The sequence below is a fragment of the Mya arenaria genome, chromosome 1 (assembly GCF_026914265.1).
Source record: "Mya arenaria isolate MELC-2E11 chromosome 1, ASM2691426v1".
Classification (NCBI taxonomy): domain Eukaryota; kingdom Metazoa; phylum Mollusca; class Bivalvia; order Myida; family Myidae; genus Mya; species Mya arenaria.
Window position 1 is genome coordinate 57,596,270 of NC_069122.1, and position 120,687 is coordinate 57,716,956.

General features: G+C 38.6%; 3 protein-coding genes across 3 annotated transcripts; 1 reads left to right on the forward strand and 2 right to left on the reverse strand.

The window, feature by feature from the left end:
* Window positions 1–5,886: 5,886 nt before the first annotated feature.
* LOC128230732 (uncharacterized) lies at window positions 5,887–80,958 on the forward strand. The gene is made up of 28 exons (XM_052943180.1): window positions 5,887–6,357; window positions 20,276–20,341; window positions 34,850–34,950; window positions 50,884–50,979; window positions 51,474–51,596; window positions 53,157–53,444; window positions 54,210–54,336; window positions 54,568–54,673; window positions 55,124–55,234; window positions 55,655–55,887; window positions 56,748–56,914; window positions 58,154–58,283; window positions 58,640–58,818; window positions 59,128–59,302; window positions 62,370–62,496; window positions 63,014–63,205; window positions 63,401–63,437; window positions 63,933–64,057; window positions 64,558–64,729; window positions 72,851–72,904; window positions 73,332–73,537; window positions 73,944–74,139; window positions 74,312–74,431; window positions 74,989–75,143; window positions 75,444–75,554; window positions 77,290–77,407; window positions 77,681–77,774; window positions 79,399–80,958. The coding sequence occupies exons 1-28, from the start codon at window positions 6,266–6,268 to the stop codon at window positions 79,535–79,537; spliced, it is 3,840 nt and encodes a 1,279-aa protein (XP_052799140.1). The 5' UTR covers window positions 5,887–6,265; the 3' UTR covers window positions 79,538–80,958.
* Window positions 80,959–81,032: 74 nt separating this feature from the next.
* LOC128230742 (solute carrier family 23 member 1-like) lies at window positions 81,033–94,332 on the reverse strand. Its single transcript, XM_052943189.1, has 12 exons — window positions 94,198–94,332; window positions 92,058–92,215; window positions 91,405–91,502; window positions 90,852–90,940; window positions 90,533–90,714; window positions 89,819–89,936; window positions 89,226–89,382; window positions 88,685–88,938; window positions 83,756–83,885; window positions 83,230–83,373; window positions 82,723–82,818; window positions 81,033–82,457 (listed from the first exon to the last, which is right to left on the reverse strand). Exons 1-12 carry the CDS (start codon window positions 94,330–94,332, stop codon window positions 82,165–82,167), a joined length of 1,854 nt encoding a protein of 617 aa, XP_052799149.1. The 3' UTR covers window positions 81,033–82,164.
* A 3,941-nt stretch (window positions 94,333–98,273) lies between these two features.
* LOC128240637 (solute carrier family 23 member 1-like) lies at window positions 98,274–116,848 on the reverse strand. Its single transcript, XM_052957352.1, has 12 exons — window positions 116,456–116,848; window positions 111,358–111,515; window positions 110,885–110,982; window positions 110,648–110,736; window positions 110,155–110,336; window positions 108,787–108,904; window positions 108,223–108,379; window positions 105,941–106,194; window positions 101,331–101,460; window positions 100,862–101,005; window positions 100,215–100,310; window positions 98,274–99,648 (listed from the first exon to the last, which is right to left on the reverse strand). The coding sequence occupies exons 1-12, from the start codon at window positions 116,588–116,590 to the stop codon at window positions 99,359–99,361; spliced, it is 1,851 nt and encodes a 616-aa protein (XP_052813312.1). The 5' UTR covers window positions 116,591–116,848; the 3' UTR covers window positions 98,274–99,358.
* Between the last annotated feature and the right edge of the window lie 3,839 nt (window positions 116,849–120,687).

Below are 120,687 nucleotides of genomic sequence, written 5' to 3' on the forward strand. Positions count from 1 at the left end.
TTTAAATGAAGGGGTCATCGGGTGAAAGGTCAAGGTCAGAGTGACCTTGAATGCAAAAGCTTGTCCGTGTGATAACTTGACACTGCCTGCACCCATGGCCCAAAATCTTGGATATCCATCCATATTTCATTCAATAGTCAAAATAATAAAATAATCCTGACAACATGGCGCTCAGGGGGAGGGGGGTGGGGCATAATGTTTGACAAACATCTCTTGTTACACACTTTATTCTTAAGAAGAAATTTTATTTTTACTAAATTATAAATTTAAAAAAAAAATTCAATGAAAGACTTTTCCATTGAACTTCATGTAGATTATTGTAAACTTCATGTAGATTATTCTAAGCTACAATCTTATCTTTTGTGTGGATAGTGAATAAGCCTTATATAAAGAAGAATTTGATTCTAAAAATTTGAAGGAAGGTTAAACTCTTTTACTCAGGTGAGCAATTAAGGGCCATCATGGCCCTCCGGTTTTTGAAGCTACAGCAATGAAATTAACACCATGCGTGCAGTTTTGAAAAGAAATATCAATGTCTTGCTCGAATGAGCTATTCTATGACCTTTGTCCTATTTTGCTATTATTTTTTTAAACTACAGTATTGAATTTTAGACCATATGGTACAGTTCTAAAAATAAATACCTGTATTGTGCTTCGAGGACCTACAAAATTTGACAATAGTCGGTCGTAGTTTCATCCCTAGGTGCATTGCCTTAAACCATTCTCATAAATACAGGTCTAAAACCTTAAAGCGATTTAGAGTCATCATGGCCCTCTTGTTTACAATTCTGTTCACAGGCAATAACAATCGAATCCAAAAAATAATTTCAAAACCCCCAAATTGTAACCGATAAATAGCCTGTCATTACTTAAAAGGAGATAATAAAAATTTATGTATTTGTATACACCTACATGTAGCTAGTTTCATAACAGTATCTGATATGTGCTAGGATAAATCAACATTGCCTTCATCTCGCAAGTAATTGCTAATGTAAAGTTAATTTAATGGAACCTGATGTTGGCTGAGGACGTTACGACAATTTGCTGTAAGTAAATTAAGGGCAGGTTCTTTTGGTCAACACATTTCCATTTTCTGCGTAAGTGGTCTTTTAATTCGTATAACATCACGTCATTCGGAATTCCTCTGCCGTTTTTATCGAAAACAATATCGGATGTATGCTGGTACATCGGTTGAAGTAGTTCATAAATTTTGAATTATATCATTATTTAAATGTAGTGTTATAGAGTGGTATTTATTGATCTAAGTTTAAATTGATTGCTAGTGAAGTGAATTATTGCAAACATAATTAAGATTCTCAAGAGTTAAGTCATAAAGTTTAACTGCTAAATATAATTACTACGCGACCTACTTGCAGCGGACTTTAACTACCGCCTTTTGAGTATGTAAACCGTCCAAATACATATGAGGTTGTTTTCGATAAAAAAAAATATTCACTGTTATATTGAATGAAAGATTAAAAGCGTGGGCGGAGGAAAATAGTATATTGACAGATGCACAATATGGGTTTAAAAATAAGTACAGTACTGTGGATCCTGTTTTTATTTTGCATTCATTGATTCAAAAGCAGTTTGAAAGAAAGAAAAAGCTTTACAGTTGTTTTATTGATTATAAAAAGGCTTACGATTGCATTGATAGAAACAGACTCTGATATAAATTTATTAAGTTGGGAATTGATGGTAAAGTTTTATCCCTAGTAAGATCAATGTATAATGAAGTGAAACTATGTGTAAAACACTTAGGAACATTATCAGATTTTTTTAATAGTGACATTGGCCTATTTCAAGGAGAGATAACCTCGCCGATATTTTCTCTCTTTCTTAATGATACTGAAATGCATTTACAAGAAAACCTTGACGTCGGAATTAACATTGACCATATTTCAATTTATTTGCTGCTTTTTGCCGACGATGCGGTTATTGTATCAGAGACTAAGGCAGGATTGCAGAATTCTCTAGTGTACATTCATACTGTCGCAAATGGAACCTCACTGTTAATATAGATAAGACTAAGGTAATGGTGTTCAGGAAGGGTGGAAGACTAGGTATTAATGATAAATGGTTTTATGACAATAAGGAAGTGGAAATTAGCTCGTTTAATTATTTAGGAATTGTATTTAGTAGTGGCGGTGCATTTATGCAAGCTACAAAAAATTTAGCTGGAAAGGGGTTGAGGTTACTTCACTCTTTGATGGCGCTAGTCCGTAATATTAAAGTGCCAATAGATATAATGTTTAATCTTTTTGATGCATACGTATTATCAGTCCTTAACTTTGGTTCTGAAGTCTGGGGTTATATAAATTCGGACGTGGTAGAAAGAGTCCACAAAAAGTTTTGTAAATGGGTATTAAATGTGAAACAGTCAACACATACTTTGGCTTTGTACGGAGAGTTGGGCAGGTTCCCATTGTATATCGAAAGACATGTAAGAATGGTGAAATATTTCTTAAAACTTCATATAGTCAAGCAAGATAATTGCATTTTAAATGTTATATTACAGGATCAAATTTATAGTGTTGAAAATCATTCTTCTACGAACTGGGCATCAAAGGTTAAGGAAATTCTCCAATCATCCGGTCTTTATGAAATATGGTTATACCCTGAGTCGATAAAAATGGACGTATTTGTTCCCGTACTAAAAAGTAGACTCAGAGATATTTATATCAGCAATTGGAGGTCTGGGTTAGACTTGTCTCCGTCTCTAGATGTGTTAGAAATGTGAAGAAATTAAGACAAATTTTGAACAATCTTCATATCTCAGTTTTGTTGAAAATACAAAGTATAGAAGTATTTTATCTAAATTACGCCGTTCATCCCATAAACTAAATATAGAAATAGGTCGACACAATAAGATTCCTAGGAATGAAAGAAAATGTTCACTCTGTAATCTAAATGATATTGAGGACGAATTTCATTTCGTCCTGAAATGTCCAGTATATGCGGACCTTAGACGTCAATATATTCCGAAGTATTTTTACACTCATACGAGTTTGATGAAATATATTGTTTTAATGCAAAGTAACAACCAAACCACCCTAAGGAAGTTAGTGCTTTACTGTGATAAGTCCTTCAAATAACGTGATTCCTTAATATAGTATAAATTGTTGCTATGTTTCTTTGGTACTTTGATTGTATAATAAACGGTAGTGTTTAAACATAAATCTGTAGATCCTTAGGACATACGAGATGTACATATTCTTGTTCCTTTTGTGTGCGTGTTTTTGTTTTTGTTTTTTTTGTTTTTGTTGTCTTTTAATACGCCCGAAGGGTCGTATTATGTTATGGCCTCCATCGTCTGTCCGTCTGTCTGTCCGTCCGTTAGCAATTCCATGTCCGGGTCATAACTTGGTAACTAATAAAGCGATTTTCAAATAATTTTATACAAATCATCACTACATTAAAAGGATGTGTCGCGCGCAATTTCCAGGTCCATACCTCAAAGACTAGAATCACCATGGGGTGCGTTAGCAAATCCGTGTCCGGGCCACAACTTGGTCACTAATAAAGTCATTTTCAAATAACTTTATACAAAGCATCATTACATTAAAAGGATGTGTCGCGCGCAATTTCCAGGTCCATACCTCAAACACTAGAATCACCATGGGGGGGGGGGACGTTAGCAATTCAAAAAATAGCAAACAAATATTTCATTTCATAAAATCTGATTCCATATTAGTACATCCTTCATTGCACTACTTACCAGTATGTATGTTGTTTTACAATTATTCTATGTTGTAAAAAAATACTGTTGAACAAAGGTTTTTATTAGCACTGCTAACTTAAGTATCATTAAAGTTTCAATATTGGACGTTAAAGCCTTTGTTGTAAACACTTCACACCTAGTAAGCAGTATGCTAGCATAACCTAAATGTTTATTAAAGACCTCAAGCCGAATCTTCTTCGGGCGTATAATGCTCCGTTTCGCGGTGCTCTTGTTTTTGTAATATTCATATCCTTACACAGTAGCCACAAAGTTGTATGTACCACGCAGCTTGAACCTTGCGGCTGTATTAATCAACGTTGAGCAGTATTTATATATAGAGAGAAATTCATATAGATTTTTATAACACCGAAATCATTACCTTTTCATATTATACCTTAATATGGATGACATTCTTGTTATTGTTATACACACTCTCACAATATCTATATCAAACTTATGGTTGATTCATTAATAGAACTTGTGTTATAATTGCCACATGCCATACATTATTTCTATACATATTGTTGTGACGATGAGCTTTTTATGCTTAAGTCGAATAAAATTTCTGTTCTGTTCTGATAAAAATGGCCGAGAAGCCCCAAATGAACATCACGAAACCGCATCTGGAGGGGGTTTTGATGGTTTCAAAACCCAGTTTAGGTAAAAAAACAACAACAATAAAACCGGTTTTCATTTTATTTGAAACTGTCACAACAAATACTCAGTTCGTGAAACCAATATAAAACATAACTTGTTTATTACAGGACGCCTGAAGATATCACTACCCAAGATATCACTAGATCGATATCATGAAGGAGTTTCAAATTGCACATACTTCAGGCTCATAAACGTGTACTTTAATGGTATTGCTTTTGGATGTATTGAAGCTCACAATTTCTCACGGGATGTATTTTAAGCGCTATTGAGTGGAAAGAAAGATTGACATTTGATAGGAACAGTGTATCGCAAATTAAATTTTCATCTAGTAAGATAGGCCTGTAGTATATTATACTTGTGTATTGAGTTTTGAAAGCACGTAGACCATTTACTTTCAAGCAGCTCGTTTGAGTGCTGTATAAACACACGTTTGTACATAAATATGATCACATATGGAAAAATAGGATTTCATTTGTCACACATTGGCGAGGCTGCGATTCCAATCGTTCTTTAAGTTGGTACTGCCATAGGCTTTGTTATGATAGTTTAAAACAGTATTGTTTTTTCTTCTTCTTACTCTTCTTCTTTATGTTGTCGTATTGTTACCAGTAGTGGTAGCATATAAATTTATGTTTTTGTCGGGGTTGTAGTTGTTTGCGTTTGTGCGGTTTTGATTTGTAAGGAAGCTTGAAGTCGTATTAATGGCTGTAAGGTAGTTCTTGGCGTAGTATTTAATGTTGCCCCGCAGTGGTGGTAGTTGTTAGCATGGTTATGGTTGCTGAAAGATCTAAATGCAGCCGATGTTATACAGAGCATCATGTCCTAAGAAAGACATACTATTTTTGTCATTAAAATGGAAATGTCGGTTAAGGCGGAGATTTTATTATGGTTCAAGTAGAGCGAATGGGGGATTGGGTTGCGCTTCTTACGCATAACACCTCTACAGCTGAAATAAATTGTTCTACTTCCGTTCCGAGAGAAATATAGCATCTAAGCTTGTTTCACTGTTTACATTACTATTCAGACCAAAATTTTACTTGATGTAGCAAATTATCCTATTACGGGTAGTATGTTTGGCCGTCAATATTCAACCCATCAACTACAATTTATCCAAAATCTTTAACCACCCCTTTATTTTTTTATTTTACCATTTTCTACAATATCTCGGTGCAAGATCGTTGGTGTGTGGGGGTGGGGGGGGGGCGTAGCACCAGTGCTCTCTATCATCCTCGGCGCGTCAAGTAAAGTAAGCAAATTAAAAATCGTAAAATCGACTAAGCTGATTTCTTCGTCAATATATCGGACACAATAAGTACTAAAATGCGCCAACTAACGAATTTTGACTAATGGTAGTTAACATTTTCTTTGGGGCGTACCCTAATATTTCTCCATCCCCCTTCGCTTATATTTTAAATCATCGGTTAAACGTGATGGGCGCGTGTCAAATAGTTTTAGCTCCCTTTAACACACTATGAATTAAAGATGCGTAACGTCTTGGAGGAATATTATTTTAATCAGACTTATTTGTAAGCATATCGAAACAAGGACTATCTCATTCAAACAATAAGTGATTTTATCCGAGACTAAAGGGCGCTTTGTCAATCGTTTTTTTCTTCCAAAATACCCTTTTTAAACAGTTCGTAAATTATAAAATTGAATTGGCTAGTATAAGATTTGTCACCGCGCCAGACCGTACAAGCCAACGGAGACTTTTACTTCCTGATTGCTGGTTTGAAAACATGCTAGGGACTACACGCTTGTCTCAGTCCACTGCTGCGGTGTTCAACAAGTATCACTTCTTATAGTATTTAAAATATATTGAATTAAATAAATGTAAGTGGCATTTTGCATGGACTTTGTGTAAGAGGACATAATTAGCCAGCCAATATGTGGGTGAAAGTATGCGGGCTGTGCATTGGTGTTATGTTTGTTCTAAGCCTTGCATTGGTGCAGAATGTATCGGCACAGAATTGGAGTGGGTGAGTGCTTTTGTTCAATTCTCTATTTATTTTGATATTCCATCTTTTACATTGAAATTCACGTTTATTTTCACAACCTGTGCGCGTTTTTGTGTGTGTTTTTGTGTGTGTTTTTAAATAATGTTTCAATGTTTATTCCACCTATATTTGTTTAACACATTCCATTTATATTTACATGCTATACCAAAAATAAAATCCGACATTATTTGGTTGTGGTTCAAAACGATGAGATAACATCTAAATGTGAACCATTTAGGTATTAGTCTAATTAACGTCCCATTATCCTAGTCAGATTTGCAATATACCCGGTTTTTAAAATACTTGCTTGAAGGAACCCATTTGACGAAAGAAAGCGAATGCCATTAATTTGCAAATTATAATATACCGGTTTATTTCTCCATATACAAGTCAGGATCATTATTGTACGTTTTCATGTCATCATATTGTTTTTGCTACGCTTTACATTTTACAATGTGAGTATGATCATTAATGTCTAACTCTCTGTAACCTTGAAATCGTTCTTCAAACAATCCTGTATGGTAGATGTTTAAAGAATATTACAAACCCTTTATAATTGAATGGACATTTGATAGGCAGGATACGAGGACAAATAAAAACCTGACAGTGTCAGCTAGAGTGCGTTTATATCCGCAATATATGTGACACACTCTGTGATTTTGGGTCCAAATGAGGTAACCTCGTTTTCAAAATTGACGTCACGCAATTAATTTTTTTTCCAATAAAAATTTTTTAAAGCATTTTCTGTCTTTTGCTGAAGTGTCAGGTAAGATATGCATGATATTCTCAAAAAAAAAATAATTTGGGTTGGGGAAAGAATAAGCTCTGTGAATATGAAAAAACTCACTTTCGCCTAGATACCTCATTTGGGCCCAAAATCTCATGTTGTGTCACATATGAACAGCAAAAGGCCGTCTCAGAGCACAAACCAACTTTTGTTTGGTACAAGATACACGCACTATTGGTAAAGATGCCTGTTCTTGGGTCACCATTTCAAGCCAGCCATGAGACCAGACTGAAAACTGAACATTAATGTTAAAGGGATACAAAATTGCGGCCAATTACTTTTCCACTTGGCTTCTGGTTCTCATACTTATCTTACTGGATATTTTAAGCATTTTTAAATACATTCAAAGCATCACGTGATAATATCAATCAACCAATCACGCTACTGTCTTTTCCTGAATTGCGTAAAGAACGGTTTTGGATATCGTGGACTTCAAACACAATATTTGAGCATAAATCAACATTTGCCTGTGGTCGAGAGTTCACTGGGATGTTTAGGCATGTGGTCGAGAGTTCACTGGGGTGTTTAGGCCTGTGGTCGAGAGTTCACCGGGTTGTTTAGGCCTGTGATCGAGATTTCACTGGGGTGTTAAGGCCTGTGGTCGAGAGTTCACTGGGGTGTTTAGGCCTGCTGTCGAAATTTCACTTGGATGTTTAAGCCTGTGGCCGAAAGTTCACTAGGATGTTTAAGCCTGTGGTCAATAATTTACTTGGGTGTTTAAGCCTGTAGTCGAAAGTTCACTGGGGGTTTTAAGCCTGTGGCCGAAAGTTCACTAGGATGTTAAAGCCTGTGGTCAATAGTTTACTGGGGTGTTTAAGCCTGTGGTCGAAAGTTCACTGGGGGGGGGGGGGGGGTTAAGCCTGTGGCCGAAAGTTCACTGGGAGTTTTAAGCCGGTGGGCGAGAGTTCACTTGGGATGTTTAAGCCTGAAGGCGAGAGTTCACTGGGGTGTTTAAGTCTGAAGGGCGAGAGTTCACTGGGGTGTTTAAGCCTGAAGGCGAGAGTTCACTTGGGTGTTTAAGCATGTGTTCGCGAGTTCACTGGGATGTTTAAGCCGAGGTTCATGAGTTCACTTGGGTGTTTATGCCGGTGGTCGGGACTTCATAAGGCCGTTTAAGTCTGTGGGCGAGAGCTCATTGCGGTGTTTATTCCGATGGCCGAGAGTTTACTGGGGTGTTTAAGCCTGTGTTCGTTTTTCCTGCCTCAAACGTGTCTAAATGTCTTGTACCACGAATCCGCTCCAAACAAACATGAGTATGTCTATGAATCATTGGCAGTATTATTCATAGCTGTTCCCGTGTCGAGTGACATGCTATTAAAAGAAGTATCTGATTACACGGTGTGGATTAAACTTCCACTTGCAGCTCCCGAGGACCAAACTATCCCCAGCGTGCGTGTTTGATATGTTTGTTTACTGTGTGTGTTGTCTCATCTGTGTCACAGGTTTAGTTTAAGCAAGACTTTGGTCCATCAAAATATTCCCTTCTTTTATATATATATTTATTTAAGATATTCTTTTGCCGTACATCTTGAATTGAATTCAATTCAATGTGTTTCACGAAAATGTCATTAAAGTATTAAAGCATTTAATTTGGAAACCACCCACATATATTATTTTTATAGAGCGTCTTATAAATCTGGTATATCCCTAAAATTGTATAAGCTTACCAATTCAGTAACTGAACGCCAACAATATTGATAAACTGTTATGTTAATTTTTCACTGTCGTGATAGAAATTCATTTGTCACGTATGCGTGTTTTGAAACTACTGCGCACATTGAAGTATTGTTCTTCTCTTAATACGGGTATTTCCCTATGAAATTCGACTTAAGCAAGTGAATGGACTTGTATTGGAAATTTATTAGCTTAATATGAGTCCCCTTTATATCAATTTATAAAAATAATTGTTTTAGCATAAGATAGGAAGAGCTTAATTCCTCCTTTAACACTTTAAACCAATTGTGCAGGAATGAAGTTCAATGTCTGTATTGTATTGTATTGTATTGTTTGGATGACACCTTTGATTGGTATCCAATAGTTGATCTACTTTGTGTATCGACCAAATACTATGTATACTATAAATAAATACTTCTGTCTATTCAGTAGTCAATTTAAGTAATAAGTAATAATTTGAACTCTTAAAGGAACTCGCTCATGTTTTGGACGCTTTTTCCAAGGTATTGCATCTAAAAACACTAATATTATAAATAGTTTACTCTTTGATTTCGAATGCACAACAAAAAATTAAAGTATGAAAAAATTATATTGGCTTTAGTGGTTTGCAAACCCACGCCGGTTAAGTCAAGAAAAAGCTGACGTCGTAACCACTAGTTCAAAACGACTTACACAGCAACTGATGGATATTTTGACCTTTTAAGAATACATTTATAACATCACGTGATAATGCCAGTCAACCAATCACGCTACAACAAATCGCCGAATGCCGTTAGTAAAGGTATTCAATATTGTGGCAAAATTGTGGCTTTCAATCACGACATTTGAGCAAATTTCGGCATTTTCTAAAGGGTTCAAACTGTCAGTAGCTTAGTTTTAACACTCCTAATGATTTGCCACACTTGATTTCGTAAAAAGTAAATAAAACATGAGCTAGGCAAAACTTGAGCGAGTCCCTTTAAAAGTATAAAAAGAATACAAATTTGACTTTAAGTTGAAAAACAAAGTCGCGAATACTTCCCTGTTGGTTCTTATGTGTTTCGTTGTATTATTCAAATTTTGTGACATTTGCAAAACGTGACTGATATACATTTCTTATTTGGCATCATATATAGTTACTGTCTAGATATTATCTAATTATGAAGTCATATCTGAACTTAAGAACCATTTGTGTTTTTCTGAAGTGTCGACATTGTCTGTCATCTGTTTAATTGATGCTCGTCAAAAACAGTGGAGAGATGAGTTAAAACTTGCATCGGACACCCAGTAAATAATTGCATCATGGCATATAACTGTATATCTTCGATTTATATTGTAATGCATTAATTACTTTGGGACCACAAACACGTTATATGACATCGAAATCAAGTTCTATGTCAAATCTAACAACCACATTTCTTCTCAAGAAATCTACGATAATGTTGAAGCTCATAGTTTGGTATCGTTTAATCTCATATGACAATCATAGTTATCCTTAACAATGACAATTTCAGATATACAGATACAAAAATGCCTGACATTGTCATGATACTGTGATTAAATACGCAGAAAAACCATTTGAGAACAAATAAATGCTAATTTCGTATTTTATTATGTATATGCATTTCTTATTTGCATGTAACAGCATAGCATCCTTCCGCATTGCGTTTCGTTTATATAAGTTATTATTCTCATAATTTGCGTCGAGTTTTATGTATATACTTTGCATGAAGAAGTTTCTTTTTACACATTACAAATTCCACTTCTTTGTTCGCCAATGATTTTGCTATATTAAATTATTTCTAGAAAAAAATACGCAATCGCCTTGATATTGCGAAAATAAATCTGTTTATATCTGTATGCAGTACCCCCAAAACCGTCATTGACAAAAGTTTTCGGGTTTTACCTGGTTTAAAAAAATATGAATTTCTAATTTTATTGTAACACAAGCCAAACAACAAAAAACACGGAATAACGACGATGGCAAGGTTGTGGCAGTGGTGGTGGTTGTGGTGATCGTGTTTTGCTGCTGTTGCTGCTGTTACTGCTGCTGCTGCTGCTGCTGCTGTTGTTGATGATGATGATGATGATTATTATTATCATGATGGTGGTGGTGGTGGTGGTAGTGTTTGCGGTGGTGGCGGTGGTGGTGGTGATGATGATGATGATGATGATGATGATGATGATGATGCGTGCTCCGACTAGGGTGTTCCTGTCAGAACCGGAAACACATTCTCATTCATGTTTCCGGAGTTTGTTTATCGCTGCACAATTATACATTTTTTTTACTAAGGAGGTACGGTTAGACTTTTACTCAGTCAGTTTATTGTGCAGTTAAACACTACTGTTGTAAGTGTTTGCTCTACATTTTCAGTCAATTAAGGGCGCTACATAGTTTAATGTTTAGATTTTTATTTGTGAAGATAGTTACTTATTGCTGAAGACGACTCTTCATGGTTCAGTTACTTGCTTAAACTGCGCATGCGTATATACCCACGCCTATTCTTTGCATTTGCAAAGGCGCATCTTTATATGACGGGAGATTATCCTGCAATGATTGACAGGTCTTTTGACAGGCGTATGGCTTAAACTAAAATACTTCATTAGGATTAGTGGCGGATCCGTGGTCTAGTGGTATCACACTGGAGTGTCTACCGAGGGGTCCCATGTTCCATTCCCTGCACCACCACTTAAAATACTAGACAAAGTCGTCTTCCGAGAGGGACGTTATACAGGTCCCGTGTGACAGTGTTTTACACTGATGTACGTTAACGAACCACGGTACCTTTAACTAGGGTTACATTCTGTCTGTTCACTTATGCTCCAAATACCTAATATGAATAACAATCTTCTCGGAGCACTCACCGAATGGGCAAGGCCGGGCCCCAATTTCTCGAAACTTCTTAAGCTTAACAGGCTTAAGTCGCTTATTTCAATTAGCCAAAATGCATACTGAAAATGTTTTTTTGGTAAATGAAAAATGGTTTATTCTGATAATCATACAGATTATTCCTACATAATTTCTAAAAATTCTTGAAGAAGTAAATATAGCACATTTTATAGAATAACAAAAATAGTGAGATTAGCTTAATCCTGTTATAAGGGACTTAAGACGTTTCGAGAAATTGGGGCCCGTAGGACTAAAATGATTAAATATATTGAACTTATGTAAAATAATAACTTTTCAACTTAATTTGCGCATTTTTTTCTTAAGAATTCAAACGTCATTATATTAACATTGTTAATATGATTACGTTACACATTTCGTAAATCGCTAACATTTAGAATTTAATTTTATTTATTCTAGTTATCTTTCTTCATACATTGTACTTCTTTATAGTTATAGTCTACGTGTTTGTTAAACGATATGACTCCTTCACAAGGTCCGCCAACAAGACCAGCCGCTCTTTTTTGCGCCGGAAATGTCGTCCTACAAATGATCGAATAAATGCATTCTTAAATATGATAAAATTGATTGACCTTGTGCAAATATTACTTCTTCCATTCAACTTAATTTGTGCAAATGTATTTCAAACGCCGTCATAACATTGTTAATATTATCTCGTAACACATTTCGCTTAGGAAAGTGCTAACATTTAGAATTTAGTTTTATTTATAATGTACATACATACATCTTTCTTCATCCATTACAATTGTTTACAATGTACATGTTTGTTATACGATATGTCTCTGTTCGGGGCAAATGGAATACAAATAGTTTACTAAACGTTTTTATGCCTTCTCCTCAATGTTAATGTAAAAGTATGTTTGATAAAAAAAATACAGTTTAAAATACTGATTATTAATAGTGATCATGTTATATTTTGCTTGTCTCACATCCAAAACTATTGCGTTGTGAAGTGATATAGGAGGTCTTGGTTCCCTTAGTTCTAAATAACATTTACTGCTAAGCTTGAACCCTTTAAACCCCACAAAAACACTCTATATTTGTATTTCTTGTCCTCTTTTTACCAGAACACGTCCATTGTGCTCCAAGGCGCACATCCCAGAGAGCGCATGCGCATCTCTAAAAACCCTACCTAACAGTCGACTGGGTTACATACTACTAGTGACAAAAGCACCGTGAAAACATTTGTATATATGTAAAATTGAACCTATCGTTTGATCATGTAATGAGGCCCACGTTTGTGTTCAAATTACTTAACTAATGTGTTAAATCCTGAATTCATATTAATACTGATTGTATATTATCATTTTCGCCGCTTATATATCTTTACGATATTGTAAGTGACAATCAGCATGCGTATACTACTTGTTAAGATGACCAAGCTGTGGGAGCATTTTTTACTAAGCTTAGAATTGTGCTTACGGCTTTCCCTTTGTGTATACCTGAACGAGGACCACATTCCAATAAGATATCTATGCGAAAAGTGCACGGGTAAATCAGTAAAGTTAAGTGCAGAATCTATACGATAAAATTGGTCTTACGAAATCTTACCATATTTTTTAATAGAAACTCAGTGGCCACCAAAAACGGGTTACGTCTGCAAACTAAAGGTTTAAGATTTACAATCTTGCTTGAAACATGGGCCAAAGGTTTTTTTCATAATCTGTTATAAAAACGTTTTACGTCTATACGTTGTTTAAATAAAAAAATAAAATCTTTTCATTCTTAGGATTCGCTTGACTACACCGTAAACTTTCTAATCTTGAAATATTTTACTTCCTTGATGCGAAGTACGATGATGGCACAGGTCATGCGAAGGGTACTTCGTTTCAATTTCGCTGTTGTAAAATAACTCCTTAATACTTAAATGCATCAAGTGTTAATGTAGGTCAAGTTAAACAATATTTAATTGCCTTTTCTTTCATCATGCCAAAAACACGTAATGTCTATGTGTTTTTGGGGGGGTTATCAAGAAATCATCTTGCTTGGTGATACATGATTTTACGTTTTAAAGGCTTCTTTTCATTTCCAGTACCTTTTTCATTTTGTATCGTTTTAAATACTGATTCACCTAATGTTTTTGCCTAAACATTATCACCACACACTCAGCCATTACTCAGATTTTCACGCATTTTGTCGTGTGGATTACTTTGTCAGACACGTAAATATATATCTTAAGAAACATTGCTTAGTATGGTGTAGAACTTGTACACTTAGATATTTTAGTTGTGACAATTACAACAGTGTCTGCCAAAAACAATTACAGCACATTTTGGCGCGGAATGTCGTCCTTCAAATTATCGAATAAATGCATTCATAATTATTTTGCGAAACTACGTTTTAAATTAATTCATAGATGAAATTCTAGCCCTCCGTTGCTCCGTCTACTTGGGGTGCCTAGACAACCACTTTTAGATCATATTACTGATATAAAATTGTCCATGGTTGCTAATACGCACTTATTTTGAAAATGCCTAGGGTACTGCATAGTTTTACTGATTTATGTAGTGACTCGGACAGCAAGCTATTTTCAACGATGTTATAAAAGGTCGTGTGTATTCAGTCACATTACTTGACATACCGATTGTCGTTGTATTTCCTTTCCTTTCGACCAGTCCATGGCGTGTATAGTATTGTTTTGTTTGGTTTTGTTCAAATCACAATGTTAAACAGAGATCTTATCGGGCATCAATTAATCGGAGCCAGTTCATAATCCGGGACACTAGCTTGATGTGTGAATGGATAATTTTAAAGTAATTTCCCTATATGAAACCCGATCGTTCTTATATCAAAGATCATGCTTGCACTAATATTTAAACGGTTCGATATTTCTGGCTTTCAATTAATATTAGAAATGTCATTGCTGACAATTATGTATATCCATATTTCATTAACTCGCTTTCATAACCTTTCTTTCATGTTTTAACTTGGACGGGCTAGGGAAGACATATTCAATTACTGATATGTTCTGATTTTAGAACAAGGAAGTTCCATGTTTTGGTATTGAAGTCGTACTGATCTATTTTTAATATTACTGTCATTAATCCAAAACTGGAATGAAAGATTGAAATACTTTAATAGAGCATTGTTATAACCTTATTTAATCTCATGAAACATCTAATTTTAAAAGGCTTCGTATTATCTTGCATTTTAAGGATGGAATAGTCAATTTCCACTTCCCGTTCAGCAGAGGAAATGTAACATATGTCTCGTGTTAAAAAATATATATCATTTTGGTCTAGAATCGTCCATACTCTGATTTAAGTTGTAAATATATACCCTTCCTTGGACAAAATATGCAAACTCTTATTCAATAAGGCCAGGCAAAATTAATATTTCGTTCCTCGGATTTTTGCCGAAATTGGAGCCAAAAAGCAAAAAATAATGATATATTTTGTCATTTTTCATAAAACCTGAAAGGACAGATGAGCGAAAAGCATTTTTTTTTATATATAGAAGAATGATTATTGAATATAATCACCATCTAACACATTTGAAAACAAGCTTGAACTTATTCTCTTTTGGGCGATGACAAAATGTTCCAATACTGTACCATTTTGAGTAAGCACGGATATAGATAAACCAAATTTCTTACATACTTGTAAAGTACTTTAAGTATATGATGATCATTCATGATAAATAATTATCCTGCTTTTAGGACAAGATTTTAAAAAACAAAACTTCTACTTGAATCATTTTAACAACATAAGCAACTGTATTTAGACATTAACGATGCTTGATTTTGAATATAAAATAAATCATAAGTATGTTTTTACAAAGGCATCATAACAATAGGTGTTAATATACATTTCAATTTCTTGATTTAATTTCGTTTTGAATATCACTTTAAATGCGATGGCATGTGCTTATCGACGTGTACAGAATAAAGGTATGTTCAAAAAACTGGGGAGAAAGGAGAGAACTGTTGCCTTTTTGACAAAAACCTTCGAAGCTAAGTTAGTTTTTATTGGAATGAGAAAATAAAATTTCACCTAAATGTTTACATGAAGCAGCATTTGTTTTCGCTGAAAATCACGATATCAAAAAGTATGCCCGATTTGGTTTTAAAAGAGGTTGCTCAACTGTATATGCTATTTTTGTTTAGAATGCAGCCATAAGTATTTGTTTCAATAAAAGTAAGCGCGTAGCCTGTGTATTTTAAGATTTCAATACGGCATTTGACAGTATAGATAGGAATGGTATATGGTTAAAAGTATAGAAACTATGTGTACGTGACAAAACATTAAAGTAATACGTGGTATGTATTTCAAGGTAAAAGCACGTATAAGAAACTGTTGCACATTTTATTACTTCTTTGATTATTCCATAGGCTAACAGCAAGGGGAAGTTGTGTCCCCGATATTATTCTCTCTATTTTCAAAAGATCTTGAGATGGTTTAATTGATAGTGTTAATTCGGGTTATACCTTTGAAGAAATGTATTTTATATTCATAATGGGTCATTCCCCCGAGACTAGCAACACAGTTTAAATTTGTTAGATTTATATTGTAAAAGTTTGTTATCACAAGTTAACCCTGATAAAAGTAAGATTGCCATGTTTAAAAAACGCGGTCCTATCAAAAATGTGGCTAATTTTTAGAAGTTGTTGACAACTTCAATTACCTTGGAACTGTGTTTAATAATAAGTTTAATACTGAATCAATCGACACTATCATGAAAAGGCTTAAACGCTCTTAATGCTCTTCTTTCCAGTTTAAAAAAGCCTCTAAAACCTTGTATGCTGTGTTAATTATTTATTTTATGCATTTGTAGTATTCGTTTTGAATTATGGTTGTTAATTTTGGGGGTTTGGAAAATATAATGAGAGATTGAAAGAGTTCATTTAAAGATTCGTAAATCAATATAACACTTAACACAGTTCAATTCGACAATGTCAATAAAATTATGGTGAACTCGGTAGATACCCATTGTAAATAACAGAACTTAACATACAGTTTATGCTGATGTAAGCATAAACAGCGTATTACCAATTACACAATAATTTCAAACATACATGCATGTTAATATAATATAATTATAAAATAGCATAACTTATGATACAAACATAATGAAAGATAATAAATTAATTTCAACATGAGAATGTTTAATACATACTTTAATATTATACACATGATTGTTGATTGCAGAGTTTCTATAACAGGGTATAAAAGAATTATGAAATGTTCGTGTAAAACAATCAATAACGATACTATCATAGTCAGCACATTGTATAATGGTCTTGTAGCAGACATTCCGATTATTGTATTGAGCTAGTAATGTAAACATGCTGCTGGTTGTTTGTTTTTTAAATGTTTGGATTAATCTTGCTGTGTCGATATGAAATAGTTCTATATACTTTTTTAAGAATGCCTTATTGATTAGTTTAAACACTCTTGGTACAACGCGATGAGTAACGGCTCCGTTTTGAGTACTTATAAGCCATATCACTAAAAAAAATATGATGAAATTGTTCAAAGCATACGCAATTATTTTGAAAACGACTATGGTATCATTATTTCACTTTTTTGCTGTAATGACTCGGCAAATGAACTTGTATAATTAGCTATTTCCAACGATTTTATAAAATGCCATAATATTTACATTACCTGACATGCAAATGCCATTATTTTTGTCGTTGTATTTCCTTTCGAATAATCAATGACACATGCCGAGAGCGTGCATTATTTTGTTTTTGGAAACTTGAATCTTATTCAAAATGATCTTTTGATAATGGTGGATAATTTACAAAATTTCCCTCATATGAAATCCGATCGTCTTTGTGCTTCCATAGTTCCTAATTAAAATATTATTGGAAGGTAAGTTGCGTGTAACTCGGCATTAGATATGATAAGGTTAATAATAATGTCACTATATGCATATTCCATAAAAAAAATAACAGGTGTTCATTTGATTGAAGTTTTTGGCAATGCCCCATGTTAAACTTAGACGTTGGCTTAAATATGCACTATTACTTCCAAATAAGTTTTACCACAATATAAACAATTGTTCAGATATACCAGCAAAGATGAATAAACGTCGAAAACAATGGTTCTTATAAAGGATACCGAGTTTAATTTGAAAGAAATGAGCATAAAACATGGTTTTTCTACTTTATGAGACGATAGTAGATCACAGTAAATCTTTTAGCATTCACCAAACATTGAATATTTTTAGGGTTTCAGCTATTAAATACATGGTTACAATCTTTTTACTAGTAATTAATAGTTTACATCAATGCATTATATTGTAAGTACACTAAGATTTGACACTCAAAATTTGTGTTTATTGTACATGTGTATGTATTGATTTTGAATAAGAGTGTCACTTTAAGCACACATTTTCGAATACTGAAAACGTGCTTTTGTCCACGAATGTTCCATGTTATTGAAGTCGTACGTGTTGATCTGAAATTACTTTGATGTATCCAAAACTGAAATGTAATATTAGGACACTTTATAAGAGCATTGGTTCATGAAATACACAGCATGTTTAGACTGCAATCGTATTTTAGCTCATGCAGTATATAAACGTTTGGATTTAATTGATTGAGGTAACGTATATCTGCACATCAAATTAAGATTGAAAGCAGAAGATGGGCAAAACCAAATTCTATACTATTGAGGAGCGGAAATGTAACATAAGTCAAGTCTAAAAAGATGAATATCATTTCGTTCAAGAATGTAATCTATACTCTGAGTTATGATGTATATTCGCTTATAATTTAGACATAGACAAAATAACAAAAATAATTATTAGCATCATGTTTACAATGTATTTTTGAATAGTTAGATCAGTTAATATATATATACGTCCAGATGCATTTGTGGTTACGTGACCAAAGATTGTTCATCACCCTCGAATATATTCATTTTCATTGCGCTGAAGATATGGGAATATCATATTTTAATTTTTTATTATGTTAACACCGAAAATATTAGCTATCACTTAAAAATACCTTTATACGGTGTTTATACGACGATACGCTTTAAATTCTCCTCAGATTCTGATCTATTTGTTTTGTAACAAGTTGTAAAGTTGACTTTGTCTTTATGTAAATGGTTTAAACCGAGGGGCGGCTCGAGGAATTGACGTTTGAGGGGGCGTCACTTATGAGGCACAACCTTTTGACTCTCGCCCCTCCCTCAGAATCGATATTTAAATAGTTTGACATGTTGAATAAGAGGTTATTCCAAAAGGGAAGTTTAATAAAGTTTACTAATATTTCGCTATGTACGACTTGTATTTTTTAGAATGTAGCGAACTCATGCATTATAAGCTTTGAATCAATAAAAAAAGTCCGATTTCACGCTTTGAGCCATGAATGTACTTTGGTATTTAAAGATATCTTAGTAAATCCAAATAATGGATATTTGCTTATTTAAATGGAAGCTAATAAAGGTCAAGTTAAACTATTATGCTTTAGGTGTCATATCCGTGAAGTCATTTCTACAAATGGGTTATAAGCGTTGTGAGTTCGAAATGAATCAGGCTTTTTTCACCATCTTTTAATGTCATAATTTCAATAAATACATGTAAGAATATCATAAAATGCCTGTAAAGGATTTGCTAACTTCGAGTTTTCATCAAACATATATTGAGACAATTTGTAGTTCAAATCAATAGTGCTAAGAGGTCGCCACCGAAGCTTACGTTATTTAAGAAAAAATAATATCAAATAATCTCTTAAAAAAAATGATTTTATTTTTTACGAAATACATTTACTTCGATGAACATGGAAAAAAATAACAATAAAAAAACAACATGGAAGATATGTTTTCAATATAAGCATTTGTTATAAACTTAATTCAAATTATGAAAAGCAAAGAAAAGACAAAAAATATTACCCTCTACGGATGCAAACCTGTAATCTGTCGCATTCCAACCCTAAAAATACCTTCAGCAGTAAATGTGTACTGCATTAAAGCCGCACTTTCACAGATTGACCGTTTTAACAACTTTCCATTTTGTTTGTCTAAGAATGAGCCAAATTTTGCGTAAATGTCTGAGAAACGGTGATATGAGACTGCTGATAAAAGATCAGATCGCAGTTTTTAATATTCACACACGAAAATTTATATTTTATTGCTTAAAGCGTTACTAACGCTCTCAGAAAAATGGAAATTTCGGCAGTTTTCCAAGCAATTGAGGTCTGTTTATCCTATATGACTGATTTGAAAACACTTATGCCAAAATCAGCTAATTCTGAGACAAAATCTAAAAAGTTGTCAAATCGGTCAATCTGTAAGATGGTAGCTTTAAACAATTTAATAAGTAGCTTTATCCAATTAACTCTGAAATGATTCATTTTTCCAATTCAATAATCTAATCTAACAGAGGACTTGTCCTAAAGGTCACAGCTCACGGAACAAAATCGGACTCTATCTCTGTTGGCATTTGGAGCGATCGATGCATGTAGTGTCCAACTATGTAATTACCAAATACCTTTCATAAAATTGAAACATACACGTTTTTGTTCGAACAATTATCATTTGATACTTATCGATTATGTTCTGTAGACACTTTTTACCGTAATCTCTGTATCTCTTTTTCAGACAGTTGATATCCTACCGAGAACAGGTTGAGACCGTGTGCAGTAGATGTCTCTGTCAATACTGGTGGTAAGTTGGATATTTTGCAGTGTGAATATTACAAATTTGTTTATGCAATTGAATATATATGAATTCGTCATTTAGAACCTTTCGCAGAATTTTCGTTTCCTAACAACAAAGGAATTCATCAAAACAGAAAGAAACGAAATATGCTACCACAAATATATCATTTGTCAATCCAAATTGAATCAGACGTTTGCGACTAATATAATTCTAAGTGAAGCATTATCTTATTCAATAGAATTAAACCCCTAGATAAAGAACTTTGGGCAATCGTCCATCACTCTACCTCAGCCCTCGTCTCAATTAGGACAAAACAATATATAACGGGCTTAAAACATAATTAAGTCCTTTGTTTAAATAGGGTAAAACCCGTCTTGTACTTAGCCATTTAAGAAGCGAACATACATACATGTACCCGCTTAGCCATTTAAGTAGCGAACATACATACATGTACTCGCTTAGCCATCGAAGTAGCGAACATACATACATGTACCCGCTTAGCCATCGAAGTAGCGAACATACATACATGTACCCGCTTAGCCATCAAAGTAGCGAACATACATACATGTATCCCATTAGCCATCGAAGTAGCGAACATACATACATGTACCCGCTTAGCCATCGAAGTAGCGAACATACATACATGTACCCGCTTAGCCATCGAAGTAGCGAACATACATACATGTATCCCATTAGCCATTGAGGTAGCGAATATACATACATGTACCCCATTAGCCATCGAAGTAGCGAACATACATACATGTATCCGCTTAACCATCGAAGTAGCGAACATACATACATGTACCCGCTTAGCCATCGAAGTAGCGAACATACATACATGTACCCGCTTAGCCATTTAAGTAGCGAACATACATACATGTACCCGCTTAGCCATTTAAGTAGCGAACATACATGCATGTACCCGCTTAGCCATCGAAGTAGCGAACATACATACATGTACCCGCTTAGCCATCGAAGTAGCGAACATACATACATGTACCCGCTTAGCCATCGAAGTAGCGAACATACATACATGTATCCGCTTAGCCATCGAAGTAGCGAACATACATACATGTATCCGCTTAGCCATCGAAGTAGCGAACATACATACATGTATCCGCTTAGCCGTCGTATCCGCTTAGCCATCGAAGTAGCGAACATACATACATGTACCCGCTTAGCCATCGAAGTAGCGAACATACATACATGTACCCGCTTAGCCATCGAAGTAGCGAACATACATACATGTATCCGCTTAGCCATCGAGGTAGCGAACATACAATCATGTACCCCATTAGCCATCGAAGTAGCGAACATACATACATGTATCCGCTTAGCCATCGAAGTAGCGAACATACATACATGTACCCGCTTAGCCATCGAAGTAGCGAACATACATACATGTACCCGCTTAGCCATTTAAATAGCGAACATACATACATGTACCCGCTTGGCCATTTAAGTAGCGAACATACATACATGTACCCGCTTAGCCATCGAAGTAGCGAACATACATACATGTATCCGCTTAGCCATCGAAGTAGCGAACATACATACATGTATCCGCTTAGCCATCGAAGTAGCGAACATACATACATGTACCCCATTAGCCATCGCAGTAGCGAACATACATACATGTATCCGTTTAGCCATCGAAGTAGCGAACATACATACATGTACCCGCTTAGCCATCGAAGTAGCGAACATACATACATGTACCCGCTTAGCCATCGAAGTAGCGAACATACATACATGTACCCGCTTAGCCATCGAAGTAGCGAACATGCATAATGTACCCGCTTAGCCATCGAAGTAGCGAACATACATACATGTATCCGCTTAGCCATCGAAGTAGCGAATATACATATATGTAGCCGCTTAGCCATCGAAGTAGCGAACATACATACATGTACTCCATTAGCCATCGAAGTAGCGAACAAACATACATGTATCCGCTTAGCCATCGAAGTAGCGAACATACATACATGTACCCGCTTAGCCATCGAAGTAGCGAACATACATACATGTACCCGCTTAGCCATTTAAGTAGCGAACATACATACATGTACCCGCTTAGCCATTTAAGTAGCGAACATACATGCATGTACCCGCTTAGCCATCGAAGTAGCGAACATACATACATGTACCCGCTTAGCCATCGAAGTAGCGAACATACATACATGTACCCGCTTAGCCATCGAAGTAGCGAACATACATACATGTATCCGCTTAGCCATCGAAGTAGCGAACATACATACATGTATCCGCTTAGCCATCGAAGTAGCGAACATACATACATGTATCCGCATAGCCGTCGTATCCGCTTAGCCATCAAATAGCGAACATACATACATGTACCCGCTTAGCCATCGAAGTAGCGAACATACATACATGTACCCGCTTAGCCATCGAAGTAGCGAACATACATACATGTATCCGCTTAGCCATCGAGGTAGCGAACATACAATCATGTACCCCATTAGCCATCGAAGTAGCGAACATACATACATGTATCCGCTTAGCCATCGAAGTAGCGAACATACATACATGTACCCGCTTAGCCATCGAAGTAGCGAACATACATACATGTACCCGCTTAGCCATTTAAATAGCGAACATACATACATGTACCCGCTTGGCCATTTAAGTAGCGAACATACATACATGTACCCGCTTAGCCATCGAAGTAGCGAACATACATACATGTATCCGCTTAGCCATCGAAGTAGCGAACATACATACATGTATCCGCTTAGCCATCGAAGTAGCGAACATACATACATGTACCCCATTAGCCATCGCAGTAGCGAACATACATACATGTATCCGTTTAGCCATCGAAGTAGCGAACATACATACATGTACCCGCTTAGCCATCGAAGAAGCGAACATACATACATGTACCCGCTTAGCCATCGAAGTAGCGAACATACATACATGTACCCGCTTAGCCATCGAAGTAGCGAACATGCATAATGTACCCGCTTAGCCATCGAAGTAGCGAACATACATACATGTATCCGCTTAGCCATCGAAGTAGCGAATATACATATATGTACCCGCTTAGCCATCGAAGTAGCGAACATACATACATGTACTCCATTAGCCATCGAAGTAGCGAACAAACATACATGTATCCGCTTAGCCATCGAAGTAGCGAACATACATACATGTATCGTTTAGCCATCGAAGTAGCGAACATACATACATGTACCCGCTTAGCCATCGAAGTAGCGAACATACATACATGTATCCGCTTAGCCATCGAAGTAGCGAACATACATACATGTACCCGCTTAGCCATCGAAGTAGCGAACATACATACATGTACCCGCTTAGCCATCGAAGTAGCGAACATACATACATGTATCCCATTAGCCATCGAGGTAGCGAACATACATACATGTACCCAATTAGCCATCGAGGTAGCGAACATACATACATGTACCCCATTAGCCATCGAAGTAGCGAACATACATACATGTATCCGATTAGCCATCGAAGTAGCGAACATACATACATGTACCCCATTAGCCATCGAAGTAGCGAACATACATACATGTACCCGCTTAGCCATCGAAGTAGCGAACATACATACATGTACCCGCTTAGCCATCGAAGTAGCGAACATGCATAATGTACCCGCTTAGCCATCGAAGTAAAGAACATACATACATGTATCCGCTTAGCCATCGAAGTAGCGAACATACATATATGTAGCCGCTTAGCCATCGAAGTAGCGAACATACATGTATACATGTACTCCATTAGCCATCGAAGTAGCGAACATACATACATGTATCCGCTTAGCCATCGAAGTAGCGAACATACATACATGTATCCGCTTAGCCATCGAAGTAGCGAACATACATACATGTATCCGCTTAGCCATCGAAGTAGCGAACATACATACATGTACCCGCTTAGCCATCGAAGTAGCGAACACTTTTATACATACATGTACCCGCTTAGCCATTTAAGTAGCGAACATACATACATGTACCCGCGTAGCCATCGAAGTAGCGAACATACATACATGTACCCGCTTAGCCATCGAAGTAGCGAACATACATACATGTATCCGCTTAGCCATCGAAGTAGCGAACATACATACATGTACCCGCTTAGCCATTTAAATAGCGAACATACATACATGTACCCGCTTAGCCATCGAAGTAGCGAACATACATACATGTATCCGCTTAGCCATCGAAGTAGCGAACATACATACATGTACCCGCTTAGCCATCGAGGTAGCGAACATACATACATGTACCCGCTTAGCCATTTAAATAGCGAACATACATACATGTACCCGCTTAGCCATCGAAGTAGCGAACATACATACATGTATCCGCTTAGCCATCGAAGTAGCGAACATACATACATGTACCCGCTTAGCCATCGAGGTAGCGAACATACATACATGTACCCGCTTAGCCATCGAGGTAGCGAACATACATACATGTACCCGCTTAGCCATCGAAGTAGCGAACATACATACATGTACCCGCTTAGCCATCGAAGTAGCGAACATACATACATGTACCCGCTTAGCCATCGAAGTAGCGAACATACATACATGTACCCGCTTAGCCATCGAGGTAGCGAACATACATACATGTACCAACTTAGCCATCGAAGTAGCGAACATACATACATGTGTCCGCTTAGCCATCGAAGTAGCGAACATACATACATGTACCCGCTTAGCCATCGAAGTAGCGAACAAACATACATGTACCCGCTTAGCCATCGAAGTAGCGAACATACATACATGTACCCGCTTAGCCATTTAAGTAGCGAACATACATACATGTACCCGCTTAGCCATCGAAATAGCGAACATACATACATGTACCCGCTTAGCCATCGAAGTAGCGAACATACATACATGTATCCGCTTAGCCATCGAAGTAGAGAACATACATACATGTACCCGCTTAGCCATCGAAGTAGCGAACATACATACATGTATCCACTTAGCCATCGAAGTAGCGAACATACATACATGTATCCGCTTAGCCATCGAAGTAGCGAACATACATACATGTATCCCATTAGCCATCGTATCCGCTTAGCCATCGAAGTAGCTAACATACATACATGTACCCGCTTAGCCATCGAAGTAGCGAACATACATACATGTATCCGCTTAGCCATCGAGGTAGCGAACATACATACATGTACCCCATTAGTCATCGAAGTAGCGAACATACATACATGTATCCGCTTAGCCATCGAAGTAGCGAACATACATACATGTACCCGCTTAGCCATCGAAGTAGCGAACATACATACATGTACCCGCTTAGCCATTTAAATAGCGAACATACATACATGTACCCGCTTGGCCATTTAAGTAGCGAACATACATACATGTATCCGCTTTGCCATCGAAGTAGCGAACATACATACATGTATCCGCTTAGCCATCGAAGTAGCGAACATACATACATGTATCCGCTTAGCCATCGAAGTAGCGAACATACATACATGTACCCGCTTAGCCATCGAGGTAGCGAACATACATATATGTACCCGCTTAGCCATCGAAGTAGCGAACATACATACATGTACCCGCTTAGCCATCGAAGTAGCGAACATACATACATGTATCCGCTTAGCCATCGAAGTAGCGAACATACATACATGTACCCGCTTAGCCATTTAAATAGCGAACATACATACATGTACCCGCTTAGCCATCGAAGTAGCGAACATACATACATGTACCCGCTTAGCCATCGAAGTAGCGAACATACATACATGTATCCGCTTAGCCATCGTATCCGTTTAGCCATCGAAGTAGCGAACATACATACATGTACCCGCTTAGCCATCGAAGTAGCGAACATACATACATGTACCCGCTTAGCCATCGAGGTAGCGAACATACATACATGTACCCGCTTAGCCATCGAAGTAGCGAACATACATACATGTACCCGCTTAGCCATCGAAGTAGCGAACATACATACATGTACCCGCTTGGCCATCGAAGTAGCGAACATACATACATGTACCCGCTTAGCCATCGAAGTAGCGAACATACATACATGTACCCGCTTAGCCATCGAAGTAGCGAACATACATACATGTATCCGCTTAGCCATCGAAGTAGCGAACATACATACATGTACCCGCTTAGCCATCGAAGTAGCGAACATACATACATGTATCCGCTTACCCATCGAAGTAGCGAACATACATACATGTACCCGCTTAGCCATCGAAGTAGCGAACATACATACATGTATCCGCTTAGCCATCGAAGTAGCGAACATACATACATGTATCCGCTTAGCCATCGAAGTAGCGAACATACATACATGTATCCGCTTAGCCATCGTATCCGCTTAGCCATCGAAGTAGCGAACATACATACATGTACCCGCTTAGCCATCGAAGTAGCGAACATACATACATGTACCCGCTTAGCCATTTAAATAGCGAACATACATACATGTATCCGCTTAGCCATCGAAGTAGCGAACATACATACATGTACCCCATTAGCCATCGAAGTAGCGAACATACATACATGTATCCGCTTAGCCATCGAAGTAGCGAACATACATACATGTATCCGCTTAGCCATCGAGGTAGCGAACATACATACATGTACCCCATTAGCCATCGAAGTAGCGAACATACATACATGTATCCGCTTAGCCATCGAAGTAGCGAACATACATACATGTACCCGCTTAGCCATCGAAGTAGCGAACATACATACATGTATCCGCTTAGCCATCGAAGTAGCGAACATACATACATGTATCCCCTTAGCCATCGAAGTAGCGAACATACATACATGTACCCGCTTAGCCATCGAAGTAGCGAACATACATACATGTACCCGCTTAGCCATCGAAGTAGCGAACATACATACATGTACCCGCTTAGCCATCGAAGAAGCGAACATACATACATGTACCTGCTTAGCCATCGAAGTAACGAACATACATACATGTACCCCATTAGCCATCGAAGTAGCGAACATACATACATGTACCCGCTTAGCCATCGAAGTAGCGAACATACATACATGTATCCGCTTAGCCATCGAAGTAGCGAACATACATACATGTACCCGCTTAGCCATCGAAGTAGCGAACATACATACATGTACCCGCTTAGCCATCGAAGTAGCGAACATACATACATGTACCCGCTTAGCCATCGAAGTAGCGAGCCATTTAAGTATCGAACATACATACATGTACCCGCTTAGCCATCGAAGTAGCGAACATACATACATGTACCCGCTTAGCCATCGAAGTAGCGAACATACATACATGTACCCGCTTAGCCATCCCAGTAACGAACATACATACATGTACCCCATTAGCCATCGAAGTAGCGAACATACGTACATGTATCCGCTTAGCCATCGAAGTAGCGAACATACATACATGTATCCGCTTAGCCATCGAAGTAGCGAACATACATACATGTACCCCATTAGCCATCGAAGTAGCGAACATACAAACATGTATCCGCTTAGCCATCGAAGTAGCGAATATACATACATGTACCCCATTAGCCATCGAAGTAGCGAACATACATACATGTATCTGCTTAGCCATCGAAGTAGCGAACATACATACATGTACCCCATTAGCCATCGAAGTAGCGAACATACATACATGTATCCGCTTAGCCATCGAAGTAGCGAACATACATACATGTATCCGCTTAGCCATCGAAGTAGCGAACATACATACATGTACCCCATTAGCCATCGAAGTAGCGAACATACATACATGTATCCGCTTAGCCATCGAAGTAGCGAACATACATACATGTACCCCATTAGCCATCGAAGTAGCGAACATACATACATGTATCCGCTTAGCAATCGAAGTAGCGAACATACATACATGTATCCCCTTAGCCATCGAAGTAGCGAACATACATACATGTACCCGCTTAGCCATCGAAGTAGCGAACATACATACATGTACCCGCTTAGCCATCGATGTAGCGAACATTCATACATGTACCCGCTTAGCCATCGAAGTAGCGAACATACATACATGTACCTGCTTAGCCATCGAAGTAGCGAATATACATACATGTACCCCATTAGCCATCGAAGTAGCGAACATACATACATGTACCCGCTTAGCCATCGAAGTAGCGAACATACATACATGTATCCGCTTAGCCATCGAAGTAGCGAACATACATACATGTACCCGCTTAGCCATCGAAGTAGCGAACATACATACATGTACCCGCTTAGCCATCGAAGTAGCGAACATACATACATGTACCCGCTTAGCCATCGAAGTAGCGAGCCATTTAAGTAGCGAACATACATACATGTACCCGCTTAGCCATCGAAGTAGCGAACATACATACATGTACCCGCTTAGCCATCGAAGTAGCAAACATACATACATGTACCCGCTTAGCCATCGAAGTAGCGAACATACATACATGCACCCGCTTAGCCATCGAAGTAGCGAACATACATACATGTACCCGCTTAGCCATCGAAGTAGCGAACATACATACATGTACCCGCTTAGCCTTCGAAGTAGCGAACATACATACATGTATCCGCTTAGCCATCGAAGTAGCGAACATACATACATGTACCCGCTTAGCCATCGAAGTAGCGAACATACATACATGTACCCGCTTAGCCATCGAAGTAGCGAACATACATACATGTACCCGCTTAGCCATCGAAGTAGCGAACATACATACATGTACCTGCTTAGCCATCGAAGTAGCGAATATACATACATGTACCCCATTAGCCATCGAAGTAGCGAACATACATACATGTACCCGCTTAGCCATCGAAGTAGCGAACATACATACATGTATCCGCTTAGCCATCGAAGTAGCGAACATACATACATGTACCCGCTTAGCCATCGAAGTAGCGAACATACATACATGTACCCGCTTAGCCATCGAAGTAGCGAACATACATACATGTACCCGCTTAGCCATCGAAGTAGCGAGCCATTTAAGTAGCGAACATACATACATGTACCCGCTTAGCCATCGAAGTAGCGAACATACATACATGTACCCGCTTAGCCATCGAAGTAGCGAACATACATACATGTACCCGCTTAGCCATCGAAGTAGCGAACATACATACATGCACCCGCTTAGCCATCGAAGTAGCGAACATACATACATGTACCCGCTTAGCCATCGAAGTAGCGAACATACATACATGTACCCGCTTAGCCTTCGAAGTAGCGAACATACATACATGTATCCGCTTAGCCATCGAAGTAGCGAACATACATACATGTACCCGCTTAGCCATCGAAGTAGCGAACATACATACATGTACCCGCTTAGCCATCGAAGTAGCGAACATACATACATGTACCCGCTTAGCCATCGAAGTAGCGAACATACATACATGTACCCGCTTAGCCATCGAAGTAGCGAACATACATAAATGTACCCGCTTAGCCATCGAAGTAGCGAACATACATGCATGTACCCGCTTAGCCATCGAAGTAGCGAACATACATAAATGTACCCGCTTAGCCATCGAAGTAGCAAATATACATAAATGTACCCACTTAGCCGAAATGTTCCCGCTAAGCCATCGATGTAGCGAATAAACATAAATGTTCCCACTTAGCCTTCGATGTAGCGGGCTTAGACCTGGATGTGGCGAATATACATAAATGCACCCGCTCAGCCGTCGATGTAGCAAATATACATAAATGCACCCGCTTACTCATCTATGTAGCGAACATACATAAATGCACTCGCTTACTTATCGAAGTAGTAACCCGCTTACTCATCGATGTAGCGAATATACATAACTAGTTTATGTGTTTTAATGGTAAAGTCCTCTCTTGAAAGCTAACATAAAATGCTGTGATAACTGGTGCGCTCAATAGCTTTTGTGAGCAACAAGAAATAAGTATGTATTAGTATTGTAGTTGAATCTCTAAAATAGCTGGTTAAGACCAATCCGATTTTTGTCTCTTAACAAAATCTTGGACGGACCTGGATCCGTGTACGTTTAGGTTTGAACCCACTCAATGCAGTCAATCGTCGGCAACTACGATTTAAAGTGCCTACCTAATTACACACAATCCTCCACTTTTCTCTTCGCATTGAACACTGCGGGAATACAGTTTTGGGTGAAACTCTATTGTGTCAGGCTCAAGATGTCCGGAATCCCTTTACTAATAATGTACACATCGGTCGATGAAACCAAGGGAAATTTACACAACGAACAAAAACACATAAATCAAAACAATTTGGAGTTTGCACAATCAACAAAAACCACATGGTATTCACACCACGACACAACCACATGGAATTCACACCACGTCACAACCACATGAAATTCACACCACGTCACAAACACATGGAATTCACACCACGTCACAACCACATGGAATTCACACCACGTCACAACCACATGGAATTCACACCATGTCACAAACACATGGAATTCACACCACGTCACAACCACATGGAATTCACACCACGTCACAACCACATGGAATTCACACCACGTCACAACCACATGGAATTCACACCACGTTACCACCACATGAGATTCACACCACGTCACAACCACATGGAATTCACCCCACGTTACTACCACATGGTATTCACACCACGACACAACCACATGACATTCACACCACGTCACTACGACATGAGATTCACACCACGTCACAACCACATGGAATTCACCCCACGTTACCACCACATGGAATTCACACCACGACACAACCACATGGAATTCACACCACGTCACAACCACATGAAATTCACCCAACGTCACTACCACATGGGATTCACACCACGTCACAACCACATGTAATTCACCCAACGTCACTACCACATGAGATTCACACCACGTCACAACCACATGGAATTCACACCACGTCACAACCACATGAAATTCACCCAAAGTCACTAACACATGAGATTTACACCACGTCACTACGAAGTGAGATTCACACCACGTCACTACCACATGGAATTCACACCACGACACAACCACATGGAATTCACACCACGTCACAACCACATGAGATTCACACCACGTCACTACCACATGGAATTCACACCACGACACAACCACATGGAATTCACACCACGTCACAACCACATGAAATTCACCCAATGTCACTAACACATGAGATTCACACCACGTCACTACCACATGGAATTCACACCACGTTACAACCACATGAAAATCACACCACGACATAACCACATGAGATTCATACCACGTCACAACCACATGGAATTAACACTACGATACAAGCACATGAAATTCACACCAAGACACAAGCACATGAAATTCACACCACGACACAACCACATGAAATTCACACCACGTTATAACCACATGGTATTCACACCACGACACAACCACATGGAATTCACACCACGTCACAACCACATGGAATTCACACCACGTCACAACCACATGAAATTCACCCAACGTCACTACCACATGAGATTCAGACCACGTCACTACCACATGAGATTCACACCACGTCACTACCACATGGAATTCACACCACGTTACAACCACATGGAAATCACACCACGTTACAACCAAATGGAAATCACACCACGTTACAACCACATGGAAATCACACCACGACATAACCACATGAAATTCAACCAACGTCACTACCACATGAGATTCACACCACGTCACAACCACATGAGATTCACACCACGTCACTACCACATGAGATTCACACCACGTCACTACCACATGGAATTCACACCACGTCACAACCACATGGAAATCAGACCACGACATAACCACATCAAATTCACACCACGTCACAACCACATGGAATTAACACTACAATACAACCACATGAAATTCACACCAAGACACAGGCACATGAAATTCACACCACTACACAACCACATGAAATTCACCCCACGTTACAACCACATGGTATTCACACCACGTTACAACCACATGGAAATCAGACCACGACATAACCACATCAAATTCACACCACGTCACAACCACATGGAATTAACACTACAATACAACCACATGAAATTCACACCAAGACACAGGCACATGAAATTCACACCACTACACAACCACATGAAATTCACCCCACGTTACAACCACATGGTATTCACACCACGACACAACCACATGGAATTCACACCACGTCACAACCACATGGAATTCACACCACGACACAACCACATGAAATTCACACCACGTTACAACCACATGGTATTCACACCACGTTACAACCACATGGTATTCAAACCACGACACAACCACATGGAATTCAAACCACGTCATAACCAAATGGAATTCCCACCACGACACAACCACATGGAATTCACACCACGACACAACCACATGGAATTCACACCACGTCACAACCACATGGAATTCACACCACGACACAACCACATGGAATTCACACCACGACAAAACCACATGGAATTCACACCACGACACAACCACATGGTATTCACACCACAACACAACCACATGGAATTCACACCACGACACAACCACATGGTATTCACACCACGACACAACCACATGGAATTCACACCACGTCACAACCACATGGCATTCACACCACATACAACCACATGGAATTCACACCACATACAACCACATGGAATTCACACCAAGACGCAACCACATGGAATTCACACAACGTTACAAACACATGGAATTCACACAACGTTACAACCACATGGAATTCACACCACGTCACAACCACATGGAATTCACCCCACGTAACAACCGAATGAAATGCACACCACGTCACAACCACATGGAATTCACACCACGTTACAACCACATGAGATTCACACAACGTTACAACCACATGGAATTCACACCACGTCACAACCACATGGAATTCACCCCACGTAGCAACCGAATGAAATGCACACCACGTCACAACCACATGGAATTCACACCACGTCACAACCACATGAGATTCACACCACATTACAACCACATGAAATTCACACCACGACACAAACACATGGAATTCACCCCCACGTCACAACCACATGAGATTCACACAACGACACAACCACATGAAATTCACCCCACGTCACAACCGAATGAAATTCACACCAAGACACAACCACGTGAAATTCACACCACGTCCAAACCACATGGAATTCACACCACGTCACAACCACATGGAATTCATCCCACGTCACAACCAAATGAAATTACTCAACGACACAACCATATGAAATTCACACCACGTCACAACCACATGGAATTCACACCACGACACAACCACATGGAATTCACACCACATACAACCACATGGAATTCACACCACGTCACAACAACATGAAATTCACACCACGTCACAACAACATGGAATTCACCCCACGTAACAACCTAATGAAATGCACACCACGTAACAACCACATGGAATTAACACCACGTTACAACCACATGGAAATCACAACACGTCATAACTCCATGAGATTCACACCACGTCATAACCACATGAGATTCACACCACGTCACAACCACATGGAATTCACACCACGTCACAACCACATGAGATCCACAACACGTCACAACCACATGGAATTCACCCCACGTCACAACCATACGAGATTCACCCCACGTCACAACCACATGAGATTCACCCCACGTCACAACCACATGAGATTCACACCACGTCATAACCACATGAGATTCACACCACGTCACAACCACATGAGATTCACCCCACGTCACAACCACATGAGATTCACACAACGTCATAACCACATGAGATTCACACCACGTCACAAACACATGGAATTCATTCCATGTCACAACCACATAAGATCCACACCACGTCACAACCACATGGAATTCACCCCACGTCACAACCAGATGAGATTCACACAACGTCACAACTACATGGAACCCACACCACGTCACAACCACATGGAATTCACACCACGTCACAACCACATGGAATTCACACCACGTCACAACCACATGGAATTCACACCACGTCACAACCACATGGAATTCACCCCAAGTCACAACCACATGAGATTCACCCCACGTCACAACCACATGAGATTCACACCACGTCATAACCACATGAGATTCACACCACGTCACAACCACATGGAATTCACCCCACGTCACAACCACATGAGATTCACACCACGCCACAACACCACGTCACAACCACATGAGATTCACACCACGTCACAACCACATGAGATTCACACACGTCACAACACCACGTCACAACCACATGCGATTCACACCACGTCACAACCACATGGAATTCACCCCAAGTCACAACCACATGAGATTCACACCACGTCACAACCACATGAGATTCACACCACGTTGCAAACACGTGGAAATTATTCCACATCTTAAAACTATATAAGTTAACACAACGGCATAACCTGGTGAAAATTTAAACACGTCATACCCTACTTTTAAAGTACTGCTTAACATCTATGGAATAAATTTATTCTGACAGTTGTACGGATTTATTTTCTCTCAAGGGGCTGTTCCCAATGGCGAAACTACAGATGCTGTGCATGGGTGACAAAATATAGATGTGCCAACGGATGGACGCATAATGGAAACAAGAACTGCACTATACGTGAGAAAGCTACTCTACCTATGTCTATTGTGAAAATTTACGCACGTGTTTGTATTCTAATGGCATGTCTAAGCTATCATGGACATATGCCCTTGATCATGGCGTTCAAAATGTTCGGCTCCTGAATTTCTTTCCTAAGGGTTTTATAGTTTCAATTGCATAATTGTCTTTGGAAATGTTCTGCATAAGGCCACAACAAATTGATCATTTGTTCGTCGGATTTGCCGCACCTAAAATTCGAAAAACGAAAATAAAAATAAAAAAAACTTTTTTTTTGCTCCCGCACATCCTTTTTGGCCGCGCATATTTTTTTTTTTGTTTACTTCTGAATTTCCTCTACTTTCTGAAGTTCTTTTACATAGAATTTAAACCTGCAACGTCGACTTCGCCTTTTTTTGAAGGTATTTCCATGCTTTACATTCTTTGCGAGTAAAATTTCCTCGTGTCAGGACAAAATCAGGTCCGGGTAACCGCAAAACAGCCGATATTTGTTGACAGTCTTTTTGGTCGGGAATGTTTTGCAGGACGCACCGTTGTTATTTATTTCCGGTATTATACAGATTACTTTCAGTTTTCGTAATGTAACATCAAGTTTTTAATGAAAATCAGTGTCATAGTCAATGGATTATAGTCTTCAGTAAACAACAACAGTTTCACAGCGCCGAAGGCAATAATTATTTATATGTGTTTTAGTAATTCATTGTTTTGTACTCAAAATTTAGTGTTAAATAATAACTATTTAAATCGGATTTTGAGTGCAAAACTTAAATTAAAATACACGGACACACGACTTACAACAATTGAACATGTTTTCGTGAGTAAATTCTAAAATGCATTTCTCAGTTTTCATATACTCATAATTGTTATAAACAGATATAAATAGTAGGACTTGTAAATGTTTTAAAAATATTCCCCCTCCCCCCTCCCCCATCCAGGGTCGGGGGGTATACCAGGGTTAGCCGGGTGAATGCGTTGGATGACCCCGGGTTTGCTGGACTGAAAGTCCAGTAAAGTGGCCTGTGATTAAAGTGGCCCGTTTCTTACGGGCATTAAAGCTATGGAGGCCGTCATGATATTCTTTTATAAGGCACGGACCTTTACCCCGCAGGTTCATGGCAAAGGCGAGGTCTTGAAAGGAAAACGTCTTTAATCCACCACCTGCTCTTATATAATGACCGGTGCAACATTTGCAGATTTGTTTGGTGCTGCTTTAATTATGAGGTCCCGCAATTTAATCCACATTCACCCGCCACAGTCTTTTTTTTTTATATGTTCTCTGTGTTACATTTACATGTTCGATCTTCTGCAATATCAAAGTCACTACAACCTTATCATGTGCTTTAAGAGGTTCAAATTTAGACCTGACCAAATATTTGGAAATGCTCAAATGTTGAATTACTCTGGCAAGTCTAAAATGTTTTTTGTGATAGTAAGTTACGGAATGAATACAAAAAGTTTTGTCTTCGAATAATTGCACGTTACTATAAGGAATGTTGTCTTTACAATATATCCACGTTTAAACTGAAGTTAATAGTAAAGCACTGGATCTTTTAGCCATTTGTTAAATATTGAGACAGATTTTCATGTGATACAATCAAAACCTTTTCATTTATAACTGAGAACCTATGTTTGCAATTAAAAAGCATTTCTTGACAGAATTGTATGATAAATTTGGTAAGAAATAAACTTTTGTTTTATTTTTTTAATTTTTCGCTTTGCGCTCGCCTCTGAAATGCCTTAAATTTAAAAAAAGTGTTTTTTTTGTTTCGCTCGCTCGCTCCTACTTTTTTTGGCAAAATCCGTAGAACAAATGATCAATTTGTTGTGGCCTAATATGAAATTCCTTAAATATGTACATTCTGCCAATGTGTGTGTGTGTTGTGCTGTGCTCTTGTACCACACTATTTATTTGTTATTACGTCATCATTTGTTGAAATTACTTTACCACGTTTTGTTATTCAGTCATTATTTGTTTTTATTACGTCACCATTTATTGTAATTACGTCAGCATTTGTTGAAACAACTTTAACACGTTTTGTTATAAAGTCAATCTTTGTTTTTATAACGTCACCTGTTATTGTAATTACGTCAGCATTTGTTTTTCATAACCAACGATCAGTTAATGTGTAATGCTGCTATAATAAATTGATTGCTAATGCTGTCGTCACAAATCACTAAATGCCGCCGGTGTAACGTTGTAAAGTGACCCCCATAGAATAATGACCCCCCGGTCATTATTTTATATAAAATAATGACCATTTTCTATAAAATACTGACTCCCCTTATAAAATAATGACCCCCCGATTTTATCTGTAAAATATTGACCCCCCCCCCCCACTTAGCCTGTTACTAACATATCTATATCAATTCAAGTCACTGTCGTGTTTCTATGGCTTTTATATTTGTTGTTGTTGTTTTTTGCTTCTGGAGCCGCTGCATGTTACTGCTGCAGAAGCTGCTGTGTCTACATCTATTGAAATGAAATATAAAATTGCTTCCATTTGAATTTCATTTAAATTATCATCAATGTAATACAATATACATAAGTCGCTTTAACGTAGCTGTATATGATTCAACTTCAAAGACAACATTGTTCTACTTCATCTGACGTTAGATAGCCTTTGTTCATACCGTGGAGGCATTGCTTAAAACGAATGTGTTAAAAATGCAAGGCTTTGAGGAGCTATTTAAGCAGTCACTGTTCGTGCCATGACTTACATCAAAGTCCATGATGTCACTGAGCGGTGTTTTTTATGTTTTATGCAGACTGCATCATTTCTAAAAATAGTTCCTTTGATTTACCTCAGAAAAGCCGCTCGTTCAACATCAAAGAAAACGACAGCGACACCGAAAGCAGTTCTACGTAAACGCGTGTATATATAAAGGTCTGTGGTAAGCAGTCAGTCCAACCTTGCAGCATGGACGAGAAAGATTACACAGATGTTGTAGAGTTTGTAAAAAATGGGAAGTATCCCGTTTCTGTAAAAGACAAGAACAAAAAGAGGAATTTTCGTAGAAAGTGCAAACCTTTTATTTTTGATGACGGGTTGTATTATAAGAAAACCAGCTCATCAAAACGTTTGCAAGTTGTTAAGAAAGGGAAGACAGATGACATCATTCAGAGCATGCATGCATCAGATCACGGAGGACATTTGGGAGTTTCAAAAACGTAAGTTTGATATAATGATTTCATTATCATGACCAAAAAGGAACTTGTGATTCCTGTGAGCCTGTGTTAGATATGACATTTAAGATTATTTAAATTAGTACGAAAGCTGAATAACAAAAGCGTCAAAACGTGACTGAACTCGTAATAACGAGATAAATATCTCGTAAAAACGACTAAGTATCTCGTTATAACGAGACAACTATCTTGTTATTAGACTTGTACGGATTATGACGGACACGGACACTGAGAGCGAACAACCGACAGGCAGGGGATACTCTCAAAGTTATTTCATGCTTTAAAACAGTCATGTATGTATAAATAAGGCGTATCAGATGAGTCGTTTTACAAACTAACATTAAGCTCTAGATCTTTGTATCAGTTATGATTAATTTTCGATTATAATAACTGTAAATATATTGTGAGAACAGTCCGAACGCAATATTTTGGTTTTCGCTGACAAAACCATTATACTGAAAAAGGTAAAGAATATATAACGGTACTTGATTTTAAAGTTTATAATATAGGTGAACAGGTCTTTGGATCATTCCATTATTAGATAAAACTGAAATAAAGTGTTTTGTCTATATATTGTCCGCTTTTCATGCCAATAGTAAATGATACTGGTTTATTTTGATATGCAGTGTGCAATATTAAAGTATAGTCCGTTTAAAAAAGCTGATTATGAGATACGAGTTTATTGTCAATAAATAGGGGTGTAATGATCGGATGACTCCAGGTAAATGTTATTGTTTTGATAAGTATTTTATTTACTTGATGCATTAGCATATTCACTTTAATTTAATTGTCCTCTAAAATGCTCTGTACTTAATGAAATTACAGATATTAATTTCTCATATAGAGTCGCTGGCCCAGTGGTATCGTTCAGATCTATGACGATAGCGGTTGTGGGTTCGAACCTCAAGTGAGGAAGTTTTTTTTATGCCCCCCCCCCCCCCCACAAAGTGGGAGGCATATAGTGATTGCACTGTCTGTCCGTTCGTCCGTTCGTTCGTTCGTCCGTCCGTCCGTCCCGTTTCGTGTCTTCGTCATAACTTCTTAACTGTTGAATGGATTCGAATCAAACTTCACAGAATTGTAAAGCACCATGAGAAGGTGTGTCGCGTCCAACTCTCAGTTCCCCAGGTCCAAGGTCAAGGTCACACTTAAAGGTCAAAGTTCAAATCTTTCGTGTCTTGGCCATAACTTCTTTACTATTGAATGGATTTGAATCAAACTTCACAGAATTGTAAAGCACCATGAGACGGTGTGTCGCATCCAACTCTCGGGTCCCCCAGGTCCAAGGTCAAGGTCACACTTAAAGGTCAAAGTTCAATTTTTTCGTGTCTCAGCCATAACTTCTTTACTATTGAATGGATTTGAATCAAACTTCACAGAATTGCAAATTTTGAGTTCAAACATTTCAAGGTCAAGGTCATCCTTCAAGGTCAAAGGTCAAATTAAGGTCAATGTGCTAGGGGGGCATTTGTCTCTTACAGTGACAGCTCTTGTTATTTCATTTTTGGAAAGAATTACATAGTTTGTATTTAGTAATGTTATGTAAAAATCTAAATCACGAGAACCTCACTTATCTCGATTTTGCATGTATAATTCAAATAAGGTCCGAGTACACATAATAAGTAGACAGTATCCTCCAAGTAAACTATAAGAATGCCAGGAAAGTATTTGAATTCCGCCGAAAAGGAAAAGGTTGTATCTGTGCACTTATGAGGATCGAACCCATGATCATAACATGTGTAGTGTTCCGCATTCTTCCATTATACCACTACGCCACAGTCATTGAAAGTTGCTTATGTAAACTCAAAACTAATTCTAATAATTCTATCGTCATTTAGAACATTTAGAACAACATGTATTGGATTTCAACTTGTCTCAGGTGCATCCATGGCTAGCTTTATTTTTAGTAATGATACTACAGTGAAACTTGTAATAGGTGACTTTCCGTGAGACCTTAACAAAAAGGTCACGTATGACTGGGAGTCTTTTAATTCAGGTCCACTAACGTCAAGTGTTTCAATTTATTATTTGTTCTTGTAAATCCTGATGCCTGTCTTTTTCTTGGATTATGGTATTTAAATTGATATAAGATATTCCCTATTTAGAATATGTATACGTATTTGCATTATTATTTGTCTAATTCCTTTTTACTTGTTTTGCAAGCCATTTTGTCTGCCGTGATATCATATTACTGCACATCGGTTGAGTTTTCAAATCCCGCGTTTATTCATCGGGTAATGGATAGGTTTATATGAGATTATATTTCCATCATATTTTATTATTGTTTGGTAATACTAAAAGGAGCAGGGATTTTGAAATTTCGAAATTTTAATTAGGTTGGTAGCTCCAATTCGATTTTCTCACAAGAAAAGTTGTTCGTACGGATTATATAAAATGAACTCGTGCATCCACAGATCGTCCAATTTTGGACATATTAGAAGTTATGGTTAAATTGACTTAACTCAGATAATAAAAGAGAAAAATAAACATTTTTGCCATAGCACACAGTAAAGTTAACACGCTGGTAAGAAATCCAAGATCCGAAGCGCTATATGTTAATGACTGAAAAATGCATGAAATTCGTTTAATTAAGCCATATTATCATCACGGGGTGCAAACATTACGGTCGTTTGTGGCGTCAGACAGGGAGTCTTTTAATTCAGTCAGTGACTTTATATAGATTTTTTTACGTCAGGCGGTCGTAAACAGGGTCGTATACGGCAGGAAGTTGTCTAAATCAGTGAGTCGCTAAGGCAAGGTTGACTGTATTTTGGTAACTTATCTGGACTAATAGTTATGTTTGCTTTGTTTCAGATGGGAAAAGATTTCGACTAGGTTTTACTGGAAAGGATGTTTCGAAGATGTACACACGTTTATACAGAACTGCGACAACTGTCAAAGAAAGGTGAACCTGAAGAAAGCAAAGAAGCCACTGCGACCTATCACAGTTCCCGCCGAGGCTTTCAAGCAAGTGGGCATGGACCTTATAGGTCCTCTAGAAACCTCTTATCAGGGTAAGTTTTGTCTGTCGGTTTGTTGGGCTGCTTTGGTAGACCCTGGTGACTTTGACTCGTAGACAATATATGTCGGGGCATTGTGGTGCCGCATAGCGGTGTTGCTGCATAAAGATGGTCAAACAAAATTATGCGGCGATTTTCAACGCATGCAGAGGGCATGTTTAGGCGGCAGAAAGGCCCCCTTTCGCCGCATAAAGAAACCCATTAAAACATAAACGATAATTACTAGTTACTTCTATGAAGTTTCAACCAGACCAGGATCTAGTTTTATGTACTCACTCTCTCTTCCTCTGAAAAAGTCTTAAGTTCCGAAGGTCATTCCATCTTAAGTGGGGGCATATTTTATTCACTATACATTATATAGGGAAAAAAATTGTGAACGCAACTTCTCCTACACCGCTTGGTGGATTTTGTTCAAACTTTCACAGATGATCAACCTTAATGTGTAGATGATCGTAAAGACAGGAATTTTGGCTGTGATTGGTTTTAGCAAAATTATGGCCTTTTGATGTTTTATTCACTATACATTATATATGGAAAAAAAATTGTGAACGCAACTCCTCCTACACCGCTTGGGGGATTTTGTTCAAACTTTCACAGATGATCAACCTTAATATGTTGATGATCGTACAGACAGGAATTTTTGCTGCGTTTAGTCTTAGCAGAATTATGGCCCTTTGTTGTTTTATTCACTATACATTATATAAGGAAATATTTGTGAAGTAATAATTTTGGTATTAATATACTTATTAATTTCATATTTGAACACAACAAAGCTTTGAACTGGACCTTCAAAAAATTAATATGAAGATAACCTTGGCCTCTGAATGACCTTGACCTTCAAATTTAAAGCCTCATAAGGCCTTTGTGTTTGGAGTGGCTGCCACTATTTTTGTGACTAAAGTATACTAAAGAAATTATATATTTTTCAAGTTAAATTATATAAGAAATAACTGTTTTCTTAAAGCTTTTTAACAGATTTGTATATCCAATAAGCATTATAAGGAAAACAAAATATTTTATTACCTCCCTTAATTCTTTTTACTATATGTTTACATGTAGGATAATTAAAAGTGAGTGTTTCTTTACGTTTTATTGTTGACATTCCCTATTTAGACAAATGTTAAACCCATTTTTAACATAAAAATAAAAGCCTTATGGGACTTTAAAGTTTGAAATTTCCCAAAAGTGACTAAAACTTTGCTATTTATTTATTAGTTTTCTTCATGCTTGAGCACAACAACCTTTTTAAGACAAACTTAATATGCGCTAAAGATCAAATGATATAACATGTTACTAAGCATCATGTAGGGGTGCACCAGTGTCCTATGGACACATATCTAGTTGTTTTATGCGTGGCATGTCGCCGCATAAAGGTGGTCACCCTCTATATGCGTTGAAAATCACCGCATAAACGAGTCCGACCACCTTTATGCGGCAACACCGCTATGCGGCACCACAGGGCATAATAATGTTATGACCCCCGTAATAATACTATGACTGGGGGTCATAATACTATGACCGGGGGTCATAATACTATGACCGGGGGTCATAATACTGTGACCGGGGGTCATAATACTATGACCGGGGGGTCATAATACTGTGACCGGGGGTCATAATATTACGACTCCTCCACACATAGGAAAATGAGTCTCACACAAACCACTATATGAGGGTTATTTTCTGTGTGAGGCAGAGTCATAATATTGTGCCCCCGGTCATAAACTGTGACTGGGGGTCATAATTTTACATCTCCCCTACACATAGAAAACGCCCTTCACATAGTACCAACGGTTGCACTGCTCATTTTTAGTCACTATTATGCATAAAAGTAATGATGCGACTCATATTTCTATAAGGATCAGTTTGCTAAGTTACAATATACTTATATTGATAAAATCACCATGTCCAGTCTTCACGTGGTTTGACGGTGAAGTTAATGCTAAATGATGGTGGAAAACAACCTACTGGGTATTTCACCTCTGTACCACCGTACTCATTTGAAACGTTGTAATACATTGTAGTCAGTTTAACTTGAGATTTTTAGTTACTGGAGCGGTAGAGACGTATCGGTAATGCACCTGTTGAGTGGTGGTAAACTGAAATAGATTTTACGCAGTTTACGATTAGTTACAAGCAAAGCGACCGCCCATGTGAAACAGGGCCATGTGCGAAAGCAACTGCATTTCTTTTTAAGCACTGTAAATATATGTCGTATTTTTACGGGAAAACCATAGTTTATTAAATTAAATTTTGATAGTTCTGTATTTTTACGGGAAAACCATAGTTTATTAAATTAAATTTTGATAGTTCTGTAACTTAAACGCCGTCGACGGTTGCCAGCTGATATGTCAATGTACCAGCTGTTTATGACCTGTCAGTCAAATATGATCAGGCTTATTAGTCCCCTACGAGGACTATAGGAATGCCCTCCGTCAGTCTGTCCGTCCGTCCGTCTGTCCGTCCGTCCGTCCGAAAATCTGGATCCCGCGATATCTTCAAAATACTTAAAAAAAATTCATGAAACTTGGAATAGTGATAAAGGGCAATATGGAGATTATGCACGTCTTTTTATTTATTTATTTTTTTCGTTTTTGCGTCCGTCTGTCTGTCTGCTTTAAAAAACATTCAACACATCTTTAACCTAACTGGATTCCACTATATCTCCAAAAGTACATTGAATTTTTTTATGGAACTCCCCTACCGGTGTAACCGAGATAGGATTGCCCTCCGTCCGTCTGTCCCGTCTGTCCGTCCGTCCAAATTTTGTTTCCGGGCTATTTCTTGAAGACTATTGGCCAGATTTCAATTATTTTTTTTAAGAGTTATAGCATTTGACTAGCAATTTGCAATTTTCAAGCGAAATGAATGGGGGATTTTTTTCTTAAAGTAGTTTGTATAGAACATATCAACTGTAAACTTGAGAAAGATATTATTAAGAAACAGAGTAGTGCTTTTTTATTTTCCTTCCATTTTTGTCGAGCCCACCTTCGGTGAACTCGACCCTTAGTCGCCAGGTTTTGATGTTCGCTATATGTGCGTGCATGTGTCCGTCCTGATTTTTACGGACCATAACTCCAATTTGAATGAAAATGGAGGAATTTCTGTAAAAACTTCACACAAGTGATCACCTCCATGAGTTCTAGTTCTGCGCGCATGAACTGGGTTTATGGGTCAAAGGTAAAGGTCTTCTTAGAGATCACTGATAAATGCTTGTGCAGGGCATATCTGGTAACTGCATGAAGAGATTTTTTTTACTATAACTTCACACAAATGTTAACTACCATGAGATCTAGTGTCGCACGCATCAACCAGGTCTCCAGTTAAAGGTAAAGATAACAGAGGTCATTAGAAGTGCTTTTCTAGAGGATATCCTATATGCATGAGGGAATTTTTATGCAACATCTTAAAACTGCGATGCTGGCCCGTAGACATGCAGAATGAAATTCTAGTTTCTATGCAAACTCAAACTTGAAAAGAAACATCTATCGGCTGGGGATATACTAGTATTGTCTTTGACAATGCATCGTTGATTAAAATAAGTATTGTAAAATGCTTACATTTATACATTTCAGGAAACAAGTACATTGTCGTTATAACAGAATATTTGACAAAATGGGTAGAGGCAGAAGGGATTCCAGACAAGTCATCTGAAACTGTACTATCAGTATTCACAAAGTTTGTCACGACACATGGTTGCCCCAGCGTATTAATAACGGATCAGGGGAGAGAATTCTGCAACGACTTGAATGAAAAGTTTTGCAAGCAGTTTGGGATAGAACATAGAATTGCATCAGCATATCACCCACAAACAGGAGGACATACTGAAAGATTTAACAGGACTTTGTGCGATATGCTTGTGCACAGTGTAGATTTGTCGCAGAAAAATTGGGACATTAAGTTACCATACGTACTGTTTGCCTATAGAACGTCTAAACATGAGTCGACGAAACAAACACCATTCTATCTTGTGTTTGGAAGGCACGCACGCTTACCAATAGAACTAGACTTAGCAATGCAATCGGATGATAACCAAGACTCTGAATTGTCACTAAAGGAAAGAATAGACTCGTTCATTAAACTGTCGTGCAACAGAAAAGAAGCATCGTCCAATATTAAAACGGCACAATCGAAGCAGAAGAAATATTACGATTCTTCACTACCTAAAGACGATACAGCAGGTTTTGAAGTCGGCGACCAAGTCCTTCTTCATAACACCAGAAAATTGACGAGAAAAGGAGGGAAATTGGGTCTAAAATGGAAAGGACCATTCAAAATAACAAAAGTAACTGGAAAAGGCACTTATTTCCTAGAAGGAATGAAAACAAGTGTAAGTGGGAACAGACTGAATCGCTATAGGCAGAGTAATGACGATGCTGCTACAGATAACACAGAAAAGCGACCAACTGAAGGTCCAAAAGATGACCACAGTCTAATAAACAAAGAAACAGGAACCCAAGCAAACGAGAAAGCGTTTGAAAGACCTGCAAAAAGAAACGATAAATCTGACGACTGCAATCTCCCTCCAAAAAAGAGAAGAGTATCGCGAGAAGATGTTGCAACACAACCTACCAATTCTACAGAATCTACTAATCAAGAACCCCAACCATTTCAATTCAGACCATCTAATCAAGAATGGCAGGAACAAATCTCGAGTGTATTTAAGTCGGCAGTCAAAAACACGTATGCATCCGGTCCAGACAAATATATACGACGAGACGCCAAACCTACTAAAACTGTAAACATGCGTGGGGATGGCAATTGTTTGTTTAGAACATTCAGTTATTTAGTTTTTGGCGTACAAACACACCATAGCTTGATAAGGCAAGCGATTGTTGACTTCATGAAAGAAAACGAAACTCTAATGAAAGGCATTACACGTGATTCGGTTTCCAGATATCTAGACACGTCAATGATGGCCTCCGAAAACACTTGGGGAACAGAAGTGGAGATATTTGCTTTTGCAACTCTCACCAGAAGCGTTGTGTATGTTTATTCACAGTATGGCAGTAAGGAACAGTGGCGTTGGTTAGAATACAAACCGTTAGGCCTCATTGGTGGTAATTTAAGGGGTCGAGCAGTGTACATTCAGAATTCCAGCGACCATTTTGTCCCGGTGCTAGAGGTAGATGGCGAAGAGTTCTCAAGAAAGCCATACAAACGAATTCGGAACCACATTCCAGAAAGATACCACGCCCTTATAAGTGATGACATATTAGATGCTGCTTTAGTGAATTGTTACGCAGACGAAGCCTTGCTATTAAAACTTGACAAAAGTGTAAAGACTGTATATGTGAAGGCTTTTACTAACACGCCTTACAATGTAGAAGGGCTGCGTGGGTTATCTGACGAGGTGGATGCAAATATTTTCAATATAGTATGTGACTGGAGCGATGTCGAAAACATACTTAATTGATAAGTGACACGTGCAAGAATAAATCAACAACTCAGTGGAGAACGATACAATTTATGCTAAATTTGGTTTAACATATTGCATCTGATGAGCATAACAATGCGTGCTAAATATACCTTGTGTGATTTACTAACTAAAATAATAGCTTAAGATATAAACATATGTGACATGTAGTTTTACCAAAGCACAGGTCAACACCCTGGGACGTTTTGTTGGATTCGCCTCTATATTCCATACAGTTTTAAATAAAAAGTCCTTTCGTTTATGAAATTGTCCTTATTATATACCGAACAACACTCCCGAACCACGGATATATAGGATCTCACATGAGTTGTCATATGATATAAGATTTTATTAAACGAGCTCAAGAAAATGTTACATAGCGAGCCTCGGGCGAGCTTTATAACATTTTCTTGAACGAGTTTAATAAAATATTATATTTTTTGACAACGAATGTGAGATTCGTTTTATCACATGACTTAAAACATAAAAATAAAACATATAAAATAAACCCTTTTTAACGCTATGAGTACGCACGCTTTTCACGCCTTTTTTCTATATGGAATGTATTGGCGGAAATGAGTCACGTCAAAGTTATATTACACGTGTTAAATATAAAGAAATTCGTAATGATTATATTACATGAAAAACAAGCGATGTCATGTGATAAAATCAGATCTAGCAAATTCAACGATAATGCTACCAAGACCCGTATCTATATTCACACAAAAGTAAAAACACTCTAGAGGCCACATTTTTATATGAATCTTTATAAAATTTGGTCAGAATGCTAGTTAATTCGAGTGAGTTTAAAACTGAGTCATATTAGGTCAAAATTAGAAGTATGTCCGTCCGTCTGTCCGTTTGTCCGTCCGTCCGTCTGTCTGTCTGTCTTCCGGTAATGTCAAACACCCCCGGGGACGTAGACATGGTTGCGCGTCAAAATCGCAAGAAGGTTTAAAGAGTAGTTTAAAAAGATTTAAAAGAATGTTTAAAAGGGTTAACTAGAAATACATTCTGCATGCCCACGGGCAGATGTCGAGCCCGCTTTGTAGGTTTAAATTTTCACAGAAAGATTCATAATGGACATTTGTGAAGATGAAAGAATGATAATGACCTTGACCTTTGATATTGTGACCCCAAAAACAATAGGGGTCATTTACTCAATATGGGTGATCATCCTATCAGGTTTGGCAGCTGAAGGTTGAACAATAATTAAGTTATTGAGCGGAAACCGTTTTCAGTTTTAAGGTCTATGTAACCTTGAACTTGTTATTTGACATTTGACCTCTAAGTGTGACCTTGACCTTTGCCACAGAGACATAATTTTTTCGCGCGACACACCGCCTTGCCATGGAGAACATTTATGCCAAATTATATTAAAATCCCTCCATCCATATAGAAGTTATGCTCCGGACACGGATTTTGCGCCGACTCCAAGTGTGACCTTGACCTTTGACGAGCGGATCTGGGTGGTGTGCGCGACACGTCTTCTAATTAAGGTTAAAATATATCTCAAGTTAATGTTAAATTCCTTCAAAAAATGAGCGAGATATTTCGTCACGCAATCTGATTGGCACATACGAAATAAACAAGTCTCCGTGACGTCATATGGGCTGGCCACCGCTCTTCCGAATAACGGACGCGATCGTCGTGTTAATAAGATGCAATCGATTTTCTTAGAAGATAATCCAATAAATCGACTATTATTCTTTTGATATAAGTAGAAATAATATAAATGATAATATAAATATAAGAAATGAACGCCTTCTCGCTATAGTTCAACGGGTATATGAATACAACAAGTAGCGTGCATAGTTAACGTAAACCCCTTCGGGGTTTACGAACTATGCACGAGACTTGTTGTATTCATATAATCGTGAACCGACGCGAGAAGGCGTTCATTTCTTAAATATAGCTGCACTGAACTGCTCAGGGGTAGGGAGGAGGGCAACAGTAAGTGGTAGGTTGTTCCAATGGTACACAGTCCTGGGGAAGAAAGAACATTTATGATAATAAGAGGTTGCTGTAATTAACCTGTAACTCAGATCTTTTGCATGAATTGCTTATCCTTTTTGTGCTAAATGATTTCTAAAACCACTTTTCGAATGGTCATGAAAAGAAAAAAGGGATAATATTTTTAAGTCATTCATCATTGCTAGTTCCATTAATCTGTGTGGGACGTTTAATCACTATACAACTTTGATGACTACGAAAATGATTCAAATCACTAACAAACACTTGTCACTTACAGTGCACTTACAGTGATTCTGCTTGTATAATTAATAATTATTTAATTTCAATCGCAGAGAGGTTTATATAGTTGACTCCTAATCCAGTTGCACAGATTCGATTCTTAGGCGAGGAAGCTATCGAAGTATGTTACATCAGATCAGGATTAGACGAGTTCTGGTAAGAAGTCCAACGATACTAGATTGAAATCCAGCCACCCTCGCCCCCTGAAAACTAGCTAGTTCTGTGATTATAAATATTTTTGATTGTTGATATTCAAACAGGCCGTAAATTACAACAAGTAGTTGCGTATTTTGTTGATGGAACGTTCCTATGCAGTCCATCGCCTATGTTTTAAATGATAAACTGAGCAGCGCACAGTTTGTATGCCTGTCACCCATACACGACCCTGGTAGGCGTCGAACTCACAACGGTGAGGGGCAAGTGATTCTCGGTCGGAGACTTTAACCATTTTTTCTTTCCACACAAATAGGCATCGGTAGTGGTAATCCCTGAAGCTTGGATCAATTCCATCTAACTGCGGTCAAAAAAAAACGTGCAGTATGGACGCATGCACGGACGGGTGCCATCTCTCCTCCGATGTCTATGGATGAAGATAATTATGTTGTGCAAGTGTACCTTAGATAGGTTAGGTCAAGGTTTGGATTGGGGGGGGGGGTCCTTATTCTATAGGGGGTCACATTTCTACGTGAGGGGTCATTTTTCTACGTGTGAGGAGTCATAATATAATGACCCCCCAGTCATAATATAATGACCCCCCGGTCAATATTTTATATAAAATAATGACCGGGGGTCATTATTTTATATAAAATAATGACCGGGGGGTCATTATTCTATGGGGGTCACTTTACAACGTTACACCGGCCGACGTTGTAAATGCCAGTTTTCACTAAATATCGGCCGGTGGCAGGACTGCGGCAGTTACGATCGGCCGGCGGCAGTCGGCATTTTAGACGTTGCCAGCAAGCAGCTGAGATTTTAAGAAAAAGCTAAAATTTCTGGCGACGTCGTGGCGATTTTTTCTATTTTTGCAAATCGGCAGGTGGCAGGGCGGGCGCATTTTTTGTTCGCGCGGTGGCAGGCAAGTGGCAGGCGGGGCGCGGGGCAATTTTTCCGCCGCGATCGAGACCTCAAGAGTCTACAAAAATCGGCCGGTGACTGCTAGAAACTAACTGCCACTCTCCAGCACCCGGCCTGCCACCGCTCTGCCACCGACATGCCACCGCCCGATTTCAATATATCGGCCGGTGGCAGCGCGGAGGCTGGGAGGCGGCAGTCAATGTCGGTAGGTGGCAGGACTGCGATCCGCCGATTTCAGACTACCAGACATTAGTTTATAATGAATTGACTATTACCATACATAACAGTTCCCATGGCGTTCTTAATTGCACCAGATCGACTAAGAGACTTAAGAATAGCGTCTTCGTCCTGAATATTTTCATTTGGTTCAGCCTCAATCTCGTTTTCCTTCCTGTATTTTTCTCTTCGGGGCTGGCGCCTTGCCCTTTCCCTTATTAACACTGACCTTCGACCGCATATTGTGATGTTCCAACTTTTACAACTGTGAGAAATCAAGACCACAAGGTATGATTTATATATCAACCGGAAATCGGCCTGCCACCGTCAGATTATCGGGCGGGCGCAGAGCGGTGGCAGCTAGATCGCTCAATCGCCGGCAGGCGGCAGTTGTAAATGGGCTGTCCCCCGCCAGGTCGCAGGGCGGTGGCAGTTTAATTCTAGCTGCCGCCGCCCTGTCACCTAACTGCCACTTGCCGGATATTTTGGGGTGTCACGTTTCCCGCGAGCCTTTGAAACCAACTGCCGCCGACAGGCGGCATTTTGTTGGCAGTTATATGTGACTGCTCTCAGCGATGTGTAAAATATCGACCGGCGGCAGCCAACATCACGACTCTGCTGATGTCTAAAATCGGCCGGCGGAATTTAGCAATTGTGACGCTAGCATTAACAACATTTCCTGAATTCTTAAAATGATTTTTGTTCGACAGCTCGCGACATATGTCAGATGCATTAATAAGTTGGTATATTTTCATATATTTTTTCTCCAGCAATCTGCAGTCCAAGGTGTATGAATGCCGGAGAATGTATTCAACCAAACATTTGCGATTGCAAGGGGTTAGCAAATGGACCATATTGCGCTACAGGTACGTATTAATTTCTTCTTCACAACCGTCTTATGTGTGCATTTTATGGTTGAATTGGTGAATTAGACGATATATATATTCAATTGAATAACATTTGATTCTATATGTGTGTTTAAAAGAGAAAATTCAAAGTCGCAGGTTTGTTACTTGAGGTGCATGCTATGGTGCGTTTGTGTTTATATTAATATTTCTCGGAAAAATGTAGAGGTATTGTAGAAGCCTAGGTGTCAGTGTCAGTGTCATTTGCGCCGGCGTCGTCGTGGGGCAAAAAACTTGCCTTAAAGTCAAGAATCGTTCATCAAGTGATTTATATGAAACTTGGTACACGTTTTGCATCAGATATTTTGCTTACGTGTAGCAAGGCCTATAATTCTGGCTTTTATTAAGTAGTGTTGAGTAATTGCCCTTGTTGGAAGAAAAAGCAGACGAAAATGTTGAGTTTGCTTTAAGACACTCTTTTTTGATGATATTGAAACGAATAATCCTCTCCCCAGTGATATGTTCACGAGACCATCCATGCTACCCTGGCGACTGCTACGATAGCAACAAATGCAGCTGTACAGAAGGATTCAATAAAACGACAGAGGCTATACTGACAGAGCCCGGATGTATGAAAAGTAGGTTTGACAATCACTCCTTATTAAATTGCATTGCCCTTTCTGTTTGATCAGATTAATTTTCTTTTTGAAACAAGCAAAACTTATGCAATAGGACAATTATCATTGTAAGATGAATTTAGTGAAAGTTCTCGTGTGCAGGCGATATAAGACAGTAGTTACTTTACGTGCTTTGATAATTCAGTGTTACAAAGTCATGGTTGAGAGTTCTGAATGGGGTATAACTGTTCGACTCTTATCGGGGAGTTCTTTGGTTCGATCAAGTAATCTCAAAACCACAAGGGTTTCTCTCGATTGTTTTACCCTATATGTAATCCATTGACAAGGGGTTGAACACACATTTCTCAAAAAATGAAATAAACGATGTATAACAGTGAAAGTGTTGATTTTTTTAAATAAAATTTCTTATAACCTAAATCAACATAGCATTGAGTTATCTTTCAAAATTAATCGAGTGTTGCATTTGGACAAAAATCCAAAACTATGAATTGACCTTATTAAATTTATGTAATGTTCACTGCTGTACGCAAAATATATCTAGGTCAGTGATTAGTCATTCTAAAATGCCGTCCAGGCTTTTTTTAAATGATGGTTAGCCTGGCAAACCATCATTAAAAAAGCCTGGACGGCATTTTAGAATGACTAGGTCAGTGATGATACACAAGTTTTAAATCTGACCACTATATACGTTGTTTAGGAATGAAAACTGCCACTAAACGTTGCGAAAGTCACCAACCATGATTTGTTCCGGGAGTTTTCGGCCATTTTAATACCTGAGCTCATCCAGCGATTTCATTGGTCGATGACTGCCAACACATAAAATGGCGATCTTGACAAATTAAAAGTACTTTGTGAAAAATCGGTATATTGTGCTCTTGTTAAGCATGAACTAGTAAGAAATGCCCATGCAAGTGAGTAATTTATGTTATTTTAATGATTTCTATCGTGTTATATATGTCTTTTGGCTGATGGAGGTACTGATGCATGCGTATTTTCGCTTTGCGATTCCGTGTCAGGATTACACAATCGTTTTTAAATCCCTTGTCAATAGATTATATATAGGATTAAAAATCGAAAGAAACCTTTGTGCTCAAAATGACTAAATGGACACACAAATACTAGCTTTACCAAGGAAATGGATTCGAGCATAAGTTACCAGCTTCCATCACAATCCAGCGAAAATGTGTCTAGTATGAAATAAGTAGAAAATAAAAAAATATATTTTTCAGCTTATTAGTAAAATAATATTACTAAAGCAATGTTTCCCTTGGGAGGTTCAATTCCTTGTATATATATATATCAAGAATGCTCATTGTTTGTGAGAAGTTTCAAGGCATTATATAAGCTGGTGTGGGGTGAACCTGCTGCTTAAACCCGTATAAAATCAGTAATTTTATCCCCCTGATCGAAATCTGATCAGCTGTACTCTCAATTCAAGAGGTACGACATTTCAATAAAGACTTCCTTGTTAAAATCCTTTCATGAGACGTACATCTAGTCATCCATAATTGCTATTACAAAATTACGACAACATGCGACTAACCGTATCATATTATGTAGTTGACACCACGAACAAGCCTTTCATTGGTCGTTCTACCACGATCATATCGTATAGACGGGACACGAGCAACGAAGATCTCTACAACTTCCTACTTGACGCCACGGATGAAACCCTGAGCAACACTATCGTTTGGAGCAACCAGCAAACATTCAACTATCTGTCGTTCGAATTCGAAACTCGCTATGTGGAACCTTCTCAAATGCCAGAAAGGCCTACATACGTCCATTCATTTGAGTATGGCATCATAGGGGCTGAAGTGAACGTCATGGTGTATAATTATTTGAACAGTGAGTACGACATTCATGCATATAGAAATGTTACAACCAATTACAATGAAAATGGCAAGGGTAAACACCTTATTCACTTAAAAGCTACCGACCCATTGCAATTTACACGAATACACAATCAATCTTGCTGAACTGGATCGAACCTGATTACAAAAACAAATAAAGCATGAAGGGCATTCCATAAATTATAACACTGGTCTTCTTATGCTTAAAATGCTTGCATCGGATGTTTTCTCACGTCAATCCTTCAAAGTCCCCCAGCAACAGTTACACATTTTTAAAGTATTGCTATCCACGGCCAAAATGCAGCACAGGAGTCTCCATTTGGTAAACTGTAGAGACAATGGAAAATGCAGAACTTAGGACACTTCTTGTTTCAATGGAAACATTAAAAAGTCACAGGGGCTTCGGTCAGAGGAATTAAGTTGATGTTCAGCCTTTACCTTTTTTGTCCTAAGAAAACTTGTACAATTTTACGTTTGGAGGGTGAAGTATGGTCTAAAAAATGTATGCCCTTTAGTTGTTTGGTGTTTTAGCGTTTTTATTTCATAAGTTATGCATTTTCCATTTCTGTGTTTACACAGTTTGCGAAGGCGGTATTTGTTTTATTTAATCACTTTTTTATCGTAATGATGCTTGGTTAGACATTCTTCGCTGCGAAAGTATTACACTAATTAAGAATGAATAACTAAAAGAAGTAAATAATACATGTAACTGCTCTTACCAACACTTTCATGTTTTGATTCTAAGTATGTTACCCTGCAGTGAGTGCCGGTGACAGGGGAAAATATGACTTCACCTGTCCTGGAGTATCCCAAAATGGCCCCGAACAATTGTTCAACTGCACAATTCGATATGAGAAGTTCAAAACACTTATAGAACACGGGGACAAGTAAGTATATTAAACACCTCGTTTTAAACGTTTACCTCTGAATGGATGATTATAACAAATATCAAATGTATTCAATAAAGTTAAAACAATTAATGGTTTATGATTTTATATATTATTCCGATGAACCATACTCTTCTAAACCAATTGCTGCTTCTCTTGTACATATACATGTATACTTAATCCTTCGGTCTTCCGTATTAAATCAATGCTCCTCCATTTCTTTCTTTGCAGAATGAAGGTTACATTGACGGCGAGAAGCGGCGGTTATCGTCAAATGACTTACAACAACCAATTATTAACGAGGGAATATCTGAGGGGTGAATCATACCTGAAACATGTATGATTGTAGAATTGATTGTAGTTGTATTTATAACTCACGTTAATAATTTTTAACTTTAACTTTTGACTACTGTCGATAACAAGTGATGTCGTAAAAAGATATAAATGGCGAAGTGGTGAAGCGCAAACTCCAAACCACCACGGAACGGTTACGTCCCTTTGTTATACTGTAATCACTGACGTCACGCATATCACGTGACAATAAGCGAAAGCTAAAGATGTATTGATTTAAGATGTAATATATTTTTACAAAATAAAACACAATAATGACAGTCTTGTTGAAATGCGCAAGGATCAAGACATAACAGACACCAAACGCGAGAGAAACAACGTTACAAGGCAACCTGAACATACGTAACATATCACAGTAAGTCAGTATCGATCGCTGTCAATATATGTTAAGACTGTAAGAAGACTCTTTTCACACAATACTCATTATTTGTTTCAGATGGAGTTCAAGTTCGATTTTGAACCAGCTCATCATTGCAGCAGTAACTACTCAAAAGTTGTCTGTCCCACAGAAGCAACTCCATTACGGGTAACGGAGGAATTTACAAATGTACGTAAAGCCATATATTTTCCAATCTTTTGAAAAATAGTCGTAGAGGGCCGAGTAACATACGAACTCATGTGCAAATAAGCTCATATTTCGTCCAATGGCCCTGAAATTGAGTCATTGAGAATAAGTTGATTTAGTGACAAAGATATGTGTTTTCTCACAATGTGTGGTCTTTCAAGTAGTAGCAATGTTCTAGTATCTAGAGAAGAAAACAATCGCGAATTATATCAGCTTCCCGATGCCTTGTTTTATTTGCACAATTTGACCTGGTAAAATGAAATCAGTATATTCTAGAGAAGACATCAACTAGGAGAACATACTTTGTTTGAGTGAACACCTAAGATGGTAATATGGTCTATCTTTGACAATGTCTTGTGCATTGCATAGTTAATATTGTGGGCGGTTGAACAATCTTTTCAGAGACCAATTCGTTTGGAATGGAAAGGCTGGGAGGATTCTGACATCTACACAGCGGGTGTTGGAATGTATTACCTTGAGCTTCATAAGCTAGAAACGAAAGATGCCACTCAGGAATTAACAGAAACCAACCCAGTAGAACCAATGGCGGAAGGATACGTTAATCATGAAGGCGGAAGAAACTCACAGGTCCTTCATACTTTTTCATTCACGCCAACTGAGCCTGGGATGTACAGGTAAGAGATTACAATTTAAGAGAAATAACTGGCCCGAAACTGAAACATATAATTATAAACAGAGCAGTTGGGTTCTGTACTGGTTTTGTTCCAAGGGAAAGCAATCCAGTGTAAATTGTATAGACTAGTTTGCAATCAAGCTCAACTGCATGAGTTTACGCAAGTGGTGACAAGGTTTATCTATCATACAGAAACACAGAAACACATGTGTTTCTGATTGTTTTTGTATTTTTAGGTTAGGCATGTTCAATCAACGCCTGAAGTAAACTTTGAGACAACAAATATACAATAAGTGTTTTTCCTACATTTGTTTTGCTTCATTTACAATAGTTTCTTTAAAGGGACTGTGCCACAGATTGACACCAAAAAAAGTTTTTTTCTGCAACGAATCTCAGGACAATTATCTAAAAGAATGTGTTACGCTTTGATATCATAATTGTAAAAAAGTACCAAAATGTAAAAAGAAATGTGTCGGAGATAGGGTTCAAACCCGCATCGCCAAAATTGTAGTCCAGCGTCTTACTCACTGCGCTACAAAGGCTTATTCTAATCGGGTGACATAATTAAGCTATACACCTACCTCGGTAATATCACGTGATAACACCGACTAGCCAATCACGCATAAGGAATGAATTCTACCTGGTAGACATACCCAGTCTTTTTTTTAATGGAAACATATGAAATAACTGCTAAACTTAAATAAATTGTAAACTATGTAGTACTTCAGTTAGTATGTTTCAATGCATTGTACACATCGATGCCAAGTTTATGCCAGTTTTTGACAATTTTCTTTTTTTTCGCTATTTTATCATACGTGAGACAGTCCCTTTAAAGACATTTAAATTTTAACATCGTTTCAGCATTTTGATGGAGGTGCGTGACAATGCCAACAACTCAATCATTGCCAGACGGTTTGCTCTGTACGATCCAGATTCCACAGTAACAACTAACCCTAGCAACCTGCTTGGTGTTCACATAACAACCGCCACACCAGAGACTGGTTATAAGTGGCAGTCGAAAACAAACAGTAAGTCCATGTAGGATATCAGATACAACATAGGTGCACTATTGCTGCCAGGCGACCCGAAACATATTTGTATCACTTGAAATGGTGTATAGAGGGCAAACATGTTGAAATCATACAGATTATAAGATTAGTACAACAATAAGCTTTATTGAATGATAGCAAAATAGGTGCATTCACATCGATTTCCAATTGAACTAAAGAATAAAAACACACAAACAATAAGTTTGTTTTTTGAGCTTCCTTTATTTGACTTATAAGTAACCAGCTAGCAATAACTTATAACGTATACCAAACTTGTGGTCTCCATGCATCACAATTTAACGTTATTCTTAAAAGGGCCTCATACAACCAGGCTATTTGAAAGCCCAAATTGTAATAAACATGTTATCATATGCACCTTAAATGTAAATAAGAACAAGCAAATGTCATGGTTTAGTTCCACAAATAAATTTATCAAAATGCAACGCTCTGTAACAGCAAACGAGTCAAAATGGGCTCGCATTTCTTGTGTTTCGTGTCTGATAAAATTGTGTGTAGTCTCTTTACGGATCTGTCAAGTGGTTGAGTGTAACTTGGAGATGACATTAGAAATGACCTAGAAAATCCATAAACGATTGTTGTAGGAGAAGCAGAGCATGTCCAACAACACTGTTCATACACAATATGACATATATAGGAAAACAAGTTGTAAAATACGACAAAATGCAACATTTTGGACCAGAAATTGTAAAACTTCTCTTGAGTGAGAACCCGCAATCCCGGCTGGCATTTTAAACCCCAAAAATGTCAGTTTTAATGTGGGGGCTTAAAAAAGCTTACGCCCCTAGGTTACGCTCCCTCTAACGTCAAATCATAGATCCGCCACTGAAGGGCTCATGGTCAGAGCATACGTTGTTGAAATAGCTATACAGACAGAAAGAACATTCACATGTAATGTGTAATGCAGTGTTCTTTAAAACGGTTACTAATGCACAGACTTATGACAAACATTGCGTCCCCTTGTACTTGTATTTTATAAGCTTAACGTCTTAACGGTAAAATACTCCCGGATTTAGAGCAGTACAAAAATCAACCTCGAGTACAAACTCGATGAAATTTAGCCTTTCATGGGTGTCGAAATTTACTAATGATTATTAGTTTTAAGCAATTAATAAATAAAGAGTCTTTATCTCTTTCGAAATGAAGCAATATATTTTATGTGCCATTTGTGGCATTTGATAACAAATGAATATATTACAGCGGTGAGGGTAGACTGGACGAACTTCTTCATGAATAAGCTGCATCATAATGGACGACTCCTGAATCGAATAAAGAAGTTCCCAACACAGTTTAGTGACATGGAGAAAATTGGTGTCCGTAACGTTGCAAAGTAAGTGAACAACTTGAACATTTGAAATCCCTCTAGTTTGACTTGATGTGATACTTATGTATTCAATATTTTAAGTCATATCTGCATATTTATATGAGCTGCAACAGCGGAAATGAGTCTTATTGTAATTTTCAAAATTATCAAGAGTCTTTTTCTTGGCATCCCATCAAGCCTGTTATTTAAAATAAGAAGCTTCGACTACCTTAAAAGTTTCATTGACCTTAAAAATACGCCAAACCATGGCTGCCGCCACAGAAAACTATTACGTCATTTTTATGATTGCATCAAATTAACTTAGATACCAATTACTGTTTGTCATGGATCGTGTTGTATGAGTATTGTATTCGTAATTGTAGGTTTGTATTTGACTCTTATGATGACACAGAGGGCGCACGAACCAAAGAACGGATCCCTAATGTTCTTGGAATCGTCAAGTTTGAATACGCACTGCAAACACATCAATCTGAAGAACAGTTTATATGGAACAACGCCAATCTACAGCAGTCAATTTCTCTCAACATCTTTGTTGACAATGGTATATTCTTAAAGCTAATAAATACACTTCTGAGTATTCTTTATCCCCAATACAAACTATACAAGCTTTTGAAAGAAGCAATTGTGAGTAGCAACTAGTTTTTTTAGAAATGATCTTAAATGTACATGCAGCATGTGCGTATAACGTACAATATGATATCACGAAGATTATATCTGCTAAATATTAACATTTTCTTATTTTTGAATTTTATATTCCTCGTGTGCATCAACTGCCATGAGCGGCCAAGACGCTACACGCTAACTTTGTTACTTAAAAAAAAAATGGCAAATGTATTTTGTGTTCTCTTAGGTGACAGTGTTACAGTTAGAGTCCGTGCGTATGACATACTTAATCGAACCCTGGAGGAACAAACTACAATCCATATTGATAGCACGCCGCCATTAGCAGTTGACAAACCCCTGGAAAATAAAACGTCAAAGTTCTATAAAAATACTGGACAAAAAGAAGACTTCCATACAAGCAGGTAGAAAATCGACCGTACAATTAAATGTATTGGGGCCATCTTGTTGAAGGTCATACCACTCCTAAGTAAGCACAACAATTGAGTTTTGTAGTAACAATCGTAATTATGTGGTTTTATATACGAATGCCTTTTGACTACGTCAATAAAACGTCGAACGATAAACCATACGATACGCCCGTTGAAAATATGGCAAGTTAATCGATCGTATAACTTGCTAAACTCTATGCGCGTAAGATGATTGCTCGTATAACTTGCTAAACTCTATGCGCGTAAGATAATTGCTCGTATATCTTGCTAAACTCTATGCGCGTAAGATGATTGCTCGTATAACTTGCTAAATTCTATGCGCGTAAGATAATTGCTCGTATATCTTGCTAAACTCTATGCGCGTAAGATGATTGCTCGTATAACTTGCTAAACTCTATGCGCGTAAGATGATTGCTCGTATAACTTGCTAAACTTTATGCGCGTAAGATAATTGCTCGTATAACTTGCTAAACCCTATGCTCGTATAACTTGATCATCTCGGGCGCGTAAGATAATTGCCCATATAACTTGATCCACTCGGGCGCGTAAGATATTTGTTCGTATAACTTGATCCATTCGGGCGCGTAAGATAATTGCTCGTATTACTTGATCCACTCGGTCGCGTAAGATGATTGCTCGTATAACTTGATCATCTCGGGTGCGTAAGATGATCGCCCGTATAACGTTATCAGCTCGGGTGCGTAAGATGATTGCTCGTATTACCTGATCCACTCGGGGTGTAAGATGATTGCTCGTATTACTTGATCATCTCGGGGGTGTAAGATAATTGCTCGTATTACCTGATCCACTCGGGCGCGTAAGATGATTGCTCGTAAAACTTGCTCATCTCGGGCGCGTAAGATGATTGCTCGTATTACCTGATCCACTCGGGGGTGTAAGATGATCGCTCGTATTACCTGATCCACTCGGGCGCGTAAGATGATCGCCCGTAAAACTTGATCATCTCGGGCGCGTAAGATGATTGCTCGTATTACCTGATCCACTCGGGCGCGTAAGATGATCGCTCGTATTACCTGATCATCTCGGGCGCGTAAGATGATTGCTTGTGTAACCTGATCATCTCGGGCGCGTTAGATGATTGCTCGTATTACCTGATCCACTCGGGCGCGTAAGATGATTGCTTGTGTAACCTGATCCACTCGGGGGTGTAAGATGATTCCTTGTGTAACCTGATCATCTCGCGTAAGATGATTGCTTGTGTAACCTGATCCACTCTGGCGCGTTGGATGATTGCTCGTATTACCTGATCCACTCGGGCGCGTAAGATGATCGCTCGTATTACCTGATCATCTCGGGCGCATAAGATGATTGCTCGTATTACCTGATCCACTCGGGGGTGTAAAATGATCGCTCGTATTACCTGATCCACTCTGGCGCGTTGGATTATTGCTCGTATTACCTGATCCACTCTGGCGCGTAAGATGATCGCCCGTACAACTTGATCATCTCGGGCGCGTAAGATGATTGTTCGTATTACCTGATCCACTCTGGGGTGTAAGATGATTGCTCGTATTACCTGATCCACTCTGGCGCGTTGGATGATTGCTCGTATTACCTGATCCACTCAGGCGCGTAAGATGATTGCCCGTATAACTTGATCATCTCGGGTGCGTAAGATGATTGTTCGTATTACCTGATCCACTCTGGCGCGTAAGATGATCGCTCGTATAACTTGATCATCTCGGGCGCGTAAGATGATCGCCCGTATAACCTGATCCACTCGGGCGCGTAAGATGATTGCTCGTATAAATTGATCATCTCGGGCGCGTAAGACGATTGCTAGTATTACCTGATCCACTCGGGGGTGTAAGATGATTGCTCGTATTACCTGATCCACTCGGGCGCGTAAGATGATTGCTCGTATAACTTGATCATCTCGGGGGTGTAAGATGATTGCTCGTATAACCTGAGCCACTCGGGGCTGTAAGATGATTGCTCGTATAACTTGATCATCTCGGGCGCGTAAGATGATTGCTCGTATAACCTGATCCACTCGGGGCTGTAAGATGATTGCTCGTATTACCTGATCCACTCGGGTGCGTAAGATGATTGCTCGTATAACTTGATCATCTCGGGGGTGTAAGATGATTGCTCGTATAACCTGATCCACTCGGGGCTGTAAGATGATTGCTCGTATAACTTGATCATCTCGGGCGCGTTAGATGATTGCTCGTATAACCTGATCCACTCGGGGGTGTAAGATGATTGCTCGTATAAATTGATCATCTCGGGCGCGTAAGATGATTGCTCGTATTACCTGATCCACTCGGGGGTGTAAGATAATTGCTCGTATTACCTGATCCACTCGGGGGTGTAAGATGATCGATCGTATAACTTGATCATCTCGGGCGCGTAAGATGATTGCTCGTATTACCTGATCCACTCGGGCGCGTAAGATGATTGCTCGTATAACTTGATCATCTCGGGCGCGTAAGATGATTGCTCGTATTACCTGATTCACTCGGGGTTGTAAGATGATTGCTCGTATTACCTGATCCAATCGGGTGTGAGATGATTGCTCGTATTACCTGATCCACTCGGGGGTGTAAGATGATTGTTCGTACAACTTGATCATCTCGGGCGCGTAAGATGATCGCCCGTATTACCTGATCCACTCGGGCGCGTAAGATAATTGCTCGTATTACCTGATCCACTCGGGCGCGTAAGATGATTGCTTGTGTAACCTGATCCACTCGGGCGCGTAAGATGATTGCTCGTATTACCTGATCCACTCGGGCGCGTAAGATGATTGCTCCTATAACTTGATCATCTCGGGCGCATAAGATGATTGCTCGTATTACCTGAGCAACTCGGGGGTGTAAGATGATTGCTCGTATAACTTGATCATCTCGGGCGCGTAAGATGATCGCTCGTATAACCTGAGCAACTCGGGATGTAAGATGATCGCTCGTATAACTTGATCAACTCGGCTCAACCGATAAATTCCTCCGCCTTGCCAGATAAACTTCCTCCATCCACGGCATTAACCTATTTTCCTCTATTTATCTTTGTTTTTCAGTTACGACTTCTACGCCAGTGACCCTGAAAGTGGGGTGTACGTGATACAGGTTGACATTGCTATCACCATGGAGAATGTGGGCACTGTGCGGTCTCTGTCCAAAACTCTCAATGCTAGCCTGGCTAAGGTAGTTTCTCTATGTTGTGTATACTAAAACAAACACATATGTACGCATGTGTAAGGTTTTATCTAATGAATTCTAGAAGGGTGCATCCTGCCCTTTTTGGGTAGCACCATCCTGCCATCATTGAGACCAGCATGTGCACCCTTCTGCCTTTCTAAAAATTAATTGTTTTAAACAATAAATTGTTTTTAAAGCTCAATGTATTGAAATTAATACATTCAAACTTAATAACAAATCTTGCAGTTTAAACATAAAACTGACGCGGACACAAACTGCATTTTTATAGAAGTGAAAATAGTGTCACTTTATTAAACAGTGAAATTCATATTTCACTGATACATCTTTATAAACCACTGAAAGCATATACAAGATGATATCAATGCCACTGATATAGGGGTGTTAACCTAGTAATGTTAACCTTTGCCTCTCATGAACATACATTTTCGATGACACTCGTGAAATAATGTACGATCTTGCACTGAAATAAACAAATTTCCTCTATACTATTATTATTTTGCAGGACGTACCGTTTAATGACACGGGGTGCGTTCCAACGTTAGACACGTCAACGTGCTTCTACGAGCACCAGCAAATCGTTTTTGAAAACTGCTGGTTTATGAGCCCAAGTAAGGACTACCTTCTGTTCGCCGGGGCTGATGTCTCCCTCACAATCTTCAACCAAGCCCGACTATCTGTGATCAAACAGTTCAAGGTACATTCACCTTATAATTATTATGATTTTGTGTTTGAAAATGATACTTTCATGTTGTAATTGTTAAAATGAAATACGTTTATGTAAAGGAATTCAATTATGCGAACTAACGTGAAAGATAAATACATAAAACCATTATTTTACGGGTTGATTATTTGACTTAACTAGTATTATTATCATCTTTCTTTGTTACAGATTCCAAAACTGTATGAACTTAAAGGACTTGAACGATGTAAGTCATCCCCTATGCTTTTGAAAAATAAACTTGCACTTGACAATACACCAACGCATTAAATCTAAATCGCTCTAAGTGTGTTCCTTTCAAAAAGATGCCCAAGACTTATTCTCGCTGTTGTGTACTTTGCTGCCAAAAACCCTAATCCATGTGCTTCAGAATACGAGTGTTCGTTACAATTTTGAGTTGAATACTTGATATATATTTATTTCCCAAAATCAATTCAACAAGATGCAACCACATAGAAACCACACACAGATGCAAATCGGTTAAGTTTCTTCAGTTTTAAAAAAGTACATTGATTTATACTTGTTCATAAGTTTCATGCGCATTCTAGGTTTGGTGTTTGATTTTGTAATTATTGTTCGTGGTGTTTGTACGTTGTTATAATTGATTTATTGTTACCACTGGACTTGTCCCTGTTTTGTTTTTTTGTATTATTGTGATGTTGTCACATCTTATGTAGATTGTATATGAATGTTTTTCTTACAGACACTGGTCCGGAGAATGTGACGATCGTTAATCAGCGACCAGACAGTTTTAGAATCCAGTGGGACGTCCCTGATGTGCAATCCTGCTACGGAAGTGCTCCGATCATAATCTACGTTAATCTGAAGGTAAGAGGGCGTTAACACGGTATAACATTCGTATTCATGCATTTAATTGTTGACTGCTATTCAAGCAGATATGTTCTTAGTGTTATTGATATTGGAAAATTGATCGCAAGAGACCACGCTGATTCTAAACAGATTTTTGAAGTTGTGTGTTCTGTCCGTCAATAATTTGACATCAACGTTTAACTTATTGCTTTAACTGCTTACATCATAGTTCTAGTGAGGAAACAAGGTGGACAAATTGTCTTTCAAACTTCCGTACATATTTATACATCGATAATAAAAACATTCATGTTCATGTTAATAGAAAAGCGTTATTTAAGGAACATGATTGACTCATTATAACATCAAGTTCCAGCATATATAAGGCAAGTGGAATTAAAGTATTCTCAAAACTGTCCACAGAATAAGGTTTGTGAAGATATATGTTTGACGCATTAGCTGCCAATATTTAGTATATATGTAGATCTCTCTCATTAGAAAATGCCAATAACTGTCCACAGAATAGCGCTGGTGAAGAAACAAGACTGGATTATCATCTGTCAAGCTTCACTCGATATTTAGACGTCGCTAACTTACTTCCTGACACGGAATATTCCGTGTCCTTTTTCACACAACTTGGAGAATCACAGGAAGACATGAGTGAACAGTTTGCTTCGATATCTGCCAGAACCGGTAAGATCAAACCTACTGACACTGTAACATTGTTGTTTGACAAACTTGTCTGGATTATATGTACACAGGTCGTAAATAACTCAGGTAAACTCGTACAAACCCAATGTAACTATAACAACGCTCCTGTAAACTCATTCACCCCGCAGTAACGCGTATTGTAAACACGTACACCCCGCCGTAATGCGTACACCGCTCTTGTAAACTCGTACACCCTGCAGTAACGCGTACACCCCTCCTGTAAACTCGTACACCCTGAAGTAACGCGTACACCGCTCCTGTAAACTCGTACAAGCCGTAGTAACGCATACACCGCTCCTGTAAACGCGTTCATCACGCAGTAACGCGTACACCGCTCCTGTAAACGCGTTCATCATGCAGTAACGCGTACACCGCTCCTGTAAACTCGTACATCCCGCAATAACGCGTACACCGCTCCTGTAAACTCGTACATCCCGCAGTAACGCGTACACCGCTCCTGTAAACTCGTACAACCCGAAGTAACGCGTACACCGCTCCTGTAAACTCGTACAAGCCGTAGTAACGCATACACCGCTCCTGTAAACTCGTTCATACCGCAGTAACACGTACACCGCTCCTGTAAACTCGTTCATACCGCAGTAACGCATACACCGCTCCTGTAAACTCGTTCATACCGCAAAAACGCATACACCGCTCCTGTAAACTCGTTCATACCGCAGTAACGCATACACCGCTCCTGTAAACTAGTTCATACCGCAGTAACGCATACACCGCTCCTGTAAACGCGTTCATCACGCAGTAACGCATACACCGCTCCTGTAAACTCGTTCATACCATAGTAACGCGTATTGTAAACACGTACTACCCGCAGTGACGCCAACAATGCTCCTGTAAACACGCACAACCCGCAAGGACCTAAACAACGCCCCTGTTAACACGCACACCCCGCAGAGACGCAAACAACGCTCCTTTTAACACGCACACCCCGCAGGGACGCAAACAACGCTCCTGTTAACACGCACACCCCACGGAAACGCGTACAACGCTCCTGTAAACACGTACATCCCGCAGTAACGCCAACAATGCTCCTGTAAACACGCACAACCCGCAAGGACTTAAACAACGCCCCTGTTAACACGCACACCCCGCAGAGACGCAAACAACGCTCCTTTTAACACGCACACCCCGCAGGGACGCAAACAACGCTCCTGTAAACACGCACACCCCGCGGAAACGCGTACAACGCTCCTGTAAACACGTACATCCCGCAGTAACACCAACAACGCTCCTGTAAACACATATACCCCGCAGAGACGCAAAAAACGCTCCTGTTAACACGTACACCCCGCACTAACGCAAACAATGCTCCTGTAAACACACACACCACGCAGTTACGCCAACAACGCTCTGTAAACACACACACCACGCAGTTACGCCAACAACGCTCCTGTAAAGACGTACACCCCGCAGTAGTACCATCAACGATCCCGTAAACACGTGCCAACAACGCTCCTGTTAACTCGCACATCCAGCAATAAAGCGTACAACGCTCCTGTTAGCTCGTACAGCCCGCAGTAACGCGTACAACGCTCATCTAAACTTGTACACCCCGCAGTAACGCGTTCAACGCTCATGTAAACTCGTACACCCTGCAGTAACGCGTACAACGTGCCTGTAAACACCCCGCAGCAACGCGTACAACGCTCATGTAAACTCGTTATCCCTGCAGTATTGCCTACAACGCTCCTGTAAACACGTTCTCTCCGCAGTAACAAGTACAACGCTCCTGTAAACACGTGCATTCAGCAGTAAAGCATACTATGTTCGTGTAAACTCGTACTCCCCGCAAAAATGCGAACAACCCTCCTGTAAACACGTACTTACCGCAGGTACGCGTGCAACGTTCCTTTAAACAAGTACATCCAGCAGTAACATGTACAACATTCATCTAAACTCGTACTCCCCGCAGTAACGCATGCAACACTCATGTAAAAACGTACATCCCACAGTAACGCGTACAATGCTCGTGTAAACTCGTTCTCCCCGCAGTAACGCATGCAACGCTCATGTAAACACGTACATCCCACAGTAACGCCGACAACGCTTCTGTATATTCTCACTCCCAGCAGTAACGCCTACAACGCTCCTGTATATTCTCTCTCCCAGCAGTAACGCCTTCAACGTCCCTGTATATTATCACTCCCAGCAGCAACGCATAGAACGCTTCTGTATATTCTCACTCCCTGGAGTAACACATACAACGCTCCTGTTTATTCTCACATCCATCAGTAACGTCTACAACGCTCCTGTATATTCTCACATCCAGCAGTAACGCCTACAACGCTCCTGTATATTCCTACCCCCCTCCCCGCTGTTACGCGTACAACGCTCCTGTATATTCTCACTGCCAGCAGTACCGCGTACAAAGTTCGTGTATATTCTCACTCCCAGCAGTAACGCGTACTACGCTCCTGTATATTCTCACTCCCAGCAGTAACACCTACAACGCTCCTGTATATTCTGACTCCCTGCAGTAACGCCTACAACGCTCCTGTATATTCTCACTCCCAGCAGTAACGCGTAAAACGCTCCTGTAAGCCTATAGTCCCAGCAGTAACGCGTACAACGCTCCTGTATATTCTCACTCCCTGGAGTAACGCCTACAACGCTCCTGTATATTCTCACTGCCAGCAATAACGCGTACAGCATTCCTGTATATTCTCACTCCCATCAGCAACGCGTACAACGCTCCTGGAAACACGTACACCCCACAGTAACGCGTACAACGCTTCTGTATATTCTTAACTCCGCAGTAACGCGAACAACTCTCCTGTATATTCTCACTCCCTGCAGTAACGCGTACAACGCTCCTGTATATTCTCACTGCCAGCAATAACGCGTATAACGTTCCAGTATATTCTCACTCCCAGCAGTAACGCCTACAACGCTCCTGTATATTCTCACATCCAGCAGTAACGCCTACAACGCTCCTGTATATTCTCACTCCCTGGAGTAACGCGTACAACGCTACGGTAAGCCCGTACTCACAGCGGTAACGCGTACAATGCTTCTGTATATTCTCACTCCCAGCAGTAACGCAAACAACGCTCCTGTAAACACGTACAACCGCAATAACGCGTACAACGCTCCTGTTTATTATTACCCCCCGCTGTAAAGCGTCCAACGCTCCTGTATATTCTCTCTCCCAGCAGTAACGCCTACAACGCTTCTGTATATTTTCACTCCCTGCAGTAACGCCTACAACGCTCCTGTATATTCTCACATCCAGCAATAACGCCTACAATGCTCCAGTATATTCTTACCCCCCGCTGTAACGCGTACAACGCTCCTGTATGTTCTCACTGCCAGCAGTAACACGTACAACGTTCCTGTATATTCTCACTCCCAGCAGTAACGCCTACAACGCTTCTATATATTCTCACTCCCAGCAGTAACGCATACAACGTCCCTGTATATTCTCACTCCCAGAAGTAACGCCTACAACGCTTCTGTATATTCTTACTTCCTGGAATAACGCATACAATGCTCCTGTATATTCTCACATCAAGCAGTAACGCGTACAATGCTTCTGTATATTCTCAAATCCAGCAGTAACGCGTACAACGTTCGTGTATATTCTCACTCCCAGCAGTAACGCCTACAACGCTCCTGTATATTCTCACTCCCAGCAGTAACGCCTACAACGCTCCTGTATATTCTCACTCCCTGCAGTAACGCCTACAACGCTCCTGTATATTCTCACTCCCTGCAGTAACGCGTAAAACGCTCCTGTAAGCCTATAGTCCCAGCAGTAACGCGTACAATGCTCTTGTATATTCTCACTCCCTGCAGTAACGCGTACAACGTTCCTGTATATTTTCACTCCCAGCGGTACACGTACAACTCTCCTGTTTATTCTCACTCCCTGCAGTAACGCCTACAACGCTCCTGTATATTCTCACTCCTTGCAGTATTGCGTACAACGCTCCTGTAAGCCTGTACTCCCCGCAGTAAAGCGTACAACGCTCCTGTATATTCTCACTCTCTGCAGTAACGTGTACAACGCACCTGTATATTCTCACTCCCTACAGTAACGCCTACATCGCTCTGTATATTCTCAATCCCTTGAGTAACGCCTACAACGCTCCTGTATATTCTCACTCCCAGCAGTAACGCGTAAAACGCTCCTGTATATTCTCACTCCCAGCAGTAACGCCTTCAAAGCTCCTGTATATTATCACTCCCTGGAGTAACGCCTACAACGCTCCTGTATATTTTCACTCCCAGCAGTAACGCCTTCAAAGCTCCTGTATATTATCACTCCCTGGAGTAACGCCTACAACGCTCCTGTATATTTTCACTCCCAGCAGTAACGCCTCCTTCAAAGCTCCTGTATATTATCACTCCCTGGAGTAACGCCTACAACGCTCCTGTATATTCTGACTCCCTGCAGTAACGCATACAACGCTCCTGTATATTCTCACATCCAGCAGTAACGCCTATAACGCTCCTGTATATTCTCACATCCAGCAGTAACTCGTACAACGCTCCTGTATATTCTCACTCCCAACGGTAAAGCGTACAACGCTCCCGTTTATTCTCACTCCCTGCAGGTACACCTACACTACAACGCCCCTGTATATTCTCACTTCCTGCAGCAACACCTACAACGCTCCTGTAAGCCTGTACTCCCAGCAGTAACGCGAACAACGCTTTTGTCTATTCTCAATCCCTGCAGTAACACCTTCAATGCTCCTGTATATTTTCATTCCCTGCAGTAACGCGTACAACGCTCCTGTATATTCTGACTCCCTGCAGTAACGCCTACAACGCTCCTGTATATTCTCACTCCCAGCAGTAATGCGTACTACGCTCCTGTATATTTTCACTCCCTGCGGTAACGCCTACAATGCTCCTGTATATTCTGACTCCCTGCAGTAACGCCTACAACGCTCCTGTATATTCTCACACCCTGGTGTAACGCGTACAACGCTCGCTCCTGTATATTCTCACTCCCAGTAATAACGCGTACAACGCTCCTGTATAGTCTCACTCCCAGCGGTAACGCTTACAACGTTCCTGTTTATTCTCACTCCCTGCAGGTACGCCTACAACGCTCCTGTATATTCTCACTCCCAGCAGTAACGCCTACAACGCTCCTGTATATTCTCACTCCCTGCAGTAACGCCTACAACGCTCCTGTATATTCTCACTCCCTGCAGTAACGCGTAAAACGCTCCTGTAAGCATATAGTCCCAGCAGTAACGCGTACAATGCTCTTGTATATTCTCACTCCCTGCAGTAACGCGTACAACGTTCCTGTATATTCTCACTCCCAGCGGTAACGCGTACAACTCTCCTGTTTATTCTCACTCACAGCAGTAACGCGTACAACGCTCCTGTATATTCTTACTCCCTGCAGGTACGCCTACAACGCTCCTGTATATTCTCACTCCTGGCAGTAACGCGTACAACGCTCCTGTAAGCCTGTACTCCCCGCAGTAAAGCGTACAACGCTCCTGTATATTCTCACTCCCTGCAGTAACGTGTACAACGCTCCTGTATATTCTCACTCCCTACAGTAACGCCTACAACGCTCTGTATATTCTCAATCCCTTGAGTAACGCCTACAACGCTCCTGTTTATTCTCACTCCCTGCAGTAACGCCTACAACGCTCCTGTATATTCTCACTCCCAGCAGTAACGCGTAAAACGCTTCTGTATATTCTCACTCCCAGCAGTAACGCCTTCAAAGCTCCTGTATATTATCACTCCCTGGAGTAACGCCTACAACGCTCTTGTATATTTTCACTCCCAGCAGTAACGCCTTCAAAGCTCCTGTATATTATCACTCCCAGTAGTAACGCCTACAACGCTCCTGTATATTTTCACTCCCAGCAGTAACGCCTTCAAAGCTCCTGTATATTATCACTCCCTGGAGTAACGCCTACAACGCTCCTGTATATTCTGACTCCCTGCAGTAACGCATACAACGCTCCTGTATATTCTCACATCCAGCAGTAACGCCTACAACGCTCCTGTATATTCTTACATCCAGCAGTAACTCGTACAACGCTCCTGCATATTCTCACTCCCAACGGTAAAGCGTACAACGCTCCCGTTTATTCTCACTCCCTGCAGGTACACCTACACTACAACGCCCCTGTATATTCTCACTTCCTGCAGCAACACCTACAACGCTCCTGTAAGCCTGTACTCCCAGCAGTAACGCGAACAACGCTTTTGTCTATTCTCAATCCCTGCAGTAACACCTTCAATGCTCCTGGATATTTTCATTCCCTGCAGTAACGCGTACAACGCTCCTGTATATTCTGACTCCCTGCATTAAGGCCTACAACGCTCCTGTATATTCTCACTCCCAGCAGTAATGCGTGCTACGCTCCTGTATATACTCACTCCCTGCGGTAACGCCTACAATGCTCCTGTATATTCTGACTCCCTGCAGTAACGCCTACAACGCTCCTGTATATTCTCACTCCCTGGTGTAACGCGTACAACGCTCCTGTATATTCTCACTCCCAGTAATAACGCGTACAACGCTCCTGTAGTCTCAAGCCAGCGGTAACGCTTACAACGTTCCTGTTTATTCTCACTCCCTGCAGGTACGCCTACAACGCTCATGTATATTCTCACTTCCAGCAGCAACGCCTACAACGCTCGTGTAAGTCTTTACTCCCAGCAATAACGCGTTCAACGCTCCTGTATATTCTCAATCCCTGCAGTAACGCCTAAAACGCTTCTCTGACTCCCTGCAATAACGTCTACAACGCTCCTGTATATTCTCACTCCCTGCAGGAACACCTACAACGCTCCTGTATATTATCACTCCCTGGAGTAACGCCTACAGCGCTCCTGTATATTCTCACTCCCTGCAGTAACGCCTACAACGCTCCTGTATATTCTCACATCCTGCAGTAACGCGTTTAACGCTCCTGTATATTCTCACATCCAGCAGTAACGCATACAACGCTCTTGTATATTCTCACTCCCAGCAGTAACTCGTACAACGCTCCTGTATATTCTCACTCCCTGCAGTAACGCCTACAACGCTCCTGTATATTCTCACTCCCTACAGTAACGCCTACAACGCTCCTCTACATTATCACTTCCTGCAGTAACGCGTACACATATCCTGTATATTCTCACTCCCAGCAGTAACGCATACAACGCTCCTGTATATTATCACTCCAAGCAGTAACGCCACCAACGCTCCTGTATATTATCACTCCCTGCAATAACGCCTACAACGCTACTGTATATTATCACTCCCAGCAGTAACGCTTACAACGCTCCTGTATATTCTCACTCCCTGCAGTAACGCTTACAACGCTCCTGTATATTCTCACATCCAGCAGTAACGCCTACAACGCTCCTGTATATTCTCACATCCAGCAGTAACGCCTACAACGCTCCGGTATATTCTCACTCCCATCAGTAACGCTTACAACGCTCCGGTAAGTCCGTTTTCCCCGCAGTACCGCGTACAACGCTCCTGTATATTCTCACTCCCAGCAGTTTCACCTTTAATGCTCCTGTATATTCTCACTCCCTGCAGTTACGCGTACAACGCTCCTGTATTTTCTCACTCCCAGGAGTAACGCGTACAACGCTCCTGTATATGCTCACTCCAAGCAGTAACGCGTACAACTCTCTTGTAACCTCGTTCTCCCCGCAGTACAACGCTCCTGTAAGCTCGTACACCCCGGAGTAACGCGAACATCGCTTCTGTAAGCTCGTTCGCCACGCAGTAACGCCTCCAACGCTCCTGTATTTCTCACTCCCGGCAGTAACGCGTACCTTGTCCCTGTAAGCTCTTACGTCACGCAGTAACGCGTACAACGCTCCGGTAAGCCCGTACTCCTCGCAGTAACGCGTACACCACTCCTGTAAACACGTACACCCCGCAATACAACCTTCCTGTAAGCTCCTTATGTAAATCACAATAAATAACCTAATCATTGTTCTAAAATCACCAGCTATCGCAACACACAAATCCACGTTGAAACTCCGTAAATTGATATTTCTAGAACAGATTATAAGTAAGCATTACTTGTTGTCAACATTTTCTTCACTTTGGTGAATAAAGTAAGCGTGTGACATCACATTGTTTATTAATTGTAGCGGAAAAAGACGATGGGGGTTCAAGCACTGGCCTGATCGTTGGAGTAGCACTCGGTAAGCAATCTTAATGTCAGAAAGGTTTATGTTTGCGTACCGTTGGTTCCTTCTTTTTTTAATGAGAATATGGATGCCATCGAATCAGCCAGCGTCCTACCAAAACAGTAAGCTCAAGAACTGCACTTACATATTGAGTGAACGTCACATATTATTATTATTTTCTTTCTTATTGAGACATCAAACAAACTTTGCCTCAACTAACACATAAAGCTATTTGTAGCTTTTATATGTTATGATACATGCTCAGAAATATCGAATCGAAAAACGATCGTAGGAAACGTGCCTTGGTAAGATTGTTTCGTTGGCTTGTATCAAAGTAACTACCTACATTTACATTGTGGACAGTGTAGTTTTGCCCTACAATCTCAAAATTACAGACATACATACAACATGAAACTATGCATTTTACTTTGTGGACTTCCAGGCGTGATTGTTCTCTGTGTAATTGGCATCGTTGTCGTTGTCGTACTGGTCCGGAAGGGTATCATCGCACCGCAAAAACGAATGGAAAATACGCGCATCGGACGTGCAGTCACCAGGAGATACAGACAAACGTTCCACCACCAGAGACACGACGAAAGTCATCACAATCCTGGCTATGGTTATAACACGAAAAACACTACTTATGACGTAAGCGTGTTCAAATTTTATTTTCATATTATTGTTATTTTTTTTCTATATTTTGGCGTGTTTCGCACAGCTCTTGTTAGTGTAGTTTAAACTTACGTGACATACTTCTTCATATGCGCTTTATTTTAAACTAGACGTTCGTCCAATAATGTGTTTTTCTATTTTTTGCGTGTTTCGCATAGCTCTTGTTGGTGGCTTACTTCTGTATCTTCGCTTTATTTTAACTAGACGTTCGTTCAATAATGGTTTTTCTGATATTGTCGCTGCAGATTTATTCAAAATCGTTGAAAATTATTATTTCATTGCAATAGTTATTTTTTATTGCATTTAACCTTTTCCATGTTCTTTCGTCTTGCCCTTTCGACATAGCAATACAATGTGTTTTCTTTTTTGCACTGCGTTTCAGAACAATCGTCCGTTTTCGGAGGAGATTTACTACGCTGGAGGCTCCGTTGACGTTGACGCCGTACACGTGTCGCTGTTATCTAGACAAGATCTAACGCTTGACGCACTCATAAAACAGGGCCGCTTCGCTATGATCTATAAAGCAACTCTGTTTCAAGGAAAGGGGAGCGAAATCGTTGTTGCTAAAACCTTAAAAGGTACGTAAGGAGCTTAAGCCAATTATTCATCGAAAGGCATTACGTTCTTTCTTTTTCTTGACTGGTTTAAATTTTGCCATGTAACCATTTGAAAATATATATAAAAAATGTATTAACATAGTACGGAACTGATAAGCTTAAAATACACTGTACTGAATCGTTTCTTTTTTAGAGAATTTTACTGTGGAAGACGAAAATCTGATGAAAGCAAAGATGAATTTCCAAGGCAATTACGTGGGCGATCACCCAAATATTTTGAAGTTTATGGGTGCTGTGACTGACGACCCTGCTTGTAAGTACACTAAAACATGTGACTGCACTGTAATTGTATATATAACAAAAGTCAAAATGTTATAAGCTTTTGATTTGATAACATAAACGACAGAGCATGTATGTCGCTGTGTGTGCGCTGCGATGCAACAGGGATACAATAAGTTAGGGGGTTAGTTGGTGACCCGATATGGGATTTCCAGGGCAAAGTAAACCATATCGCTTCGAGCTTCTTCGCTCTCACCCCAATCTGGTTTCCTGTGCCCCGTATATTTCATATCGGGTCACCTACTAACCCCGTAACGTATATATCACGTCGACATCCTGTTTTCATGTTTTAATATCGCATATATTTATCAGAATTGGAAAAAGTCGCCATTTTGGTACGATATGAATTTGGTGACCTAATATGGCAAAATATGGGGTGATATGACCTGGACCAATGGCGTTGCGTCATTTATGTTGGAGGCGTGATATACAACAACACAGTTTGCTTACGTTAGTTAACATGAGCGTTTTTTTGGCTTTAACTGAACTCAAGGTATGACTGAAAGAAGAAACTGTATCATTATATTTTAGTGGGTCCATTCATTATCCACGAATACTGTGAGAATGGTCCTCTGAGGGACTACTTGGTGGCCAAGAGAAGCAACGTTACCATTGAACTGCAAGACAATCTCTTCAGGTTCGGCCTCGACATCGCCAAAGGAATGGAATATCTTGCTGGAAAGCGGGTACAGCAAGTTGAATATTTATAAATTCAGAGTCAGTCAAACTAATACAAAGAAATACCTTTACATTATATACTGGAATAAAGAAATGAGATACCCTTAGTTTAAACCTGCTATAAATGATTGTTTTCAAAAAATGAAAGTAGGTTCAAAGCGATCGTTGTTCAAAACTTTAAATAAAAATATAGATTGTCGTTTCACGCGTAACCGTTTCTTTGTTGTTGTTGTTGTTGCTGCTGTCGTTGTTGTTGCTTAATATTTTTTCTCTGTTATTTATGAGTGCATAAACTGTCTTAATTTCAGATCGTTCACCGGCGGTTGGCAGCAAGAAACATCTTGCTCACATTCCTGAACGAGGTTAAGATCACTGGGTTTGGACCCCAGCCCGTCCATGGAGAAGACACAAACGACCAGGTACTTATTACGGCATTATATCAAGTAGTTGTAGGTAGGAACTTCACTTGGCGTTGTCTGTTGTACCTACCATTACCATGAACGAAAATAACACCATGGCCTCTCGCCAATACCAATAGTACATTTCTGATTTGGTCATCATTTCTTTGAAGCTACACACTGTGGTCAAAATTACCATAGCGTTTATTTTCATAAAGCTTCATAATTGTTACTAACAGGTCTTTACTTAAAATGCACTATTACTCCCAAATTAGATTTAACACGTTTAAAACAATTGTTTTAATATACCAAAAAGGATGAACACTTGTCGAAAACAATGAAGCTTATGAAGGATACCGAGTTTAAGTAAAAAAGAAATGTGCAAAAAACACGGTTTTTCTCCCTAAAACCATAGCATATTGCAGTTAATCTTTAAGCATTCACCAATCATTTAATATATTTTGCGATTGTCAGCTATTAAATACATGGTTATATTAATGTTAATACGATTGGTAATTAATACTTTCCATATATGCATATATTAAGTAAGTAGTTGAGAGTGGATCACTCAAAATTTATGTTTGTTTTGAATAAGAGTGTCAGTATAATAAAGAACGGTTGGACAGCGGAACCTCTAAGGAGCAGCTACAAGACCAGTGTTAATCAAACCTTGATGTAGTTCTAACTCCTTGGCATCTTTGGTCACTGTGCTTTGAAACAAGTTCATGGTCACTGTGCCTTGAAACAAGTTCATGGTAAAGGTGTCTTGAAACAAGTTCATGGTCAATGTGCCTTGAAACAAGTTCATGGTCACTGTGCCTTGAAACAAGTTCATGGTCACTGTGCCTTGAAACAAGTTCATGGTCACTGTGCCTTGAAACAAGTTCATGGTCAATGTGCCTTGAAACAAGTTCATGGTCACTGTGCCTTGAAACAAGTTCATGGTCAATGTGCCTTGAAACAAGTTCATGGTCAATGTGCCTTGAAACAAGTTCAGTGTCACTGTGCCTTGAAACAAGTTCATGGTCAATCTGCCTTGAAACAAGTTCATGGTCAATGTGCTTTGAAACAAGTTCATGGTCAATGTGCCTTGAAACAAGTTCATGGTCAATGTGCCTTGAAACAAGTTCATGGTCAATGTGCCTTGAAACAAGTCCATGGTCAATGTGCCTTGAAACAAGTCCATGGTCAATGTGCCTTGAAACAAGTCCATGGTCAATGTGCCTTGAAACAAGTCCATGGTCAATGTGCCTTGAAACAAGTTCATGGTCAATGTGCCTTGAAACAAGTTCATGGTCAATGTGCCTTGAAACAAGTTCATGGTCAATGTGCATTGAAACAAGTTCATGGTAAAGGTGTCTTGAAACAAGTTCATGGTCACTGTGCCTTGAAACAAGTTCATGGTCAATGTGCCTTGAAACAAGTTCATGGTAAAGGTGTCAATGCGGGGCTCGTCACTGCAGTTTTCATTTCATTATTTGATATGTTTGTGCTACCGAGGGACCACTAACTTCCCATGGTGTATTTCAAAACATTTATTCCTAATATTGGATATTACAAGTTGTTTATAAGACATCGCTGAAAGTACAACAATCTCGTTTCACTTGTCTCACAAATAACGATTTAAATTTGTACATCCGGTCATACTGTTTCGTTCGCAAAATGATTTTACATTTCAAGTTTCTTATAGTAACATAGTGTTGGTGTCCAATGACCATAGCACAATATTTGCTCTTAAATGTGTTTTCTTGCCTAGGAGGAGAATATTCCCATCAAATGGGTTGGCCCAGAATGCATGAAGTCGACAAAGGACGCCACGGAGAAGAGCGATGTCTGGTCGTATGCTGTCACTCTGTGGGAAATATTCTCACTGGGTATAAATCATGTTTAAATATAAAATATGCTGTATTAAACATATCTGTACACGACCTGGTAATATGTAGCTTTGGGACGAGAGCACATGGGGTGTGGGGTGTACTTTGTGTCGTGTTCCTTTAAGTGTTAGTTTTCAATGTTCACTAACGTTTGAAATGTAAAACTCGAACTTCCAGTTGAGAATATTGGCTTCACCGTCACTCTATGTGCATAATCTATTTTGTTTGTTTGGTATTTATTGCTAGTGTTTTAATTGTACCCCTTCCTTACAGGCCAAACGCCGTACGGTAAGACTCAAAGCCGAGAGGTTCCGAAACAGTTGAAGAGAGGAACTAGGCTGCAAAAACCGGAGCAGTGCGATGATACGTAATTACCATTCCTTGCTTTACTCATGGATTGTCAAAATGTTGTTCATGTACTTATGAACTAGTTTATATTCTTTATAAGACACAAGTTGTTTAAATCATTCAATAGCCAAAAAGCACCATCGAAAAAAGGTGTAATTGCGAGATGCAATGAAAGTATTTAATTCGAGATTCAGAGAGTCTTAAACAGCCTCAGTAATAGGAAAACTCATTTGCAAGAAGTTTGTACAAAATAAAGATTTGCATACAAGCTAGAATAGCTTTGTAGATGTCTTGATGCATATTAAAATTTATTTTATGAACTTTTACACGGGATGAACAAACCGTTTTAAACCTCAATTAGCTCAGGTTGCTGTCAGTTCGATGTAATTGAAGTGTTGATATTTATGGACACTGTGGCACTAATGATGTTGTATTTCGTGTCCCAAGCTTTTTAACCATGTTCTTATATTGTGAAACCGGGATATTAGAATGACGTTCGTCTTTGTTCACGTTTGAAACTGAAAAACTTTAGTAAGGGTCGACATATAATGACTAGACTTGGTTAATAGAAAACATTTATACAGACCTTTCATAGACTGGGTTTTGGGCCCCTAAGGTCAGGGTCAAGGTCACTGTTAATCAAAATAGAAAAAAATGATTGAAACTGTATAACTTTAGTCATGGATTACATATTTTTACTATACTTGGTATATCATAAGAGTTAATTGTGACCATTTGTGGGATTGGATTTTAGGCCCCTACGGTTAAGGTCAATGTCACTGTAAAATTGTTTACTACATCTTACAGCTCATGATGATTCGTTTGTCAATCATTTCAAATCCGGATTCGTCGTATTTTGGCCGTTCTTAGCGTGTGTTATAACTGTGACTAAGTATGCATTGCGTCTCTTATTAGATGGTTGTTTGACCTCGATCCCTGTGCCTTTCATAAAGATCTTAACTTCTTGTCCAGTCCCATCAGTATCATTTGCCCTATCGAACATTTTTTTACCAGATGTTGTATATCAAAACCATGTACCTAGAATGATGCACGTCTTTGTACGGGCATTCGTTGTTTGGGCTTCGGACGTGCGGCGTTAAACTCACCAATGAAATGGTGACTGAATATATTTTGTTATGGTTGAACAACCGTGAAGAAAATTGGTATATAGAAAGAGTTTATGGACAATTTTATGTGATTGCATTTTGGCACTTAGGGTCTAGGTAAATGTCACTGCCTCTAAACACACAGACAAAACAAACAGTTGAAACTGAAAACCTTTTGTACAGCTCGTTTATTATAACTAAACCCTTAACTGTTCGTAAAATAGAAACTTGTTTCCTATTGAGTCATTTTGGTAAGACAAATACATTCCAACCAATCAAGGGCTAAAGAAGTGCTATTTGACCTAAACGTGGGATTACACAGTAATTGTTTTGACAACTACGAAAAGGAGCTTTCAATGCATTTTTGGGAAATGTATTTGGACCTATATTTTGGAAAAATATCTATTAAACTCTTTTTTTTGCAATTAAAGCAAGCTGAAGTTCTAATGTCAATCATTGTTAAAACCTGGTTCCGTTGCATTGTTGCGTTTCTTGTCAAATTCTTGAAATTATATTTTGTTTTGTTTTTCTTTCCAGTTGGTATGCAGTTATGACCAGGTGCTGGGCGTATAAGGCGGAGGAGAGACCAACTTTTGAGGAAATCCGCGGAGAATTGGACGATCTGTTCATGCCGAAAGATGGGTTGGCTGACACCTATTACTATTGCAGAAAATAAACATCATAACTGTTTTTCATTACAAAATGTTCGTGTGTACTTGTAAATATTTAATTGATCATTCACAAGGATGGTGAGATGGACAACTAGTTTTTATGCTGAAAATAAGCTTCCAAACTGTTCTGTAATAAAACTGTCCGTGTGTTCTTTGTAATACTTAATTGATCAGTCCCATAGATGTTCAGTCAGACACCTAGTACTTTTGCAGAAAATATGGTTGATATGCACATGTATATACTAACATACTAACAACTGTGTTATTGTGCGTATGACCCAGGTATAATAAAGCTAGAATTCAAATATGTATTTTAAACATTATGACCCTTGTATATGTTAAAGGAATATGTCTTTGTTTTGTTTATTTTGGCATGAATAACTGTTTTTATTTGCAATATGATTTCATGATTTATACATTTATTATAATGATGAAATTTAATACTTGGCTGATAACGGGTCAAGCAGAAAATAATATCAGTGTATATAGATTTTTTTTTAAAAATGCAATTTTTACATTTTTAAATCGAACACATATATGTATTCACTATTAATAGTATACGCATGTCAATGTCATACATATAGAACTATCACATAACTAGGTTCGTCGAACATTACTGTTTCCAAGCTGTTCCAAGATGTATGTCTAACATGATGTTTGTACCTTTACAAGCATTTATATATATATAGAGAGAGAGACGTTATTTTACAATGATTCTTGAAACTAAAAAAACACTAGAGCCATTGCAAGGTGGTGCTGGCAATGTTTCACTTAACTGTCACTGAACATTCTCCTTACATCAAGGACTTCTGTTGGCGAGTGTGTGCTTTCAGGGATCTCATACTCAAGTTATTAATGCAAACTTGCTTTGAATGTTGTTAATTTTTATATTTCTTGTGATGTATAAACTTTACATAAATGTATTTGCAGTACATGTAATAAACTACAACTCTTTTCTCTGAAAACCAGATATAGCGAATACAAAGGCTTGCATCAATTTTTAACTATATTACATAAAGAGAACAAAAAGAGCGTGAGACAGATCTCATGTGTAATATGATACATTTATGCAATGAATAATTATTTCACGACAGCATTGACAGCTTTCTTGATTTTATTTCTTTTCCCCAAAATACTCCCTCTCTTTTCACAAAATAACGGAGTCCTTCCTTTCAAAAAACATAAATCTTATAACGTCCAGCGCTACTGAAAAAAGTTGCTTTACATTTTAACCTGTGTTATCACCCAAAACTATTTTTATACGGAATAATGATTAAAATTGTGCATGTTTCCTTGTTGAGTGTCCTGCAGCATAGGTATTATGTTGTATTGTATAGTGTTTGAAATATTAAATACTACTACTACTACTAATAATAATAATGATGATGATAATATTAATAATAATAATAATAAATATATATTTCTATTTCGTTGTTTTTGCACCACAATGACCTTGGTGAAAAGTCCCGTTTAGTTCCCTGAACGCATGCAATAATTTGGGTAGAGGCATCCCCTGGTTAAAATAAATCTTTTAACGATTGATGGTAAAATCCATTACCAAGAAGTTATTTGAAAATATGTTTACTATTCTAAAAAATTTAGTGAGAATATCAGCACAATATACTAAAAGGTTTCGTTATATATAGCAACATGAACATATCAACACATGATACAAAATGTTCCTTTATACATCGTTATATACATATAGTATCAGGTTATATAAACAACCTTCGATATATGTTTCTTCCGTTTGATCTGTTTCATACTTTAAATACATTAGCGATACTAAATGCTGACAAAGTTAAACTTTTCTAACATACGAGTTATTAAATTTCATTCTCAAATAAGCAATACAGTGTAATGACGTATGTTCAAATTATTGTACATCGCATAGCTAAATTGGCCGTTTATTCAAAAATGTATTAAAGCTTTCAACATTGTCAAAATAATCGTTGTTAACTCTTTTAAAAGTAAAATGGTTTATTATATATTATATAAATATTGCATGGCTTCCAGTGTGACAGTACATATTGTCAACATGAGGGAAATACTGTTACCCGAGGCGAAGACCTTATACCGAACACAGTTACATTTATATACATAATTATATAAGATTTTTACCATTACACAACTTCCAAGTTTAATCAATTTATTCTGTAATTATTGTTTGTTTACACTAGCTGATATTATTCTGCAAATGTCGTTTGGAAATATTGCAAACACCGGAAGGTACCAGATTTACAACACATTTTAATAAGCGCTTACCACCTCAGACTTGGGAAACCCCACATGCCTATTTTTAGACGCGCGTGCTATGTGACAGTAATAATGTCAACCGGTCAAAACGGTACTGTCAGTGTGACAGTAAGAAATTGCCCATGATGGGTATATGAGATAACATGGGCAGGTCACGTGAGGTGTATAATAATTATAAATATATGTGTATATAAATTATGATATAAAAGTACAGATGAAAGGGGTTGACGGTTAAACAATGATGCCCTTAACAACGTTGTTACCTTGAGCAAAGTGCTGAATAACTGACTCATTGTGTTATAATTACAAGAAAAAACTATTCCACTAACGTTACTACAACTATACTACAGTAGAGAACCGAGGGTAAAAAGATGGTTCACAGTTTTGTACCAATGCCATTATCTAACACTATGGCGACATTATCTATGCCGTTTTTATTTTTGGGAAAAACGTCTTCTTTCATCTCAACACCATTTCCTTCCCTCTCCTTATGTTGGTCTCGCTTATTCATGAAGTTGGGACAGAAAGGAACGTACTTCAACCACGAAATGTTATCTAAGTAAGTTTGTATCAAAGGCAAGTCGTAAATATGCATTCTCGCATTCTGACTTTCAGCGGTCCCTGAACTTAACTTTCTCCAGTCCAACAGACCGCGTTCCTTCGGTGTTCCTGTTATAATAATAATGAACGGATAAAGAATCGCTGATAAATCGAGACATTATTTATTTAAATGGCGGATGATATTGTGATTTAATAACGTCACTGCGATGGTGTTAAGTGATAATTATCATCGCTTTATTTCAAACGTAGATTGTTTTATTCAACAAATCAGAACTTCAGCCTTTATATTCGACAATAATTCCACTCTACGTAATCCATAATGTTCATATTGGGGTATTGAAACGCTTGAACAAGTGGGATTTAATATTATTACCTGGAATAGTGTTGTCCAAAACAAACCCAATGAAACCGCCCACAAACATGCTCGTACTGAGTAGGACAGAGAAAATCTGGTCAGCAACTGTGCTTCCTATGGACAAAATACAATTTAAACGCATAAATATATAGTTGTTAAATACATACAAGCATAATTGTTCTGTAATTCACAGAGTTAAACATTTTACAAAGTGTTTGATTGCTTTGTCACTATTGTCAAAAAAGTAAACAATTTATAAAAAATATAATGAAGGCCACATGGACAGGTCTAGAAGCCAAGCAAATGAAGTAAAAAGCTACAAATTATGTACAAATACAGTAACTTCAAGAACTCGGCGACCATTTGCATACATCTCAAACGACTGAATCAAGCCGAAACAGCAGTGCCGACACCTCAAATTGAAAGACAGCTACTCGACATTCTAAAACCTTCTTACGTAACATAAACACTATATTGCCTGAATAATTATACTAAAAAAATTTCAGTTTAGAATATCGTTTTTACCTGTATTGATTGCTGTGGGGTTGTTAGCCACCCAAAACGGTGCACTGAGACCAAAGAACAAAGACAGGCCCAGTATGAAAATGTTTCGTGATGAGTTTAGGTCAACATACTGCAGGTTCGTTATCCCAACCGCTGTAACCATACCTGGAATAAGTATATAGTGTGTTTATATTTTAAAATTATTGAGTTACCGCTTTGTTCAACGAATACATAAAAAAACGATAAATTGAAGAAAAAAAATCTAAATACTTGGTATTACGTTCTGCCCTACGCTAAATTAACTGTTTGTTTTTGTTTTTTTAAAGGCCCAAAAAACATCATTAATGATTATGTTCAATGACAGATTGAATAAATACAAATATAAGTGAATGTCATTGTTTTGGGGACTTGAAGTTTTTATTGATTTTATTAGCTTCCCCCCATCTAGAGACAGGAAGATCACTTCGGTTATGCTTCTGATTACAATGTATTTGTTAGTTTGTATCCCAATTAAGACGCTCTTGAAAACATTCGACACTTTCCATACCAAAAGTGACCATAAACATTCCGCCAATCACTGGAGCAGGTATAGTTGCAAAAAGTGCTCCAAATTTGCCGAGGCATCCTAGCAACAGCATCACTATTCCTCCAACTTGCACGACCCTTACACTTCCAACCTGCAAAAACACAAACATATTAAGTAAGCCTACAGAATGAATAGAATCTTCCTTAGATTAACACAGGCTTCGAAACTATTGAGTCCATGTTCACTAACGGTCTTGAGTCAGAGTTTCACAGTATCTAAAATGCAAGGATCATCGTCGTAACATGCCTTTCACTTTTTGTAAGGAATAAGAAGTACGCAGAGGCAGCGAGGATGGCAAAACATAGGCGTACGTAATTTACCATTTTAATTTTAATCTTATTTTACAGCTGCCAAAATATGCTCGATGATATCTACGGACATGTATGGAATACACAGGCGGTTTGTTATTGGTTACAAACTAAGACTCACTGCTCTTCCGAGCTTGCTCGAGTTTAAAGCATTCACCTATACTTAAGTACAATGCATTTTTTTTCACAGGCATTCCGACTTCTGACAAAAGTATATCTTACCTGCGACGTACACGGTATTTATAAAATCAACCTACAATGCGAACTTTCAATTACGTAGCCTATTGTTATAATATTTAATACAGCAATTTAATAGATGCATCCGAATAAAATTAAAACTGTTTTGCAGTCACACGTTAGAAATCATTTAATTAGAATAAGTAATCAGAAGTTTGTCACGTAACGCCAACGCTCACTTGACTTTCGTGATAGTTCCTCCAGTAACCAACCAACAACTGTTCAAGTGTTCTAAGTCTTTATTGTTCAACGTTCTTTCTAAGTATAATAATCAGTATATAATACAGCATGACATTTAAGGTAATCCCACATCCTAACTGCCGTCCATTAAGGACCCAAGGCCGCGTTGCTTGCCTTGCCTAAGCCAACTGTCCTTTTACATCCAAAATCATTTCTCTTATACTAATTTGTGGTCTGAATATGACAGCTTTACAACCCAAGGAATACACGTTTTTGTAATTAACATGACCATTTTGTACATTTGTACCAGGTCGGCTGTCAACCATTTTCATATTCAAATGTCAATCAAATATGCCCTACATTACTAAACATACAGTATGTAGACACATATCCATTTAATTAAATCTTAATTATATCTTAAATATAACGTATTACGTCACATTCTATTCTGTTACGTGACATTCGTCCTTTTTTATCAAGATTTTTAAGAAAATCTTTGCGTCAACCCCAAACAATGGTTATAATTGAATAGATAAATAAAATCGTAAGTAAATATGTTTCTCAACCCCAAACAGGTAAATAATAATAAAAAAAATAAAAAAGTAATTCCGACAAAAAAAAGATACGCAAAAGAAAATCTGTGCCTAAATCCCAAACAATGATGATCAAGTTGTATTTTCGACAAAAAAATACGCAAAAGAAAATCTGTGCCTAAATCCCAAACAATGATATCAAATTGTATAGATACGTATAGATACCGTTCCTTTTTAATGCAAGATTTTCTTTTCGTAAGCAATAGAAAGTAAACTGACACGTTATTTGTCAAAATGTCTGACTTAATATAGACTAATTGGTAATTAGCCCTCAGGTAATTAATAAACATAGTTAACAATTAGAAAATAACACTGCAGATTGAGTACAAGTAATTAACCCTGACAGTACTGTTGTCAAATTTGGTATTTAGTCAATGTTTTATGTAGCGCTGCTTTTCATGTTATCATTCTGAAGACAGGGAATCATCGTTGTTGTTGTTGCTGCTGCCGTGTTGTTGTAGATGTAGAGTTTATAGCTAAGGGGTTGTTTGATTGTAGAATGTCCCCACCGACTCGAAATGTTCTGCCATTATACGACTGCTAATTCTTGAAGTGTACTTAGATAGATGTGTGCAAGTGTTCATGTTATCGAAGATGCTAACGATCTCAAGTTGGTGTTGTCCATCACACAGGAATCATCACGGTCCTAAAGACTTGATCATGTGACGTCAAGCCGAGCACAGGTCATACGAGAATGTGTGCTTAGCTCCTCTGGATATTCCGAAGTGTAACCAATTGGTTAGCACATCACATACGCAATATCAGAATATAGTTCGATCCTTTATGAAACACCGATGACCACTTAACACCATATCGCCACTAGGTATATTATCTCGATATCCGCTGAAGAAGTATGTTGACATTGACTGTTCGTATCACGTGACATATTACCTGTACTTCTTAAAACCTTTCATTGACATAGGTGTTGCTATTACCATGAACTTAATATGTTCAAGCAGGCTTATATTTTGAAAGTGTCCCCATTGATAATTAATTACTGTATCTGTGCGTAAGTATTCGTATGTTTGATTTAATGAATGTTTGACCTAAGTTGGGTTTTTTTTGTGAAACGTTTTGTTTTTCATGAACAACATTTTATTTTATTAAGAACCTTTTTTATGCAATATTTTACAAAGCTTATATGTTAGCTTTACCACACTAAAACACCCATTTATTCAACATGTGCATTACTTCCGTTCTGTCCTGCTTATCAGCAGATATCTAACAGATATTTCGAACAAGATTGAAGATTCGGTATGTTTATCATTTGACAACTTTTAATCTCATAATTATTCCATTATTTTAAGAAAACTAATACATAAGTGATTCAATTAATTTATTAAATAACTCACACCCTAATGTGACTTCACAGGAGTCCAACAATTTTGTTGAAATTCAATATCTTGAACGTATCATCTCCAATCACTTTTAAGAAACCTGGTCTTTCTTGACCACTATCTTTGTTTATCTTTGTACACCTTCATAGTTATAAGAAAGCTAAACTCTAGCTTAACATGTTACCATCATGCTTATCATCGGATAACTTACAACTTTATAATTGATTCATTAGTTTTACCAAACTAATCTGTGAGTTACTTAAATAATTTAATTAGATTACTTACTACCTAACAAACAATTTTATTAGTGATTTCGAAATTGAAAATTACTTGCCGTATTCAGGCGATACACTTTATTTAATGACATCTAAAAAAAAATACTTTTTATTTTGCATGCTTTCTCTCTCAGACCTTTCTATGATCCAAACAATGATTTATTTATATGATTTTTAAAACTTTAAAACCATCACCAATTTACTCAAAATTATATAGTATGATATATTGACAAAATACTACCATTATTTACACGACTATAAACTTACTTAATGTTAATGATTTCATATCATTAATGTCAAGTTAATTACAGGTAACATTGCATTCATTTACCTATCTGATGTGTTTGACAATTATTTACAGTTACATGACAACTGAAGTAAGGAAACCTGCCATTTGTCTCCTTCTTCGACATAAAAAATATCTCATTTTGTATTACCTTCAGTGTTTGCACTAAACCCTGAGTATAAGTCATTATTTTTTGTATTTATGCAACTTTCATTAATGTTAGACCTGCTAAATAAGTTTACTCAAACTTCTTTTAATTACATTTCTTTCCATGTTAATTATTCAATTAATGTCCTTAAATGACTTAGTTTTCGTTTTCATCTAGTTAGTCAATAATGTACTTAAATGATTTAGTTCAATACATGACAAGCTCTTCGTTTGCATTTAACGTTGTTAAGTCAGAAATTAGATTACTTAGGGGTTCTTTCAAAAGAACAGCTTGGCTCTGATTGCATTTATTATCCAAAACTTTAAAAATTTTCCCTGTTAAATATCCCAAAATTATAGCAACACATGTCATATCTAGGCAAGAAATACAAAGTAATAAAACGTCACTAACTTTTGTCCCGTGGCCTGGTCGCGCTGCAATGTCCATAGTCACTCGAACCGCAGTTGTCATCATGTACCTTTTTCTTCTTCATATCAAATGTGATCCAATAGTCATAAGTACTCCCCCGTTGTGTTCCACGTCAACCCTGTTCTTGAATATCTTCGGTCAGCAGGCGCCAAACTTTTACGTGTCACGTAACGCCAACGCTCACTTGACTTTCGTGATAGTTCCTCCAGTAACCAACCAACAACTGTTCAAGTGTTCTAAGTCTTTATTGTTCAACGTTCTTTCTAAGTATAATAATCAGTATATAATACAGCATGACATTTAAGGTAATCCCACATCCTAACTGCCGTCCATTAAGGACCCAAGGCCGCGTTGCTTGCCTTGCCTAAGCCAACTGTCCTTTTACATCCAAAATCATTTCTCTTATACTAATTTGTGGTCTGAATATGACAGCTTTACAACCCAAGGAATACACGTTTTTGTAATTAACATGACCATTTTGTACATTTGTACCAGGTCGGCTGTCAACCATTTTCATATTCAAATGTCAATCAAATATGCCCTACATTACTAAACATACAGTATGTAGACACATATCCATTTAATTAAATCTTAATTATATCTTAAATATAACGTATTACGTCACATTCTATTCTGTTACGTGACAAGTTTGATTGACTCAAAGTTCTTTGTTTGATGTGGTATGTTTACAAAAATGACCAATATGATTCTTGCGTACAATGCCAGAAAGTACTAAGTGACATTAAAGGCCTAGTTTAAGGAATGTTTGGCAAGATAATCCCCTGCTGTGCATTTTTTCTAATTGCACTGGTGTCACAGTAGGGGCCTATTTCCTGTGTATCCGTTTATTGGCTCAGGGTCATTTAGGGTCCAGTTCTATAATAAAACCTCCCAAACTGCACAACAGGATACTCAGATCAGAGATCGGATAAGAGGGATCAAGAGGGGCAAGTAGATAAAGATCAATACACAGAGGCTGTGTACTGCACACAGATTTGGGGTGGGGGTCACTTATATAAGGCTTAAACTAGGCCTTTAAGATAAAGAAGGTTTGCGGACATGTTTGCATGATGTTAGCGTTAGCGTTATCAGGTTACCTTGGTTACTCCAATTGCTCCTACATTTTCACTGTAAGAGGTGGTCCCGTTTCCGGATCCCCACGCCCCCGCCAAAATACAGCCAATCCCCTCGATGCCAATCCCACGGTTGACTGCGTGTGTTGGAGGGGGCGGAGCTCCAGACAGTCTTGCGCATGCGTAGTAATCGCCAACTGACTCGATCATTGAGGCAAGGACTCCTGCTAACATGCCGAATACGCTGGCGACACTTACGGTTGGCAGTCCCCATTGTCCTAAATGGGGAAATGAAGTATGTGGCCATTTCTTTTAAGTATTGATATATAATTTAATAGCTTTGCTTGAAATTACATACTTTACTTAGGTTGTTTTATCGTCAATAAGAAACAAATTCTTCCTAGCCTATTTCCCTTTCCCAGACATGCACCAAGTGATCAGGAACCTTCCAGATATATCCATCAGGTGGTTAATATAATGCTAATATATTATATGTTGCAGCAAGAAAATTTATAATTGGTTATAATGTCAGTAATTTAAATAAACTAACGCGAGTCCTCTATACCTGGATACGGAAATCTAAACCACTTGGACTTTTGCAATACGTCTATTTCCGTGTCTGTGCGTGCGACATGACCCCATTTGGTTGGGTCGCTTGGCAGAACATCAGTAGCTGTAAGGATTGCGCAGATCACCCAAGATATCACCATTGATAGAAGAACCTAAAATGGACATATACTGATAACCAGCAGTCATTTGAGAAAATATCATAAATGCATTTTGGAATGGGGATAATTCAGTAGCACAAACTTAATCACGTTTTGAAAAGTGCAACACTGTCAACTCCCCCCGTCCCCCTGTAACACCGATTCAAAAGATATTCCATCTATTAGTCATTGAGACCTGTAAAATGAACAAGAACAGAAAAAAATACATACATTGTGGATGATTTTTTTATGGAAAATGCATACATGTTAAAATTGTCATAGTATTACTTCTGATAAGATAGGTGTATGAAATTTACCTTTCATATAATATCATATATATGTAATATCATTTTGACAGTATCTCTTGTCAATTAATGATTTTGATTGTTCACTTTGTTAATATGTATGTTATCTCGGTTATTATTGTCAGTCATTTCTGAATTCAACTCACCGGAAATAACGTAAATATCGGCAGACCACGTTTTCGACAACCAGCACGTCCAATTGTAAAACACGGCACCTTTATGTCACGTAGATACTGACTAAATAGTGTGATCAGAAATATGGTGCTGCAAATTGACAAACGAAATACAATTGTTTGTTTTTTTGCTAAGAAACAGCAAAAGTTTGGATTAGTTTTTTTATAGTTTATCTCGGCATAACATAAGTCAAGACAATGAAGTAAAAGCAGTCTAGGAAGGGTTGAAACTGTTCGACACTTTCAACGTCCATTAGCACCGGCTTTTTCGTGAATCATAAAGTGGTTTTAAATGATCCCGAAGGATCAACAAAACTTAACAATAATACAATGTACCATGAAAACTGCAGGGAAAAGCCCTGTTATGAAATACTCAAATGCAAACCTTATTTAGAGACACAATGCAAGGGACCAAACTACACTGACCGGATAATACAATTGTGCAAACACCACGAACAGACCACACACGCATCGAAATACTTTATTAATAAATGATTGATTACCGCCTTGGAAAGGTCAGTGAAACACGAGTTCACCAGAAAACGAGTTTACTCGGGGTTTCAACAAGAGTGTATGGCTTAAAATGATAAACAATTACAAAATTTAAAATGTAAGCCCCATCAGAGCCAGCATCAACTTGCAAAGGATTTAATTAAACCGGTGCAACATTCAAGACGGAGTACTCACGTTATTGCGATCCACCATTGTGTTGACGCCATGTCAGATCCAGTCTTGAAGAGGGAGAGTCCCACCAAGGATATTGTAGGGGTGATAGCTAGTGGTCCGATGAATCTTAGTACAAACCCCATCAAACCACTGAAGCCAATAACGACTTGGAAAATGGATGCAACCATGATGGCCCCTTGTATCTGAAAGTTTAAAGGACATATGGCTCACTTAAGCATAAGGCAGTCAAAAACAGCAACGCAAAATCGAGTCTACATATTTGTTACTGAAAGTTTAATAAAAGTTGATAACATCGGAAAGTAAACATTTAAACTATAACCTCTCGTATACGTTCCATCCACATATCCCTGTGCGCCTCGCTTCCAACCTCTGGTAGGGCTAGCGCTGTGAAGTTGACTGCCTCGCCATCTGAAACAGTTAAGGTACATATTTGTTTCGTTTTAAAACAATAAACATTTAACCTTTTTTGTTTATTATTAGATTACAGTTGTGACAAACCAAATTCTTATACTCTAATACAATATAAATGCATTTTACTGTGGAAGATGACGACGAGTAAAGAAATGTTGGGAGAGTACTAATTACATTTACCATAAGCGTACATACTACATCGCTCCATGTGTTTCTTAATTACAACTAAGTCTTAATACAGTGTTACAGAGTCTAGCTGTTCCTCATCATAATTGTATTCTGGAAACGCAGTTCATCATGATCTTATAATACAACTAATTCGTACGAACTAGCAGTCTCACGTTGTTTAAGGTTGTACAGATCTACATGTGTACGCATTTTTTTCAATTTTGGGAATAACTCTTAACGAAGACAGAATTCCTCTCGCATAACTGTTCTTCGTTACACAACTACGTACGTACATTTCTCCCTGAGAGGTGTATAGGGACACCCCCATTGATTCATGATGGCAATGGTTGGGGCCACGAAGGTGAAAGTCCCGCCTTGCACTATGGGCAGTCTGAAGGTGCAAGTTGATCAGATCAAACGATGTACGAGTTACCGTGAAATTTCACAGTCACACATATAATATTTCACTTATTTCACACATATAATTCTAATAAAGTGAGTTATTTCTTAAGTGAAAACACCGGACGTACTTTGATCATCCCTGACAAACAACCTCCAACAAGTGACCAGGTTGAGTGTGTCTCTTCTTCGAGCCATGTTCGAGCCTTTAAGTATACCAAGCGCCAGGTAACATTGTATTTTCTCTTTATCTTATCGCGTTAAGACGCCACCTCTTTTACCAAAAGCGCTACCTTTGAGCATTTTGAGCGGTAAAGACAGCGTAGGACAGTCCTTGGATTTTGCACACATTAATGAAGTAATAAATTTAGTAATGAAATTATTCAAATTATTCAAATAGTATTTTCATTGTGCAATGCATTTTTTCAGCAATGCTCTTTCTGCACATATCAAAAACGTTAGTAAATAAACCGTTTTTATTGTAATATGGCTATAAAATGTTTATCTTAAACAAAGAAAATTCATGCCTGGTGATGAATCAATCTACCTAACACCAAACGTTGTCTGCAGCAGAGTCGCCAGGCCGGACACGAAGAAGATTGTGCCAATCAGCTCGCTGAGGCCAACCTTGTCCCTATCCATACAGAAGTGGCTGCTCAACAGAATAGGGACCGATATGAGTGCCCCGACAGCGGTCAAGTTGTGCTGGAAATGGAAAACAAACACCAACCTTATTTAAACAAGCTGCATATAAATAACGATACAAATATTATAAATAATCTAGTATTAATTGATGTTTATATTATTTAGAGGTTATTTAATTATTTGTTACGAAATATAATGCATAAGCGACCGTGTCCTATAAATCCTACCGGCAGTACCTCCAAAAGTAAGTTCTATACAAATTGGAATGTCTGAGCACTGAAATTTGTTGAAATTCTTGGGAAAACATTAAGAGCGGTTGCCTTAATGAGCCTACTCCGTTTAAAGGAACACAAGGGGCGTAGCCAGCGTTACGCACTTACGCATGTGCGTAACATCAATTTGAAAAATGAAACACATTTATGGCCAAAAATGGCATCAAAGTCGAGGGCTAAGCTAAAAATTGATATCAAACAAAGGGAAGATCAGCTTTAGTATAAGCATTGTCTCTATGTGCTAGACAGCTTACTGAGACTAAATCAATATGTTGGTAACTACAAAGTCGGCGGCTACAAAGTAGAACCTATACATCCCTCCAAATACACATCAGTGTTCAACATGTTAGTTCCATTTTTCCAAGCCCCTGAACACCTTCTGTTCATCCTGCGTGGTTTGCGTAGTACATAGCCTTTCTCTCCGGTGGATTTAAAGGGTGATTTTTATTTGTAAAAGTTGCTTATTATGGGAAACACTTCTCAGACGGGAACATGTGTGTGTTACAATGCATCAGTAATGTAAGTATTTAGACATAAATACGATAATTATTTCAGCGCTCTCTGACGTCACGCCTTTCCCATCATTCTTAGGTAATAGGTGACGCTGTTTTTAGCGCTAATTAGATTGTTAAGCGCGCCGCCAGCCGAGCGTTTATTGTTTATAGTTTTAATTCAATATGTGCCAATAAACTTTGCGACACTTCAGAGCCCGCATGTAATTTTGCTGAAGTGTCGCGCATAGTCGGGAGCTGCCCGGTGACGTCCGTGGACGGTGATCATAATGGACTATTTTCTTCCACCGACCACTGGATTCGCGTTTATGACGCCGTTTTTCACTCAGGACTTCCGAACTTTAAAGGTTTGCGTAGTCCCCTTGTTTCGCACTGGAATGTGCCTTATTTGAGATCAGTGCTTCTTGGATACGAAGACTATGAGATATGTGATTTGATAGAATTCGGATTACCTATAGGTTATTTTAAGGACTGTTTGCCTAACTCTGATAATCGTAATCATAAAGGTGCAGAAAACTTCCCAGAGTCTGTGGATGAGTTTATTGAAACGGAGATGAAGTAAGGTGCGCTCTTGGGGCCATTCGAGCAGAATCCCGTGTGTTGTAACATTACAGTTTCGCCATTGAACACCGTTGAAAAAGACATTTCAAGCCGACGTGTCATAGTTGACTTCAGCTGGCCGTTTGAGGATCCGTGAACTCAGGTATTTCCAAAGATTCATATCTGGATGAAGAAGTGAGCTTGACGTATCCTACAGTGGCGAGAATTGTGATTGAAAAAGGACATGGTGCTTTAATGTTCAAAACGGATTTAAAACGACGTTGATGTTAGCCACTGTAATCTCCTATACATGAAACAAGCCGAAGGACATCTGTTCGTAATGCAGTTTCAACAATATGACAATTTTAAAACAATTTGCATTTGGAATTCTTAAACAATCGCACGTTATCTTTACTAAAACGGATTGTGTTGACAGTAAAATGATCTTAAACAATCGCACGTTATCTTTACTGAAACGGATTGTGTTGACAGTTAAATGATATCGCCCAAACTCTTCATGCATCCCTGTCCAGTAATTATTAGAACCCTAACTTGAAACATTGGGTGGCAACAAAAGCGCATCTCACACTGAGGCTGTCTATGAGTGTTCATTATTAAAACATTAAAACACATAAAGGCGTGTGTAAAGTGAGGAACATCTACTACATTGTAAACAAGTATGATTACCGACGTGACAACAAGTAAAATTCGAACTAACCTGGAATCCCAGAAGAATACACAAGTACCAAGGTGGCGTATCTTCCACAGAATACAACACTCCATTTTTGAGTTCTGTATCTTCTTCAGAAACATTTCCGGAATGCGTTTCCTCTCTTAAGTGCTTTCTTTGCATCTTTTCTTTGCGTTTATTTATTTTTTAATTTATTAGGTTAAATTAATATAATTTACAACGACTGCGAAACATGTTATTACAACACTACATTGTTTGAACTTTATATCAATCACTCTCGTTGGTACGTTACTCGAGAGTGTGGTCATGTGTTGTAGGGGAAACCGGAGCACCCGGGGGAAACCCACTTGTCCGGCTTGGTGACCACAACCAAACACACATTCTGGTTCATTACGTAGTGCATTCAAAAAAGACAACTCACTAAATATTTAGTACTTCGGAACTACGGAACAATCCATGTACAATTCGGCTAACTTTAATCAAAACAATTAAACAGTTTTATATAACTTACAACTGTACGATAACTAGACATTTAACAATAAGTTACGCGGTCTAAATCATCGGGCTTGTCATGAGGTTAGTTATGTTTAAAGTATCTGATGTAAGATTGTATGATTATTCGATGCCTTGTGACTTCAAATTATGCTGGTATCATTTGAAAGGATTTTATGAGTAGACAAAGAAAATTGACCAAAACAAGCAAGTTCTTGTACCATTAATTATTGAAAATATGCCATTTCTCGTCCGATTTCAAGCGAAATGAAATGCTATTATATAAACTGCCTAAACTTCATCTATATTTATTTTTCGAGCATTACTGCACATCAGTAGGCAATGTCGTTTCAATTCAAAGTTATATAGGGTATACATCCCTGCGTTCAGTAAAGGTGTTTGTGGCTTAGTCATGGCTGGCATCGAAATTTAACAAAATTACCAAACGTTGGTAACATAGTTAAGAAATGCCACAGGGCAAAAGTTGGTTTGAAGAAAGAATTAGGATTTAAACATTAAGGTTGTTAAATTAATTATTTAACTATCCATCCATACATTCATGTTAGATGTTGTTGATAACTTTGTTTACGTGGTAACTGTTCTAAACATTTTATATCAAAAGAAAATCTGCAACAATTGGAACAGTTTCAGGGGCTGAAATGTTCGGCCCTGTCCATAAGTCAATGTTACGTGCCTTTGTGGTAATACTTTAATTTATGGAAAAAATCGTAACTAGAAAATGAATTCAAGGCACTATTCAGCCATACGTTCTTAATTGAAAAGACATCACCAAGAAACCACACACAAAAATGCTCAATAGGAAATTTGGAACCCTTTTCGCGCTCTGATTGAAAATAATTAGGGATGCAAACGAATATTCGAATATTCGATCGAACGTTTGGTATTCGAATGTCAAAATAGGTATTCGAATATTCGATGTTTTTGTTGAATTAATAAATTAATAAACTTTTTGCCTACAACTGTCATCTTCGTCTGTCTTGTTTTTACAACGATGGACCCATAATGCCATAGGTGTGAACTTGATGACACTATACACGCGTCATATCGGATATATCGCCGGGAACTATAAACAGTCCCCGTAATTTTGCATTTACTGGCTGTTAGACAAGTGAAATAAAACACATTCCAATTATTGTGGGTACATTTAAATGACCATGCCAATTAAGGGTTTAAGAGATCGGCCTGTATACCAATGTTTTGTCTTCACTGCTAATTATTTTAAATAATCCATTGTAAGATTTTCTCAACTCCTCACACAATGTTTACTGTCGTACCTGTACCACTCGGAACCCTCTGAATCAATCAGAATACAAGTTATTTATATTTAACAGATGGGTGCACAGGTAGTGAGCCGGTCTAATTTAATATAATAGCAAATTTTCAAGCTCACTTCTTAAACTCCAGTTTTGAACACAAACCCACTTTCACATCCCTAGTTAAGCTATTTAACCCAAACCAACAATAAACAACGGCAATTTAAAAACATCCGTTTTAATTATGCAAAATCCGAGTTTTTTGTGTTTGATTACATTAACAATACTAACATTTATAATATAATGGAACTCACATTCCTGTTAAGTTCATCTACGACACACATTCATTCATGCGTACAATCAAGTGGTTAACACCAATTGGTTTTATACAATCCCTGCTTTGTATCAAAATTTCGTCGACAAGTTTCACTTCAGGTGTTTGACAAATGGTGAAGCTGGTGAATTAAACGCTGACGGAGTGGCGACAATAGTATGTGATGCAATTATACCTTAAGTCCGGCTAAAGTGTATAATTATGTCTTATGGAGATAGTCAAAGTTGTGAAAGGGGGTCCAATGTTAGTGAGTGTAACCAAGAGTTTTTCCTTCAGGGTTTTCCAATGAAAGCTGGAACAAAAAAGTAATTTTGATACTTATACCGTACACTTGTTTCGCATATTTTAGGTTTTAAACATAACGGGTATTTTGATAGAGCTGTTTCCATGCAACGGACGTTTGTTTTTTATTTTAAAAATGATCATTTTCAATAAATGTGAGAACTGTCAAATAACCTGAATGTATGTAATACAACTGGTCTGTCTGATTGGAGGGTGTTCAATCGTGCCCTACCTTCCCCTGCTTCTTTTTTTACGCTCATACTTATTACTTACTTTTTGTTAGGTTTCTACTTTTGTAGGCTCCTTCTTACTTTTTGTTAGGCCTTCATTCCCCTACCTGTTCAGGCTCCTTTTTGGTCTGGCTCTTACTTTTTGTCAGGCTTCTACTTTTCCCTGATTTTTTGTCATGCTCCCTCTTTTTCCTACTTTTTTGTAAGTCTCCTACTTTTGCCTACTTTTTGTCAGGTTCCTACTTTTTCCTACTTTTTGTCAGGTTCCTACTTTTCCCTTCTTTCTTAAGAGTCCTACTTTTCCCTTCTTTCTTAAGAGTCCTACTTTTCCCTTCCTTCTTAAGAGTCCTACTTTTCCCTTATTTCTTAAGAGTCCTACTTTTCCCTACTTTTTGTCAGGTTCCTACTTTTCCCTACTTTTTGTCAGGTTCCTACTTTTCCCTTCTTTCTTAAGAGTCCTACTTTTCCCTTCTTTCTTAAGAGTCCTACTTTTCCCTTCTTTCTTAATGGTCCTACTTTTCCCTTCTTTCTTAAGAGTCCTACTTTTCCCTTCTTTCTTAATGGTCCTACTTTTCCCTTCTTTCTTAAGAGTCCTACTTTTCTCTTCTTTCTTAAGAGTCCTACTTTTCCCTTCTTTCTTAAGAGTCCTACTTTTCTCTTCTTTCTTAAGAGTCCTACTTTTCCCTTCTTTCTTAAGAGTCCTACTTTTTCCTTCTTTCTTAAGAGTCCTACTTTTCCCTACATTATGTAATGCTCCTTCGTTTCCCTTCTTTTTGAGAGTGCCTTCTTTTTCTACTTTTGTTAAGGCAACTACTTTTCCCTACTTTTTGATAGGTTCCTTTTAAGACCACTACTTTTCCATACCTGTTGTTAGGCTCCTACCTTTTGATAGGTTACTACTTTTCCTTAATTTCAATCAGGCCCGTACTTGTCATAACTTTTTCAAAAGGCTCCTACGTGTGCCCTACTTTTTATAATGACCATACTTTTTTCTACGTTCTGTTTAGGAACCCTTCGTTTTTCTACTCTGTTTTTACTAAGCTCCGTCTTTAAAGTCATGCTCTTCTTATCCGCAAACTGCAATAACAAATGCTATTACCTTCAAATGAGTTTCCATGTACATTTAGATAAGCATACATTATTTAGTTACGTAAAGTTCTGAATATGTTTGTACGAAATCTCGAGGGGAGCCCTCCGGTACTCGGGTAGCTATACGTACAGGAACAAGAAAGGTTTTCTCTTCGATAAAAAAGGAGCAATATGTACGAGACAAACTGCAACAACCACTGTTCTCTTGTTCAAGCATAAACACTGTGCTCTTGTTCAAGCATAAACACTGTGATCTTGTTCAAGCATAAACATTGGGAACTTGTTCAAGCAATAACACTGTAATCTTGTTTAAGCAAAAACACTATGAACTTGTTCAAGCAAAAACACTGTGATCTTGTTCAAGCATAAACATTGGGAAGTTGTTCAAGCAAACACACTGTGATCTTGTTTAAGCAAAAACACTGTGAATTTTTTCAAGCATAAACACTATGATTTTGTTTAAGCATAAACACTATGAACTTGTTCAAGCATAAACATTGGGAACTTGTTCAAGCAATAACACTGTAATCTTGTTTAAGCAAAAACACTATGAACTTGTTCAAGCAAAAAATATGTGATCTTGTTCAAGCATAAACATTGGGAAGTTGTTCAAGCAAACACACTGTGATCTTGTTTAAGCAAAAACACTATGAACTTGTTCAAGCAAAAACACTGTGATCTTGTTCAAGCATAAACATTGGGAAGTTGTTCAAGCAATAACACTGTAATCTTGTTTAAGCAAAAACACTATGAACTTGTTCAAGCAAAAAACTGTGATCTTGTTCAAGCATAAACATTGGGAAGTTGTTCAAGCAAACACACTGTGATCTTGTTTAAGCAAAAACACTGTGAATTTTTTCAAGCATAAACACTATGATTTTGTTTAAGCATAAACACTATGAACTTGTTCAAGCATAAACACTATGAACTTGTTCAAGCATAAACATTAGGAACTTGTTCAAGCAAATACACTGTAATCTTGTACAAGCAAAAACACTATGAATTTGTTCAAGCAAAAACACTGTGATCTTGTTCAAGCTTAAACACTGGTCTAGCAAAAAGACTGTCCAAAGTCACCTAAAGTTTGAAGAAAATGTTAGTCTTGCATTTCTCACTACTATCAATGAACAGCTTCAACCAAACCAAAACTGTTGTTTTCATTATCTTGGAGTATTCTGTGTTTCAAAGGATTCTTCAAGAATGGACCAGAACTGAGAACTAATTTATAATTAAGCATTTATATTCAGCATATCTTCTTCCACAGATTACACATGCAAATGATAAGTAGACTGTTGAATCTTCGAATATCCAATTCAGATACCAAAGATGATCCATCGTAGTGTTCTAAAGCAAATATGTAGACTACAACTTTATTACAGAGAAACACCGGGAGATGATAGTTCATTTTCCAAAACAATCGTTTGCAATAGTTATGCACAAATCTTTACATGCACGCATTGAGAGATTCAAACACACATTTAACATATTCACAAATGCGCATTTAATTCATGTTCATCATCAAGTACTATGGCAGTATTGTCAATACCGCTTTTTATATTGTCCCCGTTCATTTCAACACCATTCTCTTCTTTCTTTTGATACTTGTCACCCTTATTCATAAAGTTTGGACAAAATGGCATGTATTTCAGACAGGAAATATTGTCTAGGTATGGTTGGATAAGAGGCAAGTCATAAATATGCATTCTTGTATTCTGACTTTCAGCCGTCCCTGTACTCAACTTTCTCCAGTCCAACAGACCGCGTTCCTTAGGTGTCCCTGCAATAAAAGAATGGCTAGATGAATATCGTGTATCAACCCAGATTAGTTATTGTTTTCTATGAGTGATGATGGTTTATTACAATAAAATATTACTATACTTATCGGCAAAATATGCTTAACATTATAACTATGTTTCAACGACCTTATTATATGCTTTCCGGTGGTTTGTTGAGATTGTTTAAACATTCAAAAGTCTGTTATTTAAATTTTTTAACCCGCTCTCACTCCCAAAATAATCTTCAGCGCGCATAGGGCTGGAACACAGTTTCAAAGATTTTATTTTCGAAATGGCATTACGTTAGCAAACAATTTGGTGCGGTTATGAACAACTACAATTAGCTGAAATGTTATATCCTCTTTTGGTGCTCTCTCGGTGAACTGAATTGCGATCTTACACTGAAACAAACAATTAACCTCGGTATGTTACTTTCTCAATTCCCAAAGAAGCCATTGTTAAAAGTAAATCGTCGAAATTTCCTTTACTACATTGCCACTAAAAGGTCTTAATGTAACACGTATCGAACCCACATTTTAATAAAGCTAAGTAATGTTTTACTACTGACCTGGAATAGTGTTGTCCAAAACAAACCCAATGAAACCACCCACAAACATGCTTGTACTAAGTAGCACAGAGAAAATCTGGTCAGCAACTGTGCTTCCTGCAAAGGTCAATAGCATATCTTGTCATATGCAACAGAGTAGTCAAGATACATCGTCTAATTTGACAAACAGGAATAAGTGAACTTTTTTGCTGTGTGCAGTATGTTTGAAATGGTTTAAGCCCAACATTTTTTAATGAAGATATGTTGTTGCAGGTATGGTCTTTGTTAGTTTGTATGTTGCGTGTACCTGTGTTATGTTGCGTGTACCTGTTTCATGTTGCGTCCTGTTTTATGTTGCGTGTACCTGTTTTATGTTGCGTCCTGTATTATGATGCGTGTACCTGTTTTATGTCGCGTGTGCCTGTTTTATGTACCTGTTTTATGTTGCGTGTACATGTTTTATGTTGCGTGTACCTGTTTAGTAAACTTAGACTTTAGTATTTTGCCTTGTTATACGAGCTTCGTAAAATGAAACTACTGCGCATGTCCACGTTGTTGCCACCGTATTATCATATACATCATTTTCATTGGAAAGCATTGAATTACTTATATATTTACAATTACAATTTCATTGCAAGCACAGTCACGTTTCCTGCTAGTATATTTACCTGTGTCAATTGCGGTTGGGTTGTTAGCCACCCAAAAGGGAGCACTAAGTCCAAAGAACAAGGACAAGCCTAGAATGAAAATGTTCCGCGAAGAGTTCAAGTCCACGTACTGCAGGTTCGATAACCCCACCGCCGTAACCATACCTGGAATACATATAGAGTCCGAGTTTGGAAATACTAATATACTGCTTTGTTGAAATATGTCATATAGTTCCGCTGAGGGCTGTAGAGCTGTATGTAGTTTCCATTAAAGCATAAACAAAATAATCTGAATAACAAATAACGGTAGTCATACAAATTATATCGCAATTTTAAACAAGAATTATTATTTAATCTATTAATGATATCTTAAGGCTATTCACTCCTGTAAACTTTTATTAAAATCTATCAACATGATAAAATTTTTGGACACCGCAATTGAATTGATAAGTAAAAAATAATGCAAACATGAAAATAGTAAAAGTGTTACCGAAAGTAACCATAAACATTCCGCCAACGACTGGAGCAGGTATAGTTGCAAAGAGAGCTCCAAATTTACCAAAGCATCCCAACAACAACATCACTATTCCACCGACTTGCACGACTCTTACACTTCCAACCTGAGAGGTAACATATTAACAATCAGTATGTTTAAAACGGTTTTCAATGGTCATGAAACATTAATAAGGCCGCTTCTGTGACACGACTCTAACAACTCCAACCTGAGAGTTAACCGATACACGTTAGCATTGATAGACCTTTCTCCCACCTGCACGACCCTAACACTCCAAACCTGAGAGTTAACCGATACACGTCAGCATTGATAGAGCTTTCTCCCACCTGCACGACCCTAACACTCGAACCTGAGAGTTAACCGATACACGTAAGCATTGATAGACCTTTCTCCCACCTGCACGACCCTAACACTCCAAACCTGAGAGTTAACCGATACACGTAAGCATTGATAGACCTTTCTCCCACCTGCACGACCCTAACACTCCAACCTGAGAGTTAACCGATACACGTAAGCATTGATAGACCTTTCTCCGACCTGCACGACCCTACCACTCCAAACCTGAGAGTTAACCGATACACGTCAGCATTGATAGACCTTTCTCCCACCTGCACGACCCTAACACTCCAAACCTGAGAGTTAACCGATACACGTCAGCATTGATAGAGCTTTCTCCAACCTGCACGACCCTAACACTCGAACCTGAGAGTTAACCGATACACGTAAGCATTGATAGACCTTTCTCCCACCTGCACGACCCTTACACTCGAACCTGAGAGTTAACCGATACACGTCAGCATTGATAGACCTTCTCCAACCTGCACGACCCTAACACTCCAAACCTGAGAGTTAACCGATACACGTCAGCATTGATAAACCTTTCTCCCACCTGCACGACCCTAACGCTCCAAACCTGAGAGTTAACCGATACACGTCAGCATTGATAGACCTTTCTCCCACCTGCACGACCCTAACACTCCAAACCTGAGAGTTAACCGATACACGTCAGCATTGATAGAGCTTTCTCCAACCTGCACGACCCTAACACTCGAACCTGAGAGTTAACTGATACACGTAAGCATTGATAGACCTTTCTCCCACCTGCACGACAGTAACACTCCAAACCTGAGAGTTAAACGATACACGTCAGCATTGATAGAGCTTTCTCCAACCTGCACGACCCTAACACTCCAACCTGAGAGTTAACCGATACACGTCAGCATTGATAGACCTTTCTCCCACCTGCACGACCCTAACACTCCAAACCTGAAGGTTAACCGATACACGTCAGTATTGATAGACCTTTCTCCCACCTGCACGACCCTAACACTCCAACCTGAGAGTTAACCGATACACGTCAGTATTGATAGACCTTTCTCCCACCTGCACGACCCTAACACTCCAAACCTGAGAGTTAACCGATACACGTCAGTATTGATAGAGCTTTCTGCAACCTGCACGGCCCTAACACTCCAAACCTGAGAGTTAACCGATACACGTCAGCATTGATAGACCTTCTCCGACCTGCACGACCCTAACACTCCAAACCTGAGAGTTAACCGATACACGTCAGCATTGATAAACCTTTCTCCCACCTGCACGACCCTAACGCTCCAAACCTGAGAGTTAACCGATACACGTCAGCATTGATAGACCTTTCTCCCACCTGCACGACCCTAACACTCCAAACCTGAGAGTTAACCGATACACGTCAGCATTGATAGAGCTTTCTCCAACCTGCACGACCCTAACACTCGAACCTGAGAGTTAACCGATACACGTAAGCATTGATAGACCTTTCTCCCACCTGCACGACAGTAACACTCCAAACCTGAGAGTTAACCGATACACGTCAGCATTGATAGAGCTTTCTCCAACCTGCACGACCCTAACACTCCAACCTGAGAGTTAACCGATACACGTCAGCATTGATAGACCTTTCTCCCACCTGCACGACCCTATCACTCCAAACCTGAGAGTTAACCGATACACGTCAGTATTGGTAGACCTTTCTCCCACCTGCACGACCCTAACACTCCAACCTGAGAGTTAACCGATACACGTCAGTATTGATAGACCTTTCTCCCACCTGCACGACCCTAACACTCCAAACCTGAGAGTTAACCGATACACGTCAGTATTGATAGAGCTTTCTGCAACCTGCACGGCCCTAACACTCCAAACCTGAGAGTTAACCGATACACGTCAGCATTGATAGACCTTCTCCGACCTGCACGACCCTAACACTCCAAACCTGAGAGTTAACCGATACACGTAAGCATTGATAGACCTTTCTCCCACCTGCACGACCCTAACACTCCAAACCTGAGAGTTAACCGATACACGTAAGCATTGATAGACCTTCTCCGACCTGCACGACCCTAACTCTCGAACCTGAGAGTTAACCGATACACGTCAGTATTGATAGACCTTCTCCGACATGCACGACCCTAACACTCCAAACCTGAGAGTTAACCGATACACGTCAGCATTGATAGACCTTCTCCCACCTGCACGACCCTAACACTCGAACCTGAGAGTTAACCGATACACGTAAGCATTGATAGACCTTCTCCGACCTGCACGACCCTAACACTCCAAACCTGAGAGTTAACCGATACACGTCAGCATTGATAGACCTTTCTCCCACCTGCACGACCCTAACACTCCAAACCTGAGAGTTAACCGATACACGTAAGCATTGATAGACCTTCTCCGACCTGCACGACCCTAACACTCCAAACCTGAGAGTTAACCGATACACGTAAGCATTGATAGACCTTCTCCGATCTGCACGACCCTAACACTCCAAACCTGAGAGTTAACCGATACACGTCAGCATTGATAGAGCTTTCTGCAACCTGCACGACCCTCACATCCCCAATCTGAGAGTTAACCGATACACGTCAGCATTGATAGACCTTTCTTTGACCTGCTCGACCCTTATGCCACAAGCTTGACAGCTAACAGGTACACATCAGTAATGTGCTTAATATTGACAACATGAATACGGCAGCATTTGCAGTCCACTCTCCGCTTACACTTTCAACACAAGAGTTTACAGATACATACTCATGATGGTGCTCAATATTGACCAAACATGAATAAAGCAGCATTGATAGTCATTTTTCCGTGTTGCGTAAGCATTTTTAAAAGGAAGTAAGGACCACAGGCGAGCGAAATATTGTTGAAAACACAGATTTCGATCGTGATTAGGGATTGCCTACCAAGGGTTTTTCGGAGTTTGGGTCTTAAAATATCCATTTTGTTGCTGGCAATGTATTGAAGTAGTACATTTTCTGAAACTTAATTATATTCTGAGAAGAATGCAAGATGTATGGAGAATGTTAAGTTAGTTACAAGCTTTGCGAAAACACCATCCTCCATACGAGGGTCTTGACACGTCAACCTTTAATTAGAATATAAGTAGTTTTTGGGAAAACAAATTTTTGGTTGATATTTAGGGTTTTGTTATTTATGAGAATGTTCCAAATAATTTTAAAAAGTATAAATATACATTTACTTTCCCAAACCCCTTACAAACTGATGAAGTATTAATGAATTAAACTGGTTACTTGATTTATTCAAGGTATAAGAGTGCTAAGAAAACAAAACATCAGTTTTAATTTATAACACTTTAACAGGCCTTAAAAAGAAAGGGATACAATTGTAACCATCTTCAAATGTTATCAACTATATTTAAAGGTTATTACTACTAGTGATGGGAATCGGACACAAAAAATACTATCGATAATCGGTTTATGAAACCGATCAATGATCGATTATTAATTGATTCAATCTTTACTTAATTATCTTTGGTCATCATATTTAAAGCATGCAGATACAGTACATGCATCAGTTTTAAGCACCAATGTTCCCTTACAAAATTGTTTGTACATTTTTTTGTATAAATTACATTATTTATTCAGATCGCAACTATCCTTTCATGTTTACAAGTTACTATTACAGAACATGAAAGCACAGGCTCTAATTTTTGTCTTACATTTAGTATTGTATTCATGTAAAAATAAACACAAAGGAAGATATCAATTTCTTTTTAATTATCAGTCAGTTATAAGTTCAACAAGCAGTTGAAAATTCTATATATTCTCCAAGAACATTTTTTACGAAAACTGAGAAAACTAAATTCTTACATGGTAAGAAGTAAACGGTAACATGTTTTAAAAATCATGAGAACAAACATGAAAAGTTGAGAACCAATTCTTTAACAGTTAAATTACAAAGAAAATTTGTAATAAGGTACTGTAGTGACTTACTGACTTGATACGAATATGACTAGATAACTTAAATTAGTAACACCTTAACATTTCAACATTAACAAGCATTAACCAGAAACAAAACATATTTTCATGACATTTTTTCACTGGTAGTCGGTAGCGGTTATGTCCATTGTTTCTATAATCGATTGTTCAAATTTCACTATCGATTGTCGCCGACGTAGGCCTTTCCGATCAATTGTCGATTATAATCGATCATCGGCACAACACTAATTACTACATGTCTTATATTTTCCGTGTACTTCCCTTAAAGCGTATGGTAATGGCATATACAAAGAAAAGGTATACCTTAGTGACACCAATAGCTCCGATGTTCTCACTGTAAGAGGTGGTCCCGTTTCCTGATCCCCACGCCCCAGCAAGAATACAACCAATTCCCTCAATGCCTATTCCCCGGTTGACTGCGTGTGTTGGTGGTGGTGGGGCTCCAGATAATCTTGCGCATGCGTAGTAATCACCAACTGACTCGATCATTGAAGCGAGGACTCCTGCTAACATTCCGAACACGCTGGCAGCGCTGACAGTTGGCAATCCCCATTGTCCTAAAACGGAAATAAGGTGAATTGAAATCGTTTCTAATCGTTACTAATTAAATAATGAGACAATGATGAGAAAGCTATAGTGATATACTACAAATAACCCGTGTTATGCAATTGCGTTGTCACTGCGGCCGAGATTGGGTCATCGCGGAAAATCGCCGCGATATATTCCACAGTAGCCAACGCCGCGTGCATCTGCTGCTACAGCGTACGACTTCCGAACACATGCACGCGGCATATTGCAGCGATGCGCCTTGTCGCGATATTCAGGTATTTCAACAGGTACCATTGGAACAAATAGAATATTGTACTTGTAAATCACGTCATGGGACACAATACCACTATTAATCATGATTTGTCGACGATATTTTAACATATTAAAAAAGCTCAAAATCCAACAGGGTTATACTAGGATTTTTAGCTTGTATAATATGTTGAAATATCGTCGACAAAGCATGATTTTAATAATTGTATTGCGTCCAATGACGTGATAAGCAGCACATACATTGTTTTATTTTTTATATTCATGGTCAAGACTGATTTTACCCAACTGGCAACTATTTAAAGTAAGCGAAGGGCAGCTGTTGGGATCTGCATCATGCTTTTAAGTCTCTGTGGTAAATTGAACCGTGCTCGCACAATGGATTTCACTCAATTGCGACGGTAAACATTATTAACTAAACTTGATAATTGTGTCGCTGGAATATTGAGTGTTTGTTAAAGTATCGATTCATTTAAATTCAATGTAAAGACATCGCTCTTATATAGATATTAAATACATAACCAGAAAAACGTGCGCAGTTTTTTTTTCAATACATCGTTTACTCACTATCGCACAAGTTTAACGAAGGAATTCGAAATTTAGATTTCTGCGAATAAGGTGACAATATCGGCTAAATACTTGCACAGCTGCAAAATGACTTTTCAGTGATCAAACTACAAGCCAAGACTATTAGATTACATGTCGAGTTTGTATGAGTTAAATAAAACTGATAAGAATTAATTTTATAGGACGGGTACAAAGAAATAGCCTTCAGAACATTGACAACTACCTTAATCACCGTTAATCAACACTTCGCAACACCGCGTTTCGCGTTGACGCGACGCGGTGGAACGCGGGAGAAAAATACAGAAATGAGGGCATTATGCTTCAATCGCGGCGTATACTGAAAATAAGAATTGAAATATAAAGTCCGCAGTAAACAAACAAATCTCGGCGATGTGCGAAAAGTGCATGGTTGGTAGTGTAGAAGTGTCCGCCTTTCACCAAATTGGTCGGGGGTTCGATCCCCACCAGGGTGGGAGTGTTCTGGTGTCCACCTCTCACCACAGAGGTCGATTGTTCGATCCCCATCTGAGAGAGATTGTGCAAGAGGTCGTGGGTTCGACCCCTACCACGGTGAGAATGGTCTAGTGATAAAAGGTGTCAACCTCTCACCAATGAGTTCGAAGGTTCGATATCCATCTGAGAGAGATTGGACAAGTGAAATTGGTGTCCGCCTCTCACCCAATAGGTCGTGGGTTCGACCCATACCGCAGTAAGAATGGTCTAGTGATAAAAGGTGTCAGCCTATCAACAAAGAGGTAGAAGGTTCGATATCCATCTAAGTGCGTGTGGTCAAATGATATAGGTGTCCGCCTCTCATCCAAGAGGTCGTGGGTTCGATCCCAACCAGGGTAAATTTGATATTGTGTTATAAATGTCCGCCTGTCACCAAAGACATGAATTCGATCCCAACCAGGGTGAATGTGGTCTAGTGGTATAGGTGTCCGCCACTCACCAAAAGGGCCATGAGTTATATCCGGACCAGAGTGACAGTGTCAAAAATAGCTCGGAATGGGCCTTACCTCGGTGTCCCGGGGTGCGGAGGAATTTGGCGGGGATTTTACCAGCAGTTTGTACCCACAGGGCGGGGATTTTACCCTGGACTGGCTGGACAGAAAGTCAAAGTCCCCGCTATTCCACGGACCTGGGGCGTGGTTTCAAATGACTGGTGCATTACTGGGGGTACAAGCAGGAACATGTGTTACCTGGATACGGAAACCGGAACCACTGAGACTTTTGCAGAACGTCCTCCTCTATGTCGGTCCGTGCGACATGGCCCCATTCTGTGGCGTTACTGGGTAGAACGTCGGTGACTGTGAGAACAGCGCAGATCCCCCAAGATATCCCCATCGCGAGGAGAACCTTGATTTAACGAATATGGATGTGTTAATATTGTATTTAATATACAGTTGTGTATGAAAGGTTTAAAAAAACGCATGTGTGAAATAGAGCTAAGAAATTTTAGTAGCATGTTATCAGACACTGTGTACGATAAAAAGTATATGTGTGTATTCGATTGAAGTTGAAAATTCTAAATACCTATGACACTAACTGCTTGCTGCCTGTTTGCGTTCTTGACATAAACTACCCGTGACACCTTACATTAAAATGTTAACGGCTTCGAAATGGTTTCCAATGAAATCTTCCAGCAGGAAAAGCTACTGTGTATGTCATTTCGCCTCAAATGATCTTGCGACATTCGATGACTACTGGTTACTTTCATCCGCTTACATGTGCTGTTGTTTTATTTAATCAAATATATAAATTACCGGGAAAAGTATAAATATCGGCAGACCACGTCTCTGACATCCGCCACGTCCGAATGTAAACCACGGCACGTTAACGTCCCGTAGATACTGGCTGAATATTGTTATCAAGAAGATAGTTCTGAAAACAGACACAGTTGTTGTTGTTGTTGTTTTTGTTGTTGTTGTTATTGTTGTTGTTGTTGTTGAGTTTATAAATGTCTGCCTGCGCCCTATAACAGCAGCATTATGGTTTGACCCCATTACATCCCCAAGTGTGACCAAAACAAAATGTTAATCCAAAGAGGGAATGTTGCCTCAACCGGTCGATGGATTTTTTTTTTGAGTAATTGTGTACCCAAAATGCCGCGAGACCTGCGATGAATGACATCTGGAATAGTCCCACTATACTGGCTATTGGATATGGTTTCATTTCTCTGATCTTAGCTACTTGTAATTTCGAAATTCAATATTCCATGTATCTTTTAAAAAACAATAATTTTCAAGAACAGTATATTTTAATGGATGAGCAAGACTCGTGGTCAGTCCATTGGCAAGAAGGTTTAGTGACAACAGGACGTTTCGAACTGAATTAGTAACAGTGGATGCATTTTCTGATTTACATAACAAAATGAAGACAGTGTTTACAATAAACAGTGGTTTATAATACAGTAAACCCACTGCAATGAAAGTCAGTTTTAAAGAGTTTTTGAAATACCACTAACATAACATTTCAATAATAATTAAGGCAGTCAGCCTATAAATTTAACATTAAAATGTAAATGGACGGTTTTTCTTATGATTAAAATTATCATAAATGCATAAATAATCATTACGGTTCGACAATGCATACCAGAGAGGAAGATATCCGTGACGGTTTGACGAGACTTCTCATTGGAAACATTTTAAAGGGACTTGTCCATCGCTTGTAAAATGCACTTTTTACAGATTTTTTGCAGTGTCAAAACTAAAATATTTATGGCTGGAACTCTTTAACAAATGCTGATATATGCTCAAATATTGTCTTTGAAGTCGACAAGTATGAAATCCGTTACTAACGCTTTAACAAAATGTTGTAGTGTGATTGCTTGATTGACTTTATCAAGAAATACAAATATACTACCAATGTTTACAATAAAGGTTTAAATATCCGTCAACTAAGTATGAGTTCCAGTGGACATATGGATAAAGTATCTGTTGTCTATGTTGTTCTTGACTGTACCAGCGCGGGGGTGGAGGAGCGGGTCCCCAGTTCAGTTCAGGTTGTTTTTTACAAATAGTTATAATTCAAGTGTTTTCGGATCTATTAGCGAGAAAAAATGTTGGTGCCTTAACATGAGCTAGTCCCTTTGCGATTATTATACTTCTTATATTAGTGAGAAGCTTGCTCACGTTATAGCGATCCACCACTGTGTAGAGGCCATGTCGGCGCCAGTTTTAAACAGGGAGAGTCCAATAAGCGATATTGTAGGGGTGATAGCTAGGGGTCCAATGAATCTTAATACAAAACCCATCAAACCGCTGAAACCAATCACCACTTGGAAAACCGATGATACTATGATAGCTCCTTGTATCTGCAAGAAAAATACTTCACGTTTGGTGCATTTTTTAACAAATATAGAATGTTACAGTTAAATTATTTATATTTAACTTTAACACTTCCAGAAAGTGTATGTTTATGTAAATTGTTCAAGGAAAACTACTAATCATGATTCATGGATGACAGTTTAGCTACAAACTATGTACATTGAGGATCTAATATCAGAAGATACCACATCATCATTTCATTTATTTGGTACCTCTTTAACGCAATCCATCTATATAGCATTTATAAAATAGAGATGATTCCTAATATGAAAAGACAATGTGTATGTTATGTTCAAACCTCTCTAATGCGCTCCATCCAAATGTCTCTGTGCTCCTCACTTCCAACTTCCGGTAGACCCAGTGCTGTGAAATTCACTGACTCGCCATCTGAAAATCAAATGGATGTATGTGGGTGAATAACCATCCTCGGATGGTGAATATCATGCCAAAGTGTTATTACTTTTATAAAGAGATTACGGGTGTAGACGATTTTGAATCAAACAATACATAACTATGTGTCGCGAGCTCTGCTTACATTTGTCCCTAGCCTCTGTATACGGGCATCCCCACTGGGCCATAATAGCTATAGTAGGGGCCACAAAGGAAAAGGTTCCGCCTTGCACGATCGGTAGCCTGAGTGAGAAATGGAAACGTTTTGAAAAATGGCATTGGCTAGCTTTAAAAGTTAAGGCGTTTGATTTATGTAACCACTGAACTACGTAAAATAAAAATGATAAAATGTGCACGTTTCTCTGGGAATAATTATACAAAATAAGTACAGTGTTGAAACAAAACTATTTACAAGCTTTTCCCGGGAATTGTGTTGTACGTGCTTACTGAAAGAATTTGAGCGACTTTTCTTGATCAGTCTGTTTTCAGTTTAAGATCATCAGACGAGTGGAAGGGACCATGAATGTGTTTGTTAAGGTGCTTGGAACTGTTAAAAATGCTCGATTAATTCTAAGATTTATATCGGTATGAATAAAACACAAAGTATATATTACACACCTGACACCAAACGTCGTCTGCAGAAGAGTAGCCAGGCCGGACACAAAGAAGATTGTGCCAATCAGCTCGCTGAGGCCAACCTTGTCCCTATCCATACAGAAGTGGCTGCTCAACAGAATAGGGACCGATATGAGCGCCCCGACAGCGGTCAAGTAATGCTGAAGAACAACGATATATAAGCATGATGCGATGGTATTTTATAAATGCCGTGCACTCAACTTATTCGTGCGTCCGGCACTTTGATTTGTATGGTGTATTTTATATTAAAACATATAATAACCACTAGTGGAATCAGGGAGTGGGCGCAACCAACCCCCCTGCCAACCCTTTAAACCAAATAAATTTCGTTTCTGGGGGAGGGGTGCAAGTAAAAAGGGTACGCCCCTAAGTTACGCCCCCTCTCGTGTCGAATCCTGGAACCGCCCCTGATAACACAGTATAGAAAGTTTAGAAATCTCAGAATATCATTATAACGTGAACTATTGAAGTTTATTCTTATGAAAATATCAATGTTATCGGGTGTATATATATATATATATATATGCTATACATGTAGTTCGAACTTATTTATACACCTTTTAAAAAGGTAATGAACTGCGCCCTTTATGGGAGAATTTGTTCGCATATTAAGCCGGTTCTCTTACAAGATGTTTATATGATTCTGTATCTACGAGTTGGGTGACTGGTTCCCACACATAAAAAAGACACCATTTGCAAATTCTAATCGTATAAACAGTCGAAATATGTGAGCAAATTTATAATATAATTTAGATTTGCTTGGCTGGAAAGATTGTAACATTGGATATCGTAAATAGCAATCGATATATTTAGCAAAACATTGGCATTTATTTTTTATGCTTCCACATCTGCAAAAAGAACTTTTTAGATGAGTGCGTTTCAATGGACAAAATCATATAAGAAGAAAAGGAAGAACACATAGCAACGCAGATATCGGGCTGATCTATATGTAATTTATCTTGCGTTGGTATGTCCGTTAACTAACAACGGAAGAATCGCCCAAAAATGCAGCAAATATTGTTATCATTTAAACGTATACTTTGTTTGACTTGTCAGGGTTTAACTATCCCGGAACAAATGTATTTTATACACATGTACATCTGCAACATGCTGAAAAATAAAACGTCAAAATTAAATAAAACCAGAACAGTGCAGTGGATGAACCTGAAACCTGTCATGTTTGCATATGCTTACGGTTGCCAACGATCGTTCGTGGTCATGGGGCATAGCACAAAACATTATAATTGCCTGACTCCAATTTCTCCCAAAAAATAGCGTACCTTATTTCATTTCCAATTCTTGATTTTACCTAAACAAATAGAAGTTTATCATGAATGTCTTTAAAATAAAATCTCAAACACTTCAAAATAAAACAACTATCAGACTTGCTACACAATTGCATATTGTCATAAAAATACATGTACATTTACAAAAGGTGTACAATTAAAATGCTTCACGTTTTATGGTACATTTCGACTAGCATGTTAGTTTTGACCCACCGACGAAGCCAACAACGACGACGGCAACAACGAAAACACCAACAACGACCACGCAAACGACAACGACGACACCAACAACGACGACCCCAACCACGACTCCAACAACGACAACGACGAAGTAGCAATCAACTTCACAACCAACAACTACACAACCAACAACTACACAACCAACAACTACACAACCATCAACGACACATCCAACAACGACACAACCAACAACTACACAACCAACAACTACACAACCAACAACTACACAACCAACAACTACACAACCAACAACTACACAACCAACAGCGACACAACCAACAACTACACAACCAACAACTACACAACCAACAGCGACACAGACAACAACTACACAACCAACAACTACACAACCAACAACTACACAACCAACAACTACACAACCAACAGCGACACAACCAACAACTACACAACCAACAACTACACAACCAACAACTACACAACCAACAACTACACAACCAACAACTACACAACCAACAACTACACAACCAACAACTACACAACCAACAGCGACACAGCCAACAACTACACAACCAACAACGACACAACCAACAACTACACAACCAACAACTACACAACTACACAACCAACAAATACACAACCAACAACTACACAACCAACAACTACACAACCAACAACTACACAACCAACAGCTACACAACCAACAGCTACACAGACAACAACTACACAACCAACAACTACACAACCAACAACTACACAACCAACAACTACACAACCAACAACTACACAACCAACAACTACACAACCAACAACTACACAGACAACAACTACACAACCAACAACTACACAACCAACAACTACACAGACAACAACTACACAGACAACAACTACACAGACAACAACTACACAGACAACAACTACACAACCAACAACTACACAACCAACAACTACACAACCAACAACTACACAACCAACAACTACACAGACAACAACTACACAACCAACAACTACACAACCAACAACTACACAACCAACAACTACACAACCAACAACTACACAGACAACAACTACACAACCAACAACTACACAACCAACAACTACACAACTACACAACCGACAACTACACAACCAACAGCGACACAGACAACAACTACACAACCAACAACTACACAGCCAACAACTACACAACCAACAACTACACAGACAACAACTACACAACCAACAACTACACAACCAACAACTACACAACTACACAACCAACAACTACACAACCAACAGCGACACAGACAACAACTACACAACCAACAACTACACAACCAACAACTACACAACCAACAGCGACACAACCAACAACTACACAACCAACAACTACACAACCAACAGCGACACAACCAACAACTACACAACCAACAACTACACAACCAACAACTACACAACCAACAACTACACAACCAACAACTACACAACCAACAACTACACAACCAACAACTACACAACCAACAACTACAACAACCAACAACTACACAACCAACAACTACACAACCAACAACTACACAACCAACAGCGACACATCCAACAGCGACACAGACAACAACTACACAGACAACAACTACACAACCAACAACTACACAACCAACAAATACACAACCAACAAATACACAACCAACAACTACACAACCAACAACTACACAACCAACAACGACACAACCAACAACTACACAACCAACAACGACACAACCAACAACTACACAACCAACAACTACACACCCAACAACTACACAACCAACAACTATACAACCAACAACTACACAACCAACAACTACACAACCAACAACTACACAACCAACAACTACACAACCAACAGCTACACAACCAACAGCTACACAACCAACAACTACACAACCAACAACTACACAACCAACAACTACACAACCAACAACTACACAACCAACAACGACACAACCAACAACTACACAACCAACAACTACACAACCAACAACTACACAACCAACAACTACACAACCAACAACGACACAACCAACAACTACACAACCAACAACGACACAACCAACAACTACACAACCAACAACTACACAACCAACAACTACACAACCAACAACTACACAACCAACAACTACACAACCAACAACTACACAACCAAACAACCAACAACTACACAACCAACAACTACACAACCAACAACTACACAAGCAACAGCGACACAACCAACAACTACACAACCAACAACGACACAACCAACAACTACACAACCAACAACGACACAGACAACAACTACACAACCAACAACTACACAACCAACAACTACACAACCAACAACTACACAACCAACAACTACATAACCAACAACTACACAACCAACAACTACACAACCAACAACGACACAACCAACAACTACACAACCAACAACTACACAACCAACAGCGACACAGACAACAACTACACAACCAACAACTACACAACCAACAACGACACAACCAACAACGACACAACCAACAACTACACAACCAACAACTACACAACCAACAACTACACAACCAACAGCTACACAACCAACAACTACACAACCAACAGCGACACAGACAACAACTACACAACCAACAACGACACAACCAACAACGACACAACCAACAACTACACAACCAACAACTACACAACCAACAACTACACAACCAACAACTACACAACCAACAGCGACACAGACAACAACTACACAACCAACAACTACACAACCAACAATGACACAACCAACAACTACACAACCAACAACGACACAACCAACAACTACACAACCAACAATGACACAACCAACAACTACACAACCAACAACGACACAGCCAACAGCGGCACAGCCAACAACGACACAACCAACAACTACACAACCAACAACTACACAACCAACAACGGCACAACCAACAACTACAAAACCAACAGCGACACAGCCAACAACTACAAAACCAACTGCGACACAGCCAACAACTACAAAACCAACAGCGACACAGCCAACAACTACAAAACCAACAGCGACACAGCCAACAACTACACAGCCAACAACTACACAACCAACAACTACAAAACCAACAGCGGCACAGCCAACATTGACATAACCAACAGCGACAAAACCAACAACGGCACAACCAACAGCGACACAGCCAACAACGACACAACCAACAACTATATAACCACCAACTACACAACCAACAACTACACAACCAACAACTACACAACCAACAACGACACAACCAACAGCTACACAACCAACAACTACACAACCAACAACTACAAAACCAACAACTTCACAACCAACAACGACACAACCAACAACTACACAACCAACAGCGACACAACCAACAACTACACAACCAACAGCTACACAACCAACAACTACGCAACCAACAACTACACAACTAACAGCGACACAACCACCATCTTCACAACCAACAACGAAACTACCAACAACGACAACACCAATCTAGACGCACAAACAAGGACGACGCCTTCAACGACGATGCAAACGACAATGACGCCAAGGCTTTGACAAAACCACATTGAACAAAAAGATATAATAACAAACTTACTTGAAAGCCTAAGAGGATGCATAAGTACCATGGTGGTGTATCTTCCACGGAATATAACATTCCATTTCTTATATCTGCGTCGTCCTCAGAGACATTGTCTGCAACATTGGCCTCATTCACATTTTTCCTTCGCATGTTTAAAGTCGATTTAATTTTTAAAAATGAAATAACTGTTTCCTATCTTGTAAAAAATACAACCACTTGGCGTTTATTAATTCATTTAATTTAATTGATAGCGATAAATATCAAGTTTGACTGCATATATAGATCTCCAATCCGATATAAACCATAGAAAGAGCTTGATTTACTTCAAATGGTATACGGAGTTGATATCATTCTAAAGTGGTTGTCGATAACATTTTGTTTTATCACATAACTATCGTACATGGGAGATCGGAGAACGCGGAACGTTAAACCATATTTTTTGGTAAACACGTACATGTATATAAAAAACTTAAACCTTAAGGCATAACGTACTATTAAAGTAATCGTTCAGGCGAGACGAGCAAAAAGCGTGAAGCTAGACAGACCTTCTACTAGTAATTCATCTAAAATATACAAAGTGCATCTCCACTTACTTAGATTATGCCAATTTCCTGCAGATGGGGGAACAACATGTAGCGCCATGTTTGTTATAGTCCGGCAGCGGAAGTCGAGTACCTTGCATCGGAGTGTATAGAAAATGTTTTGGGGTTTTTAAGTAGCTTTGACCCTCCAGTTAAGGAATCCGTTTGATGGCCTCGCGCCATCTTTGGGGAAATCCAGATATTCAAGATGGCGTCCAAGATGGCCGCCAAATTTAACCCAAATCACCAATTAACTCGTAATTTTGTTTTAATGATTTAATTCCTGTGCAAAACTATACTTTAAAGCATTTATATTGCAAACCGATCAATTCTAAAATATTTCATACCATGTTTAGGCCATTATGGCGTCTAAAATGGCCGCCAAACTAAAATAATTGACAATTGAGAGAGGTTTTGTTGCAAATACCATCAATTTTTATGCACATGCATATCGTTTTAACATAACAATGTATTTATGCACTATAGGTATCACAAATAGCATTATAAATACACATATTAACCGAGATGGCATCCAATATGGCCGCCAAAAAAGTATAAATTAACACAGACTAAATATAACGGCACAATCGTTTACAAATGTATAAAAAAGTAGCATTTTTCTTTATTTAAAATTACACTGTAGTTTATGGTATGTATTAAAAGCTTTAGGACAATTACTACATCAGTTCTAACTTAAATAGAGAACTCAGTTTGACAATTCAAAGATTTATATATTTGTTTTGTTTGCTTATTGTAGCAATTTTCTTATGCTTGACATTTACTAAATATTGAACATGACATATGCGCATTGTTGCAACGACAGCAAGCGTGTTGCATTGGGTATTTGACTGACATAAACATTTTATCATTTAAAGCACATCATATGAGGCCACTGAAATTTGTTTTGGTAATATTATTGGGACCAAAGATCGCGTGTCCTTTTTCCTAACCAGTTTCAAACGGGTCCAGGTTTGGTTGGTCTGATTTACTTGCACAATTCCAAACACACGTTTGAAAATGTGCTCGCTTGATATTGTCATTAAATGCCTCTGTTGTTGGGAGTAGAGAAGCAAGCTTTGGTGCACACGATGTCTCTTTCCTAACCTTAGAACCTAATACCTTCTGTAGAACCTCTGACATGTCGTTGTCAACAACTTCCATGTTGTTACATTGCGAAATGAAACGAGTTGATCCTCGGTTGACTGTCGAGTAGTCAGATGTTTCATCTCAAACACACACGAGTGATACTCGCTTTCAGTACCTTCAATACTATGCCCTTAGCTATGCCATAGCAGCAAGTAGTAGTATTCGATCCTGATAGTGCGTGTGCTGCAAGTTAATCTGGAACTATACGTTTGTATTTGTTGACTGTGGCTGTTATATCTGTCAATAAACTGTCTTTCACAGGTCATTCCGTAATTGTTCCAGGTAATGGTGAAGAAGAAGTACAAAGCTTCGGTATCTTCTGAAAGTACTCAAATGTCTCCATCATTTTCCTTTACTATACTAACAATTTGATGGGCAACAATGTTGTCAGCTTCTTTATGTGTGTTGCGCATGTCATGACGCGTAATTATTACAGTTGGTGTAACTTCAATTGGTGAATCTTCATCTCCAATAACAAGAAGCACTCACATGTCTAGGGAATGGAATGTTGCTACCAACATAATCTCTTTCTGAGGAGGAATTTGCATTGCAGTTGACAACTGATGTATGCGCTACGTATGTGATCCTCTGTTTTCCCGTGTTTCAGTTTCTGTGCTGTATTGCCTGTATCTGGCGAAGTTAAGTAGCTGTCTATAATTATCGATGTTACTTGCTTTGTTGCAGAACGTGCTGACACCTGAACTTGCAAATACTTTTTCAGCACATATTTGGATTTGGCAAGTAACATTCAAAACATCGCTGTTGGAACATGGGACAACTCATAGGTTAGCAACCTTTCAAATCAAAGTCACGTGAGCTCGCTTGAAGGCCGATCACTCTTGTGAAAATTAATTATGTCTTAAAGTCCTTCGTATCATCAGTTTGTATACCCTTTCGTGTTTCAGCTTGTGTTCTGGGCCCGTATTCACCTACGTCCTGAGTCTGAGTTAGAGACTCGGGCTCAGAAAAGCGAACATTTAGTGTTGTTATAAAAATGCTATAATATAAGAATATATTGTCAATAGTTATATTAGAGATATTTTCAAACATAAAAGAATTCAGTTTTTTGAGCCTGAGACTTAAACTCAGACTCAAGACGTTAGTGAATACGGCACCTGATCTTGTGACTTATCATGACATTGGAACTCCATGACCAACCAATTTCAAATTCCTTCATTTGTTTGATTCCAATTACAACATCTTGATCAACATTTACAGTTTCTGGTGCTATCTACCTGTAACTTAGTTGATGATTTCATCAGGGTAATTCGATGGCTTCAATGGATTTATACAGTAATTTATCGCTCCTTGCAGTGATCTATGATCGTTGCAGTCACTCAATATTCTTGCCTTCATTTCCTCTTTGGGTTTATCATTAGATGGCTTAACTTGTTCACTATTTGCAAGGCTTGAGATATCTGCATCCAACCTGCTACAAATGTGTAGACCAGGCGACCATATCTTGGGTGTGTCGGATTTTAATGTAATACCAAAAATGCCTTGTTTTCCATACCAGTATCTCATAAATGTTGTCTCAATGAACATATCACTCGAAATGCCGTTCCGAACGTCAAGAATGTGACGCATCACATGCTCCCCTTTCCGAAATATTTCCCTACATGAACCGGGCATTGACTCTAAAGATCGTAAATAGGAGCGGCAATACCAAACGTAATGCACGTGTCTTGCTGCAAAGAAGTAGGGGATCGTAGATTTAATAGCTACCAAATGAAAACCCTAATCAGTTTCTTTTTCAGCTATGATGTCAAGCATCATGATCAGCAATGACTTTATAACACAGTTATCCATAGCTTTCATGTTCTGCTTCTAGATTACATTTCTGAAAGAATTTCATTGAGGTCACCCATGCTGTCTATAATAACAGTTACAAATATTTCTGTCAGTAGTTCTTCAGAAGTAAATTGGAATAAAAAAAATGCCATTGTTTTTTATACATATATGTAAACGGTTGCGCTCGTTTAGTTTGTGTTAATTAATGTTTATTTTGGCGGCCATATTGGACGCCATCTTGGTTAATATGTAATAATATAATGTCATTTGTGATACCTATATTGCATAAATACATTGTAATATAAAAACGAGATACATGTGTATAACAATTGATGGTATTTGAAACAAAACCTAACTCAATTGTCAATTTTCTTTGTTTTGGGGGCCATTTTGGATGCCATGATGGCTTAATTATGATATGAAATATTTTAGAATGGATCGGTTTGCAATAAAAATCCATATGGTATAATTTTGAACAGGAATTAATGCATTTATACACAATTACTAGTCAATTGTTGATTTTGGTAAAATTTGGCGGCCATCTTGGACGCCATCTTGAATATCTCGATTTCCCCAAGGGTGGTGTGAGGCCATCAAACGGATTCCTTAACTAGGGGGTCTAAACTACTTAAAAAGCTAAAAACATTTTCTATACACTCCGATGCAAGGTTCAGCCAATATATCCCATTTGGCTGCCGGACTATTAAGATGTAATGATATTCTTAACAA

Excerpts from the sequence above, each read along its gene's own strand:
- LOC128230732 (XM_052943180.1), top strand. The coding sequence starts at position 6,266 with ATGTGGGTGAAAGTATGCGGGCTGTGCATTGGTGTTATGTTTGTTCTA. Across the intron at positions 34,951-50,883 it reads AAACAAGAACTGCACTATAC|CAATCTGCAGTCCAAGGTGT; the intron begins GTGAGAAAGCTA and ends TTTTTTCTCCAG. Across the intron at positions 64,058-64,557 it reads TAATCTACGTTAATCTGAAG|AATAGCGCTGGTGAAGAAAC; the intron begins GTAAGAGGGCGT and ends AACTGTCCACAG.
- LOC128230742 (XM_052943189.1), bottom strand. The coding sequence starts at position 94,332 with ATGCAAAGAAAGCACTTAAGAGAGGAAACGCATTCCGGAAATGTTTCT. Across the intron at positions 91,503-92,057 it reads CAGACAACGTTTGGTGTTAG|ACTGCCCATAGTGCAAGGCG; the intron begins GTAGATTGATTC and ends TTGCACCTTCAG. Across the intron at positions 83,886-88,684 it reads GAGCAATTGGAGTAACCAAG|GTTGGAAGTGTAAGGGTCGT; the intron begins GTAACCTGATAA and ends GTGTTTTTGCAG.
- LOC128240637 (XM_052957352.1), bottom strand. The coding sequence starts at position 116,590 with ATGCGAAGGAAAAATGTGAATGAGGCCAATGTTGCAGACAATGTCTCT. Across the intron at positions 101,461-105,940 it reads GAGCTATTGGTGTCACTAAG|GTTGGAAGTGTAAGAGTCGT; the intron begins GTATACCTTTTC and ends GTTACCTCTCAG. Across the intron at positions 99,649-100,214 it reads TTTGGACAACACTATTCCAG|GGACACCTAAGGAACGCGGT; the intron begins GTCAGTAGTAAA and ends CTTTTATTGCAG.